Raw genomic sequence first — 144,179 nt, 5'->3', positions numbered from 1 at the left:
AGAGAGAGAATCTTAAGCAGGTTCTAAGCCCAGCGCAGAGCCCAATGCAGGGCTTGATCGCACGACCCTGAGATCATGACCCGAGCCAAAAATCAAGAGTCAGACGCTTAACTGACTGAGCCACCCAGGTGCTCCTCCAGACTACATTTCTAATTACCCACTGGACATGTGTAATTGAAGGCATCTATATTTGTATATTCAAAATTAAACTAATTTCTGACTAGAACAGCGCCCTCTGAATTTCCTATCTCGGGTAATGCTGCTTCCACTCACCTCCAAACAAAACCAGAAAACTCGTTTTCTTGAAGCCTTCTTTTTCTTTACCATTCACTAACCTACCAAGTCATTCAGATTCAACATTTTTAATACCTCCTGTCTGTAACTCCTCTCTTCCCATCCTAATTCCCACAGTCTTGGTTCAGTCCTTCAGCCTGACTGTTGGAATAGTTTAATGGGTGCTTCTCCAATTAGCCTAATTGGTCTCTTTCTTTCTCTTCTGATTCATCCTCAACCCTGCCTTTTTATGATTAACTTCCTATAAAGGCTTGCACAGTCTATCCCTAATCCATCTGGCCAGCCTCACCTCCCAAAACAGCCCATTCTTCTCTCCCCCTCAACCCCCACCTCCTTCCAGTCAGAAATTCCTCCTGTCATTCTATGAAAGGTACCTCATAACCACCCCTGCTAGTCCTCATTCTTTGCCTGCCCTGCTGCCATGATCTGGGACTGCAGCTGAGCCTAATGCCCCCAGTCCACACTCATGGGGGCCTTTCAGGATAGCAATCTACTTGTCTACCTTAGAAACCTTTCCAAAGAAAAGGTTTTGTTTTTCTTCTCTGTCACATTTTGTTGCATTCATAACAACAGAATAAATACAATAAATATACTAAAGAATATACTAGATATTCTAAGTATACTGAAACACGTGTGTATATATTTGGTTTCCTGTATAATATTTAACTTTTTGAGTCGATACCTTGACTCACTCATTTTTGGCGCAGGACTATTTTTAGGAGTGGCTCTTGCATATTAAGGCTCCTGTAGCCTTGTTTATCTAAGAATGTCTTTATTAAATCCTCACATTTAAATGGGATTCTTTAGCTCTAGTTAGAAGTTCTTTTGAATTCCTTGAAAATAATACCACATTGACTGCTTGATTTCAGTGTCACAATTGAGAAAGCTGATGTCAAACTAACTCATGAACTTTCTACATGCTTATAAAATTGGCTTTGTGACTTTGAAGTTCTTACGTTACACTATAAATCCTAGATGATGATTTTTTTTGTGCTCATCCTTTTCACACTGTACTAGCCTTTCAGTCAAAAAAAGTATGTATTTTAATCTAACATCTTTTGCACTCAAAAATTTAGTTATTTCTCCATACCTCATATCAATTATCTATTGCTACAAGCATAATAAATTACCCCTTCTATAATGGCATAAAGGAAGAGCAATGATTTCTTGTTGAGTGTGTGAGTTGGCTGCATAATCTTCTACTGGGCATGCTCATGTGGCTGCTTTCTGCTGTCCAAAGTTCAAAAATAACAGAAGTAAAGCCAATGAGTCACCAAAGCGGTAATTAGCAAAAGTTTACAGTGCACAGACCACAAAAACGGTTTACAAACCAGGAGCACTCAAACCAAAACATGGAACGAGGCTCAGGGTATATGTGATAAAACAGCTTTTACAGTGAGGAAGTAGTGACTATTCTTCACAGTGATTGGTTATAATATTAGAATTTTCTTAAGTGATGGAGAATTGGTCAATGATTACCTCATCTCAACCTTGGGAAGCAGAGTGAGATCTGCTTCTGATTTTCAGAGGCATAAGTCAGAAATGACCCAGGTCAAGTTAGCCTTGCAAAATAGCTAAATTAAGCTTTGCTTGTATGACTAAACTGGTTTCATCTGCTCAGGCAATTTTCAAGGCTGATCTCTGTTTGTTTTTGATGTTAAACCAGCGGAAGAGAATCCAGGGTGCTGGACTCCTGTGGACAGCTGGGATGACTGGGCCTCACACCAGGACGCCTTTCACCCTCAAGGGGGCTACATGAGGCTGCCTCGCATGGTCAGGTCAGTGTGCACAGTGCTTACTAAGTCTCTGCCCCCTTCAGATTTACTGATGTCCCATCAGTCTAAGTAAGTCACGTGGCCACACTTGCCCTCCCCCACCCCCACCCCAAGGCCCACGTACTTACGTCTCCGCTGGCTTCCTATTTATTGAGATCCCACTGGTCAAAGTGAGGCACGCGATCAAGCTCAGTGTGAGAGGGTATAGACTGCTGTGGGAGCTGTGGTCCGAGGGGGCCGTGGTGTTACAACCCGCCATGTCTCCTTCCGTGCAGATTGTTCCTTTCCTTCTGGAACTCCTATTATGTGGATGTTAAAATTTCTACTTCTAGCTTTCATTACTCTTACCTTTTATAATATATTTTTCTTCACTTTTTTTTTTCTTCCCAATGCCTTGGGAGATAGTTTCTTTTCTTTTTTTTTTTTTTTTAGATTTTTTTTATTTATTTATTCGACAGAGATAGAGACAGCCAGCGAGAGAGGGAACACAAGCACGGGGAGTGGGAGAGGAAGAAGCAGGCTCATAGCGGAGGAGCCTGATGTGGGGCTCAATCCCATAACGCCAGGATCACGCCCTGAGCCGAAGGCAGACGCTTAACCGCTGTGCTACCCAGGCGCCCCATGGGAGATAGTTTCTTAACCTCATCTTTTGCTCCCTAATTCAAATTTGTCTCTACCCACTCTGTTATTTATCTCTTGGATCGAGTTAAACGGTTATGTTTTTCCTACCTGGTATTTTCACTTGCACATTAAACAAAAATTATCATATTCACTTCATGTTAGCAATATCATCTTTGATAGTAGATATCGTACTTATTTCAATTTCTTTTCTCTGTCTACCCCATCTGGCATGAGTAACTCAGTGTATCCTTTTCTTTTAATAGTGTTCATGCTTCTCTGCTGTCTGGCATTTTTCTCCATGATTTTTTTAAATTTTTTATTTATTTATTTTTTTCATTCCACATAGGTGTCAGCTACTTGGCTGTTTTATGCCTTTATGTGTGGGGAGAAGCCTACAGTCAGCCTCTCGTTTGTGTCATTCCTGCTGACTTAACGGAGGATGGAAAGAGTTCCCCAGGGAGGAGAATCAATGGCTCGGAGTCTGGGTTTGGCCAGCCCTGACTGCTGCCTCCTCCCAAGGTGACCTTGACCCGCTTGTCCCCACGGTTTTCTCTTAGGAGTTCTACTCCCTTGGCAGGAAGGCAGGAGAAGATCCTCCCCAGTCTAACCTTTGCCTCTGTGGCCATCTGTTCACACCCCCTCACACCAGGCTTCCAAACTCACATAATGCTAATAGACCAACCCTCTGCTGGCCCGGGGGATTCTATTTTCCTGCCTCGCAATAATGTCCGGGCAGGCAATGATCCATCCCGGGCACTTCTCTTTTTATTTTTTTTTTTTTTTTTTTTTTTTTTTTTTAATTAATAATGATTTTTTATTATATTATGTTAGTCACCATACAGTACATCCCCGGTTTTCGATGTAAGGCTCGATGATTCATTAGTTGTGTATAACACCCAGTGCACCATGCAATATGTGCCCTCCTTACTACCCATCACCGGTCTATCCCATTCCCCCACCCCCCTCCCCTCTGTAGCCCTCAGTTTGTTTCTCATAGTCCATAGTCTTTCATGTTTCATTCCCCCTTCTGATTACCCCCCCTTCCTTTATCCCTTTCTTCCCCTACTGATCATTCTAGTTCTTATGTTCCATAGATGAGAGAAATCATATGATAGTTGTCTTTCTCTGCTTGACTTATTTCACTAAGCATTATCTCCTCCAGCGGGCACTTCTCTTTTTAAATCTTTTAGAAGTCTTTTTCAGTTTTGGCTCTCTCTGTGAACGGGAGCTGGCCACATGCCAACTATAAAGCACTGTTTGGGACCTGTATAGACCCTTCACAGTCTCAGCTGGGCCCATTGAGCTTCAATACCTTTGTGAAATCCCCTCCTTTCAGGGTGAGTCCTTATTAGTAATCTCTAGGTTCTCTGGCTCTTAGAACAGTCTTCCTTCTGCTGTGTTCTGGTCTGGAAGCCTCCTTCTTGTTTGTCCGATATCTTAGTTATTGTCTTTATTTCTGTTGGGGCAATCAAAGAGATTAAAACTCGCGCATCATAGCCGCCATCTTGCCTCTACTCCTCCATCTAGCTTCACCTTTTAATCTCATCGACAGGGCAATTTTCCAACACACTAAACTATTTAGACTCTTTGTCAGCTCAAATACATTCAAGAGCTTTCTTTCCGTGATTGGACAACAACCAAAATCCCTGAGGCCCTCCACTGTCCCAGGTCCCTTTCTTACGCAACTTTGTCACTTCACACATAGCCCTCTCTTACTTGGAGAACAGATGAGGCTCCTTCCTGCCTCTGCCCCTGCCCAGAATGTTCCCCTAACCCAGAATCTCTCCGCCTTCCCCTCCAGCTATCCGAAACTTCACCATTCTCCAGGAACCAGTTTGAGTCTTATCTTCCCTAAGATTTCCCCTCCCGGGCCTTTCCTCCTCCAACATCTCATCACTGTAAACAGTTACATCTACTGAGCACTTACATTTAAGTGCCAGGAACCAGGCCTGCAAAATGCTCTCCATACATCCATTACCCTAGTTAATCCTATGACAACCCTGTGAGATGATATAATGACAACCCCATTGTAAGCAAACTGGAACTTGAGAGAGGCTGGATATAACATGCACAAGGTCGCATGGTCAGTGGCAGAACTGGGATTTGAATGTACTTCGTGTCCTCAGAGACTATACTCTTAATCATTTTCCTACACAGGTGTCAGAGATGGCTACGACTAACTTTATGGTGAACATCCTTCTAGACATTTCTTTTTCTGTCTTTCTCTTTCTAGATATACAGACATATGTGCCCTTCTCTCTCTCCCTCCCTCTCTCTCTCATACACACACACACTTGTAGTTAGAAAAAGATTTTGCATAAATTTTATATAAAATTTGCATAAATCACTCCCTGGATTCTTAAAGCTATTAGCGATAGAACCAGGAGCAGTCCTGCCTAGTTTTGCCTTCCAACTAGATTTTAAATTCCTTGGTAGCCTCTTGCTTCTCGGTGTCTCCCTTCACTGCAATTAACTCAGTACTGAGCACTGAGCAGATGCTTTATAAATGCTTGTTGATGGACTAAACTAAGAAAGGATATAACAGAAAAAGGCTCGTTTGCAGATAGAGTTACCAATATATTGTCATGAGGGCCTAAGAGGCCAAGAGAAATGCCTGCTATCTCCTTCTGGTCGTGCACTTCTGGGTGACTTCAGGCAAGACACTTAGGGAGGTAAAGCAGTGAAGCACTGGTCTCCGCAGGCATGAAGGAAGGCCAGACGTATCTATCATGGCCATCAGACCCCCTTCCATGGAGCGAGGTTCAGAGGAAAAGCGAGGTAACATCTATCAACCGCTCAGAGCTTCCCGCAGAAGCTGGACCACACATGTCCCGAGGATAATTGCTGGGGGGAGGAAGGGGGGCAGGAACAGGAGAGCTGGTCCTTGTGCTCACCCAGCAGGATGTGAAAAATTCAGCTGGGTTCTTTTTATAGTTTCAATCATCCCTGGTAATGAAGATTCTGCAATTAGAACTCAGCTGCCAGTTGTGTTGGGGATGTGTGAGGCAGAATAGAATCCTGGGTCTGCGGGAGGGCAGGCCTGTTTGTCAGGAAGGCTTGAAGACACCGCTGGGAACAAGAGATGTGATGTAAGGACAGGAGCTATTTTTACAGACCATTTTCTCGCCATAATCACTCCTTAAATAAGTTGCACTTGGGCATTACATTTTATTTAGACTACATTCAGCTCTCAATTATCGGTACCAGTGGAGGGGAGTATTAACGCAGATAATAGAAAACGGCGACACTGCATTTATTTAAGCCACCGCTAATTTGGAATTTATGATAATTTCACCTGGGCTTGATTAGCGTTTCCTTGTGTGTATTCTATGAAGAGAGAATTTGTTGAAAAATATTCAAGGTGGATTAGCCTATTGAAGAGGACATACTGTTTTCAAATACTTAAGAATAATCAGTCAATTTGGATGAAGCACTTACTGTGTGCTAGGCACTGGGCTAAACCCTTCACAGAGATTATCATCCATAATCCTCTCAGACACCTTCTTAGATAGGCACTATTATCAGCCCCATTTTGGAGGTGAGGAGACGGGACTCTTGTCAGCCATACAGCCAATAAGGGGCAGATCCTCGCTCCAAACCCAGCCAAACGCTACTCGGCTACTCCTGCTCTCAAGTGTGATACGGTAAGCTGGTTCTAAGGCAGGCTTCTCTAATCGCCGAGCAACTCGCGTCACCCCTACGCGGCATTGCCATTCACGGCTGGAACCATCATTGCTGCTTTTTCAAAGTCTCTGCAGTCCAGGGTGAGGGGGAAGCTTCGGGTTCCTGCTCAATTATGACATGCCTTGCTCATTCCTTGCTTGTGTACAAAACTCCTGCTTAGTTCCGTCTTGAATTTGAAACTCTCACTCAAACTCCTACACTATGACAACCATTCCATCTCCCTAAATTGTATTATAAAAACAGAAAACACATCTGCTCCAAATGACATTTCTATGCCGACGAATCTGGTGAGCCCCAAGCTGCCATTTGCTGTTACAGCCCCGAGTCTGGGCCTGGGCCGGGCTGGTACTGACTCCACCTTCCCCGGCATGAACTCCAGGGTCACTTGTAGTATAGACACTGCCAGGTGTGGGGCAGTGGAGGCCCCTGGAAATAAGGAAAAGAAAAGGAAGGAAAACTTAATGCTTCTCAATGCTACAACGGGCACAGAAAACACGGTTCTATTTTATACTTTTTAGAGGAGGGATCGTATGCAGAGGCCCTTCCGTGAAAATGGGAACTTAATTCTACGGATATATGCTACTCTGATAAAATGTGCCATTATTCTAGATCAGGCATAACCATCACAAAAGTAGTGATGGTAACCATACACACCTAGTGCATATAATGAATGTTTTGGAAAACCTCATTCTCCTGGTACCCTAGGCCTGAAAGTCAACAGTCACAATATGAAGTTCTAATTATGTTTGTAGCTATGACAATGCAATGAGCCTTACTAAATGGTAACATGGTCCATCATCCTAAAAGTTCATAAGCTAGTGATGCCTACCTCTGAAGATTAGACCAGCGAAAGCAGATGAAGCTGACTTAGAGATTCAAGTGGTTACTACTAAAATAAGACAAGAGATGCTTTGTAAAATCCAATTCACTAATGACTCCTCCCACCCACCCACAAACATGCACATTTTATTAAAAATAAGAAAATATTTTCAAGAAAAGCTACTTTGGCCTTAGAGTGAATATTCAGTTTTGCATAAAGGCTGCTATGTAACAATAGGAAAAGACGTAAGTGGGGTTGTTGATACAGTGAACTCAACGCTCCATACAGATTATCCAACTAAATCTTTAATCTCTGATTGATTTAATCTCTGGTAGATTTGCTGCATGTATCTTCAGTTCTGCTACATCCCACAGATATGAAACAGAAAATACAAATTGATTTTAATTCAAACAGACTTATGGTGGGAAAAAAATCTGTATTAAAAAACCACTGATCACATCCTAAGGACAGCTATCCAAAGCCCTAATTTTGACATCATCTGCTGTTTTTTGATGCTATGTGCCAATGCTCACTGACATTTGTGTGGATAATTGAGAGCTGACTGCCCATAAATGATGCGTGATCATTGGCACACACATATGCTGGAGTCGGGGCATCATGAATATGTTTGCCTGGCCTCACTCCAGGTAAGTCAAGTGGGTTGGGTGAGTTCAGGCCTAACTGGACATGGCAGCGGATGGATCTGGGGTTTGACTGAGACCTACATTAGGGGGTGGAGGGCCAGGATGTGAAGAATGGTGTGAAGAGGTAAGTTAAGGGGGACACGTTAGGAGCAAGAACCTGATCAAGCTGTTCTAGAAAAAAAGGTTGCCAGCAGTGAAAGGTAACATCCCATGGTGGCATTTGGAGAATTAGAAAAAGATGTGCCTCTGGGTGTGTGCAACCTGGCGCCAGGGTTCACAGCTAGGCAAGCACACCTCGGGTTGGATTTCAGCCCCCACGTGTCCCCTGGGCGGGGTGCTTGTGTTCAGGATAGAGCCTGTACAACCATGGAAGGTTGCCCTGGAGTCAAGAGGAAGAGCCTGGAAAGAGCCTCCGAGGGATGTACAGGGAAACTTTCGAATAATGTTATAAAGATAAAAATTAAGAGCGATATATACTTAGCATTGAAAAATAGATGGAAAGAAAGAAAAGGAAAAATCTCCATCCCCCCAAAAGAAACCACTGTTGGGGCTTTCTTGAAAATTCTAAGAAAAAAAATGTATGAATGTGCTAGCGTGCACACACACACACACACACACACGCATATGTATTCACATATTATTTTGTATTTATATAAAGTATTCCCATTACACATACTTTCTGCACCTTGCTTTTTTCACCTAATGTATTTTGAAGTAACTTCGTATCAGCATAAGTCAACCAACTTCTTTCTTCTCACGGGCTGCATGGTATCCCATGACAGAGATGTGATCTAGTTTATTTGACCAGTCTTTTGTTATTGGATATTTAGATTCTTTCTGAGCTCTTACGATTCTGATACTTCAGTAAGTGTCCTTTATGTTTTTCTTGGTACATTGCTCCAGGCAGAAGAATGAAACAGAATCAGTGCTATGTCCCATTCAAGGTCCTAGGACCTAAAAGCCCCAGCAGGGCTTCTGGCTGACACATCTCTCACCTTCTGCGAACTTGACTTACTAATGGTTGCTGATGCTAAATGGGCTCTGGGGGTGAGAAGGAGGTGGGCAGGGCATTGAAAAGGCATATTTTGCTTCTCGTGGGTCTGACACACACGGCAGCCCCCCTCTGAAGAGATCCATAGGGTGACATATGAACTCACCCCGGGAGTGCCCACCAGGAGAAAGGCCTCCTTTACGTTTTACTGCCGGGTGGATGACAAAGCAGGTAAAATTGCCAGAACAGCCGTCTGAAGAATACAGACCTTGAGGAGGAGCCGTGGACCCAGCTCTACTTGGCGGACTTATTTCCAAGAAATGGGTCTTTTGAGAATTTCTCTCTGTGGTTACAATCCATTTCAGAACTTCTGTGCTCTATTTATATTTTCTGCAGAGAGTGGCTCAGTGGGCTGAATTATACTGAATTATGCCTGGCTCTGCTTTCAGATTCCCGAAAATGAGAAATGGAGGAAGGAGGTACATTAATGACCTTCCTTCTTCCTGAAGGTCCAATCAAATGATAGGAAAGCAATCTGCATAGTAATTGCAGTTCTTCTCCAAGTGAATCCCTCTGCCCCAGTGGAGGAGAAGAGCATGGAAGTCATATCTAAAATGAAATTCAGACCCATCAGCTTCTAAATCACGAGAAGGTTAATTCAGCCCACACAACCACAATCAAAGGTGGCATAATATATACCGGTCACGGGACAGCTCCCATTGTTCTCAACCGCAGACGGCAACAGGAAGTAAGCTGTCACGTGGACAAGGCTTGTGCTGACAGAGACCTTAATCTAGGACTGCTGGGTCAGCACTTTATGAAGGTACCACTGGCCATTCTGAGTTATAAATGGAAGCATTGCCTTTTCCATTGTCTGAGCAGAAAATATAATGGCCAGAATCCTTGCCCTGAACCCTCAAACCAAAGGATCACAAGACTGATGGATACTAATGGCATTAATGGATCATCCTTTAAGGGAGTTAGAAGTGTTTCAGGGGAGATGTGCATATCCCTAAATTTTTTTTTTAAGATTTTATTCATTCGTTTGCCAGAGAGAGAGAGAGAGCACAAGCAGGGGGAGCGGAAAGCAGAGGGAGAAGCAGGCTCCCCACTGAGCAAGGAGCCTGGTTTGGGACTCGACCCCAGGACCCTGTGATCATGAGCTGAGCTGAAGGTAGATGCTTAACCAACTAAGCCATCCAGGTATCCCATATCCCTGACCTTTTGAGGGTATCCACTCACAAACCTCCAGTCTGGGATGCCGAGTGGGCTTATTCATTCTCTCAACTTAGCGTAGCATTTCTCATGCTCTTATTGATAGTGCTCATGAACTTAGATGAAGTCTTTCCTTTCTGCGGTTAAGTAATATTTACCTTTTAAAGATGAAATAAATCTTCCTTTTCCTCAGGGCTCTGATGGTAACCAAAGTTGAGACCTGGAGTCTATGGCCTACCAGCATGTGGTCACCCCCCCTGGAGCCCACTTCCTTCCCCATTGCCGGGCTACCTCCAGCTCTGCCCAAGGCCAGCAAATCAATGAGGTCCCGGCTGGTGCTTCTGGACATTGTCCAGTGGGGCTCTTCAAACAAGAAGTCAGTCTTTTTTCCTTTTCTCTTCACCTCTGACAAGTGCTCCAGCCCCAACAATATTGCCAAGAATGGCTTCCTTCCCAGAGCCTCAGCACAACTCCTGCCTTTGTTGGGCTCAAGGTTCTGTGTGGTCCTTGTGCCGAGCCTTGTCACCACAAGCGGTGCCGTGTGTGAGGTGAGCCCGCAAGCAAGTGCTGAGTGGGAGGTGGCCAGTGATCACCAACGGTTCCACCTGCACGTGAGATTCTGCTGCTGGATGGCATGTACTTCAACGCTGGATTTCACCTGTCGCCCCGTATTGTTTTATCTTGGTGTGTGTGTGTGCGTGTGTGTGTGTGTGTGTGTGTGTGTGTGTGTGTTTCAGAGAGAGGGACTGTTTCCAAGCTGTTACATGCTCTATCAGTTTCCCGTGGCTGCTATACAAATAACTACAGATTTGGTGCCTCAAAACCACAGCAATTTACTCTAACACTGTTGTGGAGCTGGCTATCAAGGCTCTAACAGGGCCGCCCTCCCTCCGAAGGCTCTATGGAAGAGCCTGTTCCTTGCTTCTTCCAGTTCCCGGGGGCTGCCGCCATGCCTTGGTTTGTAACCCCATCACTCCCATTTTCAAGGCCAACGTCTTCAAATCTCTTTCTGTTATGTTGTCATCGCCTTCTCCTCTGTGTGTCTAATCTTCCCCATCCTCCCTGCAGGAGGGTATGTGTGTAAGGATACGTGTGATTACAGTCAGGGCCCACCCAAATAATCCAGCAGAGTCTCCTCTCAAGATCCTTCATTTAACCACATCTTGCAAAGACCCTTTTTCCAAATAAGGTAATAATCCAGGTTCTAGGGATCAGGACCTGATAGCTTTGGGGGCATTATTCAGCCTACTACACAGGTTTCTTCTCCATATTTCCTCTGTTGCTGTGTGTACACAACAGGTGCTTTCTAAATACTTCTTTAATTGAATGAAACTTCTATTGGAACGAGCCCCAGAAGCCTGAAACAGAAGTCCATGCGAACTCACTGGACGGGACCTCACACCAGATTTCCCACTTCGGGAGGAAGGAAACCTGCACGCGTTGCATGTGAGACACTGCCCCAGGCTTTTCCCATACTCCGAGTCCCTGAATTCTCCCTCTAGCCTCTGTCCCCCGCTGGAGTGAACCTCAAGAGAAGGAATGGCAAGAGAATGAGGTAATTAAATAAAAGAGGAAGTTGGAAGGTGGCTTGGGGTCGTTTTTCTCTTGCTGAGAAGGTGGAGGATAAAATCAAGGTCTTTGAGAAAAGGAGTAGAGCCCTGATTCACATTCGTGCTGCACAGCCATCTGTCAAGGCACATGAATAGTCACATGGAAGAATAAGTCCCATGGACATGGGAAGCTCTGAGCAAGATGGTCATGGGCACAGAGTGCACGTCTGCAATCAGGCCTCTCGAAGGTTTCTTCTCAATGATCAATGCAGAACTCCAATTTTCCTGTGAGTCTGGGACAGCTTCTAGATCTTCAGCCTTCTGCTGCGTAGTGATATGCTCATAAGTCAACAGAACGCACCTGAACCTCCCCCGGGAGAGAGAAACTGGCTTTGGCTTTAGAAGGCACTGAAAAGTCCAAGGAGAATCTGAAGTTTGGGGCTGGGGGAAGAAAAGGTTTAGGCTCAGAGAGAGACTGGGAATAAGAAGCATGCAGAGCTACTGGACAGCAAGGGTCAGGGAAAGTGATCAGACTGAGGGGAGAGGCGAGTGTTATGTTGCCTGAGGACACAAGGGTAATTGGGCACACAAAGACAACCACTCAGACCACAAGAGGTCAAGTTTAGGCAGCCAAGTGGAGAGAACTGTTGTCTGTTCTTCGGTTTCAAGCAGAATTACCTTCATGATAAGAAGACTCTCTGGACCACTTCATACAATGTTTCCTTCACCTCCTGATCTGGCGTGAAACCGCACTCTCTCCTGGCATGTACTTGGACTTCTATGGCCTCCTGAACGGAGGCTGAGAATTTTTCTGAGCCCCATGTATCCCAGAGTGGTGGATGGGTGGTCAGTCCTCTCCCAGTGCCCCGTGCTCCTTCCAGACAAGAACTACTCTGTATTTATGCCATTTGGCTATATTGTTCTTCACCATTCCTTACCACTACCCCCCTCTAAAATCTTGAAGACTACCTCAAATTCACTGAAAACTTCAGCAGCTGGCTTAATTTAAGTTCTTTCTCTCTTCTCCAAACTCTGCCATCTTCCTAGATGATACCTTTGTGGACAACCCATCTCAGACCTAGGAGGCCACTGATTCTGCTCTCACCAAAGTCACTTGTGACCCAGCTGTCACACCCAGTGGAGTCTTCTGATGCCTTAACTAGCTTTTTCTGTCTCTGCTATCGGACCCTGTGGACCATTCCCACCTCTGGAAGTCTCTTCCCGTGGTTTCCCTACCACTGCTCTTTGGATGCCTTCACCTCCGTCATGAGCTTTATTTCTATAAATCTTGGTAATCCTCCAGTTCTCTCCTCACACTGCTTTGTACCTGTCTGTGGATGATTTCATCCACTCACATGGTTCCAATTACTATCAATACACTTATGAATCTCAAATATCTCTCCCCAGCGCAGCTCCCCGCCTTGAACTCAGGACCCATGTATATGACTATTTACTGAACATTTGTCTCTGTGCATCCTTCCAATTTCAATATATTCATACTGAACTCACTGTCTACCACCTCAACATAGCTCTAATCCTGTATTATTATTTTTTAAAACTATGTATGTATACTCATTAACATCACTATGAATTCTTGAATTCATGAGTCTTATCACTATTTTTAAAAATAAACTTTAAGGGCACCTGGGTGGGTCAGTTGGTTAAGCAGCTGACTCTTAATTTCAACTCAGGTCGTGTCCTCAGGGTGGTGAGATCGAGCCCGGTGTCAGGCTCTGCACTCAGTGGGGAGTCTGCTGGAGGATTCTCTCTCTCCTTTCTCTCTCTACCCCCACCCCAGCTCTCTCTCTCTCAAATAAATAAATATTTTTTAAAAAATAAACTTTTTATTGACGTGTAAGATGTATACAGAAAAATTTACAAACCCTGAGTGTGTGTCTTGATGAATTATCACCAAGTGAACACACTCATGTAATCATCCAGGTCTAGAAGTGAAACACTCATGAGTATCTCAAGGGCCTACTTGTACACTTTCCCAACCACTAACTCCTGCCTAAAGATAATCAGTATATTGTTACCTAATATAAATTAGTGTCATCTGTTTTTTTTAACTTTATAAAAATCCAGTATATATTCTTCTGCGTTTGACTTCTTTACTTAACATCAGTTTGTGAGATTCATCGAGGTAATTGCTCTAGTATAGTTCACTTATTTTCATTCCTGTATAGTCCTCCGTTCTGTAAATATGCCATAATTAATTTGTCCATTCTACAATTGATGATATATTTGGGCTGTTACTAGATTGAAAATATCATGGCTAATGCTACTTTGAACGTTCTAGTGCATAACTTTTGGCACATATATCTCTTAAAACTTCCATCCTAGAGCCTGTCATTTCAATGCTCTAATTAATAACATCAAATCCATGAATCACGTTAGTACATTAGAAAAGTCAAAATTCAAAAAGCTGTTAATGTGTTGCAATAACGGGCCAAAACTAATGAAGTTAAATGTAACAGGGATAAATGTAAAGTTTTACATTTAGCTTTAATGAATGTATCACACACATTACCAGTTAAAATTGAAAAAGATCTAAATACCCAATAATATGGAAATGGTTAAGTAAGTTATTATTTATTTTCTCAATGGAATACTAAATATTATCCTCAAATGAAAATTTTGAAGGTTTTTTAGGCACCAGAAAATTATTTCTGATACATAAAAACACTAATGTGCATACACATTATGATTAGTACTCAGAATAATTATACATATACGTGGCAAAACCTTGGGAAAAAATGTTTAAATGCTAGAATGATAAGATTAGAGATTAAATTTACTTTCAAAATTAATTTTAATATTTTTATGATGTTATTTCAGTGAAGATTAAGAATAGATATTTTAAAAATTACTGGATGTATCTGGGTAGGGGCAGGGAAACAGAGACATGAAAATGAGGTACATCACTTCTCTAACCCACTTGGGGATAAAAATGCACCAAACTTGTAGGTCATTTTGAAGGTTAAAAGTGGTAAGAGCCCAATAAACATAGGAGAATCCCCTGCTTGCTGGCACTGGGGAGGCTGTGACGGGCAGTATGAGTATGATGCCGGACGAGGCCATGGTTTAAGCATCATGGGCAAGATGTGAGGGGCATGCCCATGATAGGAACTTTTCTTTTTCTAGTGAAAGCCAAACCAACCAACCAACAGACCCCCTTCATAGCATGAAAGTTGTGGGGAGGATACGGAGGATGCAGAAGGTGCTAGTTCAAGGCAGAAATGATTGCAGTTCCCACTGGACCAGCTATGGCAACTGGGGAGCAGGTCAGTTGCTCAGGGACAGTAAACAGGGGGCATGCTAGGAAAAGAGTGTATCCACTAGGCAGAGACTCTGATGCCTGGCATTCTCCATGCATCACTTGAGTCTCCCCTCCACCAACTATAAATCTGTGGAGCAAAGACATCCACTCCCAGATGGAGGTTCTAGGAGCCTGCCTATTTGCCTTGATAATTTATAACCTATGGATTTAATGTTTGCTACGTGTTTTCTCTACAATGAAACCCTTTGACACAAGTTACACTAATGAATGTGTAATGCGGTTGGGCAAGACACCACTAGCCCCATCTAGTAGCAAATCTCATAAGTATTTGCTCAAGGATGGTGATTATCCTCAAACTGACAACCTCTCTTAGAGATCTCCATGACTTTGGACTTGAACAATGCTACCCTTGATCCTGCTGTATTAATTTCTCTCTCTGTCCAGTATGTCTGCAATATATTGACTCGTGTGTGTGTGTGTGTGTGTGTGTGTGTATAATATAACAAACATATGGAAAGCTTTAAAAATAGATATGATTTAACAACGTGTAAAACAAATCCTTATGGAACCTACTTGTACAAACACAGAACGTTACTGACATCCTAAAAATCTTTCCTGATTGTTACCCTTCTCACTCCATGGCTAAATACTCCCTTGATTTTTGTAGTCTTTACTTCTTTACTTTTCCTTATAGTTTTACTACTAAAAATTATTTAATTTTTCCTTTAAAAATGTTTATATAAACTCCATTATACAGTATGTGTCTTGTACTGTCTGGCTCTTCTCACTCAATATTGTCTTTAAGATTTGTCTTCTATGTGTCATGTAGCTGTACATTCCCCCCCTCCATCTCTCATGGTATAGTATTTCATAGTATGCCTATAACACAATTTCTTGTTTACTCCACTCTTAATAGACGTTTGGTTCTTGCCAGTTTGGAGCTATTATTCAATACTGCTATGAACATTCATAAATATGTATACTGGCACATATAAGCATATGTTTTATGGGGACACATAACTTGGAGGGGAATTGCTGGGTCATAAATTATGCATATCTTCTATTTTGCTAGATGATGTCAATCTGCTTTCCATAGTAATTGTGCCAATCTACACTTCTACCACCAGTGTATCAGAGTTCATGATGTTCAATATCTTTGCAACATTTGGTGTTGGCTCTCCAGTGAGCTTGTAGTGGTGTACCAGTGTGATTTTAGTGTACATTTCCCTGCTAACTATTGAGGTCGGGCACCCTTTTATGTTTGTCTCTTTGGGTTACTCTTTTGTGAGGTGCCAGTTCACATCGTTCTGGCCATTTTCCTTGTGTGTTGTCTGTTTTTGTTTTTTATTTATACATTTGTAGGACTCCTTTATATATTCTGGATATGAACCCCTTGTTGATTAGACTCATTGCAAAATGTTCCCACTTTGAGGTTGCCTCTCTCTCTTTTGGTAGTACGCTTTAATGAATGGAAGTTCTTAGCATAGTCAACTTTTTCAAACTTCTTTTTTTAAATCACAAATGCTTTGGTACCATGTGTAAGAAGTCTTCCCTGATCCAGAAATCATAAAGATGTTCTCTAATATTATCTGTTAGCCTTATTGTTTTTGTTTTTCCCATTTGATCTATGATGCAGCTGGAAATGATTTCCGTGTATAGTTTATTGATCACTTTCAAAAGGATTCTTCTACCTTTTGGTGAAACCGAGCTTCTGCACCCTTGGTTCTACATATTCCAAATTTGAGGCTAATCAAGATGTCAAATCTACCAAATACCTAGACAATGAAGTGATCTACCAGGTCTTTAAAATGCCAAAAGAATGCATACATATAATACACTTTATACATGCAATACACACATGTATACAAAAATAAGTGATAAATATCTACCAAGAATAGGAAAAGATATCCCTTTGCAAGGGGACGGAGATATGATGGTGAAGGTGACCATGTTTTGAGAGAATACAAAAGACAAGAACTATAAAGGACTGGCTATTGACAGAAGTCCGTGTCTAGGGCCGCCCGGATGGCTCAGTTGGTTAAGCATCCTACTCATGATTTCAGCTTAGATCATCATCTCATGGGTCGTGAGACTGAGCCCCATGGCTGGCTCTGTGCTCAGTGTGGAGTCTGCTTGAGATTCTCTCTATCTCCCTCTGCCCCTCCCTGCAATGCACCCTCTCTTTCTCTCTCTCCCAAATAAATAAATAAATCTTTAAAAAAAAAAAAGTCAGTGTCTAATAGTTGGTCTAATAGTTATTGACGAAAGTCAGGCATAGCGCATGTTTATTGTTTCTTCTGCCCAGAACAATAGCCCTCTTCTAAAAGCCTTAGTAGAATGTATGCTTCCTGAGATCAGAGTCTTGTTGCGCTTGTTCATCACTGTGTATTCTCCACATTTGTACAGTGCCTAGCATAGCAGAAGCACTCAGTCATATCTGTTGAATGAATGAAATACTCTTTCTAATATCATGGATCCAAATGGGAACTATCATCTTTTCACAGATCACCTACATAGCCTTTGTGACAACACTTGTTGCATGCTTACTTTGCGCCAAGCAAGATGCTAAATGATTGACTTTTATCATCTCATTTATTCCTTGAAGTCACCTGACAAGGCAAGAACTATTATTGCCCCCATTCTATGGATGAAGAAACCAAAGACACAGAGCAGTTAAACAAGTGGCATAAGGTAGAACTGTAAGTGCAGGAGCTGGAATTTGAAGCCAAATCATCAGACCACGGAGTTTATGCTTTTAATCTCTCCATTAAATTGCCATAGTGATTGATTCAAGCATGACCTCCTAATGCTCCCAGCTGAACCAGAAATGATTGTTGATTGCTAACCTGGTGGCAGGTACTACATAGAATTCTTTCTGTGTTTTATTTCACTTAATCATCACATAAAGCCTATAAAATAGATGCCACTATTATCCTCACTTTACAGATAAGGAAACTGAGGTAAAAGAGCTGAAATAACTTGCCCAAGATCGTACAGCTAGGAGGCAAGGGAGTCAATATTTGAACCTCTTACCTACCATGCTATCTGCCTCTAAGATCCTATGGCCCTTGCTCAGAAAGGAACACCAATGCCAGTCAGAGTCCTTCCAGGACTTTCAAACATTTCCCAAGCAGAGACTATTCCTTTCTGGAGGGGGAAGATGTGAGGCTTTGAGCTAGGGTTTCCATAAGCCCCCTCTTCTACTCCCATCTGCAGCAGAAGAGAGTAAGCTGACTGACAGAAAACCACACACGAGAGAAAGAGGGAGAATCCTGTTGGCTCGTTCACCTACTCTCCAGCTCTTCCTTTTGTGATGAGAGCTTTCCAATAAATTACTCCCTTCACTCCTGTTTGTTCTGCCTAAGCCAGTTCCATCTGGGTTCTTGTCACTAGCAACCAGAATAGTCTTAGCTAATATAGAAGGCCATGGTGCTCTCCCGAATGTGCTAACGCTTATGAAAAACATCAAAGCACTTTGGAGTTTAACACAAACTCCATTTCCTGGCTTTCCATTCGATGTTTGAATGAGGATGATGACTTTTATGAAAGTGCCCCCTCTGAGTTTATAAATGAACAATAAATCTGATCTTGCTTTTGTCCAATGCTGCAAAATCTTTCCAGTGAAGGGGATGGCCTGATGATATATGTTCTTCTAAACTAAGTATTTTTTTCTACCTACTAATCCAATATGTGAAAATGCAGATTCTTTGCCATGGATAGCTCCTCTGGGCAAAATGGTCATAAGTCCTGGACTCCCAGAAATAGATATCATAATTGTATTTCTTCATGGGTTTTGAGACTATACCTTCTTTCTAGTGCTCTGAGTCTCAGTCTTCTTATCTACGAATTGAAGAGTTTGAACTGCAAAGGATCTTTAGGACCTTTGGGATCCTTTTCCAACTTTGAGCTTGGTGATTGAAACTGAGTCTTATAATAGCCCAAGAGGGATTGGTCATTTGCTTCATTGGTTCTGGTGTTGGCTTGGGTGAGATAACACCTGTCATTTCATACTGTGAAGATCTCTCTTTCTAAGTTCACGTCTTTGATGTCTGGTGTCACATTTCCCCAAGAGTGTTCTGCAGGTTGGAACACCAGCCCTTGGGATGTTCCTTAATAAAGGACTCAATGATCAAAAACTATATGTTCCCTCCCCCTCAAGGATTCCCAATGAACATCAGCAACTTAAAGGCCCTGGGAAATTTTGTAATAAAGCAATCTGTGTAACTTACTTCAGCCTACCTAAGATTTAAAAGCACATTGACGTCACATTTAGGAACTGCTGATTTAACTAACATCCTCCCGCTAGGTCTATACAGTATAGTAGATGTCAGGACTGTCTTGGTGTGAGCATATTCGAAATGTAATAATGTTATCTTTAACAATCCCACTTCCTGGCTGTAGCTTTTTGTGAATTGAAAGTGATTATTTGGAGATTATGATTTGATTTGATTACGAGTTCCCATTATGTTACTCCTTTCCCTGAACTCTAAATGGCTATAAAGATTCCCTTCAATTGACCAGAAGAGGGAAGCAGAGGACCTGGGATGGCATCTCAGGCCCCTGTGGTGACTTGGGAACAAACACCTAGGATAAGGCAGCTACAGTCTGGAAGCTTGCCTTGAGAGCATCATCTCCCAAGCAAAGTGACCCATTCACATTTTGACCATATCACCTGTAGAACTTGAGGTCCTATTGTTGGAGGTCATCATCAAGCCAATATGAATTTCCCAGAGCTCACACAGGAAACAGGTTGGGGAGCTCCTGGAGACCCATCAGGGAAAGACTGATGGAGACAGCAGAAAACAGTGAGGCATGGCCAGCAAAGAGGCAGCCCTGGGATTGGAGTAACAATCTTCAAGAGCAGGGCCTCCTCACAGTTGTGTGTTTGCTCCCTCTGATCCCTATGAGCAGCTACTGCTCAGCTGGGCTGAGAGCCCTGCAGTCACCTGCCACAGCATTAGCCACAAATGGTCACAAAATGGCAAATCTATTATCACTACATTGCTTGTTTCAGGTGACATGGTATTCCTTTGGGGGTAGTATTGGGGTTGGGCCCAAGACCTATATGCCCTCACCCATGGGGCACATTCTTCCCAGAGCTATGTGCCCTCACCCATGGGGTCCACAAGAGAGACATGCTCAGAGGATAGGGCCAAGAAAACATGTGCATTTTATTATGGTATTTTGGCCTCAAACACCATGCTAGGCCATTGAGAGGCTGAGAGTAACCACTGAAGGATTCTTTTTGCCTAACCTAAAGGTGAAACTCTACATTAAAAGTTTACCAAATGACCTCCTCAGCATCTTTTCCCCTAAGTTTATACCTCTCCACATATACCTTTCTTCAATTTCTATACTTTAACTTTCTGATGGCAAGAAAAGATGAATCCAAGGGAAAGCATGTCAAGAAAAAGAGAAAGAAATAAGTTTCTTCTAAAGATCTGGAATACAGATGGCATAAGTTACTGACTACAACCCTTCTTAGCACACCAGAGGTACGAATGAGACTTTCCCAAGACGTACATTCAAGAGAATGATGTGGCCAATAAAATACCTATGAACTTGACTCATCCTCATTACCCTTTTTATCACTCTCTGCCTTGGATGTGTGGGTGGGAATTAATGGAGGGGGAGTGAGGTAAGGAAAATGGAGTGGGAAACACAGAGGAAGCCATTTTCTTCTCCTCCTTTCTCCTCCCACTCACCTCCTCTTCTTCTTTCTACCTTATTCCCACTCACCAGAGTACCTAATTATATATTTTTTTAAGATTTTATTTATTTATTTGACACAGAGAGAGAGACAGTCAGCGAGAGAGGGAACACAAGCAGGGGGAGTGGGAGAAGAAGCAGCAGACTCCCAGTGGAGCAGGGAGCCCAATGCGGGGCTCGATCCTAGGACCCTGGGATCACGCCCTGAGCCAAAGGCAGACGCTTAACGACTAAGCCACCCAGGCACCCCAAGAGTCCCTAATTATAAACTTGAGGATCATTGTGTTGAAATGTCAGCACCCATGCTGTGTTCTCTTGTCCTTTCTGCTTCTCATTTCTTGGTGGTTCTATCAGAATGAGAATTACTTGATGCTTGGTGTTACTTGATGATGTGACCTCTTTTCTCCCCGCAGCCTAGGGAACCCAGGAATACATGAGCCCTGCCCTTTCAGTGTCCCTTCATGCTATTAGTTTCACAAGGGACTTCCATGCAAGGTAAGGAACAGTAGCAGATACGAATAAATAGCTAGACCAGCACCTGATAATTGTCAGTGCAGGGTTTTCCGGTAAAAGATAAGCTTGAGTATATGGCTTCAGCTTTGATGTCTGTGTGGGATCTTTTACTGCTCTTCAGTTTGAAATCTTAGGCATGTTGGTAGATAGAGAAATCCAGGCCCTACAAGGAGAACTAAATTCACTTACCCTCCTAGCACTGTGTTGAGGAAGAGATAAAAGATCTTTTGTCTGCTTGTCCTAGGAAGATAGGAAGCAGAAAGTGTAAGAACAGAGCAAGGGGGCTGACATTTCAAAATAGTGGCCCTTGCTAATAATTGGGGGCCAGTCAAAACCTTGGACTGTGACCAGTCAGTGTACGGATACTCTTCCCTCAAGTTGGGGAGATCAGGGAGCCCTACAGGGGGTGTGAACAGAGGCAGAATCTTCATCATATATGGAAAGGAAATTTCCTATAGAGTTTTAATATCTGAAAAGAAGTCATTATAGATTTTTGAATCCTAAGAAGGAAATCAACATCTATTGAACAACTATTACGCTTTACATTGTGCAAGGAAGCTTCCTCAAAGTACCTGTCAGCTTTCTTTATTTGCAAGTAACAAAAAACAATGCTTACCTATTTAAGCAGAAGAATAAAGGAGAAATTTAAAGGATATTGGATAATTCTTAGAATTGCATCAGAATGGGCAAGCAGGCTCAGATACTCAGCAGTCAAAATCAATTCCAAAATTCAAATGATCTCATCTTTGGCTGAGGGAAGACTATTCAAGTTAGTGCCTGAGTCCTTTGAAATGATAACTTCAATAACTTCTTTGCTACCTGGGATGACAAGATATTTTATGTCCAGCTTGTACATTTCCCTTGTCAGGCCTAGAATCGGACATTCTCTAAGGAGTTCTGGTTCTTTTTAATAGGAAATGGCATTTAGAGAATATAATCTGGACACTAATGGTCTTATTGTTGGTGGATTGGTCTTTGTTTCTAGCCTTTTCAGCAGATAGATATGGAATACATATTTGTGCAACACAAATATTATATCGTACATAATATATCATATATTATATTAAAATAATATTAATTATAAATTATGGATATAAAATGCAACATGAGCTCATACTGATGGTTTCATTTAAGTCCAGGACCACGGAGTTTTTATTTAGCTTCATTCAGCTTGCATCCACATTTCCTTTCTCCCAAATCATAAATTTCAGTTCTCAGTGGTACTTGTTATGGACTGAATTGTGTCCCTCCCAAATTTATATGTTGAAGCTCTAACCTCAGTGTGATGTATTTGGAGATAGGAACTTTAGGGATGTAACTAAGGTTAAATGAGGTCACAAGAGTGGCATCTTAATCTGATAGGACTGGTATCCTCATAAGAATAGGAGACAGAAGATTCTCTCTCTCTTTCTCTCCCCACCTCTCTCTTTCTCTCTCTCTTTGTGTGCACAGAGGAAAGGCCATGTGAAGACACAGAAAGATGGCAGCTCTTATCAAGTCAAGAAGAGACCTCACAGGAAACCAAACTAATGCCACCTTGATTTTGGACGTCTTAGGAAAATAAATTGCTATTGTTAAGCCACCCAACTATAGTATTTTGTTATGGCAGCCCTAGCAGACTAATACAGTATCATCATTACTTATTTGCTTTATCTCACAATGTACACACAATAATACCATTGCTACCACTACTAATATGATTATTGTAAATAGTTTAAAAATTCTTTATGTAATTTTTTGTCCTTAGTGACTAGTCAAGTCACTTTGACTAGTTTCTTTCCATGTGGTTACACCACGATTTATTTATTTATTTATTTATTTATTTATTTATTTATTTATTTTGAAAGATTTTATTTATTTACTTGAGAGAGAGAACAGGAAGGAGGAGCAGAGGGAGAAGCAGGCTCCCGATTGAACAGGGAGCCCCACATGGAGCTCGATCCCAGAACCCTGAGATCATGACCTGAGCTAAAGGCAGATGCTTAACTGACTGAGCCACCCAGGCGCCCCAGTTATGCCACCATTTAAATACAAGTTAGAATTGTTTCCTTTTCCTTTTCACTTTCAGGGATTGCTTTTTAAATTTTTAAATTTGTTTCATAATTATGTAAAATATTACATGATTCTAAAGTCAAATCTGCAAAACATGTTTTATTTATAGAATTCTATCATTAACTTCCATATGCCCAATTACAACTCTGTTTTTTCAGAAGATTTAGAATATGTTTAGGTGGACATATAGCAAACTCTGTCACACCAATAATTCGTGTTTTCTTTCTACTTTTAATTTTTCCTCTCTTTTGTGTTTTATAATTTATAAAAATGTGTTTATAAGGATGTGTTCCTAAAGATGACCTTATCACATGGTAATTTTTTTTTTTTTGGTCACACAGTAATTTTGTGTTGTAAATTGATCTTTAATAGGGATATTTTCCCCCTTTGAGCTTTCTTTGTGCTCTGGATCAGGGGTTGGTATTCTTTTTCTATAAAGAGACAGACAATATATACAGTAGCCCCATTTATCCACAGAGTATATGTTCCAAGACCCCCGTCGATGCCTGAAATCATGGATAGTACTGAACCCTGTTTTTTCCTATACATACCTGCATACCTATGATAACATTTAATTTTAAATTAGGCACAGTAAAGGATTAACAATGATGATAATAATAAAATAGAACAGTTATAGCAAATACGGTAATAAAAGTTATGTGAATGTGGTCTCTCTTTCTCATTTTCAAATACCTTATTATACTGTACTCACCCTTCTTGTGAAGACGTAGGATGATAAAATGCCTACTGATGAGATGAAGTGAAGTGAATGGCATAGGCATTAGGCTGCTATTGACCTTCTGAATACCTCAGAAGGATCATTTGCTTCCAGACTGTGATTAACTGTGGGAAACTGAAGCCGTGGAAAACGAAACCGTGGGTAGGGGGAAGCTGTGTTTTAGTCTTTGCAGTTCACATACGGAAGTAAAGTCTCTATCTCTCCTTCTCCTCCTCCCCTACCTCCTCTTTTTCCTTCTTTTTTTTCTTCCCTTATATAATGCAAGTACCATTCTTAATAAGCAAGTCATACAAAAACAGGATATGGGCAGTATTTCGTCCCTAAGCCTTAGTGTGCCAACTCCCACAATTGATGTTGGAAGAGTGCGTTTCCATCTGCTGAGGGTCCCAGGGATTGCTAGCCCCGACACAGTTTTACATTAATTTCTTGACTTGGAGATGCTTACACCTTCTGGAGAACATACATTTGAGCTCCACACTTATGCAAAGTACACTCATGCAAAGTATCCATATTTTGGGTTCTACAGGAAGAATTTTTCCTCTAATCAGAGTTCTAGGCAGGTTCCAATTTCATCATCACTTTTCTGGTCCAGAGAATGAAGTGTTTTTGTTCCTAGTTCACTGGTGGGGGAGATGGGTGCGTACCCTTCAAGGTCCCAATTTTATGCAATGATCTTAGTTATATCCTCCCATCTTATGCAGGACCCAAACCATTATCTTATCCCTTAATGGACAAAGAAATGCTGATTTTTGACCATTAGAGCCAGTATGGGATTTGATACCTCTCACCCCCCATCTCTTAATTAAGTCATCACTACATTAGCTTATAATTCTGGCTTTAAGTTCCTTCCTTGTTTATGTACCTAGTTTTTTCTTTCTTTGGAGACTTACTATTATTTTAATTATATGTATTATATATTTTTTATTATATTGTGTTAGTCACCATACAGTACATCCCTGGTTTTTTATGTAAAGTTCGATGATTCATTAGTTGCGTATAATAATATTATCCACCATTTCTCCATGTTAAGTGCAGCAAGAGGTCCAAGTTAGCTTATTCTCTCCAATTGCCAGCATAACTCTGAATCAGAAAGAGTGTTGAATTTTATCAAAAGCTTTCCTTCATCCACTGTGATTATAAAATAGGTCTTACCCACTGAAAAAGATACGTCATATTATATTAACTTTTTTCTAAGTTATTCTTTCATTTCTGCAATAAAGGTTTTTGGGCTCTGATCCATGAGGCATTTAACATACAGTGAATTCAACTTAGTAGGTTCATGAATCCAGATGCATAAATAAAATTGTTCTAAAGTTTGATAATGCTTTTCTCTTTTTTTCTTTTTCTTTCTTTCTTTCTTTCTTTCTTTCTTTCTTTCTTTCTTTCTTTTTTAACGGGAGGGGTTCAGATGTTGTATTACAGCTGTCTTAATTCTGTTAAAAAATTGGGTAACTTTCATCTTTTTTTTTTTTTTTGAGGGAGAGAGAGTTCAGGCACATAGAGGGGTAAGGGCAGAGGGAGAGATGGCTAAGCAGGGAGCCTGTCACAGGGCTCAGTCTCACAACTCTGAGATCATGACCTGGGCTGAAATCAAGAGTCTGACGCTTAACCCACTGAGCCACCTGGGAACCCTAGGTGATTTTCTGTATTTATTTTTATATCTATGTTTTAAACCAATTTTTGATTAGATGCTTATCTTTCATACTTTTCCTCCAAAATAGTAAATCTCAGATTTTTAAAAATAAATCTTGCTATTTTTTGTTTTTGTTTTCATATTAGTTATTTTGGTTGTTATTTTTATTTTTCCTTTCTCTTTTTTAAAGAATTTTTTACCCTTATTCTAACTTCCTGAATTGAATTAACAATTCAATTATTTCCATTCTTTCTTCAATTATTAGAATATTTAGTGTTATCAGTTTTTGCATTTGCTGCATCCAATTCTCTAACACATAATGAAGGTTGTTTCTCTGCTGGAATGGTCTTTCCCCACAAGTTCATGTGGTGGATTCTCCCTGATGTTCAGATCTCAACTTAAATGCCATCTCAAGGACGCTATGCCAACCAAAATTACTCGCACCCCCATGCCAGTCCCAGTATTCTATTTTACCTTTATTAAAGCAAGTGTCGCCCCCTGATATTTTCTTGCTTTACTCATGTACTCATTTCTTAGCTGTTTTCTGCTGCTCTAGTGGTAGAATGTAAGACCATGAGAGCAGAGTTAGTTTTTTCAGTGCTATACATCCTGCTGTTAGAACAATGTCTAGCATCCAGTAAGTGGTCAATGTATTTATTGCATGAATGCATTAAAAGTGTTCTCATTTCATCATTTCAAAAATAGCCTCGTATAATGTTAATATCTCAATTATACCTCAATTAAAAATTTTTTTTAATTTTTATAATTATTAAATTTTTAAGTAATGTTTATTTCATTTTGTCATAGTAACTGTTTGGAAGTTTGCCCTCTGCCTCAAGTAGATGGTTTATTTGCTTGTTTATTTTCTAGTTTTATTACATTCTTATATGATAAAATGGTTCAGATGACTTTTATGTTTTGAAACGTATTGAATTCATCTTTGTGTCTTATTTATTATCACTCTTTGTAAATGTTCCTCAGAAGCTTGAAAAGATGGCATATTTTCTCTTTGTAAAAGAAAAATTCTATCCACGATCCAGATTTCTTATGTTTTTGACAGTTTTTGTTTATTTCAGCTGTCAACCTTTGAGATACGTGTGTTTAAAAGTCTCTCACAAATATTGTATTTCAAGCATTTTTTTTTGGACTTTGCTAACATACCTTGTTAGTGTCACAGAAAGTTTCCAGCAGTTAGATCTTTACTGTAGATTGTACCTTTGTTTAAAATGTTTTCTTTGACCCATTTAATGCATTTTGACATGAAGTCTATTAGTCTGAAATAAGCCACCTTCTGCTGTTTGTTTGTTTGTTTGTTTGTTTGTTTGTTTGAAGAGATAATCTGGGAAACTGGCCTAGAACTCTGATGGCCCCCAGAGCTCCTTTCCTAATGTGCAACAAAAGGTTAAAATAATACCCCAAGGGCCAGCTGAATTTGAAGGGGAATTTAACACACTGTATGTTTGAAATGTTTCTCTTGAAGGAGAAAGAGAGCATATATTGGTGAATTCTCCAGAAGTGCTGAAATTACAACTTTACCAGAGCCAGAAATTGCATACCTGCCGACCAGTTTAGCAATGTCTCACCTTTGATGTCTTGAGGTCCCAAGACTACCTGGCCTTCCGGGACAAGATGGCACCCTCCATGCCTCTCCTGACACTCGGAGGATCAGAAGGTCAGTACAGGGTGAACAGACCACCACATTTTATGGAAAGCACATTGTTTCCAAGGAAATCTGGGAAAAATTGCAAAATCTATACCTTTAGTAAGGACGGTACCTTGTGTGCCTGGGGCAATGGAGAAAAAAAAAAATCCCATTAACAAGGAACTACTACCCTCCTTCCACCTCCCAAAGGCAGTTTGCCTTGAGTTCTCACCAAAACATGCTGTCCTGGCAACATGGCAACCTCACACTACTTCTAAAGATGGCACGGCTGGGATACGCAACCTACAACTTTATGACGTGAAAACTGGCACATGTTTGAAGTATTTTGTCCAGAAAATGCAAAATTGGTGTCCAACCTGGTCAGACGATGAAACTATTTGTGCCTAAAATGTTAACAGTGACATTCACTTCTTTGAAAACCACGATTTGGATATGGAAAGATTTACGAAATCAATTTATTATTTACTATTAAAAAGAAAAAAAAAGACTGTCTCCAAAGTGATTGCACTTGGGATTCCCCCTCGACTACGTAGTTGGCTTTTTTGTGAAGATGTCCCTGGAGCTGACCGTGGTTGGGGATAGCCAGGCAGGTTCCTAAGTAGAGCTCAGAGAGCAGGGTATGGAAAGGGTAAGGTGTGTGAAGGCCCCTGCTGTCCGTTTCCCAGAGACTCCCTTGCTTGGTGTGGTTGGCAGGGGTTGGGACACCCTCATCCACTCCCACCTAAACCCAGTTCTGGTACTGAGATGTGGGCGTGCGGGATTCTTGCAAAGGTTCATGATGCTCTGGCCGTGAGGCAGAGTCCTGCAGAGGCACCATTCTCCGTGAAACGAAACCAAAAATAATGTTCAGCTTTGGCTGCATGTCACCTGGATATGGTGGCCAAATAAGAAGTAAGCAGTGATGGGATAGCGGAGCCCAGGCTGAATGACAGAACTGTGTGTGAGTCCCTGTCACTGTCACTGACTTGCCATAGGCCACTTTTCATTACATGAAAAATGGGCCTGAGCAGAGCAGGGAAGCACCTCACTCCTTGAGAGCCTTCTGTAAGTAGATGAAAAAAATGTGCTAGTTTGTGACATGTTAGGAGCTGTCTGGAAGCAAAATACAGTAAAAAAAAAAAAAGACAAAGTAGTACAACTGAGCTATAGTGCACTGTGATCTTCCAATGAGGGCCTGGTTGTCCCCGCTGCTGGGGATGCTGTTGGCAGATGACCCTCGGCTGCCACGCTGTAGAGAGCCTCCCCAGGCAGGAGAGCCCCATCTTGGGGTGGCCCACATCCCAAGACTGATCAGGAAGGGGTGTAAAGTTCATGCCGTTTTGCTCCAATCCAGGAAACCCTGAAGTTCAGTCCAGAGCTTCTGGAGGAATCTTTGGAGGCCTTCACTGAGACAGCACAGCCAGACCACTTTCAGGGTGAGCCCAACTCCAACATGAGCCACGCAGAGTAGGAGGGAGTGGTTTTTTTCATTGCTCTTTCTCCAGAAATTCAAACATATCCTGAGTATAGGTATGCCTGAGTTTAAGAAAAACCCGTTTTTGAAAGCGTGGATTTTTTTTTTTTTTGAGTCAAATTGAAGGGCAATTCTAACAGTAGCTACCATTAATTTAGCATTTAATATGTGTCAGATCTTGCTAAGTGCTTTCTATCCATTAGCTCATTTGATTCTCAGAACAATCTTCTGAGGTAGATATTATATTAGTTTCATTTTAGAGTTGTGGGGAACTCAGCTTAGAAAGGTTAAGTAATTTGCCCAAGTTCACATCTAGGAAGTGGAGGATTTGAAACTCAATTCTGTCTGACTCCAAAACACTGGCTGATAAACAAGCTCGCAGTACCACCTCTTGAAACTATGCTACAGCATGTTTCCCTGTAATTCCTGTAAATAATAAATTCTTTTCTGGCACTGAGAAGAGAACTGGGTTTACAAAAAGAGCTGGGGTGGGGGAGGAGATATACTATGTTTTCTAGAAACAAGGGACACTAGGCACTGCATAAATATTAAACCTTTTCTCTTGGTCTATCTCTTCCTTGTCCATGAAAAGAACTGGAAATAGTGAGCATTTCTCACTGTTTAAATACATCGGGAATTTATAAACTATTCAGTACACTGGTGTCCACAGAACAATGCATCTTGAAAATAGACCTGACCTGCTGCCCAACAGGTAGGGGCTATCTGTAATTCACGCTCTTTCGTTTGTGCAGACAGCATTAAGCAAAAATAATTTTTAGTGCATTTTTTTTACACCTCTTCAGAAGAGAGGTCATTCTCTCAAGGCCATTTTCAATGTTTCAGTCCCTCCTGCCTGAGCCCTGCCCACATTCCTCTGCTGTGCGTGCTGTCCCTGGAAGCCCTGCTTGCTTCCACAGCTGTTGTGTCCACCAAAGAACCCATCTCCGACCCTTCAGGAAGCAGAAGGAAATTTCCACAAAAGCACCGAAAGCCCCTTAAATCAAGCGCCACAGTCAGGTTTGCATCTCTTGTTCTCAACTCCTTCCCAACCTTGCTGGGAATGTAACACCCAACGCACTCGTTGGCAGCATTCCAAAGAGTTGTCAACCCCCTTTGAAGCCTCACGTTCCCCGTCAGGCACTGCAGGCCAGATCTCAATCTCAACCACATCATTCACGTAGGCCTGACTGGCTGAGAAAGAACAGAACAAACTTCTCCCAGGTCACAGGTCACATTCTTGTATCTGATAATCTGAGCTGTTCCTGGAAGGACATTCATCTCCCAGACCAAACACCGCTGGCCTCGTAGCTGAGGCCATGCTTTCCTCTGTGCACGCTCATAGCCCCCGGCCAGAACCTGGCACCTTCCAAGACTCTCCGGAGCTGTTCGAGCCACCTGCTGCCTCCATTCTTTCCGTCCGTCCAGAGCCCCGGGATAGGTCAGCGTGCTGTGGCACCCCGACACAGAGAGCTCAGCAGAGACGGCTCAGCCACAGAGGACGCTGTTCCAGAAACCGGCTGTGAGGGATGATGATGCGGGCTCTGCTTTAGAGCTCTCTGGGTGGAGCTCTGACTAAGGGCCTGCAGGTCTTCATGATTTAGTGTTACAACAGCAGCAGTGCTAACTTTTATTGAGTATTGATTATGTGCCCAGCAGCATTCTAAGGGCTTGGGCTACATTATGTCACTTAATCTCCCCAAGAATGCTGTGAGATAACACCAACCTTATCCTCGCTTTACGGATGAGGCGGCTGAAGGTGGGAGAGGTGCCTTGCCCAAGGGCACAGACGGGCTGAGCCGGGATCCCCGCTGGTCTGTCTGTCTGCCTTCCACCACCTGCTAGGCTGCAGGTGCTATACAGGGCCTGGACTGTGGTCAGTCTGCCAGTGTTTTAAAAGCCATTTAAAAATGTAACCCAGTATTTAACATGCAAGTGATTTCGCTTATAAACACTTACAAAATTCTAGCATCTCTTTAAAAATAGATGATGTCTCACGATATTGGGCCCTCGGTCCCAAAGGCTCCCACTGGAGGGGAGCACGAGGTGGCTCGTTAGGTGAGGCCAGTGTCCTCAGTTTTCAGAGAACCTTGCACAGGAGACTAATTCTATTGACAGGCCTGTATGCCTTCCCTGTGCCCCTGGCTGGGCCGGTCCCACTATCTAGTCCTCTAGCCCGTGATTTGGGTCTGGGAGGTGTATCTCTGACCCTAGAAACAGAATTTGGGTCTAACACGCATGTGTCTGGCTGGTTAGGGACACAGAGCCCAAGCGTAAGCTGGTGATGGTTTGGAGCAACAAGACAGGTAACTGGTTTAGGGTTCATTCCAAAGTCACCTCATCTCTGGGGACAGTGTGGGGGGGAAGCATGGCAGATAAAGGGGCGGCTTGGAAAATGCTGGAGTTCACTCCACGTTCTGTGTTCCACCGCAAGCAACTTGTGAGAGGCAAGCTGAGTCACTTCTCTGCACCTCGGAGAGGGAGAGAGGGAAGTTGGTCAGTTGGAAGGCAGACGTCAGCTCTAAAACTCCTCTGAGCTCCTGCTTCTAAGTCAGATTTTCGCCGGAGAGGGACTGACTCTGGAGGCGGACGAGTGTTTGTCAGCTGCCCTCAGTGGCTACAAAGGAACAGGCATGGAGCAACCAGCTCTGGCTGGCCAAGCTTCGGAGCAGCCGCGGGGAGGGCCGTGGCCAGAGTCACTGTGTCCATTTCAGGGGGCAAATTCCTTTATGTTCATTCAGGGGTCACATCGAGGCTCAGTTCTTTATTTAGCAAACCATAGTCACAACCACTGAATCCAGTCCTTGCCAGGACAAACATCTCAACCCCAAACAACATCACTGGGAACTCTATTAGAGAGAATTTCACAATCTTGCAGCGCAATCAGAGGAACCCGTAGGAAGGGCATTGTTTTCTACTCTCCCTCTCTTTAAGGCACAGACCTTACCACAACAAAGCGAGCCTGTTTCTCAAATTAGAGGAGCCATGAAAATAAATATCCAAAACACTGCCCTGGAGGATATCAAGGTAGAAGTCAAGAGATCAGGCACGGGTCCAAGAAAAACCCTCATAATACATTTTGCCTCTATGCTGTTTCATACCTCTGTGGGTTTCATCATTCGCTCTGGCCTGTCACCCTCTGTGAGTGTGAGATTCTCTGGGGTCTTAGAGTAAGCCTTGTTGTCTCTTTGGCTAAAGTGGGGTGTATAACCTGAAGTTTAGGTGCTTGTGTGAAAATCCGATCTCAGCTATGACTTCCTAGCATCCGTAAAACCTGGGCACGTTTGAGGGTGGGTGTGAGGACCTATAGGAGAGAGCCGGATACCAACAGAGGATCTTTGAGCCCCCTCTGAGGAAGCCAAGTTGACCTGGACTGAGCCTACGGGCTTGAGCTTCTAGAACCTGCCTCCGTATCTGGGGTTAGCTGTGTGTGCCGCTTGTACGGCAGCAGTGGGTCTCCTAGAGCAGGCATCTGGACCTTGAAAATGCATACACATCAGGGTTAAATGCAGATTTGAGTCAGGAGATCTGGGGTGTAGGGGCAGCCATGAGCCCAGGGCAAACTGGCTAGGGTGCTCCTAGTAGCACAAGTTCTCTAGAGAGGGTGCTGGATGCTTTTCCAGTAGCGTTCAGGTGAGACCAGGCTCTACTGAGCACTGGGGCTGCACAGTGGGGATGGGGGCGAGGGTGAGCGTGGGGCATCAGGGAGGCCTGGCAGGCAGCCCACACTTGCAAAGCAAAGGAGCAGCTCACAGTCCCATTCCTTGCCTTGGGACTTGGGGGGTAAGCTAAGAGCTGGTTATTTATTTCTAAGCCTCAGAATCTTTTAGGACCAACTGATGAAATTTCTTCCCCAAATCAGAAAGACTAGGGATGGAAGAAACCTGAAGTCATCGTGTATCAGAAACCTTCCTTCCTGCCCTTAGTGTCCTCTAGAGCTTTCTTGCCCTGCAGCCCACCAACAGCTGGCACGTCAGGGGTGGTTTCTTCCTGCCTCCCGAGCAGGAACTGTCCCCTTGAATTGAATGAAGATTGACCTTTCTGTAGCTTTTTTCCATCTGTTGTTCCTTCCTTAGAGAATGCAGGCTTCCCCCAACCCTTTGCTCCACCCAACCTTGCTGAGTGCTCTTGGGCAACTCATCTTCTCTTTCTATACCTGTACCTTCTCTGCCTATCTAATAGAATTACTGGCAAGATCAAATGCAGTTATTATGTGAAAGCACTTTGAACAAGTAGATTGACCCTAGAACATAACAAATCACGGTGGTTATTGGTTTGTTTGGCTGGCTAGTTCTCCCCCTTGATGCCATGCCCCTTGTTTGCCATGCCAGCTCTAAATCCTACAACAACCCCCATGTCTATCCTTTCTTCCTTCTTTTTCTCCTTTTTCTCCTTCTCCTCCCACTCCTCCTTCTCTATTGTCTCCTTCTCCTCTACCTTCTCCTTCTGTAATAAAATGCCAAGATTTAACTGGGCAAATGGTCACCCAGATAACAACCACATCTCCCCAGTGCCCCTTGCAGCTAGGAGTGACATATGATTCCATTCCTGCTACTGGACACTGAGTGGAAGTGATGTCATCAGTACATTCTGTGCCCCACTCTCTCTCCTCCTCTGTGGGAAATAGCAGCCACCACAGTAGCCATCTTAAACCAAAGGTGGGATGGATGGAAGAGCTGTCCCAGCGCTATACCTCTGATGACCTCAGAGAATGGTGCTGTATGTCTGTTCTGCATCACCAGTCTATCCGTGGACACTTCCAAAAGGAAAATTCAACTTCTGTCTTGTTTGAGCCACTGTATTTTTGGAACTCTTTGCAGGACAGTTAAGCCTATAACCTAACTCACGTATCCAGGGTTTGCCCCTTGGCATGTCTTTAGCTTAGCTTAGGACCCCAGAGGCATTTCCTGTTTGTCATAATCTATAGATAGTTCCAACATGAGGTTCTCTTGAGTGATTTTCCAGTTTAAGGATACCATGATCCCTCTCTGGCCGCCATTTCTCTTCACTCTTCCACCCCTCCTCCTCTGCTCACTTGCTTCTTCTTTCCTGGTTCAGGTGCTCCAAATATCTGGAGAAGAATGGAAGTCATGGAGTCATGGGTTTTCTTGCCAGGTCACAGTACCTCAGGGAGGGTGGGCTAGGAGAAAAAAAGGGATGTGAATGAGATTCTGAGATTAAAAGGAAGACCTTAATTACCTGCAGCTTGACTAATCACAGCTCTCTATTACTGAGAATTTTCTACCACATCTTTAGAAAGAGGAAAACTGCAACCAAATAAGGTGTCATGACGGATTCACTCAAAAAATCAATTTCCAAAGCCCACAACAGAGTATCAGCCCATTGGCTACTCTCTCGAGGGTATCCGCAGACAGGTGTAGTGGGATGGGTATTTCTCATAATGGGTCTGAGGCTGTCCTTTCAACCCTGCTCTACTTCTCCTTTATCAAAGTGGACATTTTCATAGTAAGGGCAAATGAACTAAAATGTCCATTTTAAGGAACTTATGCTAAAGCAATATTCTACAAATGTGCAAAGCTATGGGCATAAGGATGTTCTTTTTGGTGTTGTTTGCATCAGTAATAAAATTGGAAACAACCTAACACACAGAAACAGGAAGAGGATGAAATAAAAAATATATAGCTTATCATATTATAGAAGGCAAAGGCAGCCACTTTGAAGGAAATTAGTCTGTATGGATCAACCTATAAAAATGTACATGATGTATTTTTAGCAAGATGGTTGTTTTTCTTACAAAAATGAACAACTGGTGTTAATATGTATTTTTCATATGCCTAGAAAAATAGTCTGGAAGGATACATATGAAATTATTAACAATGGTTGCCTCTGAGAAGTAGAATTAAGGGAGATGGGGATACGTTTTCATATTTTATTCTATAGAATTCTATATTGTTTGAATTTTTTTATAATCATAGGAATCCACTGCAAAGCAGAGATCATCTTATCCTGCTGATTGCCCTTTGATGAATAAAATATAGGCACAATCAAAAATAATAATATTAACAGGTATGTGCTAGGTGCTGTCCTTTGGGCTTTACATATGTAAGTCTATCGAATTTTTGTAAATATGCTCTGAAATAAGTACCATTACCATTTCCATTTTATAGATGGGGAAACAGAAGCACAGAGAGGGTAAGCAAGCTGCCCAAGGTAACCAAGTGATGGAGCTGGGGTTGCATGTAAGCAGTGCGGCTCCAGAGACTGCTCTTACCCCTGCTGTGTGCATTGACTAATTGGTGGAACGAATGAATGAATGAATGCTAAAAGTAAAAAAAAAAAAGTTTTCTGGCTAAGTCTTTGGTAAGCAGAAGAATCAATGAACCAGTAAAGCTCATTTCCAGAGCATTCTGCTTAATCAAGGTTCTATAATTTATCTTTCATTGCAAAGTAATGGGTGGTTTATACTCAGAGCCTTCCAATGCTGAGAAGACACTGATGTTAACAGTTGTTGATGAGTGGCTGGGAAAGGCTGAACATTTTAATTTAAAGTAAGTGAAAGAATTAATTGCCGGCAAATTAAAAGGCTTCATCTGCCATTTCTCTGCTCCTTGGTCTTCTGCCTTCCACCCAGAACAATAACAAAGCGTTGTTGAGTACGAGTGTGGCGGGCTGGTGTTTCTTTCCCAAGCCACCTGGTTCTGCAGCTTGTGCTTACACCTGGGGACCTGGAAACGTGATAATGAATTCTGCACTCCAGAAGCACCTCGATTCCTTGAGGGGTGGTTGAGACTCCTCCCTCAGAGAAAAAGGCTAAAGTGTAGACAGTGAGTTCCTGGAACAGAGGAGGTTGATTTCATCCCGTTTGTATCCTCAGCAGCTGGAAGAGTGCCTGGCACATAGTAGGAACTTTGCATAGGACTGGTTATCAGCTCTGTCAGATCCATAGGAATTTTGATGGTATAGAGGAAATTCTAAGAAAAATAATAAACACTCCTGAATTGAAATAGTGTTTTCTAAATTTACAAATTACATTCATTCAGCAAATAGATACTAAGCATGCACTATGTGCAAAGCCCTGTGGGAGATACAGGTAAATACAAAATAGTCCCAGTCTTCAGGAAGCTTATAGTAGAGTCTGAGAGATACATATGCTATATCAGCACTGTGACTTTAGAAAAAGGAAAAGAATTTTGTAAATTTGAAGTCAAGGAAAAACAGCATTTCTCTCTCCCTCTTTTTCTCACACTCTCTCCCTCCCTCCCCCGGTCCGTCTGTCCCTAATCTTAGATATTATACAGGAGTAATTGTGTGGATTATGCAATTTGTATACATACCTAACCTGAAGTTTTGTGGCACAAGGAGAACAAATAGAACCATTACCCTAGGACAATTGAATGTGCTTTCCTGGCAGAGTGGAGGTTGATTGGTGCACAGCTGAGTTGAGGGTAGGTTTGCACATAAGCCAGGCACTCTCCCAGCTGCCGAGGATACAAACGGGAGGAAATCTACATTCTCTTTTCCAGGAACCCATAGTGTATGCTTTAGCCTTTTACCCCAGTGGGGGTGCCCCATCAGTCCCTTAAGAAATCGAGGTGCTTCTGGAGTGCAGAATTCATTATCACGTTTCCAGGTCCCCAGGTGTAAGCACAAGCTGCAGAACCAGGTGGCTTGGGAAAGAAACACCAGCCCGCCACACTCGTACTCAACAACGCTTTGCTATTGTTCTGGGTGGAAGGCAGAAGACCAAGGAGCAGGGAAATGGCAGATGAAGCCTTTTAATTTGCCGGCAAACAATTTTCACTTATTTAAATCTCTTCCATGGGAATTCAGAAGAAAATCCCACAAGAAAAAGACATGTCAACCTGTTTGATGGGACAGATGACCTATTCGGGGGAGAGGAAAGGAGAGGAGTGCTTCAATGAACAACCGTGCTGGCTCCTTGACCCTTAACAGTCTTATAAAAAGGGTATAGAGCACTGTGTAAGACTCAAAACTGTGGTGGAATTAGAAAGGTACTTGGCCAAGATTTGGACTACACACACCTCTGTCTTTCTCAAAGTGGATCCGCTCAAGAGCCAAAGTTCTGAACTACAACAAGCCAGGGATACTGCCATTCTCTGTTTCCAATCAGAAATAATAACACCTTGTTGAATATTTTTCATAAATCTTTGAGTTTAGGGGAAGACAGCACAGCTCAGTGGTGAGAAGAGCAGGTGTCAGTGTCAGGCTACCGGTGTTCGAAGTGCATCGTCTGTGTTACCCTGAATAGGAAGACCCTATGTGGACAGTAAGGTATTCAAAAGGCTGTTGTTAAGATTAAATGAGATAATATATGTGAAATATGTGGCACATCGCAAGCACCCAGTGATTGCCAGCTATTATCATGTTCCATAGGAACAAGAAGAAGTAAAGTGTGCAGAACCCGAGTTTGCAGGGTGTTTTCACATGCGTGTTCTGGGGTGAAGCATGGTTCTTAAGAGTCAAATTTCTGGGATCATACAAATGTGAGTTCAAACACTGGTTTCCTTCTCACCCACTTTCCAGACACAGGCAACTCGGTTAACCTCTGAGCTTCCATTTCTTCATCCATAAAATGGGATAATAGCGGTATGTGGGGAGTGTAAGAGAGCAGTGAAGGTGAAATTAAATAATGTAGGGAAGTTGTTTAGCACATACGAAGTGCTTAGTAAGTGTTAGCAATTATTTATGATCCTATTTCTCCTCCTAACAGCTCTAGTATGAGGAACCTAAAACTCTGTATAGCAGAGTTTCTCACGTGTAGCTGGAAGCATTCCAGAACAGGACTGAGATCACACTCCAGTGCAAGCAGAGCACCTGGCTGAGAACATTTTCCAGTGGTGACGTAAGGGAGGTGTTTCAGAAAATGAGTTGGAGGCTTCAGAGAGACACACCCTGTACCTGAGCCGGGAATGAAGATTCGAGCCCCGGAGGCCTTAAAGCCAACAAAGGAAATCTGAAGGGAGGAGTCCATTTGAATCTGGCGCAGAGCCACAGTGATCCCTTCACCTCCCTAAATGGGGTCATCACAGTGGACATTCTCTTCCGGTCTTAGCTCTGGCTATCAGGGGTAAAGGGTGGAGAGGTCGTAATAGGTCTTGATGTGCCCAGAAGGTTTTTGGCTATCCTCGGAACTTTGCAATGTGCTTCAAATTAAAGAGCATGTAGAATAGAACGTGGACTCACCAGGGTGGGGCCAGCTGGGCAGTCTTGGATGAGCCCCCACGATGCTGCCGAACCAGGTGACTCAGCTCTGAGATCTGCAGAGTCAGAGAAGATTGTCTCCTTGCAGGCACCTGTAGCAATCGTGGCAACAGACATGAAGGGACAGAATTCTATTTCTATTGAGCCCATCCGCCCTCAGCCTATTCACCTTCTCTTCCCCTCCAGTTACCTCCCAAATCACACTTCCTCGGACCCTGCATTCTTCCTCTATGGAGATGGCCACTCACTCAACTCTATTTTTGAGTTCTGTGTGTGTGACCTAGATGAGTGTCTACACGTGTTGATGTATAGTGTCTACCCCCATGTGCTTGTTAATACGTGTCTCTATGTGGTCTGGATATGTGGCTCTCAGGGACTTAAACCAAAGGCATGAAGCCAGACCTAAAGGAAACATGCTGCTTTGCTGAACTAAGGCAAACCTAAAAGTTAAATTTTTCTTAGAAGAAAAGCTTAGAAGAAAATAGTTTGGTTCAGTTTAAGCCAAGCAATAGAATTTTTCAAAAATCACTTAATCTTTTAGGTAGATAATACATTTACAGGATTTATATATATAAATAAATATATATACATCAATGTCTCTTTTCTATCCCTGTCCTCAATGTATCCAGTTTCATCTCACCTCTGCAAACTGGTAACCATGTCGATATTTCCTATGCATTCTCCCAGAGATTTTAAATGCATGCACAAGCAAATAGAAATATACAACACAATCTCTTCCTTTCTATACAAATGCGAGCATGCTCTGCATATTATTTTGCAGTTTAATTTTTTTTCACTTCAGAATCCATTTTGGAAATCTTTCAATTCAATTCATAAGAAGTACCCTCATTCTCTTTTTACAACTACATAGTATTCCACTGTACAGATGTACCATGGTGGATAGAACCAATCCCCTATTGGTGGACATTTAGGTTGTTGCCAATTTCTTGCCATAGCAAAGGGTACTGCAATGAATAAGCAGTTCTGATGGTTATTACTTAATTTCCCACCTATGGGTGGCCCCAGCTGCCATTTGCAAGAGCAGTATAGGAGAATGCCCATTGCCCCTTTCCTTGCTAACACCATACATTAATACACTTAGATTTTTACTAAGTTGATAGTGAAAATGGTATTTTGCTGTAGTTTGAACTTGTGCTTCTCTTAAAATATGAAAGACATTAAACTTTGTCTGTGAAATGAGTTACAAATAATTTGCTCCCAATTTGTTACCTGTATTTTTACTCTGTTCAAGGATTTTTTTGCTAAGCAAAGATTTTTATTTTTATGAAATTAAATTTTTAAGTATTTTACTTTATGCCTTCTAGATTTTGTATCATAGTTAGAAAGGTCTTCTCTACTCTAAATTTATACAGGAACTTTCCTTTAAGGATTTACTTTTTTACATTCAATATTTGATTCATTTGGAATGGATCCTAGTATAATGCATTTCACAAATTCAGTGCGAACCTGAAGGACAAGGAAGGAAGTCAGAAGGATATTCCCATGTGGGCTGAAGGCTGGAATCAAAAACATCCAGAAGATTCTCATAGCTTTGCCACGTTTTTCATGTGTCTCTGCCCTTCCAACCACAGTTCTTTGGCCCAGAGGTGAGTATCTGACCCAATACAGGTCAATCCAAGCCCTCCTCAGGCATACCTGAACTTGGGACCAGAACAAGAATCAGGCAGTTCTTGGTGGAGATGCCATTAAAGGTAAACCCTGGAACTTCCATGGGCTAGGCTTCCTTCCACATGAGATAGCAAGGTAGTAGTGAATGAGCAAAATTAACACAGAGAAAAAGGCAGAGCTGATGGAATACTACTCAGCAATAAAAAGGAATGAACGATAGGTATACACAACAGCATGAACCAACCTGAGTGAAAGGAGCTAGACAAAAATAAGAACCTACTATAGCATTCCATTTATACAAAACTCATAAAAATGTAAACCAATCTAGTGTGACAGAACTTAGATCAGTCAATGCCAGAAGGAGGAGGGTGAGGAGAGGCAGAGTAGAGTGGGAGAGAGGAAATAGAGGCATACGGAAAACTGGAGAGTGATTGATATGTTACTATATTTAATTGTGGTGATGGTTCCAGGGGTGGGTACATATTTCAAAACTTATCAAATAGTACACTGTACATTTTTAGAGTTAATTCTGCAGTGATGCCTCAACAAAGGTGTTTTTTAAAAAGCAGAGATAAGAGGAAAAGTTAACACAGAAAGAAGCAAAGAGTACGTGTGGGAGGGAGGGAAAACAAGAGAAACAATGAATTTACAGAGTATCTAGTTCTCCTGTTCGAAATGCCCAGCTGCTTTCCAGTTTGTTATTTAACCCAAACTTGTATTCTTGGGGTAATATGTTTATCACTTTGCCCAAGCTGAATTTCTGTGCTTTGCAGACAGAATAATAGAACGATACCCTCCTTCTTCCCAAGAAATAACTCAAAGATTCCACTTTGGCTCCTTTTCTTCCTTACCTTTCACACTCAGTTTAGCACCAAATACAACCAGTTCCACCTGCGAGCGTTTCTTGCCCTTGTTCTCTCCCATCCAGACCTGCTGGGAGTCCAGGCTCTCATTCTCCAGTTAGGCTTTTCAGGTCTCTCAACTAGGCTCTGCCCTCCATATTGTTTCCAAAGTTACATATTCAAAGCATAGATCTGATCCCTCCATCTCCTCTTCTTAAAACAATAGTATCAACAACCGGTGATGACTGAGCATGTCGCCCACTGCACCTCCCAGCCTGGCCCCAGTGTCCCCCTCCAGAGCACCTCTGGTGTCCCCCACTTCCTGGCAGGCAACTAACTCCAATGACACCAAGCATGTTTGCCCTTGAGAGCTCATACCCTATTTGTCCACCTGACAAACTCCTAACAGAGTTAAAGTCTGACTCAAACGTTACCTTTTTACAGCTTTATGTGGCTCTCTTTGGCTGAATTAATTGCTCCTTCATCTGTGTTCCCATAGCTCTTTTCACTTCTGCTGTGGTGATTGATGAGTCTGTCTTTCCCAGAAGATGATAAACTTCTAAAGAGCAGGAAGTATTTCTTATCCATCTTTATAAACCCAGAAACTAGCACAATTCACAAAATTGTAGCAGGTGCTTAATTAATGTTTTTTAATTGATTTAAATTGAGGGAATCAAAATAGATCAACTGCTTTCAAGTCTTTCTGAACACTCCTCGATACAACTCTTATTAAAAACAAAACATTACAAGGAATCCCAGTTTATAATTTGGATAGAGGTGGAACTGATCTGGCTGAAGAGTAAATTAATGAGTTTGATTCTGAGGCTGTTTGCCATTCAAGTTTTCTTTCTATCTGCATCCACACATAAGAGATTTGCTTTTCTGCCACCTTCCCCTATCTCCACATCTTTTCCACCACCTGGTGAAAACTCCACTGCCCTCTCTAGAAGTATCCCTGACCCTCCTATGTCACAAAAAGACCCCCCCAAAGACAACTCCCCTGTTTTACCAGGTGGCCTTGCTCACACTCTTCCTGTGCCATAATAAATTCCCAGTTATGGGGCTTTGGGGGAAGGAGATGTTTTTGGACAAAGAGACTCCTAACCACAAAGAAAATTCTTATAGGAAGCCTCTAGCTATTCGCTCAAATTACTAAGCTGGTTTCCAAAAAGTTACATGAAAGAATAAGTGCATCTCCAAAGTGCCAAGGAGTCTGGGAATTAAGCCATTACTGTTGGGTCATCTCCATTTATTCTTCCGGCATGCAGAGTCTTAATTTAAAATTTTGAGTCTTTGGTCTTTTATTTTCAGAATTCCAATTTATAGAGTTGATTCTCATATCATTTTCTGTCTAGTGTTATCCAAAGAGTTGCCATGTTTTAATCCCCCCCCCACAGTTTTATAAACAAAGCTGGTTCAATATAAAAACCTATAGTCTACATTTGGAACCCAGAGGAAGCATTCAGAACATTTGTGGCATATAGAATTTATGATAAAGATAAAACTGAAGCAATTCCATTGTTTGTAGGCAAAGTGAGGGCTTTGGACCAGATGATCTCTGAGGTTCCTCCAACCTGTGAGTTGATGACTTCTGGGCAGATGAGAACAACAGCATAGGTCTCAAGTGAGCTGTGTAAGAAATAAATTGTTCATTGCACAAATAGCACACAGTGGCAATAAATCTCAAAAAGAACATTTCAAAAATTATCTTCAGTGCCTCATTAATGTACAGTTTCATTTTTGTCTTACTTTTCTTACTTTCTAAGAAATGCCACTTGTATGAGGTTTCAACCGTGATTCCGCACATGCTGTGTGTATTTGTGATATCCTCCACACCCCCAGGATAGAGGCCACAGGATCTAGAGCCATTTTGCAAGGTCAATAGGACTAAATTAAGAGAGGAGATGACTTTTTTCAGCTGCTTAAAAACGTGAAGAAAGAGGGTATTTCAAAAGTGGATTTGTTGGTAGGAATTCAAAATTCATTTGCCCAAACCATTATACGGCTAGTTTACCAGGCTGGTTCCCAAAAGCTATTTAATCCAAAATATAATATAAAAGGACCATTAACAGCTTTATTTTGATATACTTAGCCTCATTTATAGAATCATTTTCTTAGGGGAAAAAACCCATCCTGTATTCCCTGCTGCGACACCATGGACATATCTCCCTCAGTCCAGCAGTAGAAACGGACCTGCTGCAATGGGGAAGATTGTGGACAGCTGGTGCCAGCCACCCGCATTTCATTCAAGCTTTGCATCTGCCAAAGAGAAGGCAAAGTCGTTCCAAACTAGGGAACAAGGAAAAGTTATCTAGAAGGGTGGAGTTGTGAATGCCAACTCTCCCCATTCTTATTTTTTAAATTATTCTATAAATCGAATATTCACAACAGACTGCTTGTCTTTGCTTTAATTCAAATCCTGTTTTGTGACCATGATTGAGAATTTAAAGGTTTTTTTGCTCTTTGTTATAATTAGTAAATGGTTTTATGTACCTTGATTATAATAAATTTGTTTCTGAATTTCATTTTAGTACCTAAATTGATCATTATCCCAAATGGATGTCAGTATTTGGCTGTCAGCGTTTTTCTTCTAGCAGAAATGAATGATACACACTTTTTGAATTAGTATGTCGTGGGTTCTTTCTTAACTACTTGAAGAGAAAAAAAACAACACAGTGATAAAGTGTATTTTGAACCAAACATGAGCTCAATCGTTCATTCAACAAACGTTTATTGAGTACCGACTATTGGGCTGAATCCTCTGGAGTACACTAAGATGAATAAATCACATTTCCTGCATTCATGGAACTTATGACTTATAGCAAATAAAACAAATAAATAGCCCTACTAAAGGTAAAATGAGTAAGTACTGTAAGAGATGACAGTTCTTCGGGCAACAAAGAAGGGGGAGAGCATATTCAGCTGAGACAAGAGAAGTTTCTTGAAGAAACTAGTGCATAAATTGATTGTTGTTGGAGAATCAAGACCCAAAAAGTGATGGGGGGGCCCCAAGGAGGAGGGAATGGAAAACCACAGATGGTTTTAGAAAGGGGAAGTAACATGGGTTAGGTGAGTGGTTTAAGAAGCAGACAGACACCAGCTCAACAACAATTGCAGTGATTCAGATGAACTTTACATGCCTGAACCATATGAGACTGGTGTGAACAGAGCACACAGATTCAAGAGATGCTAAGTAAGCCAAGTCAACAAGCCTCGGGGATCCTTTAGAGACAAGAGTGAGAACTCAGATTTGGAAATCAGTACAGGTAATTACTGAAATTATAGAATAGTGGTTCTCAAGCTTATTAAGCAGAAGAATTACCCGGAAAGCTTATTTAATGCAGGCTTCTGGCTTTGCCCTGTGGATGTAGAAATTGAGTAAGATTTAAGTTTGGGCTTAGGAATCTGTGTTTTTAAGTAGCATCCCAAATGATTTGGATGCAGGTGGTGCACTGATCACACTTGAAGAAACAGTGCTGTGGACTTAGGGGCTTCCAAAAGAGGGTACAAAGAACAAAAGGTGGCTGAGGATGGCTATTTAAGGAAATGAGGAAGAGAATCTGCCCGCTGGAGCTCCTACCATGTGCCACATGTTTCTGCATGTCCTGGGATCAAAGATCTTGCCTTCTAAAGTAAAAGAACATACACACAGAAATTAAATTGTCTTAAATAGAGCCATGGAGAAAATAAAGCAGAATAAGGGCTAGAGAGTGATGAGGTTTTGGGGAGTAAAGGGAGGTGGGAAGGATAGTGTGGGAAGCACTTTTTGATTGAATAAGAAAAAGCTCTCAGAAAGTGACATTTGAGTAGAAAGCTGAGAAGAGGAGGTGGCTGTAAGATGCTCTGGGAGGAGATCATTGCAGGCACATGTGTAAAGCTTATGACGTGTCAAGATTAGGAGTTGGAAGCAGCTTGCTGTGTTCAGAGAATGGCTATAGGGCCAAAGTGCAGTGGGGCTGGCACAGAGAGAGTTAGTAGGGGAGTAGCACGAGAAGAGGACAGAGAAGCAAGCAGGAGCCAGGTCATGCCCTTGTAGACCAGGGCAAGGATTTTGGAGTTTAGGGTGTGTGGGAAATTCCCTGGAAGCTTTGAATAGGAGAATGATAGCATCTGACTTGCTTTTTGGAAGGATCACTTTGCCTGCTGTGAAGTGTAGAGAGCAGGTGTGGAAGCAAGAACCTAGTGAGGAGGCTACTGAAAGGGTCCAAGTGGCGGTTATGGTGGTTGGGAAATGGATAGTGGCAGTGGAGACAGGAAGAAGAAGGCAAACCTGACAAATGTTATAAAGGTAGAAGTGAGATAACTTGCTGTGAGATCTCAGGGAAATTTCCAGGTATGGGGGTTTTTGCTTGGTTTTTGGAAGAAGGAACAATTAAACATTTTAAAAGATGAAGATGACATAGTATGAAAAAACTAGAGAAAAGGGGAAGTGGTCTGCTGGGTCCCATTGCTTTTGGTATCCCTAATGCCTTGAACCATGATGACACACAGTAAGAGCTTAACGAATGTTTTTTGACTGAGGGGCACCTGGCAGCTCAGTCAGTTAAGTGTCTGACTCTTGGATTTGGCTCAGGTCATGATCTCAGGGTCATGAGATAGAGCCCAGCATCAGGCTCCATCCTTAGTGCAGAGTCTGCTGGAGATTCTTTCTCCCTTTCTCTCTCCCCCTCTCCCCTCACTACATAAATTAATTGATTAATTAATTTAAAAATCTTTTAAAAATATTTCTTGAATTACTGAAAGACTCAACACTGCAGAATATTTAAGAAGGTGAGGACTAGAAAGAGCCGTTAGATGGTATAATTAAGAGGTTGCTGGGAGGAAGGGGGGACGATGAGGTTATTAACCAGGTGAGGGACATAGAGGAAGTTGCAGTTTGGGGGCCAGGAAATAATAGTGGATGGGGGCAATCGGGAAGGTCAATGGTGAAGAATGGACATTGGTCGGGCTGAGCCAATACAGATGACAGAAAGGAGTATCTTGTGCCTTCGGTGGTACCAAGACAATTGAATAATGACTGACATCTGAAAGAAGTGCCATAATTACACGCTAAATGATTCTTTTTCAATCTCTTATAGGGATGTGTGTATGTGTAGAAGAGTGTTCGCGCTTACACAGTTGTGGGGGTTTGGATTCACAAGAGTAGCATCTGTTCATATCTACAGGGATATATATTTGTGCCAGCAAATTGCAGTTGCTTAAACAACTTTCTCCCTTATTCCCTTCCTCCCCTCCTCCCCTCCCTCTCTTCTTCCTTCCCTCTTTCCTTCCTTTCTCCCATTCTTTGATGCAGATTTTTGAAGACCTTGAATTGATGAGCTGAGATACTCCTATGAAAAGAATTCTAATTTAAATATCCTGGTAATCAAGAACGGAATAAAGGAATTCTGACCAGTGTCATACCTTAATAAGTGAGAGTGGACATTATCTTTCCAAGCTGAATTTGTGATGTAAAGTGTGTTTCAAAAGAGCCTGAGGCTACTTTCTAACAGATATGTTGGTGGACTGCCCTTCTCACAAGTGTATTTCTAGGTGAAGGTGAGCCCTACGTTCTCTTCCATCTGTGCCCTCTTTGAAATATTTTGGTCAGAAAATGCGGTTGTGAAAGACTTGCCACATTCCAACCAACAGCATCCATTATCACTTGATGGATAGAATCCTAAAGAAGTAGTTCAATATATGTAATATTTAATCTTTTTCAGAGTGGCCCATGAAATTAGTTTTAAGCATCTCATAAAACAGGGACACATTCCAAGTTGGTGTTGTTATAAGATTATCTTTAAATAAAATATCATAAAGACGCTTTATCTTGACATAAGAAACTACCTTCCGCCCATATTTTAATACAATTTCCTGAATTTCAGTACATGTCATACCTAATAGAGTAATAATTTCTAAGCAGTCAATCTGCCTGTTCTTTGCAGACTTACGATAGCACAGCTAATACCACACTAGAGTAATGCCCTGCCTATTTTTAATGACCTTGAGCCAACTAGCTACGATCCTCCTTTGGAAGGCAGTTCTAATTTAAATACCTGTTAGGTGTGCCTGGGTGGCTCAGTCCTTAAGCATCTGCCTTTGGCTCAGGGCGTGGTTCCATGGTCCTGGGATGGAGTCCCACATCAGGCTCCCTGCTCTGCTGGGGGCCTGCTTCTTCCTCTCCCACTCCCCCTACTTGTGTTCCCTCTCTCACTGGCTGTCTCTTTCTTTGTCAAATAAATTAATTAATTAAAATAATAAATAAATAAATAAATAAATAAATAAATAAATAAATAAATGTTCATCAAGAAGGGCGTATTTACATTTAATTTAGAAAGTTCTTACCAACCTTAAATCTGCAGTTCTTCACTATAGACCTATAGACATAGCCCCTTGGGGAGTAGGGGGTTGGAAATGCATAGAGGCACTTTTGGTTGTCATGATGACTGGGAGATGCTATTGGCACTAGTCACCTCAAATCTCCTACCAGGCAGTTTCAGGCCCGCATGTATTTGTGTGTTATTCCCTCTTCCTGCAATGTTCTGCCCCATCCCTGTGTCAGCTGTGTATGTGTGTTTATTATTGACTAATTGAGGAACCATTATCACTACCTAGTTCCAGAACATTTTCATCACCCCAAGAGGAAATCCTGTGCCCATTAAGCAGTTACTCCCCATTTCCATCACCAGCTCCATCTCCTGGAAACCACTAAGCTTTCTGTCTTTACAGATTTGTCTGTTATACATATTTCATATAGATGAAATCACGCAATCTGTTACGTTTGTGTCTGGCTTCATTCACTTGGCATAATGTTTTCAAGGTTCATCCACGTTGTAGAATGTATCAGCACATCATTTCATTTATGGGTAAATAATATTCCACATAAGGATATATGATATTTTGTTTATCCATTCATCTGTTGATGGACGTTTGTGTTGTTTCTACCTTTTGGCCCGTGTGAAGAGTGCCAGTATGAATATTTGTGTGCAGGTTTTTGTTTGTACCTGTTATCAGTTTGGGGGGTTATATATCCAGGAGCGGAACTGCTGAACCATATGGTAATTTTATGTTTAACAACGGATTGAGCATCTTTTAAGAAATCTCCTCTGAAGTCTTTCTGGACTTGTCTTTCCCCTTCCACCCACGTTATCCTTCCTTCTGTGTATTACCACTGTTTCCAACATATACATCTCTCCTGGCACCTGAACTTGAGTTTAACGATCTTATATTTCCTGCCTCCTGTTAGTAGATTATAAACTCCTGAGGGCAGAACCCAGGTCTTATTTTTCTCTTTATTGCTTACCACAAGTCCATTTACCTCTGGTGAATTATAAGCTCTTGATCTTTGCTGGGAAAATGACTGTTTTCTGGGTAGAGAAAAAACTTAGCTTCCAACAGGGTGACTTTTCATTTGGAAAACCAAGAACTTTAGATGCTATAAAGTGGTAATTGCTGTTTTTAACTATAATTGCTTGGGCTGTGCTGGCACACCCAGGTTGCTATTATATTTATTTAGGCAAAGAAAGAGAGGGCGTATGTGTGTATATGTGTAAGGAAGAAGAGGCTGTATTTTTGATGTTGCAGCTTTTTGACAGTAAGCTATATTTGCAAAATCTGTCTACCAGCCAATGACCTCAACCAATGTAGGAAGAACTTCTCAGAACTTCATCTTTGAACAAGTCTGAGTTCCTGGGCTCCTCCACTGCTATGCTGATATCTGAAAATGCTGCATTTTATAAGTCATAGGTCTGCCTAGAGCTACTAGCATTTTTGGCAATCTTGCAAAATCACAAGGGTTTTAATTAAATTGCTTTCAAAGTAGCTTTACTTAATGGGTCATAGGACAAAATGTTGAATTAACACAAAGAATTTCCTAATGGAGTGAAAACAAATGGGGGGTGGCTTCTCATGTGAGCTTCCTGTAATTGGAACCACCAATCAGAGGTGTCGCATGAGGGCTCCCTAATGGAATGTTTTTTGCCTCTGAATCAGCATTCAACATTAAATGCTGAAAAAGAGTTGACTTTCCAAGTGCAAAAGCACTGAGGGTCAGACGGAGAAGTATAAAGCACGGCTTCTTCTTATTAAGAACTTATAATCTAGCTGAAGAGGTGAGTAATAGACACATAAGAGATAATTAGCAAGTTAGATAACATGTAGGAGCTACAAGAGTAATATAAACACTTGGCAATACGAGGTGAGGCAGGAGGGTAAGGAGAGATGCTACTTGAGCAGTCCATGAAGTGTAGAGAAGTGCTTAAGATAGTCAGCAAGGTTGTGTGTTCCAACTGGAGAACACGACGCATGTCCAGAGCATGCAATAGTTAAGGACCACTGAGCAAATTAGTCTAAATGGAGCAGGATACGCAGGTAAGGGAATAAGGGGACACAGGAGTGGCATAGGTAAATCGGGAATCAGAGTGAAAAGAGCCTTGAAAATAAAAATACATTTAGACTTTATCCTCAAGGGATTGAGAAGCGGTTTGGGCTTCTGAGCAGGAGAGCAACACATTGACAGTTGTATTTACAGAAAAGTAATCTAACAAGGTTTTATAGACTGGCTTAAAGGGAGAAAATAATGGAAAACAGAAGTAAGTCAAGAGACTCTTGAAATAGTCCAGCCAAGAACTGAGAATTTGAACTAGAGCAGTGGCAACGGGGATATAAAGAAGGTGGGAGTAGGAGGTATATTCATAAATAAAACTGGGGTTTCTTTTGTTGAGACAGACATTAAAAAGTGTTCGTTTTATGTAATTTATCTATTCCACTTTATAGTTTCCACACACCACTCTGTTGGAAATCAGAACCTCCTTAGCCGATGGAGGAGATCAGAATATGACACCCCAAAATATGCCACTTTGGCTTAAGGATTATTTTGAGCTAAAGGCAATTAAAAAATTGCAGACACAGGAGGAACTCTCTGCCCTCCCCTTACTGCCTAAAAGGAGGGGATAAATTTCCCTTTGTAAAAGAAGCACAAATCTCTATTTGTAAAAATGTCTCCCTTTCTAGCACCAGAAAGAGGAGGATACTTTTAATCACTGGAGATGACTCTTATCACTGGAGACAGCACTAACTTCAGTCTTCATAGCAAACCTTATTGAGTAAACAGCCTTTATCTACCATGCATTTCCTAGTTAACTTCCCACCATTTATTGCTCCTAGAAGCCCAAACTGCCCCTGTCTTTCCTTTGTCTAGTCACTTCTCCACCATTTATCACCTTTTGTTAAAGTGGTATATAAAACCCCTGGGTCTAACCCCTTCTTTGGGTTTTCACTTCTTTTCTGGAAAACCTCATGTGCAGACTAAATAAACCTTTCTCCTGTGAATCTGTCTTTTGTCAATTTAATTTGCAGGCTCTGGGAATAGAACCTAAGAGGGTAGAGGAAGTTTTTTTGTCTCCTACACTGACCATTCAACAATGCACTTGAACAACTGACCAATCATCAATCATGTGACCTCTTTTATTTATAGTCTGATGCCAAATCTCAGGTGGATTCTAAGTGCTGTCTGACAATCTGAATACATTTCGCTAGTAAATTTACTGGAGTGTGAGCTCTAAGTAGGCAAGAATTTCTGTTCTCTTCACTGGTCTATCACAAAAGCCTGGTACAATAACATGTACAGTGAATGCTATGGACAAGTATTTCATACTTTCTCCTCTTTCCAAAGACCTCAGACCCTTTCACTGCAATTCACAGTCAGCTTTTTAGTTCACTGAGAAAAGAGAATTGGGGCGCCTTGGTGGCTCAGTCGATTAAGCATCTGCCTTCAGCTCAGGTCATGATCTCAGGGTCCTGAGATTGAACCCCACGTCAGGCTCCCTGCTCAGCAGGGGTGTCTGCTTCTCCCTCTCCCTCTGCCCCTGCTCGTGCTCTCTCTCTCATTCACTGTCTCTCTCTCTCTCTCTCAAATAAATAAATAAAATCTAAAAAGAAAGAAAGAAAGAAAGAAAATAGAATTAATCTGAGGAGAATATCCACATACTCCCACAGCAAAGGCAGCAACCCCCTTGTAAACTTTCCCATATTTGCTCCTTTCCACTTATCACAAAGGGCAATTTCTCCCAGCTTCTATCCAAGGCTAGCTCTTCTGACTGGACATGGTATACCAGCCCCTGGGATAGACTTTGCTCCTGAAGTTGGCTCTTCTCCCTCCTGCATCACCAGTTTTTCCTCTCAACTGGATAATTCCTAGCAGCATTCAGATTGGGTTAGAATAAAGCTCTGAGGCAGATAACGAAAGAGATGTTTTGGCGTGTGCTTGGGTGCTGGCAACCTGCACAGCACAGTCCAACAAAACTGCCTTTAGGTGGCCTGCAGGCACCTAAAGCATCTGCAGAAGCAGCTGAGTACAGTTTTTCTAATGCATAATTTTGTACCTGACAATTAGCAGGGGTTAAATAAATATTCACTGAGGAATGGATAATATCTCCTGTCTTAGCTTGTCCCTCTTTGGGCTATAATCCCTCCAACTACCACCCCATTCCTTTTCACCCTTTTATATCCAAATCCACAAGAGCATTGTTTATATACTTGCTGTCTCCACTGCCCATCCTCTTTGTCTCTCTTGATCTCACTCCAAGCACACTTTCATCTCTACCACTCTACTGCAATTTTGAGATCACTAATGACCTCCATTTGGCCAAATTCAATTCTTAGACCTCATCTTACTTGACCTGTCAAGCAATCATTTGACCCAGGGAATCATGCCTCCTTCTCTTTTCCTCATTGTCCCCTCTTTCTCAATCACAGTTACTGGTTGCTGCTCAGTAATTAATTTTGGAATATTCCCTCTTCTGCCTTCAGACATCTCTTTTCTATCAGACCGACTACCACACTTTACATCCTATCTATATGCTGATGACTAAAATTTATATCCAGGCCCTAAATTTGAGACCCATGTATTCAACATCTCTTGGATTTCAACTAGACATTTCTCTTTCTCTCTCTTCTTTTCTTTGAAATTTCAAGTGCATAGAAATGAATTAATAATAACCTTTTGTTGATGACACATTTATTTTCTGTCAATGCTTGGCCTTCTTCAAAAAATTTTTATTAATTGTTTTAAATAATAAAATAAATACCTATGGACACACAGCCCAATACAGAAAATAGAATGTTGACAATAATGTAAATCATACTCTGTGGTCTTCCTCCATCCCATCCCTGTACCATCCCACACCTTGAGCCCGCTCGCACCATCTCCATCACTATAATTGTCCCATACACCAACAGTTGTCTCCTGGACTTACATAGTAGTAGTCTTCTAACCGATCTCCCACCTCCAGCCCCAGCCAATCAATCTTTTCATTGCATCTGGGGTAATTCTTCATGGTCAGCTCACACAAATTCTCTCTTCATAATTTCCAACAGATTCCCATCTCAGCAGGATAAAATCCAAAATCCTTACAATGAATTACCAGGACCTATTTGACCTGACTCTCAGTTCTCATCTGCTATCAAACTCCTCACTGTTCCTTTGGCCTAAAGTCTTGGAAGTTGTTGTTCCAACTGTCTAGAGTACTCTTTTCCAAAATACCTTGTCCCTCTCTCTTATTTTTTTCAGGTTGTTGCTCACCAGTGACTCCTCAGTTTTCATTGAGAGTGGTATTCCTCATCCACTTCCCAAGTAATTTTCCAATTCCCTTATTCTATTCATGACATCCTTTGAATTCTTATATGCATATTTGATTATTGTCTGTCTTGTCCCTGTAGAGTGGATGCTCCATGGGGGCAGGGGCCTGGTCTTGTTCACCACTCTAACACCACTACCTAGAACAATATCTGGCACTTGTTATAGGCTGGGGTCCCTGGGAAGAAGACTCTGAGATAGGGTTTGGTGTGCATGACTTCTATTAGGGAGTATTCTTGGGATGAACAGCTATAAAAGGGAAGAGAAAGAAACAAGGTAGGTCAGAGGGAGAAGTTGGGTGATGATATAGTCTTAATTGAAGGCCTTAGCCAACCCTACAGGAAACTCTCAAGCTGGGATAGCCTGTCAGAGTTGTACCAAATTGGGGTGACAAGCCTGGGCCTTTGTAAGCCCATGTAGATCAGTCATTGAGGGGGTTGCCCTAGGAAGGGGGGCATGACCTTGGAGGTAGGGCTCTCTTTAGTTAAGCAATTGACTCATTGGCTGATAGCTTAGTGTTTACTGCCAGCAACACTCCCAGGAACTGGGAAAATAATTCCTTAATTTCTGAAGGAAGATCTGGGTAGGATATCACAATACCCACTATAGCACTCAGAAGTTGAACAAATAAACTTACTGAGATCCAAGAAGAGAACAGATGGGGCAAAGGTTCATGACATGCAAAAAAGGAAAGAAAGGAAAACCAGGTTAGTGAATCTTCATGCCTAAAGTCCTCTATTTGACAACAATGGGGAAGGCCCTGTGCTGCCACTCTATGGGATATAATGTCAAAAACAACGAGACCCCTGCCCTTGAGAAAGAGAATGAAACAAAAGCACAAACATTCATAGCACTGAGCAGTGTGTTTTAACTTCCATGTTTGGCACAAACTAGTGCTCACAGTGGGAAAAGAGGAGGAGGGTAATAGATACAACTGAGCACAGAAGGATGAACGGACTTCCTCGAGGTCACACAACAGATCAGTCAAAGGTAAAACCTAATGATAAACACACAGCCTCATGCCCCTTAAACGACTGCCTCAATATTTGGCCAGAGCTCCTTATGTGATGCCTGCTTTCCCCCTTTTTTAATTTGTAGGAATGGGAGTCACTGGCCAACCCAGTTTCTGGGTCAAGTGGAAGCTCTCACCTAACTGTTACCACTGCAAAGAGGAATGACATCACTTGAGTCAGCTTGGGGTCTGTTTTCCTGTAGCTCATGAATGGCAAGCTGAAAAATAAACTACGGGCATTATTGTTGGAGTAAGAGAACAATTTACAAGGCTCCAGCAGAGGTCATTAGCCTTGGCTGTGATGGAAAAAAGAAAATAATCTAAGGCTGTGATTTCAGAGAGTGACAAATTGTCACTTGAAACCATGGTTTCAGCTTAACACAATAGGCATTTATTTACTCCTAATGCTATGGTCTGGCATCAGTGGAGACCACTGATGTCTATTCCACGAGGTGTCAGCTGGGCTCACCTATGCTTTAAAGTGACCCAGTAGTTGATGGCCTCGATCACAGGTCTGGTGGTTGACTGACCGTCAGTAGAGATAATGGAGATGGCTAGCCATTCAGCAGGCTAACCTAGTATTCATGGTGGTCACGGGTTCCAAAACATAGCAAGAGAGCAAACACCAATGCCCAGGTATTTTTAAGCTTCTGCTTGTGTCACATTTGTTATTGTCCCAGTGGCCAAAGCAAGTAACATGGCTAAGGCTAAAGTCAGGGTAGGAAAGGAATACCCAGGGGTGTGAATAAAGGGAAGAAATTTGGGGCACCTGGGTGGCACAGTCAGTCAAGCATCCGACTCTTGGTTTTGGCTCAGGTCCTGATCTCAGGGTTGTGGGATCAAGCCCCATGTCAGGGTCCATGCTCAGCGTGGAGTCTGCTTGAGATTCTCTCTCCCTCTCCTTCTTTCCCTTCCACTTGTGCTCTTTCTCTCTCTCTTCTAAAATAAATAAAATAAATCTCTAAATATAGGGGCGCCTGGGTGGCTCAGTCAGTTAAGCGTCTGCCTTCGGCTCAGGTCATGATCTCAGGGTCCTGGCATCCAGCCCTTCGACGGGCTTCCTGCTCAGTGGGGAGCCTGTTTCTCCCTCTCCCTTTGCCCCTCTCCCCACTCATGCTCTCTCTCTCTCTCAAATAAATAAATAAAATCTTTAAAAATACTTATATATCTTTAAAAATAAATAAAAGGAAGAAATTTGTGGCCATTTTTCAAATAATCTACCACACTTATGGGATTTGTTTGTTTTGGATTTTGGTTCTTTATCTTGTTATTACCATTTGTCAGTTTGTTTTTCTTTTTTTTTTTTTCTTTTTTTTAGGATTTTATTTATTTATTTGACAGAGAGAGAGAGACAGCCAGCGAGAGAGGGAACACAAGCAGGGGGAGTGGAAGGGGAAGAAGCAGGCTCCCAGTGGAGGAGCCTGATGTGGGGCTCGATCCCAGGACCCTAGGATCAGGCCCTGAGCCAAGGCAGACGCTTAACGACTGAGCCACCCAGGCACCCCATGTCAGTTTGTTTTTCTATACAGTTTTAATTTTTATATAATACAATTTCACGGATTCTGAATTTTGAGTCATAGGTAGAAACCCCTTCCCCACTCTAAGGTTATAAAGGTAATTCCTATTTTCTTCTTTTATGACTTCATAGCTTACATTTAAAGTTTGATTCATTTGAAATTTATCCTTGTGTTCACATTTTTACATAAATATATGTGTATATATGTACGTATATATATATGTATGTATATGTATATATATATATTTTTTTCCAGTGAGAATGTGTGAGAATGGGGCTTCAGAGAGCGTGCCCAGTGGGGCTCGATCTCACAACCCTGAGATGGTGACCTTAGCTGAAATCAAGAGTTGGACGCTTAACTAACTGAGCCATCCAGTGCCCCCACATTTATATTCTTAACTAACAAATAGTCCTCCTCTATATGGGAAGGTTGTTGTATCAGTCAGGACAGACAAAGTTATACCCAATCACAAACAAATTCTAATCTTAGTGGCTTGTAACAAGAAAAACTTATTTCATGCTACATGTCCATCTGGGTTTGGCATAAGCTCTGCTCCACGTCAGCTTTACTCTGGGGCCCAGTCTGGCGAACCATCCTCCATCTAGAACATTCCCAGTCTTGCACGGGAGAGAGACGGTGAGCAAACACAGACTGCCTCTTCCAGCTTCCTCTTGGAAGTAACACATGTCCCTTCCACTCTCATTTCATTGCCTAAAACAAGCTGTCCAAGCAATCTTGATGCAAATGGGACCCTCCCCTGAGGAGGGACAGCAAATATTTGGGAACAACATTTCAGTCTTTCCTGATTGTCCTTTCTGCTAATGGGCAGCTTTCAAGAAACACACACGGAGCCCGAAGCAGGCTGGGGACCCCATCTCTCCAGCCAGTGTAGGAACATCACTGCTAGCCTGGGGTCATAACTATCAGAGGCAAATGAGCCCCACCCCAACATTTGGTACCGGATCTTGTATCCTGCTCAGATCAGAGGGCACGAGTGTAGTCTAGAGCTGCAAAGGACAGAAAGGGAGGACCTGTGGGCCTCACCTAGGGGGCTGTTGTGAGTTCAGTTATGCTTCCCTAAAAACCTATATTGGAGTACTAAACCCCACCCCCAGTACCTCAGAATGTTACCTTATTCAGAGATGGGGTCTTTAAAGAGATACTCAAGTTAAAATGAGCTCATTAGGATGAGTCCTGATCCAATATAACTGGTGTCCTTACAAAAAGGGAAAGCTGGACGCACACATGTACAGAGGGAAGATGATGTGAATACACAGGGAAAAGACAGCCATCCACAAGCCAAGGAGGGAGGCCTGGAACAGACCCCTCCTTCAGAGCCCACAAAACGAACCGACCCTGCCAACACCTCAGTGTCAGACTTCCAGCCTCCAGGACCCTGGGATGGTAAGTGTCTGCTGCGCAAGCCTCCCAGGTCTCGGTGACAGCAGCCCGAGCAAACAAACACAGGGGACGTCTCCAGTTGTTTGGGAGGGGCCTCCTGGACACTCTTTTGAAAGGGTTTCTGGTGCCACACCAGACTAGCAGGAAAGAAATCCGTGAGCAGCTAGCAATGTCGTCCGTGAACGTGGGGAGGGGAGCAGTACTGAATTTGGAGTCAGCCGGCCAGGAAATGTACCCAGGCTCAGACACATTGCGCCTTCGCCATGAAAACAGGGGCTTTGCTGAAAGATGAGGGAGGGAGCATGGGGAGCTAGCATGGCATCGCGGGGATACTGGTCTCTAGCCTGCCCAGCGAGAAAGAAATCAGTCCTTTCCTAATAAGACAGCACTAGCAACTAACAAAACAAAGTCCAAGTCTCAAACAAAATGATAGCTCCTTAATATTTTACCAGATGTCAGCATCCCCTTCAATTATCCTTTTTGAAGTTTGTTGTGTTAACACTACAATGTCTGCTCTCCCCAGCTCTGCGGAGCTTTACGAGATCTCTTCAACTCCAGCAGAGTACCGTAAGATTCCAAAGCCCTGCTAACCGCAAGGAATCTCTCAGAGCAGGTGTTCGCGTGTACTAGTGTCTTAGAGAAGGACTGAAATTGGCATGACTAGGCCCAGAGGTGTGGGAGTAGTAGTCCCTTTGGGCAGCTGAGGGCTCCTCTTTATTCCCTTCCTGATGGCACATTCAACAACAAACTCCCGTATGTTAAACCTGAGGTCTTGTGTGTGTGTGTGTGTGTGTGTGTGTGTGTGTGTGTGTGACGTGGCTCAGCATACCGGGTACTCCATGGAACACCACTCCAATTTGGAAGCAAGATGCCACTTTTGCTGTTGATATCAGGATTGACTACACAGGTCCCGACAGTAGTAACAACACTGAGATGACATTGGAAGGGACTCCAGAGGCAGTGATCGCAAGAAAGAAACACGGAGCAGAATAAGACGAAAGAAGAGCCTGTCTGTTGCTGTTGTAACGAACCACCCCCAACACGGTGGCTTGAAACAATAACCATTGTATTTGTTCTTGATTAGGGGGTCAGTAATTTGGGCTGGGCCCAGCTGGGCGATTCCTCTAGTCCCCCAAGGTCATTCACGTAGCCAGATGTAGGGGTGTCAGCTGGTTTGGCTCTGCTCTGTTCCGCAGGCTTTATCACAAGGTGGCAGAAGAGTCCTCAGCGGCCAGAGAGGGCAAGCCCAGAGCGTTGGCACTGCTCAGGCCGCTGCTTCCATCACACCTGCTGAGGTCCCAGCGGCCAAGCCCAGGGCCAGTGTGGGAGTGGATGGCACAAGGCCTGACATCCACGAAGCCATGATTTCCTGAAGGGCCTTTCAGTGTAAGAATCTTCCACAGTTTGCTTTCCTGAGAACCTTTGTAAAAGGTGCAGAGATTCTCCAGGGTAAAACTTGCGGACAGCCAGAGCTTCCGCCTTCAAAGGCAGTGATATCTTTATTACTTTCATTACTATGATCCCATCTATACACACAGGCAAGTAGGCCTAGGGAAACTCAAATCTCTTAATCTCTGAGACTCAGTTTCTCATTCGTAAAACTCACCCTATAGGGTTATGGTAAGGATCACATGAGCTCATGGCCTTTGTGGAAAGTACAAAGCAGTCAGTGGGTGTTCTTCTATCAGCCAGGAGAAACTTTAAGCTGGTGCCCAGGGAATGTGCAGATACTCAATGAGAAAAGAGAGTTCCGGGAGACTGGGTTGTTTAACGAATTTTTTTTTTAATTCATGAAAAAGACCTTTTGGTTCGAGAGACATTAAGTTAATCTTGGTCTCTATGTCCCCCTCGCCAAGACCGACAAGGAGAAAACAGATTTTGTCTTCATTTCACATATCTGCTTTCCTTTTGTGCTCATTCTAAATTGTTCCTCTGTCTCAAATGCAACGTGTTCTCTCCTGCTCCGAATAGTGTAGGTCCAGCTCACAAGACATCTCCTCCAGAAAGTGTTTGATGTATCACACCCCAGGTTGATCCCTGCTCACCCATCCATCAAACATGACCATGTCCTTTTTATGTATCCAGCACGGTGCCAGGACCCAGTGGCACAAAGACGAATGAGGCATAGTTTTTATCCCCTAGCTGCTCACAGACCAGTGATGAGACAGATGCAGAAACAGGAAATAGCACTATCATGGCGTGCTGCGAAAGAAAAATGTGTATTTTTTTTCAAGAAACATGTAATGATCCCTTACGCGGTGCCTGCCTAATACCGGGGTGAAATACAAAAAATGAATAAGATGCCTTTTCTATTTTTAAGAGGTGTCTAGCGCAGGAGGCAGACGAGTCAACAGTCACATTTCAGGAACACAGAAGCAAGCATGAGGTTCACATGGGAGCCCAGAGCCTGGCACCTGCCAGATTGAAGCAGTCGGGGAAAGTTTCCCGTAGAATTTATATCAAATAAGAAAAAACAGGGGGCGGATTCCAGGCAGACAGAGCAGCACACACAAAGGCAGAGTGGCTTGGGGGATGTGGCATTTTGGAGAAACCCAAAGCAACTCAGCATGCCTGGTACACAGAGTGAGTAAGGGGATGGGGAGAGCAAAGTCTGGAGAGGTAGGCAGAGGCAGACCCCAGGTACCGGGGAACCATTGATCATTTTAACCTGGCAAGTGCTCTGGTTGGATTTGCATTTTAGAAAGACCATTCCAGGGGCACCTGGGTGGCTCAGTCAGTTAAGCATCTGCCTTCAGTTCAGGTCATGATCTCAGGGTCCTGGGATCAAGTCCTACATTGGGCTCCCTGTTCAGCGGGGAGCCTTCTTCTCCCTCTCCCTCTGCTGGCTCATGTCTTTCTCGCTCACTCTCTCTCAAATAAATAAAAAAAAATCTTAAAAAAAAGAAAGAAAAAAAGAAAGAATGAAAGATCATTCCAGCAGAGGTGGGTAGGTAGGCACTTACAGGGGCAGTCTGGGGGCAAGACAGTAACGTAAGAGACTACTTAAAATTCACTTCAAAAGGGAAATCATGAGGGATTGAATTTAGGTAATACTACTGAGGACAGAGAGAAGGAGATGGATTGGAAGCCATAAACAGTGTTATGGGCTGAATTCTGTTCTTCCCTGAAAAAATTCATGTGTTGATGTCCTAACCTCTGGTACCTCAGAATGTGACCATGTTTGAGGAAAAGTTCTTTATTTTTCTATTATTTTTTTAAATAATTTATTTTGTTTTTAAATATTTTATTTATTTATTTGTCAGAGAGAGAGAGCTTGCACAAGCAGGGGGGCAGCAGGCAGAGGGAGAAGCAGGCTCCTGGTTGAGCAGGGAGCCCTGGGATCATGACCTGAGCCGAAGGCAGATGTTTAACCTACTGAGCCACCCACGCATCCCCAGAGAAGGTCTTGAAAGACATGATAAAGTTAAAGGTCATTAGGGTGAGCGTGAATCCTATGTCATTGTTGTGCTTATAAGATTAGGGCACAGAGACATACGAAAGGAAGACCATGTGAAGACACAAGAAGACAGTTCTCTACAAACCAAGGAGAGAGGCCTCAGAAGAAACCAATCCTGCTGATACAGTGTCTCGAACTTTCATCCTCCAGAGCTGTGAGAAAATAAATTTGTACTGTTTGAGCCACCCCATCTGTCGTACTTCACTCTGACAACCCGAGCCAACAAATACAGAGAGGAAGACTCGGGAGACCTGGGTGGACATGGATGTAGGGTGGCTTTCAGGTTTCTGACTTGGCCACCTGGCAGGTGACATGCCTCTTTCCAAGAGTATAACTCAGGAGGAGCAGTGGGGGAGGCGATGGAAGATGCTATTCCAGCTGCGACACATTTGGCGCCCCCGGGGATGTGTTCGTGGTCCCTGTAGAGCAATGAGAGGAGATGCCCACTAAGCCCCTGGACGGGACATGTGGGGCTGGAGCTCACGCAGGAGTGGGGGGTACAGAGGATGGGGTCTTCAGACACAGGGGCAGTTGAAGCAGAGGACAGCCGAGGTCCCCGGGGAACATGTGTGCTCTGAGAAGAGAGGGCAGAATCACAGAGAACCCCACCACTTACAGGAGAAGTGAAGAAAGATGGCCTGGGCCCAGGACAGAGCGAAAGGCTTAGGTGTTTCTCAGAGAAGAAAATGTCAACAGAGGCTCTTGAATCCTGGAGACATCAACGTCTCAAAGTCTCTGTCTCTGTCTCTGTCTCACACACACACACACACACACACACACACACACACACACACACACACAAGTCTATGTTGTTCTACTGTCTTGGATATTGCTGTTGCTTTGCCATGGTGTTTCCGTTTTTTCACATGCTTCGCTCCTCAGGTTTTACAGTCAGAAGCGGAACGATGTCTGTCTGCTTCTCCAGAGGCAGCAGAACGCCTTTAGCTCTAGCTCCCTGCCTGCTAGTGCTTGCCCTCGTGGCTGGGGGTTCCGCCAGCCAGCCCCCAAACAGAAGCTGCCCCTTGGTGGCTTTCTCTCTCCCGCAGGGGCATCTCAGTGGGCCCTCTTCGTTTTTCGAGCAGGGCCTTCCCAGCCCATCCTGTAGTGATGATGGACGGCTGGAGGGCACCAAGGTGGGGTCAGATGTCTAGGAATTGTGGAAATCACCGCTCCTACTTACCCCAGCCTCCCAGACCGGGGAAAATCCAGTTAGCACAGGCTCGTCCTAGCTTCCAGGTATTCCCTTTATTTACTCTGGGAAAGGGGGAGGCACATGGACCCCCTCTCATGGACGCCTCACTCCAATCAAGATGCCTTGGAGAAAGGTAATTTGCCCAGAGTTGCATGATTAATGAAGAACTCAGGAGGCGGGGTGCCTGGCTGGTTTAGTCGGAAGAACGCACAACACTTGATCTCGGGGTCAGGAGTTCAAGCCCCACATTGGGTGCAGAGATTACTAAAACTAAATAAGAATCCAGGATGTGGACCTGGCTCTGGGTGACTCTAAAGACCCTGGGTGACTCTAAAGACCTCTCCACTGTTACATGACCCTCTCCCCTGGTGTCTTGCCCCCACCCCCACCTGGTTCTGCCTTCCTTTTCCGGCATCCGGCTGCTTGTTCCAGCAGCCCACGCACCAACGTTGGAATCATGCTGCTGAAATCCTGGGGCGCTTTACCCCAAAGTCAGCAGTCAGGTGGGCAGTCAGATGCTTACTCACCAGGACCTTCTCCAGGTTCATTCTCCAGAGCAAGAGAAAGAGCTTTATGTCTTAAGAACTTCCTGCCTCCTTGGAAATCTGAGTGCTGGATAAAATGTCAGAGATCAGTCTTTCTCACCCACTCACCCCCCACCCCCAGCACTAGCTTCTGGGAAGAGCCAGTCAGTGTCTCTCCGGAGCGTGAAAGTAATGGCTAGGGCGGCAGGGCCGGACTTCTCCCCCTTTCGCTAAGAAGCCTGAAGAGGTCTGCCCACCCGGCTGGACTGCCTCGGGGGCCCAGGGCCAGCTCGGTCCTCGGTGACAAACTCAGCACCCTGGTCATCCCCGCTCACCCCCTCCTAAGGTTCCCCACCATGAATCCCCTCCTTGAGATACCACGCCGGGGGTGACCAGCCTCTGTCTGAGCCTCAACTGCCCCCAGGGAGAGGGGCTCCGGCCTCCCGGCACAGCCCTGACACTCTGAGCTGTTCCAGGCCCTTCTTATTTGGAGATTACATCGCCATCCCCGGTGCTCCCTTCCAGAGTCGGGAGGAGGAGACGTGCGCTGCACACAAACCCCGAAGCGGGGGGGGGGGGGGGGGGGCAGCTGTCGCCTCTGCCCCCCTGGCCAGGTGGAGGCCTGGAAAGGCAGCTCTGCGTGCCTGGCTCCCCGGCGGGCTGGGAGCGGGTGCCTCTGTGCCTGCAGGGCCTTCTGCCTGGCAGCCCCGTTTCCTCATACCTGAGCCGGCCGCGGCCGCACGCACCACTACCGGCCTGAGCGCACTATTTAAGGCCAGCGCCCAAGAGCTGGCTGTGAGTCACAGCCCGCGCGGGCAGCGGCAGCTCCAGGTCCCCCAGCACCCAGCGCGCCGTGGGAAGGGACCCTGCCCTCGCCATGGCTTCCCCAGGGCAGATCATCTTCTGGAGGTAGTGTACTCCTCTCTCTCCTGGCCGGCCAAGGGGACAGGGCTGAGGGCTTTGGGGGGTGCGGGGGACTCCGGGGCTACCTGTACCCTTATCTGATCCAGCATGGGGCTGGCCGGAAGCCTGGCCAGACCAGGGCCGAACTGGACCTGACCGAGCGCCACACCCCAGCTGCTCAGGGCCACCTCTTCAGCGTCAGACTGGTTTTCTGCCACGGAGGCCTGGCACCTGCCCGGGCAGCTCTGGAGCAGGGCATGTGGGTGCCAGGCCGAGAGCTCCCCGAGACATCGAGGCTCTTGTGGGGCCCCGAGCAGGGTGGCATGGAGCTGCCTGCTGGGATGGAAGGGCGCCAGTGACTGGTGATGGGTGGGATGCCGGGGAGCCCACTCTACGGTCCCGCGATGAAGCAGGGGACTGGGGTGTGACTTCCCAGGATGGCTGCATAGCCCACACCAACGTCCTCCCTCCACCCCCAGCTCCAGGATGGGGCCCTAGTTCTCCTGGGGGCTCCCTGGAGAGGAGACCCCTGGGGCTGCTGCTGAGAAAGCAGGCCTTTCCGAAGGCCCCCTGGGGGCCGGGGCAGAGCAGGGAAGGACACAAACGCAGGAGCTTTGGAGCTTCGGAGCTTCGGAGGCACAAATGCAGAAGGCAAGGAGAGCTGACAGGATGGAGAGCTGAGAAGAGGGCGAGCCTAACCCCCCATCCGTGAGGGAAGAAGCCAGCCTACCCCTTACATTTTGCTCCGCTCACATAGCTACCTCTAGTTGCCCCTTTTTCCCCGCAGGACATCACTTCCCTTTCTGCAAAGAATGAGATGGAAAGTGAAGGAAGGGTTTTCCCGAGAGGGTTGGTGATTCAATGTCCGTCACAACTCATGATGGTGTTTAGGAAGACAGGAAGGCTGGTACCTGTCGGTTCTAGGGGTTGTTTGAGAGACCGACCCTCTCATTTCTAGGTGTCTTTTCCAGGGAGAGGAAAAGAAGGGTGGGAAGGAGGAAAGGAAAGCTCAGATTAGCAGTGAAGTTTGTCAGGAGGCTGAGGGAACATTACTTCCCAGCAGCAGCCTGGAAAATTCTCTCCCTTCAAACAAAATGACAGCTCCCTCCCTTGTGTCCGTCTAGAATAACTAGCCCTGCAGCAGGGGTGGGGGTGGGGGGCTCTGTGTGGCCAGCAGGGTGTTGGGCAGCACTCCCCTTCAAGTGGCCCACAAAGACGCTCTGCTCCAGGGAGGAGCAGCAAGTAGGAGGGCATCCGTTGGGGCTTTTCTGTCCTGCAAGAACACCCCAGGAAGCACCGACGTCGGAGGAACTGATGTTTTGCCGGCACCTTCCATGTCCATGCCCTGGGCTAAATGCCTTACAGAAGTCTCCTTTGACCCTCACCAGAGCCTGTGAGAGTTCATTATCGCCTCAGAGAAGTTAAATCATGTGCTCAAGGTCACACAGCGTGCAGGGGACAGGGCAGCATTTAAATCCACTCTACCTAACTCTGAAACCCAAGCTCTCTCCTCTGAGCCAGGCTTGCCCCCACCCCCCTCCCTGACCTGCCTGTCCCAGCTCCCCCTGCCCCCCTCCATTCCTGCATTCTGGCTCCATAGATGTGAAACACTCCTCATGCAACAAGTGACTCTGTTGTTCCAAAGATGGATGTGTGGGCTTTCTAATAATACATTAAGACCAGCCTGACTGGTTTGGTGGGAGGATTAGCAGGAAGTGGGTGTTCAAAATGCATATTCCCCCACCCTTAAGAGACCAAATGGAATCAACAGAGACTCCTCTTGTCGGCCCCAGCATGCCTCATTAGCTATTCATGCTCTGCAATTGCAAAAGCGATGACAAGCCACAGAGCTGCAGAGCTTTTGTGCAAAGAGGCCACCCGGAAGAGGGTCAGTGGGCGGGCTCGGTGGGAACCAGGGTCTGGAGAATTAGGGAACCATGCGAGCCCACCTGGGAGAACCCCGTGTCCACTCTTGGCCCTAACAAACCCTCTTTCTTTGCCATAATTTTCTTAATGCATAGTGATTGCTTTTATTGAGGTGATCATGACCGTTGGTGGTGTGGGAGAGCTTATGAGAGCGCCTGGTGGTGGATTGCTCTCTTAAATAATTATCAGAGAGCTTAATACCTTCAAATCTCATGCTCAAAGATGCATGCCACTCAGGGATGGAATACCGATGTGCAGTGTCTACTGTGCCTGACCTCCTTGGTATATTTAAATACTGTGTGATCAGAATTTTCCTCCCCTCTTCCCATTATAGCTGTCAATAGGAACAGCATTTGCCCATGGAACGTTTGTTGAGTACCTGCTAGGGGTCCAAGGGTGGAAAAGTCATGACTGATGAGGTTGTGGGATATCAGTGAGGCTCGATGGGGTAGAGTCCAGCGCCGACAACCAAGAAAGAATTCTTGAGACGTCTTTGGTGCAAAACTGGTGGTTTATTAAAGCACAGGGACAGGACCCATGGGCAGAAAGAGCTGCTGCCCCGGGTTGTGAGGGGTGGCCGATTTTATATTTGGGAGTTGGGGGAGGTAAGAAACAGGGAAGTTTCAAAAGGATTTTCATATGTCAAAGAAGACTCACAGGATCCCAGAGGCCTTGCCATTGTCAAGTTAAGGTTATTTTTCCCTCTAGCAAGGCATTACCGTGAAGATATTTGGGAGCTTCCTGGAGAAATTACACTCTGCACGCTTCAAGTATCTGTCTATGGGCTGCAGGTTACAGAGACATTCAATTGTATACATTTCCTTCCAGAAGCTAGGTTATTGATAGAAATGCTTTGTTCTTGTAAACTGCTAAGACATTTTAAACTGAGGGAGATGCAAGTCTTGCAGGATTGTGGTCTCTATAGGTTAACTATTTCTTTTTCCTTTAGGGCAGCCAGGAGTGCCTGAGGAATGTCACCTACATCCCATGGGGCGGGGGTTGCGGGGCGTCAGTTTCTGCTTTGTCCTCAGCTTGCCTTCTGTTCCCTCATCAATGACCCCTACTCAACATTATGTTCTGGTCAACAGCATTAACTGAGTACCTGCTCTGTGCTGGGTATTAGACTAAGCAGTGGGGTAAAAGCAGCTAAGACATTGGGCGATTATAGCCTAATGAAGGAGAAGGATTCCCAAACAGATCATTCGGACCTGCTCTTCATAGGTCAAGAGATAATAAGAGCAGGATGCAACAGCAGCACTTCCCTAACCTGGGGCTTTAGGGAAGGTTTCCTGAGCCAGGTGATGGCTGGGTTAAGTCTTGAAGGATGAGTTAGTGTGATCCAGGTGAAGAAGGGTGGGAAGGACACTCTGTGCAGAGGAAAGAATAGAATAGAATAGAACTCATGGACCAACATGGGGTTTTGGAAAACTACAAGCTACTCTCCTATCATCATCAGAGTATGAAGCATGAGGCAGGGAGTGCCGGGATGAAACAGGAGAGGAAGACCCAGGTCATGCTAGGCCCTGTCTGCCAGGCTCAAAGTTAGGAGTTTGTTGCTGTGATGAGGAGCCAATGAAGGCTCTCAAGCAGGGGAATCTTGGAGGTTTTCATCTTAGGTGGGTTACTCCAGAGGTAGCATGGAGGATGGATATGAGGGCATTGAGCCTGGGGGACAGGAGAAACAGTAGGAAAACAGTTGCAGTCAGAAGTATAAGGAATAATGAGGACCTAAAGTAGGGAATGATAGCAGGGATCTAGAGGGGAAAATCAATTCCAGAAACGTTTAGAACTTAAAATCAGTAATATATGGTAAATGAATGGAGGGGCATGTAGGGTGGTGCAGAGTAGGAGTAGATGAGGCAAAGGAAGGAGGCTGGAAAGCCCCCATGTTTCTGGACTGGACAGAGTGAATAGGGAAGAGTGAGGAGAGATGAGAGTTAGTTAACTCTGGTACATGATGAATTTGAGGTTCCCCTGGGACCTCCAGTTGGAGATGCTCAATAGGCAGTGGAAGGCATGAGGTTGAAACCGGGAAAAGTCAGGCCTGGAGATAGCAATTGAGAGTCAATGACTCACAGGCAGGGAATGATCACCTGGGATGTCTTCTAAGGAAAGCACATAGAGAGGGGCAAGGAGGCAGGGATGGAAAACCAACTTTTAAGGGTGGACAGAGGACGATGAATCAAAGAAAGAGCTGAGAGTACATGGTGGGAGAGGTAGGAAGAGACCAGGATAGACAAGTCTCAGGAATGTCAACAGAGCAAAGTTTCATAGAGGTGCCAGGGCTGGAAGGGTGTCATTCCGGCTCAGTAAGGTCTGGTGCTGATAGAGAGATCCAATCCACACAAAAATATGGCCTATGCAGCATTTCATCAAAACACACATGGCTTTGCCCAGAAAATGAAGAGAACATCCTGCCAAGTAGACTCTGCACCCAAATGAGGCCAAGAAGGGGCAGGGATGGCTCTGAGGCTAGCCTGAAGACAGGCTCAAGGGTGCATTGAGTGCACACAGTCAGCAGAGAACACCAGATAGCTGTAACATCTGCTAGTTCTCCTTCCTGAAAGCAGAGACACAACTGTAGCAGAAATGAGGCCCAGCTGGCACAGATTTCAAATCTTTATTCTGCTTTCCCTTACTCCATCCTCCTCTCCCTCCCTCCCTCCCTCCCTCCCTCCCTCCCTCCCTCCCTCCCTCCCTCCCTTCTTTCCTTTCTTCCTTTTCCCTGGATTCTTCATCTATTCTTATTCTGACTCTTCTATCTGAAGTGAGTTCTTTGGAGCATTTAAGACTGGGGGAAATCACTAGCAACAATGGGATTAATGAAGACATGTCAAAGGAAGGAAGTTACTAATGGAGAAGCAGGAATCTTTTTGCCAGAAGAAGGTGCATGAAACATAAAATGAGGGAGGCTAGAACAAGAGCAGCTCAAGGAGCTTTGCTCTGAAGTCTTGGCTTCCCATTGTCCCTGAGTTTTCAAGCTGGTAACTGGCTCAAACGTACCAGACATTAATGGCTAGAGAAAACAGTGCTTGGCAACACAAAGTTTGCCTCACGGGAAAATCATGAAAGGCCTGGCTTGGGGAGGATCTCAGCACAGGCCATGATGATACTTGAAACCCCCTGAGATATGAGATGGGCCCAACTTTCAGACTCTCTGAGCTTACAAAATCTAAGCCTTCAGGGCCCATCGCCCATGAACAGGACAGAAAGTTAGAAAATGAGACAAAACTGTGCATCGGAAGAAAGACTTAAACAGGTGGCACCTGTGTTCCTGCCCCCATCAGAAGTCCAGCATCTTCTGAGCCTGGCACTCTTTCCCCATTTCCAACTCTTACAATGCTACTCTCTTTCAACATTCAGCTCAAATGGTGTCTTCACTTTGAAGTCTTCCTGAATCTTTCTGGTTGCAATCAATTGCTCCTTTTATGTTTGTCGTTGGCCATGTTGATGGATTTCCGTTCCTGGTGCCCATCTGTTTCCCTCCATAGGATTAGCCCCTTGAGGGTCTGCCCTTTGTCCTGTTCACTGTTGTATGAAGGCAGTGTAGCACCATGGCTACCTATCTGGGCTCTGGAATCAGACTGTCTGGATTCAAATCCTCCTGTCACCTTGAACACTTACCCCACTGGAATTAGTCTGACTAATTAGCCTCTGTGAGCCTCAATTTCCCTATCTGTAAGATGGGGGTGACAATATACCTAACTCCCAGGGTTATGTGAATGACATGCGATGATTATATGTCTGGCACATCCTAAGAACTCCATAAAGGTTAGCTATTGGTAGAGTCATTATTTGCAATTCTACTATGCCCAATACATGACTAGCTCTCTGTGAAAACATATTAACCTCAACTCCATGACCCCACTGGCCCTCTTGTCCCTTGAACAGGTGTTCTCATGAGACTATACTTTGGATAAATTGCCAGCGGGGTCTCCTAAAGACAGTTGATTCTAACAACACTCTGGAGAACAGAGTTTTCTAGATTCTTGTTTTGAAAAAAAAAATCAAGTCCACCTCACCTTCTATTGTTTATGAGCTTGACACATAATCTGTCTCTCAACCTGAGAATGACCATGGTTTAGAATAAATGTCTGGCTCTACCAGTATTGAGGATGAAAGCAAATGAGGTGAGTAGGGGAGATCCTTGTGTATACAAACTCAGCATCTAGATCTTCCTCATGAGGCACTGTTGACATCAAGAGCCACAACATCCAGGGGGAAGTTGGAGCTATGGAGAGCTGACCAAGCACTAGGTAATGGTTAACTAGCTAAACCACCCCACGCTCCTAATTATCTCCATTTCATAGATGCAATTGTTGAGGCAAGACGACTTGCTCGATGTCTCCCAGCCAGCCAGTGGCAGGAACCAACTAGGTCCCACCTAGATCTCCATACTAACTGTTATTAGAAAAGTATCTTTCTAATTAGCTCTGCCTCATCTCCTGCCACTTGAAGCAAAACCCATCTCATCACTGGCAAAACTCACTTCCTCTGGGACAAGTGACTGCCAGTGTTCTTAACCATGGAGGAGGGAGCTGTCCCCAGAACAGGCTAGAGTCTGTGGATTATCAGCCCCCAATTTGTGTTGTTTCAAGTAGCACACAGCTACTTGAGCTCTAGATGAGTGAGTTCAGGAGAAAAAAGTGACTGAAACTCAGAGAGAATTGCATACTTTCAGAACTTGAAAATTCAGACAGTACACCCCCTCATTTTATTGCTGAGACAATGAAAATAAATTGTGTGACTTGCCCAAGGGTCATGCAGTTTTAAAAAGTGTATACAAGAGAGTTCTTTCAATAATCCTATATTGCTCAGTGTGCCTAGCTAAAAACTGTGTTGGACCACAGCCAACCACGATTTACCCAAACAGCAACGCTCCCTAAATCGGAGAGACCAAAGCTTCCTACACATTAACCTTTGACATATGAAGAAGTAGAAATAATGTTTGTACTAGAATTAAGCTGACCTGTGTTCATATTCTAGCTGTCCACTCCTAGCTGGGTGACCTCAAGTATGTTACTTAACCCCTCTGTGTCTTCATTTCCTTCCCAGACAATTGGGGTTAATAACAGTACCTACCTCATAGAGTTGTTGTCAAGACTAAATGAGTTAACATACATGAGAGGTTGAGAGCTGCACCCAGCTCAGTTAGCACTTTATGTAGGAGTTACTCTTATTCAATTATTCTCTCCCACTGTTTTTACAGAATAACAAAGTGATTTGGAGGGAGGGAAAGGAAGGACAAGTCCAACAGTGGCAGCTGGGTTTAAGGGACCTCAGCGTCTGAATTGTCCTGGGGTTTCAGTCAACTGGAGAGATCTTCTTTTCTAGTCCCTGTTTGGTGAGATATGGGAGCATTCCAGGCCACCTGAGTGGCAACACACTGTACAACACTCCGAGTTCAGTCTCTGGACAGCAGCAGCAGCACCACCTGCGCCTGTTAGAAATGCAAATTATTTCTGGTACCGCCCCCCCAAGACCCACTGAACCACAACCTGGGGGTGGGGCCCCATAATGTGTTATTAACAAGCCATCCAGGTGATGCTGACGTGCTCTCAAGTTCCAGAAGCCCTGTAATAGAGTTCTCTCTGTGCTCCTTGATTCCTCAGGGAAAGCACAAGGATTTAATCCAGACAGAGATAAATTTCACTGGGATCATTTATCACCTCACATTCCTCCTTAAGAAATGTTCTAAAGAGGGACAGATGGGTCTTGACGAAAGCAAAGGGAAAAACATGAAGTTTCTGCAGGTAAAAAACCCAGGTCATATTTCTCTTTATATTAGCTTTCCGCAATCCCAAGCCATCTGCGGGGAACATTTCAGATTTACTAGCTCATCACTTCCAAATGTATTCCTACTACTCCCAGCATAGCAGTAATGGGAGAAAGGGCAGACGGTTTCCCCACTTTCTTTTTCCGCAGATTTAGAATGAAAAATTTCATAGAATAAAAACCATGAAAGATTTGAGAAAGGGAGAGAGCATCCATAAAATTTAGGGGTATTGAATTGTCTCTTTTAGCTTCCTAAGGGCTCCTCATTGTGCTCTCTCCTACCCCCCACCCAAAATGGCCATTTCATACCTTTCTTCTCTTCAGTCCTCTCGCAAGATCCCCCCCCCCCCGCCACCCCCGCAACCTCCCGCCCCAGTCTAAGATGATTATCTTGCTGTGTCCTTCACTGAGAAAATAGGAGTCAGCCAACAGATACTCCTTCATCTTTCCACTTCCAAAACCACCTGCTATACCCACCTGTGCCCTTTTTTTCTGGCTCCCTTCCTGGTAGGATGAGTCCAGCTCCTACCAGAGGGCAACCCCTCTGTGCCCTGGATCCATGGGATCCATGTGATCTTGCCAGCTGCTTGAGAACACCTCCACCAGCCAGCATCTGCCGTCCTCCCTCTGCTCCTCTTGTATACCTGTCAGCATGCAGCCCACAGTCAGTGTTTGCTATCTTCAAGGGGAAACCCTCTCTCAGCTTTACAGCCTCTCCAGCTCCCACCCCATGTCCCTTTTCCCTTCTCAGCAAACTTGCTGAAAGAGCTATCTGGAGTTACTGATCTGAGATTCGTGGCATCATGTAGGGAGTACGATGTGGTTCTTAGCACAGACTGGAGCCAGGCTGCCACTTTTTAGCCATGTGGCCTTGGGCAGGTTATTTATTCTCTCTGTGCTTGGATTCCTCATCTGTAAAATGAAGATGATATTAGAATCTGCATAATAATATTGACTGTGAGAATTATGTGAATACATATAAAGCATTTAGCAGTACCTTGTTGTAAACCGTGATTTTGTTCCCACTATACCAAGGTATTGCTCCTGTCAATGCCAAACCTAATGTTGATTTCTCTGTTCCTATTTTCACAACAGCATTCAATGCAGGTGTCCCACTACCTACTTCTTGATTTCTTTTCTTGGTTTCCATGATACTACACTCTCCTGATTCCAACCCCCCTTCCCCTGTGATACTGGTATGGTTCACCTCTGCTTGAGGTTCAACTCTTGGGGTTCACCTCTGCTTCTCTATGCCTGGTCTTCATCTGGGGATCCTCTGCTGCCCCATACAACTGGAAACCAATCCAGATCTTCCTCCGGGGAACCTGCTCGGGTATGAGGTCTTTCATTCATTTCTTATATTTGATGATTGGTTCTACTCTGCTAAAAAGCCTCAGGGTCCAGAAACAAATTATAATGGTATAGGGACAATTATCCTTTAAAGGAGCTGGCATGAGCTTCAGGGTTGGGATAAAGTCCCATAAGCATGCTAGGGTAAGTCATATACTAGCAAGTGCTGTGTAGGAGGATGACCATATTGGGCCACCCTTCCTGGAAACAGCCTCAATGCCTAGCAGGATTCCCCCATCTGCCTGTTTCTCATTCTGCTCAACCCATTATCCTGTCGCATCAGAGCATCATGGAGTCCAAGCAACATGTACGATTCAAACACCTAATAATCTCTGTGTTTAAGTACCTAAGACAGTCACTCCGAAAGTGAGGCTGAAGGACACCGATACTGCAACAGAATATTCCCCAGAAGAGCTCTGTAGTCAAGCAAGTTTGGAAGCGTTGAATATGACTAGGTTGGACCATATGAAATTGGCAATGTTCAATTGTTTCCAACCTATAGAAATGGTAATTTCAAAAGGTTCAACCTAAAATGTGCTCTTCTGGGACATTCACTTAGGTGTATTAGCATATTAAAGTCCTAAAGGTAAAGAAATCTGTTTGATTGTGATTGATGCAATGTTATGAAAATGTAATCCTTTTAAAAATAATACTTATTAATAAACATCAGGACACACTTTGGGAATCTAGGGGCCAGAGTAATTAGGAAAGAACAGAAGTCATGAATAGAAAAAAGCACATTAATGTGAGCCTGGGAGCAGCATCAAGGGCTACACAGGTGCACGGAGGAAAAGAGCAGGCTGGTATTTTCCATTCTGGGAATGCCCGCCCATCTTTGATATCCAAAGTCATATTTTTCAGACCTTCCCCTTATACAGTAATTCTTCCCTGATTAACCTTCTTCTAAATAGACTATTTTGTAACTGACCTCTGCCCTTTTCTCCCTCCTAAAGTATAGGGAGGATTCATGAGGTGACATCAGTGTCTCATCTCATATTCCTCAAATGACAGATACTAAATAAACATGGGTATTATTTTGACTACCCTCTCATTATTATAATTATTAATTAGTTCATCTTTTCCGGGTATTATCATCGTCCCAGTTCATAGGTGTTCACGTAATTTGCTTACAACTGCGAGGTGAGTTCGGCCAATCTGGATGTGGGGAGGAGTCTCAGTCCCGGCTGCTGGTGCCTCAAGGAACATCTCACATATGCTCTGTAAAGAACGTGGGCACGTAGCCAGATTTGAATTTGTTTCTCTCCAGGCACCAGAACCAAATGTCCATGACAGAGAATGAAATTGTTGGACAGCGTAGATTCAGAGAGAGGAGAGTGAGACACAGGCTTGGCCATGACTAAATTCTCAGTGTTTCCACCCTCCCCACCCCCCATCCCACTGTCTGGAGTTCTTCCCCTGAGAGAGCCTTTAACAGGCTTCTCTATCATTCATATGCTACCTAATGGCCATCACTGTGGCAGACCCTCTGTGGAGTGACTAGGCATTTCGACATCAGTCAGCCCCTGTGGTCATCTAGCAGGTGTTAGGTGCAGGTAGTTATTATCCAAAACTTCTGGGGAAGTGGAAGATGAGAGTTGATAGGGTGTTGTTTCTCTATGAGAGCAGAGAGTTCATTAAAGTTGTTAATTGTAGCCTGGCAGGACTTAAGTGACATTAAACGGGGCCCTGACAGTTTTGGGTCCTGCAATGGAAGACAGTGTCCAGAGTGAGCATACTTACAAAAGAAATGCTTAGCCTGTTAGGGGCATGGCTACAAACATTCAATTGCCAGGAAGGGTAAAAACAAGCCTTTTTGATTTCTCATCATATAAGTGAAATCAAAGCCTTTGACTTAGGGATGCTGAAAGAGCAAACCCCGATAAGCCTTGAGCAGGCCGCGTCATCTTTCAGAACCTCACATCTCATTTGTCTTCTACCCATAAAAGTCAAATGATCTTCATAATACTGGAGATCTCTGAGAGCCGCCAGAAGGGAAGGGGCATGGACATTGCTACTTCTCTTCAGCTGCATGATAGATGGGAAGAGGGTGGGATTTAGAACCAGAGGGGCCTGACTCGACTTCCCTTTCCAGATCTATATTGTGTAATATGCCAGTCACTTAACTTCCCCTGTTAAGCAAGGACGATAAATGGACCTCCCCAAACCACCCTGAGGATCAAAGGTGATAAGGCACAATAGCTGATCATGACAGTGACATTGACGGCAACACATAGCTCTCTTGCGTTACTTGACATGTCTAAATCTTTAATTAGAAGCTGTATCACCCTTTTGAAGAAGATAACTTTTAAAAAACACGAAGACCCATACACTGTGGACTTTAAAAAATAGGCAGAAGTATTAAAAGCAATGGTTATACACGTTCTATCTTCCATTTCCTTTTGGGTCCAGCTTTCAAAGAGTCTGTCCTTGTTAGGGATGTAACCCCACATTTTGGATCTCTCGGAGACAACTTACGTCAATTCTGGCATTGGCCTTCTTGTGAGATCACATTACAGTCCCACAGCCTTACAATCATGGCCTCCAGTATTGTCAATACGTTGCTACAAGTTCTGCATACATTACTGATTAATTTAACAAGTATTTATTGATCATCTATTTTGTACCTGGCACCAGAGATCCTAGGGTTACAGTCATGTACCAGGTGTAGGGCCTAACATCATTCAGAGTACAGATGAGAAGAAGAGACAGAGAAATAAGCACACAATTATAATACAGTACTCTATATGCCACTGCAGGCCAGTTTCAGAATACTTTGAAATCAACTTCTAATCCAGTGTTGGTGGTAGTGATTGTGGCAGATGGTTAGAGAGACTTTTTGAGGGAAGTGGCTTCTGAATGGGAATTAGTGAAGCAGGGAAAAGTGGGAAGAACATCCAGGCAAAATACAAGGCCTATGACGTGGGGCAGGATGGGAAGACATGTAGGAAGGCACAGCAGGGACCAGAGTGGCATCTGGAGAGACCAGCATGGGCTAGGTTTAACCCTCTCAACAGTTGAAGAAGTTGGCTTTTATCCTCCCGTTTTGCAGCTGAGTATATTAAGGCTTAGGGTGCTGTGAGAAAGCGAAGGGAGATGTCTGGGGAAAAGACTAGAAGATGTGCAAAACCAGCAGAGGAGATCAAATCGCTTTTGAGAACAATTTTCAGATGAGAGGAGAGATGATGAGGTCAGGAAGCCTTTGGTCAATGGTAGACTCTGTGAGGCCCGTTACTTATATTTTCTGCAAGGGATCATAAATTTCATACTTAACCATTATCACAACTGTTGAATATAATATATGCAAAGGGAATCGAAAATAGAGTCTAGATCTATCTGCCTCCAAAGTCTATACCCTTTCCTAGTTTAGAAAGAAATCTAGCTTATTTTTAATGCTAAGAATAAGTGGTTGGAGCAGCTGGGGAGGTCAGGGTGTTGGCAAGGTGACTTTTACAAGGCCAATCCCTTTAGGTCCAAGGGCTTGATGGCTGAATAACTATGTCAAGAGCCCAGCTCCCCAGGAGCCTCAGGGCCAAAATCCCAAATGCCATGTTCCAGGGCCTTTCTTTAAAAGCCCTTTGAAGTAAAACTGTAAGTGTCAGTAAAGAGGGATATTGATATGAGAAGGAGGTGTTTTGATACTGCAAAGCTATCAGGTTCTTGGCCCTTTTTAGGCACTAGAAGAACATTTTTCCTCACAGACCCCCCAACTTCTGTGCTTAAACTATAGGAGAAGACTAAAATTTTGAAAGTTTTGGGGAGCCTGGCTGGCTCCGTTGGTTGAGCATGCGACTCTTGATCTTGGGGTTGTGGGTTCATGTCCCACACTGGGTGTAGAGCTACTTAAAAATAAAATCTTGAAAACAAACAAACTTTGAAAGCTTTTGACCATGACCAAAACCGGGGTGGGGGGGGAGATAAATCTGGCTGTTTTCTCATATTTCCAGGTTAACGTTTTCTCATAGACAAATTCCTAGATCAACAAAATCCTCAACTTTCATAGAATTAGCAAATAGGTAATTAGTTGCCCTAACACTGACCTCAACCATATTCCATTTATTCTAATAAAGGTGTTATATGAATGTAAGTGCTAATTTTCCAAGGCAGAAAATATGGGGCCTAGAGGAGAATCTGTTTAATATGTGTGTCAAGGATCCTGCTAGCTTCCCCATTTCCTACCCTTAAGGCAAGTGCAATCGTAAAGAAGTGAGTTGCAAGATGGTGGGCTTTCACTGGCATTCCCCAAAGGTGCCAAACTGCCGAGGAAGTGTTTTTTTGTTTATCTGAATATTCTGGGGGACTCCTGGTGCTGCTGCCCACATGGGCTTCCTGGAAATGAGGCTGTTCTCAAACCATCTCGAACCACGTTATGAACACAACTCCTCCCTTAAAATGAAGGCAAACCAGTTCTGTGTAACTTCGAGCCCGTATGCACTGGGTTCTGGCTCTGACTCTAAAAGTGCAAACCACTGACCCACGAAACTGTTTCCACTGTTTCTGTTTCAAAGGCATCATGTTGAAAGAAAGCCTGTTTGCCCACCGTCTAAAAAACAGATCAAACCTAAGGAAAATAGTGTTTTCTTTGCTAAATGTATTTTCCTTATTTGTTTTACAAATGCAATGTGGGATTAGTGTGGAATAACCACCGCTATTATGTCCTTTCAGTCTTTTCCCTCAGTATTTGTATTTAATAAATGATATCATACAGTGCATATTATTTTAGATACTTCCAGGACGCCCAGCTGGCCCAGTGGGTGGAGCATCCAACTCTTGATCTCGGGGTCGTGAGTTTGAGCCCCAGGTTGGATGTGGAGATTACATTAAAAAATAAAATCTTTTTTTTTTAAAGATTTTATTTATTTATTCGACAGAGATAGAGACAGCCAGCGAGAGAGGGAACACAAGCAGGGGGAGTGGGAGAGGAAGAAGCAGGCTCCTAGTGGAAGAGCCTGATGTGGGACTCGATCCCAGAACGCCGGGATCACGCCCTGAGCCGAAGGCAGACGCTTAACCGCTATGCCACCCAGGCGCCCCTAAAAAATAAAATCTTAAAAAAGAAACTACCTTCTATTTACTGGTTTTGGGAACATGTCTCATACAAATAAATATTCTTGGGTGATATGATTCTTTACAGCTACACAGTACTGCCTCTAATAATGAACCTTAATCATTCACCCAGCTCTCTGTTCTTGGACGTGTAGGTGCTTTCAATGATTTGCCCACAATTACTATGTTAATTTTAACTAACCCTTTAGTTGCCATCCTTGGGAGTGCATCCCTTTGGTTCTTTAGAATGAGTTCTTAGAAGTAGAATTACTGAATGGAAACTCACTAGGTACATTGTAAGCCTTCTGATGCACGTGGACAAATTGTCCCCCTCTCCTTACCCTAAAGTTTGCACCAACTCACACCCCTACCAGCCATCTAGACTCCCCAAAATAATAGTGTCTATATAGGCCTTTCCCAGGACCAGCACTAAACCCTTGCCAGTGTTTTGAAAAAGAAAATGGCAAATTTTGTATCTAATGTTCCCACTTTCTCCATTTCAGAGGATTTCTTTTTCATGCCTTAGCCTCCTTCTTAATTTACCAGCCAACCCTACTCTCAGTAAAGTAACTAATACACTCATTTACACCCAAGTCTCAGTGATTAATGAGATTAAATATTACAGTATACATTTTAATCAGTAACAAAACCGAAGGGCTAAATTTCTAATAGCGTTTCACTTTATTATCAAGCTAAACTTCAGAGAGATTGTGGAGTAGAGGAAGCCCCAGAGGTAGTAAAACAGAGGGTCAGCTGTTCCCCTTACTCCCAGGGCTGCCCTTTGCAGAGCCTCTGTTATGGAGTGACAGAGGAAACAATGAAATATTCACAGTCTCTTCCTTCTCTACCCAAACCCTCAGGAAAATCTTGGGTGTTTTCTGCTAAATCTCCCCAACTCCAGCTCATAATGATGAATTCAGTGGAGTAAACCCTGCACAGAACACTGAGCAAGGTCTAAGACAGAAGACAGAGGATTTGCTGGTGAGAATGGACTTAAAACTATGAGGGAGAAGAGACCAGGGAGCGGACTTCAGAGAGAGTTTTGGGGAAATTTCAAAAAAGAAAAGCTTGGGTGAGCTAATAAGAAGGATAGCAGTTGCAAAAGAGGATTTTTTTTTTTAAAGAAGTTTGCTGTGCATTGTTCCTGTAATGCTTTTGATGTTTTCCTAGAGGTCCAATGGTTTCCATGAAAGTTTTCCATTGGGTTGGTATTTCTTTGATGGTGACACTGTCAAAAACTAGACCACAGGATATTTGGGCTTTCCATAGGTTATAATGAGATCATGTCTTCAGGGGCACCTGGGTGGCTCAGTCAGTTAAATGTCCGACTCTTGATCTTGGCTCAGGTCTTGATCTTGGGGTCATGAGATCAAGCTCCGTGTGAGGCTCCATATGGTGCCTACTTTAAAAAAAAGATTTAAAAAATCATGTCTCTGGAGCTAGACAATATTTATGCATAATAATAAAGAGCTGATTTGTAAATGTGTATTTATATTTAGCTACTAATTTTAATTATTCATATAAAATCTTTCCAAAAAGGTTATTTGAGGAGAGATAATCCTGAAATAAAATATGGACTGCCATCCAGTTGGGCTGCCTCGTGGACATATTTTGGCTCAGCTGAAAAAGAATACATTCCAAAAGCAGATCAGCTCAGTTTGGTATTTATCAAATGCCTAAGATGAGTCAGGCACTATGTCTGACACTTAGGGGAATAAATGTGACTGATATATTGATTCAGCATGACCAGTAGGTTCGAATCAAAGCGAAATTTTATTTTTATCTCTCTCTGACCTTCTGAAGTGCATTCAGTAGGGAAATACATGACAAAACTTCCAAAGGCTCTGATGAAAACTTGGCCTCTCCTCCAGTGGGTTCATGTCCCCTTAGCCCCTGGTCCCGGGCAGGTGTACTTCTCACATGACTCAGTGCTCAGGTCCCCTCCCCCCGGTATTCCTACTGGTGAAGACTCATCATGACTCGAGGATATCTGGCCTGTTGGACAAGCGCATGTATCCCTTGCCTCATACAAGAGCAAATGACCTCCAAATGCAGCCCTGTGTTCCTTCTGTCCTCCATCCCCCCCACCTGAACCCGTCTCTGTCTCTTTCTCTCTCACTGACCTGTTGTAGACCACATCAAATTTCTCAAGTATGATTTAGGGTCTAGTTCATGGTGTCACCAGCACAAGACAAGTTTGTGCTTTGTGCATCGGGGAAGGGGAGGAGTTATGTCCTCAGAAGGAACCTCACAAATCTTCTCTCCCTACTCTGAGCCCCTGTTATATCCTTCATCTGATTGAGGTGTCTTGGAATTATGGAACTGGCTGTCAAAGATCCCCTTTTAAAACTCTGCGCAGTGGCATGGGCTCTTGCTTCAGCATGCGGCATCTATTGTATCTTGGAATCCCAGCTGAAACTTTAAACTTAACAACCTCTTTACGCAAAAAGAAAAAGAGACAGTGCCTGTTATTGAGAAGTTTGGAGGAGAACAAAGGAGACACACATGTGTAAACAGATCATTTCAATTTGATGTGACAAGCATCAGGATAGAAACAGATACCAGGGACAGCAAGGACACGGTGACAGCTCCTGATGCGTATTGTCACCACTTTCCCTCAAACATTATCTGGAGGAACGCCATACGAAAAAGAATGAGGAGTCCCTGTGACTTACAAGGGAGCTCAAATAATGTGGTGTCTTCCTGGGAACTTGGTGCCTCCGAACAAAAGCTACTGAGGTGTCCCCTCGTTGCCCAAGTGCCTGGGGAAATGAAAAGATTACAGGTTTGGGTAATAGTGTATAATTGGTTACAGTGGATAGGAAAAGGATCCTTTTTCTAAGCGTTTGAAAGGAGGCCCGGAAATCTTGGCAGCCAAATGTAAAAATAGTAATCCTCTCTGAATCTGCCTTGAGGTAGCGTGGGCACAGGACAGGTTCTGGGCCAAGGCCGCTCTGATGCGTGTCACTGCCGTGCTCCTGACTCCGTGGCATCTGTGAGCGTGTAGAAGACAGCTGCACAACACAGCCCCGGCTATTAGGAGTGGAGAGGAAAAATAAGGGGCGCTGTCCACTAAAGCTACCTTCTCATTCTCTGCACTTTATCTCCCCTCCAGTTCTTTCTTTTCCTTTGCAATAAATAGCTCATTGCACTTTCTCAGCCCCCAAGTCCAACCCAAAACCTGGCATTACAAAATTGTCAGGAAAATACTGAATAGCTAAGAATGAGCTTACTCCTCTAAGGTTGCTGAGGCAGGGGGAAAGGGTTCTGTGACCAGTTAGGGCCTCAACTGAAGTTTATGCTGCTGAGCCCAGAACCCTAGAGATGTCCCATCCAGCTGCCTAAACAGGTCCAATCCACTTCCCACATGGAGAAGACCCTACCATGGCCGCCATGGCCACAGGCCTGTTATACTTTATATTATGTTACCTATTGTCCCTCCGAGTCATTGACAGAGCCCAGAAATTCAAGTAGTTATGAATCTAAACTACCCCTTTCAGACCTCTCACACATGTCAAACCACCGTTCCCATTTTTGGAAGGATCGCACCCCCAACCAGAGACCATTTTGGAGCAATGAAGCAGCATTTCATGCCCAGGGTATCCCTGACCCCATTAGACTCTGACTCCTCTGGCAGGCTCTGGAAACCTCCTCCAGGAGAATACGGCTGGTTTTCACTGGGAAACCTGGCCGGATGGAGAAGTTCCAACATCCCCACCAGTCATCCCTGCTTCTTGTCCTCTGGGCCCCCTGTCTGCGTTGTCCCATCCCCACGGCCATCCTAGGTTTCTCAGCTCTGGTGGCCACTGGAATGGTCCTATTTGACTGAAATGTGAGAGACTGTTTCTGTCCTTGGTTTGGATAAGATATGCCTAGAAAGGGAGAAGAAACTAAAAAGCCATTGTAAATCTGAAACTAACAAGGCTAGGTTCATATCCTGACTTCTGAAATCTAAGTCAAGCTAGATATGGCTGGTGCAGCTTTAAGGACTCTGGCATTACTTCCTTCTCTCATCTCTATCTAGCCTCGTGAGAAACTAAGCTAATCAATTTCTAGACCAAGGGAAAATCGGGGAGGCATTTCTCCCAAGCCTAGTAGGATTCGTGGTCCTCAACAGAACCTGCTTCTAACTGTCTGCAGGAGACCTTCCTCTCCTGACTCCACCCTCCACCCCTTTGGCCTGGAAAACAACGCAGTTCGTATTCACCATCACTCTGCTTCTTCACATGGGCCTGGGTCTCTTGGGAGAGGAAAGGAATATAATATTTTTAGAGCCTATCCTACAGGTGTTACATACACAGTGAAGAAAGGCGCCAAGCAAAGAAGGTAGTTCCCTCCCTAGCCTTCAACTATTTCTCCCTCGAGTTCAGAGCATTAAAAAGATGGTAGTGGGACCCACTAATGTCCCACCAACCAACGGGTCATTCAAAGTACAAAAAATACGAAACCTTAACAGAAACATATACACGACTTAAGATTAAAAACGCTTCCTTCCAGTTTTCCTGGTTGGAGGACAAACTGAAACTGAACTTTGATCTCTGTTCCCATTGTGAGTGTTGGTTGGGGGGTGGGAGGGACAGGTTGCCGTTCTGGCTGTGCTAATACCACAAGGTCATGCTCATGAAGAGCCCAGGGCTGCCTGGGCTTTAGGTGCTGCCCAGTAAAGTTTGCTTTGACCCATCTCTTGAAGTTCTGATAGCTTGGGCCCCTGGACAGCAAACCTTTGTCTGTCACTTGTTTCTCTAACTTGTTCACTATTGCCTGAAACGAATTCTCTGGATGACCATCAAGACTGATTTTCTCCACAGCGGAGGCATAAACCTTGCTTTTCAGTGTTTGTACCATCATCTACAAGTCTGTTGATTGGGCTTGAAGCCTTCTTGTTGGCTGCCATGTTCTCTCCATATCCTACCTGCTGGGCACTAGGGCCATACTCACATTTCCTGTTCTTCTAGCACTCTGAAGATACCAGGCCATCATTTTTCTGGCATCCCTTGTGACTTTGGAATGCAAGCTATTAGTTTGTCATTCCTTTCTGGGTAATCTGTCTTTTCTCTCTTACTGCTTTTAAGATCATTTTGGTCTTTGCTCATCAGTTGCATTATGAAGTGTCTTGTAGCGTTTATTTACCCTACTTGAGATTCACTGAGCTTCCTGAATCTGAAAATTGAGATCTTCATAAATTCTAAAAAATATGCAGTCTTTTTCTCTTCAGATATTGCCTCTCTCTCTCTCTCATTCTTTACCTCTGATCAGATATATATTAAAATTTCTCATTTTGGTCTTGGTGTGTCTTACCCTCTTTTCCATATTATTCATCTCTTTGTTTCTCTATATTGTATCATGTGTAATTCTTCTGCTTAACTGAGTCTCCCCTCCATTGTATGCATTGGAACTCAATTTGTTTCAGAGCTTGAAGTTTCAACGATTTATTTTCCATTTCTAGACGTTCTGTTTGGTTGTATTTCAAACCTTTGTCTGGTCAGATTTTGTCGCTTCCTCAAGCTTCCTATCCCCTCCTTCCTGCATTTGAACACATTGAAAAGCCTTATTTTATATTCTGTACTCCATGGTTTCAATATCTGAAGTCTTTTCGTTCCAAATCTCGGCTGTTTGTTTCTACCAGTTCTTGTTCATGGTAACTTTTTCCTTGTGATTTTTTATTATGAGCTTATATATTTGGGGGAATTTCACCTGCTGAAATCCTTTGAGGCTTGGATGGAGAGCACCTGTCTTCAGAGAAGGTTTGCTTTTGCTTCTATGAGGTATTGGCCTGTTAACAACGAGGAACCCTTTCCATTTGATTCTTAGTTTAGGTTCCTTTGGTACCAGAGGCCTCGTGAGATCAGGCCTCAGACCTGCATGACAACTGGCTGGTATACTCACCATCTCAGGGTAGCACTGTTTTCTCTTCCCCCAAAACCAAGACCAAATGAGGTGGTCGCCCTTTGGAGGACTGGGGCGTCCTGGCTTATGTGATTCTCCAATTCAGAGTCCCCAGCTTGTGTGGCCCCTTAGCCTTGTCTCTGCCTTCAGCACAGCTCTTAAGATGGAAGCTTTTGGCCACTAGAAGGCACGGACAGCCACTGTGTGCAGCGCCCCCCTACCTGCTGGATTCATGAGTGTCCTTCGTTTTAGCCTCTGCGGACTTCTCCTACTCTCCTGCCAGCAAGACCAGTGTTCAAAAAACATGTGCGTGGTTTGGGGGTTGATTCAGCATGTAGAGCATTTTTAAAGTAAGATTGTTATTTTTTAAAGGATCTTTATATCCACTGTTGCTAGAGATTGAAATTTTTGTTCCTTTTTCCTGTAGAGGGACACCTCTATTTTGTAAATCATTGGTAGAGAGAAATGACTGAAAGGACCCAAGTTTAACAAGTGATCAAGCACAGCTGCTATCAATTAATTCCATCTCCACATTGGCTTCCTGTACCCCCCACCCCTGACTCCCGCCAACCAAGTCTTCTCCTGTTTCCAGCCCTCCCAGGCACTGTGTTAGAATTCACGGCACCAGCAAGATTTCATAGACCCTAATTTTTAAAAAGATTATCTTCCTTTAGAGAGGAATATAAATGATAATTTCTCCCATAAAAGGCTGCTCGAAAGTTAAGACTGCATTAGTTTCCCTTAGTAACACAGCATGGATGTTTGATTTATTCATTAATTCAACAACTTTTAAATACTATGCGCTAGGTACTCTGAGGGAAGCCTTCTCTAAGGCAAAGCATTTATTCAACAAACATTTATTAAGTCCCTACCATGTTCTAAGAACTGGAAGAACAGCAGGAATAAAACACAGCGGCAAGAAACAGCCTGGCATCTTTAGGGCCCCAAAGTAGTTTAGAAGAGTTGAAATGTGGAGCTAGGGGGCCAGAAATGGGGCAAGAAATGGAATGAAGTATCCACACATTTATGTAAATTCTTGAGCTTGTATTTATGTTTGAACTTTTTAAAATCTCAGAATTCATATACAGTCTTTACTTTTTATGCTCAAATCAATATTTTATATTTAGATTTAAATTTTAAGCTTTTACTAAAATACAGTGTTTGAATATGTAAAAGTTTAGACCAGAAGATAAAACAGAAATGTTGTGTTTCATACTAGCCCTGTAACCAATTAATCCCTGGGTTAGTGCCAAGCCCTGGGCCAGGCATTGTTTAGGGGGGGTCCACAGGGTCTGAGATGGGAGTTGGGGGTGGATACAGAAGAACACAACAGAACCTTCTTGCATAGAGTATCAGGCTGGGAGTCCCGACCTGGGGGAATGCAGGAACCATGAATCTACAGGAGAAAGCTGAGACCAAGGCCTTGGAAGTCAGGCTGGAGCAGGGGAAAAAGACCAAGCAGCAGAGTCTGAAATCACAATGAGGCCTTAGGTTCAAGCCCAGCTCCAGGACACAAGCAGGGTGCAGATTCTAGGCTGGAAGACCAAGGAAACTTTCTTTGTGTCTGTTACAGATGAACAGGCTCACAGAGGAGTTTATTTTTTTTAATTCAATTAATTAACGTATAATGTATTATTGGACTCAGAGGGAGAGGTCAGTGATTCATCAGTCTTATATAATACCCAGTGCTCATTACATCACATGCCCTCCTTAATGTCCATCACCCAGTTACCCCATCCCCCCATCCTCCTCCCCTCTAACAGCCCTCAGTTTGTTTCCTGAGAATTAAGAGTGTCTTATGGTTTGTCTCCCTCTCTGGTTTCGTCTTGTTTTATCTTTTCTTCTCTTCCCCTGTGATCCTCTGTTTTGTTTCTTAAATTCCACATATGAGTGAGATCATATGAGAATTGTCTTTCTCTCACAGAGGAGTTTAACTCAAGGGTGACCAGGCTCCTAGGACAGGGTGTATCTCCCCTCCCTTCCTTGGTGTGAGCAGCCAAGGCCTGTCGTGTATTAGAGAGAGCAGCCCAGGGTCTGTGGCTGAGGTACGTGGCTCCAGCAGGCTGGGCCCTCAAGGAATGGGCCAGGCTGTCTAACTGCCACACGTCCATCCTCTCGAGCTTCCTGCAGCCGCACCTGCAGAACCATGCCATCTACACAATGTGGGTCCTAGCTGGTGAGGACTTGGGTGGAACTCAGGGTCGGACTTGGGGAAGACGGAATAACATATCCCTTTTGATTTCCGGGATACAGTGGTCTGCTTTTCACTGGGGAGCTTTCCTGCTATGACTGAAATTGAGCAAATGACAGATGCCTTGGGGGATACAAATATGCCCTTGTATCCCATTTCAGACCACAGAGGTGTCAGACCGCCTGACAGGTGTATGTGCTCCAGTAAAATTCTGAGGATGACAGATAGACTTGTTTCCAGCTTTATTAATGAATAAACAATGAGCTGATCCCAGGATAGGTTTCCTGAGAGAAGACAGCCCAAGTACTTCTCTGAAACTCTTCTGTGACAGCATGGGTTTCCTGAAGGCGAGAAAGGAATGAAAAGTCACCACAGTCACTGTGGCTTTCAGGTGTTGCAAAGGTAATCTAGACTCCAGATCATTTGCTCCATGGCCCATCCATCTGCCTGAACCCAGGTCACCATGACTGATGGGGAGAAAGACTCATGGGAAATGTACTCGCCCCGGAGGGAGCCTGTCCTGTTTCTCAGTTCCAAATCCTGTGTCCTAGCCCCCATCTTAAACCCCAGTGCCTGGCCTTCCTCCTCTCTCTCAGGCCCTGCCCTTTGAGCTTCCCCTTCCTGCCTCACCCCCTGAAATACACTAAGGAAGGAGAAAGGAGAGCATGCTCTGGGCTGGGCCTTCAGGAAAGGTGCCAGAGACAAGGCAGAGCTGACCCGGGCTTTGAATGGGGCCTGCCTTTCATAGCCAGAGAAGTGGTAGAAGACTGTTATAGGCAGAGGGCAACGGGGGGCAATGCACAGATCATTTTGCTAAGAATTCACAGCTCCAGAAGGGGAGAAGGGACACATAGATGATATGGGGCCTTTTAGGTTGGTCTCAAATTCTAAGCAAAATTTGAACTTTGATCTACGGGCAATGAGAGATCACTTAAATTGGAGGATCCTGAGAAGGGCTAAAAAATAAGAATTAACTCAATAATTTAAAAACAATAGCTAATATCTGTACAAAGCACAGTTTGTTTCTTTGACCCTAACAGCGATCCTGTGGACAGAGTAGGGCTTCATGTGGCCACAGGTGGAAGATGAATCGCAGCATTTCGCAATTATACAAGCCCCCTGCTCCCATCAAGGCTTCATTAGGAGAAGAACGCCAGGCTCTCCACGGAGTTGATAAGGAGAGACGTACAGCAGCACCTTCTCTTTGTTCTATCCATTTCAGAATGACCAGGCTGTCACCGAGCAGGGCTCCTGCCCTCCTCTGGACCAGGCTAGGGCAGGAGGGGTGAGGAGGGCAAGGTGGGAAGGAGGCCGTGCATGTGAGAAGAGCAACCCAAAAGACAAGCGCCCATCACGGCTAGGATGTGCTTATTAGCGGTCCAGTCTCACTGCAGGTGCTGTGGGTGCCCCTAGAAATCTCTCACAAGCTTTGGTTTGGAAGACTTACAATTAGGCTGTTTCAGTTGAGACCACACAGACTGCTCCAGGCTGCGTGGCTTTTCTGACAGTACAGACGCTTCATGGGAGGTTCATGAACGGTCTGAAGTGTGTTTGTTATTAAACACAATGGAATCGGTTATACTGCTGGAGACATCTTCTGGAAACATTTTTTTTTTCCCTCTGCAGTGAGAATAGGGAGGAATGGGAAACACAGGTATGATTAGGAAAAGACTGGCAATCAACCTTATATTGACTTTTGTCTCGCTCTGCTTGCGCCACTGGAAAACAGTGTGCGCGAGGCTGATGAAATGCTAATGCATGCTTCATGGGCAATCAGGGGGCAGCTATAAATAGAGCGGGCCAAAGAAAAAAATAGAATGGTTTGCTGCAAACTCAAATATTGTTTAGGGAAAGGTGTCTCTCTGTTCACGTTCTGTATTTTTCCACCTGTTACTACTTTGCCTTTTGGCTTTCCTTCCAGAGTCTCAAACCAAAGATACCCCCTAGAGAGGTGAACTTCTTCAATCTATGGAAGATCGAGTATGTTGTCCATCCATAAGTTACAACTGCACAACACATGAGCCTGGAAACTGATTTGAACCCCAGGATTTAGAAAACTTTGGATTTATATACCATACAGTATAATAATTAAGGCCGTGGGTGATGGAGTATTAGACCCAAGTCTAATCCTGCTCTAATTTAATAATGTAGGGGTGAGCCCTTAGATGAGTTCCTTAACACTAGGCCTCAGTTTCCCTGTCTGAAAAGAAAGATAACAGTACCCATCTCATAGGGTTGTTGGGGACTAAATGAGATAAATGAGGCCACGGATTGGGGAAATATCAGCTATCATTGTTATGTTATGAATAAAGGTTTTAAGAGGCATAGACAGAATACACACCTGTGGAAAGAACAAGGCCAGAGCAAACCCCAAGGAACATCGAATTACGGAATCCTTTCACTATTTGAAAGGGACTTTCAGAACTCTTCCAGTCCCTATCTGGTGCCCCCAAACTTCCTTTCCCACATCCATCCTGAATAGTTACTCGGCCCCTGCTTGTAGGCACATGTCCCATGACGGGAAACTCAGCAGTCTCAGGCCAGTACCAGGGAGCTCTGCTGGAAAGTTTCTCTGTATACCGAATCTAAATCTAACCTCCTAGAACTTTCACCTATTGCCTTCGTTTCTTCCAGAGCGATAGAGAACCGGCCCACGTGGCACCCTTCAATTTCTGAAATGATCGTCACTACATTTTGACTCCTCTAAATTAAACTACCCCAGTTCCTTCAACTCCTCTTCAAAAGCCATGTCTTCTAATCACATCACCATTGCTGGTCCCACTTCTCTTAGATCAATGGTTCTCAACCAGAGCGACCTATCTAGAGACATTAGATTGTCACAAGAGGGGCAGGACGACTGCCAGCATTGAAAAGAGAGAGGCCTGGGATGCTGCCAAAGATCCTAGAATGTACAGGACAGTCCCCAGAAGCAAAGAATTATCTGGCCCAGATGGTCAGTAGGGCTGAGCCGGAGAAACCCTATCCTAAACAAACACATGCATCAGTGTTCTTCTTAAAGTGCTGGCTAAAATGTGCACGGACGAGTTCCACTAACGTCGCCATTTTACTGGCATGACTCTTCAATGAACTTAGCCTGAGACTCTGGTAGTTGGTGGCTGGTGGTTAGTTCAAGCCCCCTTTCATGTGTTGCTACTAGCGCAGGGATGGCACTCATGGGGCCCACACGCTCACTCAGAAGTCACTCATCATGGGAGGCATGTCTCCTGCTGAGCCCAGAGACAGCCTTGTAATCTCCAACCCAATATCCGAGGCCATTACTATCAATCATTCAGAAGAAGTTGGCATGCAAGATGCAATCCATTTGCTGGTCATGTCTCCCTGGTTTTGTGGCACTGAGACCCAGGTAGGATATGATCCTGGGGCCTGTGCTTTGGAGGACCCCATAATACTGTGTCATGATTCTTAGTGGCAGCTTGAAGCAAGACAGGGTGCCCCAACCTCACACTCAAAAACACCCAAGTCTCTCCCGTGCAATTTTCTAAAATGTCCTCCCCAGACAGAAAGCCATGCTGTCCACTGCCATGAGAGCAATGTGGACAGGGCAAGGCTGCCCAGAAGGACACCCCCCACCACACACACACACACACACACACACACACACACACTACTAAAGCTCCATGGAACAGTCTCCTCTTTGCCAATTGCTTCCTGACCCTCCATTTACCACTCACAAATGTGCACGCTCCCAGTTCCCGGGATCAATACTGGCCTTGATTTTACCAATATAAAGAGATAAAGCCGGGGACTGTAGAGATGGGGGGGAGTGTTTGAGGAGAGAATAATCTCAAGCCTCTCAGAAACCTAAAACCTGTGCTAATCGATATCTAGAAAATAGCTAATTTTACCTTAGAGCCCAATGCTCTGTTCCACATAGTATTTAATAAGAATTCCATTTCACCTTTTACAGGGGGAAAAAAAGAGAGAAATGTTTTGGATAAGCTGAAATAAATGTCTTCAATTTCAGCATTCTTTATAAACTCAGTCGCTTGGTTAGTTTATGAAAAAGGTAATATGTTTGATTTATTCAAATATTTACTTGATTTACTCAAATATTCTGCTTGGTATATTTGATTTAGAAGTGTAATTTATTCAGATTAATCATACATGTGCTAACTTAATCTACTTTCAGAGTCTGAATCATTTATCATTTATTCAAGTGGAGGTAAGCTGATGATCTTAAGGAATGTGGTATCTCTCGGTTCTGTCAGTATTCGGGAAGGAGGCAGGAATTAGAGAACATAGAAACCATTAATGTTTGGATAAAACAAAGAGCGCTTTATGTCTTCCAGAATGAGCGCCCTACACACTGCATAGCAGATCCCGAAAGCCCTTGTTTTCGGAAACGGAGCTAGAGGAGATATGCAGGGGTGGGGATGAGGGGAGCCTTCTGCACTTGTGGCCTCCTGCCACACGGGAATTTTGTGGCTTGGTGTGGCTTTCAGGTTTGTCTGGCCTTTTTTTATTATTATTATTTTAAATAAACACCTGCCGTTGGAGCTCCCTCCCCAGAGACGCACATCCTAGGCTCACCTCCCCATGTGCCCACCTTTCCAGAAAACTCACTGGCTCACAGCATCCTCAGTCGGTGTTTGCTCAATTGTTTCTGCGCATTTTTAATAGCCCCTGAAACAGCTTCTGGCCGTACTGAGCCGCCCACTTTGGCTGTTGGAGTTATCTGCCGACTTACCAAGTGTGTCTGTGAGGAGTCCGATTACAAAGTCAGCCAGGCTGTGAGTGGTCTGCCCTTAACCCTGTTTCTCCCCATAAACCCTGTGCCTTTATTGTGTGATCTGGTACAGTGTGAAGCTTTTCTGGAACACACATATCAAGTCTTCACGGAAACGCCTAATTTCTTTCAAGGCAGCAGCAGCAGAAGCAAAGACATGTGAGGGAAGTGAACAAGGCCATCCTAGGGTAGTATGGACGTGTTTGGCAGAATTCGAGTCTGAGTCCTACAGCCCCTGAATGTCCCTTCTCCCAGCCCAGAGCCCTGAGCGTGATAACTCGGGTCCTGACCCTGTCCGTGCAGCAGAAATACCACTTTTCTTTGGGTTTCTGCCTTAGACAGTATGTAGCAGCATGAATTAGCCAAATTTATTGCTCAATGAAGCCTTTTTCTTTACTTTATTTGAAATCTATTCATGGAAATACACTTTGATTCTCCCCATTTCTCCCAGATTTAAAATACTTCCTACTCCCTAGAACTCCCGTGAAAATTTGTTCCTCTCTTTACTGAAGCCCAGACCACACACGTCTTGTTATTACAGTGCGTGTGCGTGCGTGTGTGTGCGCTCCTGTGCGTGTCTGTGTATGTTGTACGTGCATGTGTGTGTGAGTTTTACCTCAGTTGCACTATAAACTCCTGGAGGGGGGCGCCTGGGTGGCTCACTTGGTTAAGCGTCTGCCTTCGGCCCAGATTGTGATCTCAGGGTCCTGGGATCGAGTCCCATGTCAGGCTCCCTGCTCAGCGGAGAGTCTGCTTCTCCCTCTCCCTTTGCCCCCACCCCCAACTTGTGCTCACTCTCTTTCTCTCTCAAATAAATAAAATCTTTAAAAAAGAAATCTCCTTGAGAGCAGACACTTCATCTCTACGATGTCCTCCCAGCAATATCCTTCACACAATAAGAACTTAATAAATGTTTCCTAAATGAACAAATCCTCCAAAAGCATTGATTTTCACCTGGGCCCCTTTGTAAGGCATGTCTAATACACGTGCACTGTGAATTCCAATGCACTGGTTAAAAGACAGTTTCGCATTAAAAATTTCCTGCAGCATCGTTATCGGAAATTATTCTGGAAAAGTAAAAACCAAAAAGCAATGTAAGAACACCTTATGTGAATATTTTATTCACCTTTTTAAAAAATTAATAAGCAGCAGACAGGAACTATTTAATTTGGCTGCTCTGAGAGTTCCTACTTCTCTTTCCAAGGCCCTAGAGGGCGATCTCTTTCCCAAGGGAACAGCAGCTCCGCCCAAACCTCAAGGTGACTCCTGCTTAGAGAAACTGCCGATGGGAGGCTTCTGCTCCAGTTAGGGAAACATGTGGCTCTGCGGGTGACAGAGCTGGGCTCGGCCGCTCTGACCGGCGCACACAGCCTCCACAGTCCCCTTCCTGTAGGTGACCAGCCACGTATCTGTTCCATGTCTTTGCTTTTCCTGAGAGAGGGCAGAGGATGGCAGACGCAAAGGCCCGTGGCCGGGGGTGGTCTGCAATGCTTCGAGGGGAAATGTGGGGAAAGGCAAAGGCTGGGGAGAAGGCAAGTTACCCCCTCTGAAAGGCCACGTGAGCCACATCAAACAGTGAATTGTCATCCTGGGGGAGATGGGAGGGTGCTCAGAGTTTTAAGCAGAGGACCGTGAGGACTCCAGTACAGTTCTGTAATCATTCTTACAAAGAGCTCAGTAGCTGAGCCGGGGGGCTCACCCCCACGCCAGCTCCCAGGGGCATCACCGAGGAAACATACATTCTAACTCAGAATGTCTGTTACATCAGCACAGAGAAAAATAAGAATGGGAATAGCTAATACTCACTGAAGCTTCCCATGTGCCAGGCGCTATTCTAAGTGATTTCACCAATCACGTAACTCGTGGTAACGCTGTGGTAACTGCTCTAATCTGAACAAGAAGGAAGGGGAACTTGAAGTCACATGTCCAGAGGCGGTGGCGCCGTGGCTCGAAACCACGCAGGCTTGGTCCGGGAACCAGGCTTGGGACCTCAGCATGTCTACTCTCCCCCTGATCACCCCAGCTCCCACTTGCCACCAGATTGTCTCCCCTCAGCCGCTCTCATACAGCAGTTCTGAAGTCATTGCCAGGGCTGGCCATGTGAGCACTGGGTAGGAGAGGTCCGGGCTGCCAACAGGGGAAACTGTGAGGAGGGCACCGGAAAAATGCTGGGGAGACGCGGTGTGACCGGGGACAGTGAAGACAGAAATGAAGAGGTGTGAGAGCAATGAGGGAGCTGCTCGGCAGGACTTGATAACTCCAAGGAGAACATGCTCATTGCACACCAGCCCCGAGCCTGGTGCGTGGTATTTCTGATGTATCAAAATACTATAATGTTGCTATTATCACCAGTCACACTAGTCCCCAGGCTTAAGTCATAGCTTTTATTTATTTATTTTTGAAGACTTTATTTGTCAGAGAGAGCTAGAGAGAGCACAAGCAGGGGGAGTGCAGGCAGAGGGAGAAGCAGGCTGCCCGCTGAGCAGGGAGCCCGATGCAGGACTCCTGGGATCATGACCTGAGCCGAAGGCAGACGCTTAACGGACTGAGCCACCCAGCGCCCCAAGTCATAGCTCTTAATAACAAACGTAAAGCAAACAGCTGCAGGTAAACTGTTTTATGGTAAAAAGCAATATATGAATAGCCCTTTATGGATTATGCCAAAGCTGCTATCTATCTTGATCTGAAAACAATGCTTTTATATTCGTTTGCTCGGTCGCTGTCACAAAGAGCCACTGAGTGGGTGGCCTAACCAGCAGAAATGTGCTCTCTCACAGCTCCAGAGACGAGCCGAGCAGGCCTCGTGCTGGCGGGGTCGCTCCCTTCCGGGGCGGGGCGGGGGGGGAGTCTGCCCCAGGCCTCCCTGCCAGCTCCTGGTGGTTTGTGGGCCATCTTTGATGTTCCTCGGCTTATAGACTTATAGATCTCTGCTTTCATCTTCTTGTAGTGTTTTCCCTGTGTGTGTGCGCATCTGAGGCTGAATTTCCCCTTTTTATAAGGGCACTAGTCCTATTGGACTAGGGGCCCACCCTGCTCCAGTATGACCTCATCTAACGAATTACACCTATTACCCTATTTCCAAATCGAGTGACATTCTGAAGTACTCAGTGTTTGGACTGCAAAATGTAAATTTTGGGGGAGACACGCTTCAACCCCTAACACCCTTAGAGCAGGTAAAGCAGGAGTTACTCATTCCCATTTTAAAGATAAAGAAACTGAGTCTCAGAGATGTGAAGTAATTGAAGGTAAGCGAGAGCCCGGGTCCCAACGGCAAGTCGGCTCAGATTGTGTAGCTGTTCTCACACACGTGGACCAGTGAGCACCGAGGCTGCCCCGAGGTGCAGAGAGAGGGAAAGTGGTCCAATGTGGTCTCCTCTTAGCATCAATGGCACATACCCGATTATTAGAAGCATCATTTGGCTTATTCACTTGCTGCCCCTACAGCTGCCCCTCCGAGGGCTTGACCTCCAGGGAAACTGTTTACTCAAACGGTTTCTTGTACGTCTGTTGTTTCTCTGCGGTGGGCCCATCCCTGAGCCAAGGGGAGCTGGGTACAATGAGCCTATTCAGGGCAGAAAGGCAAATGTCCTGTGCTTCCCTTTTCTCTCTGTGGCATCATTCTTCGCCTCTCTGTGCCTCTCTTTTGTCCTGCTATTGAGTAACGTCAGTGTGGGTGTGGGGACTGTGTGAATTGCCAGCAGTGAGAGAGTGTGGCCCAGGACACCTGCCTGATGACTTGTGCACACGGGCGGGCAGCAATGGGCGAGCTTCCCAGGAACTGCTCTGCCAACACACCAGCGCCGACCTGGGCCTTCGGTTCTGCCTGAGTCACTCCCCGCAGCTAAAGCTGGTGCCCCTCGAGGAGCATGGGTCCACCCGGAGAGAGGAGGGCCGTGCCCCATGTGTGAGCCCCCACTCCTGGGAGGCAGTGTGGGGAACAGATCAGTGCAGATTCCAGAGACAAATTCTATTCCCAGCTCGGCCACTGACCAACAATGTGAATTTAGGGAGCATGCTCAATCTCCCTGTGTCGTTTCCTCATCTGCACGATGGAGATGATAAATGTGTTTACCTCGTAAGGTTATTGAATAGATAAATGATATAATCCATAAATGGTGCCTAGAACAACATGTCTGCCAAGTAATTCTAGCACTCAGCAATTGTAAACAGTACTTCCTTACCTTTTCCCCCAAATGTCGTTTGTTAATCTGCTCATTGGAAAACGGCAGGATACATCTCAAGAAGCGAACCATGGTTGTGTCTGGATGATGGGATTGCAGGCTATTTTATTGTCCTTTTTTAAACTTATTTGTATTTTCTAAACGTTCTGTAAGAAATATGTATTACTTCCTTTTTTTAAGATTATATTTACATACTTGACACAGAGAGAGAGAGAAACCACAAGTAGGGGGAGCGGCAGAGGGAGAAGCAGGCTCCCCGTTGAGCAGGGAGCCCGATGTGGGGCTTAATCCCAGGACCCTGGGATCATGACCTGAGCAGAAGGCAGATGCTTAACCAACTAAGCCAACCAGGTGCCCTGTATTACTTTCTTAATAAGTGAAAACAAACTCCCATTGAGGACCTACAGGGTCTAGGGAACTAGGGATGAGTGGGTACAGGCAAAGACATGACCGTTGCCCTTAGTGTAAAGTCTATGGAAGGTGACAAGACAGGTAGACCCATGATGGGCATTGATGCTCCGTGTGGGCTGAGTATGGGACCCGTCCCCCTCAAGTCGCACCTGGCACTACAGGGATGCCATCAGTTTTGCCCCAACAATCTTTGTACCTCGTGGTCTTTCCCGATCTGGAAATAGGACAGTCAGATGATACATGACGTCAGATAAAGGGATCACTCCTTTCTTCTCTCCCAGCACCCTGGGGAGATGGGGACTGTTGAGACCCCTGCCTAAGGCACCTCTAGGAAGGGGCTTATGGTGAAGAGAGAGGTCACGATGCTTTCCGTAGCACCTTTGACAAATGACACACAACAACCCCGGTCGCAAAGCAGCATGTCGAGTGAAATGAAGAGTAATTTCCTGTTTCTCTATCTCTCCATAGCATTATTAGCATCATCATTATTTTGGCTGGAGCCATTGCCCTTATCATCGGTTTTGGTATTTCAGGTATGTGATTTCTCGCGTTACCGTGACCCATTCACCCCTCGCTGATACATCCTGACCACTCCATGGGGCCAAATGCAAAGAGTGCAGAAAATCTCAGAGTAGAGCCCTGGTCCTTCTACTTACTGTCTCTGCTCTGTTTGCATTAGTCATTTCACCCCCTGGGCCTCGGTTTCCTCAGTTACAGGGCGGGGAAATCATGTCCACACCAGCAGGTAGTTGAGAGAACCAAATGGGCTGTTCATCAGAGTGTTCTAGGTACCGGTCAGTGCTGCGGAGGCCACTCTGGGGTCCCAGGGCAAGGGCTGCGGCTGAGCCACTCTGCCAGCGGTTGATCCCCGTGCGGTGAAGCTTCCGGAGACGTGTTAGAGTATCAGGTCCTTGCGCACGGGGGTCGTAGGGAAGGAGCATACTGGTTGTGACCCGTGGAGGGAACAGGTGCCGCTGTGCGTGGGTGGTGATTTGCTGAGCGCAGCTGATGGTCAGTTGCAGTCTTATCTCTCCTCTTCTGCGTGGACCACGTCTTGGGAGCATCTATGACAGAGGCCACCTTAAGTAAGACATTGAGTGAGTTAGGCCAGTAGCTGTCTTCTCTGAGTCAAACGCATTTGCTCCATTTCCCTTCAACTGCCCGACTCAGGCCAGCATTTCTATGTTAACTCAGTCTGCAGCCAAAGCTGTCACTTTATAACTTTAGTTTTTATAGTTCCAGCTGCCTCTCTCTGTCCCTCTCCTCTGGCGTGAGTGTGGCCGCCACCAAATCGTGGTCACAAAGCCGACGTGAAGAAAACACATGGTAGAAGTGTTTGCCTAGAAAAGGCATCAGCCCCCTTCCTCACTTTCTTTATCAAAAATAGGTTTTTTGGGGCACCTGACTGGCTCAGTCAGTATAGCACATGACTCTTGATCTCAGGGTGGTAAGTTTGAGCCCCATGTTGATGTAGAGATTACTTAAAAAATAAAACCTTTTAAAAAAAGGTATTTTGTCTTTCATCCATTTTTCTTTTTTTTTTTTGATTGAAATATTCCTTTAATATTGAACTTTCTATTTAGCATCCACTAAAAAAATTATTTTCTCTTTTATTTCCCAAATTGACTTAATTTGAAATAGACTTATCTTCTTCTTTTTGATTTGTAGGAATTCTTTATGTATTTTGGATGCAGCTTGGTTATATGCATTGTAAAATCTCTCTTAGTGACATCTTTCAATGAGCAGAAGCTCTTAATTTTAATCTAGTCCATTTTATCCATCTTTTCCATTATACTGGAGCTTTTTATAACCTGTTTGGTTAAGTAGTGTTTGCCTATCCTATGAAGATTTTTATTCTAGGTTATCTTAGAGAAGCTTTCTTGTTTTACCTTTCACATTTATATCTATTAAGCATCCAGAATTAATTTTGGGTATGGTGCAAGATAGTGGTCAAGATTCACATGTCCCATGTGGTTCTCCAGTTGACCCAGTACCATTTGCTAAAGCCAATGCCCTTCCCCCACTTCTCACCAAGTGCCATTTTTGTCAGAAATCAAGTATCTAAACGTGTATGGCTCTGTTTCTGAATGTACTAGCCTGTTTCATTTTAATATTCCTTTATAATTCATTTTATTTTTTATGTCATCTCTTTACCTATTCCTAATCTTGGGCAGTGTGTGTGTATGTGTGTGTGTGTGTGTGTCTCATCTTAAAGCAGGTTAATGAGGTCAACAGTAGTTTTAAAAGAACCAGGTTTATGTTTGATTTTTATTTTCTCCAATTGCTTTCCAACTAATTTTGGCTTTTATCTTCATTAGCGCCCCTCTTTCTGCTTTGTTTTGCTGTCTTTTCTTTTTTCTAAAATCTTAAAACAAGCGTTTTGTAAAAGAGTTTGTCAAAGAAGGCAATAAATACTTTTAGTAGATAGCATCATTCAGTTTTCCAAAATGATTTACCAATTGACTCTTCACCAGAAGTGTATGAGAGAGCCCGTGCTCCATGTCCTCACCACGCTCGATATTATGGAATCTTGTGGCTTTAATTTCTATTTCCTGGTGACTGAGGAGAGTGAGTACACGTTCATATGAGAAACATAACGTTGAGAGACAGAGCCAGAACAAAATAGTACATTCTGTGTTATTCCATGTATATATAGTACAGAAACAGGCAAATGAATCTCTATTAGAAAGGCAGGGGAAGAGTGAGGGGGTTGCCATTAGGAGAGAGCACGGGGGGACTTCTGGGGGATAGTAAAGGTCTAGTTCTTGGTGTGGGTGGTAGTTATGTGGGATGAAATTGTGATGATTCTTCAAATTGCACACTTATGTACATTTTTATGTACGTATGTTATACTTTAATACACTCATATATATGCACACATATTACAAATATATATTATAAAATATGTGTCTATGTATTTTTGGAAATAAAATATTGATAAAGCAAATATTTTGGGCTAACTTTTAAAGATATCAATGCCTACGTTTTGGTGCCTTCCTCACTAATGCTTAATTAACTCTTCCTTAGTTATAATTTACCCTGTTCTGGATCTTAAATACTGCCTTGAATTAAAACCCTAGCCTTTGTCCTTCACTCTAAATCTTAGTGACTAACCTTTCTGGGGCCTAGGGCTAAATGGCTTGGCATCAGAGCCCCTGTGGAGTTATCTCTGGCTTGTCAGGGGCTTTGACTACCCTAGCAAGAATGTTCACATTGTCCCAGCCTCCCTGTGAAAGTCAACACTTTGCCACTCACGCTTTTTCCTGTTGAATAACTATAGTGACCTCAGGTACTTAGCTCAGTTCCCTGAAGACGATGCTCAGTGCTTTTTGAATGGACAAGTGGAGGGATGCGGGAGAGGCAAATACATAGATAAAAGCTAGTCTATTCAGTTCGGCAATATTCCACCAATAATGTTAAAACCCTACTACAAATGAAGAGGTTTTCTGTATCCTTCCTATTTCATGGGGTAAAAGCTGGTCATTTTGGATAAAATGGGCTATTTATTAATTTAACATTTTTAGTTGCATTTTTCTCAATTGCTTTTATTAAAAAGACCATAACCCTTACCTGAGAGCATTGTAGTATCACACTTTAGATAAATTCAACAAAATGGTAGCTGGCTTAATACACCAGAAAGTGAAATTAAGGAAATGCCATTACGTAGGCGATGATGATGATATCTTTTGAATCCTTCCTATGTGTACCTCACTGTACTAAGTAACTCTGCATACATTATCTGATTTACTCTTCACAACAAATAGGAGATCAGCATTATTACTACATCCTGATAAGCACTCACCCAAAGTTGCACACAGCTAGCAGGTGGGACAGTAGTTCCAAGCTCTGGGTAATTTGCTTCCAGAACCCACACTCCTCCCCACCACCCTGTGCTGATAACAACATTCATACAGAGCTGTGGCCCAAAAGGGTGTTTTCTGATTTGCCTTCTAAGCATTATTCCTAAAACCACAGCTTTCAAAGACGAAGAGATATTCCTAAATACAGAAAAAAATTCAATTTCTTCAAAACTCTCCTCAGGCCATATATGCCACCTCCTCATAGCCATCCTACTCTTTATAAGTACAAAATATGGACCCCATAAAACATAAAATGCATTTGAGGTGGACTGTTTGGAAGAAAAGTTGAAAGGCTCGCATTAACCCCTGCTTATAGGACAACATTTGTAGATGACCCTTCGAGAAGGGGGGAGATATGTGGAAAGGCCCCTGACCCTACTTAGCCCAGTCTTTGTGCTATCACTCACTCACCGCATGACCTCAAACGGCTCTGTGTAAGGGAAGAGTTCAGGAATCAGAGACGTTCTAATCTCAGGACTGACACTAACTGTATGTTCTTTGGGACATAACTTGACTTTCCAGAAATAGTTTCCTCGCTGGTAAAATAGCCACTGTGGGAATTAAATGAGAAAAGTGTTTGTGAAGTACCTGGCACATGAGTGTAGAAAATGGCTGCCATCGTTATTTATATTGCTAGCATCCGTGCCATTAATAATAATTTGCGATTATTAACACATTTATATAGCACTTCCTACAACTTGCGCAATTTCCTGGCCACACCAGGGCTGACTTCCTTTGAGGTCAGAGAGGCCTGGGCAGGAGGCCACAGGACACCACCTCATAACAGGTACTGTATCTCTAGACGCTGGAGACGCCAACGATGAATGTGCTCACGGCACCAAAACAGGAGACTGAACAAATTGTTTGGAAAGTATTTGAGAGAGAGATTTTTTTTTTAATTGTACTCATCTGAGAAACAGCTGTTGGCCTTCCTTACTTTTGTTTTATGGTTTTCAGTTGTTTTTATTTTTACATAAGGTGGGGATACCAATCTCTATGTATCTCAGTCTGGCCCTGGTCAACAGCAAAACGTTCTAGAAAGAAGACAGGCTGAGTTCCAGACAAGATTGTGTTTGATACTGGCTCCGCTGCTTGCTAGATACAGGGCTGTAGGCAGCCATTTACTCCCATGGAGCCTCTTTATCCTCATTTATAAAATGGGTATAATGATAATTCTTACCTCGCATGGTTCTTACCAGGCTTAAAACGAGTCACTCCAACTGAAGCAGTTACTAAAGTGTTCCCTTCCTCCTGGTGCTCTGATCTGCAATCCTTCCAAGGGATTCTGGTTCATAATGGTTATCAATACCATTAAGATTTAACATGTGGCAAGTCAGGTACTGCGTTAAGCTCTTTACCTGCATTGTATCATTTAGTCCTTTCAGGAACCGACTGAGGGAGCCTCTACTATCATTAACATCTTCATTTTACAGACGACAAAAAAATGACGAAATAAAGCAGTTAAAAAACATGCCCAAGGTCCCATATGCAGGAAGTGGCACAGCTGAAACTTGAACCCAGATAGCCTGGTACCTGTTCTCAAACACCAGCTCCTTCCCACATTGTTCCTTCCTCGAGTCTGGCCCAGCATCCTTCCTAATTTCTTCTCACGGAAGCAACTGTTACCCCCAGGCCTGCTCTCTTCCCGGGCAAGAGTGGCACTCACAGTGGTGCCAGATTAAGCTTCTGTGTTACCATCGTTAAGCCTTGTGCTACGGTGTCCATCTAGACGGCTGGGTTCCAGCAGATGCTGACTGGCCCCTCCAGTATGCTCTGTAGGCTGCTAGAATGTACAGAACTTGGCTTACGGAACTTCTGTCTCATAGAAGAAAGTTCATTTACCAGGTTTTATCCAGTGCTACTGGGACATCCCAGATTCATAATCTCTTGAAGAATTCTCGCCTTGTGTTACTTGTAACCTCCCTTTCCAAGAGATTTCCGCTCCTACAGCACAAGGCAATTGAATAGCTCTCAGCCTGTGTGAAAACAGAACACTCTGGATTTTGGCTTGCTCCTCTTTCCCCATGCAAACCAGAGCAGTCATAGTAATTAGCCCTCAAGGGCTAGAGAATACATTTTCAGTAAGTAGCTGGGTCTTCTGACTTTAAAGTTCACATCCGTGCCTGTTTCAATTAACAGAATCTTCTGTCAAGAGATAACTGCCTTGAACCCACCTCCTAGAGCCCCCCCCCTTTTTTAAAGATTTTATGTATTTATTTGACAGAAAGAGGGAGCAGGAGAGCACAAGCAGGGGGAGCAGCAGAGGGAGAGTGAGAAGCAGGCTCTCTACCGATCAGGGAGCCCAATGCAGGGCTCCATCCCAGGACTCTGGGATCATGACCTGAGCCAAAGACAAGACGCTTAACCAACTGAGCCACCCGGGCACCCCTCCTACAGCCCTTTTACCCTTTGGTTCACTGAATCACACAAAAGCCACTGGTGGTTAAGAGGCCTGGAGAATCCTACCAGGCTAGATTGTGTTTCCTAGAACGTAGCTCTTTGAGCCAATGTTTGTTTGTGAGTTTGAATACAGATTTCTTTTTTTTTTTTGAGAAGCAATTTTATATGCTGTTGCTTGCTAATTACATTTCATTTAATCACTTTTGATCATCATTTATTCACCTAACAAGCATTTACTGATTGCTTTCTGGGTGCACAGCAATGGCGAGGTCCTCCTGGTTTTTTCAGTTCTCACTGGCTTTTATTCCTCCTTTTGATTTGATAAGGGAGGGGAGGATTTAATCGACATTATACTCCTTCCATCTGCCACATCTTTAATGCAACCTTAAATGCGCTAGAGCCTGCAGCAGATCCCTGGGGCACTCCACACTTGCCTACTTTCAATCATTCAGTTCTCTAAGAGATCTTTCAACAAATTCTCTACCTTTGGCTCAGGGCCAACACATTAAAATTAATTCAGTAGCAAAATTACCAAACTAAGATATGTCATTACTATTTCATTCTCCCCATAAACTGTGTTAATCATGTATTTTTTCTGAAAAGTAATTTTTCAATTCAACTTTAATGGCACTTTATAAACTACAATCAAATTTATTCTTGCTCTAACACCGTTACATTTGCTCCATGATTTTATTGAGAATTTCTGTATTTTCATTGCCTTCTTTTTCACTGGCTCACATTTCCCCCAAATTTAGGTGTGATAATCCTGCCAAATGTTCCTTACTCCTACAATCATTTTGGATAGAACCATTATTTCAAACAGTGCCCTGATTTCTACTGATTTCCATTCATTCATTCATTCACTCAACAAATACTATTTTTCTTTGTAGAAATGTAGCACTCGGCACTCGTCTTTCTTTGCTCAGGCCGCCATAACATATCATAGACTGAGTGCCTTAAAACACAGAGATTTATTTTCTCACAGTTCTGGAGGCCGGAAAGTCTTCCCCAGGCTTCAGGTGGCCCCATCGCTAAGCCTACCTTCAGTGGCCCTTTGTCTGGCCTGTTGAACAGAGGCAGTGGCCCCCATCCTTTAAAACCAAGGAGGTTTCAAGGAGCTCTGATGATCTCTGAATCACCTTTAGGGTTATTTTTCCCTTTCTGGAAGAAAGCTCTGAAAGCTCTATTGTCCTGTCTTGCAAGATCTAAGAAATCTGACAGCCTTCCTTCATTTTGTCTCATTGTTTCTATCCCCTTTAGTTTTTCTTTCCCCTGCTGGTGGTGTTGCTGCTGGAATAACCCCCATCTCTATTCCTGGCTCCTGCTGAGGTGGCTGCTTAAGGCCAGGAGTAGCACCTATGATCTCCTTATCAAATGGCTGTACAACCGCGCCCTGAGTGTTCTCTTCAGAACAGATTTCTCATTTTTGGCAATATGGATAGGCTGAGAATTTCCCAAATCTTCAAGTTATGGTTCTTTTGTTTTTCTTTTGAGATTTATTTATTTGGTTACTTATTTAGAGAGAGAGAGAGCACGCACGTGCTCGTGCAAGGGGTGGGGGGTGGGGAGAAGAAAAGGGAGAGGGAGAGAAATCCTCAAGCAGACTCCCCTCTGAGCCCAGAGCCTGACACAGGGCTCGATCCCAGGACCTGAGGCAAAACCAAGAGTTAGCTGCTTAACTGACTGATACACCCAGCCATCTGTGGTTCTTTTTTACTTAACAATTCCTTCTTCAATTCATCTCTCTCCTTTCCCACACTTTACTCTAAGCAGTCAGGGTAACCAAGATACTCCTTGCAACCTTTGCTAGACATCTCCTCAACTAACTATCCAATTCCATCCCTTGTAAATTCAACCTTCCACAAAATACTAGAACATAGTTCAGTCAAATTCTTTGCCACTTTATAACAGAGTGGCCTTTGCTCCAGTCCAATAACATGGACTCATTTCCACCTGAGACCTCACCAGAATCACCCTTAACATCCCTATCTCTAGAATGCACCTTAAAAGTTTTCCAGCCCCTACCCGTTACCCAGTTCCAAAAATTCTTCCATATGCTTAGGTATCTATTACACCAGCACCCCACTTCTCAGTACCAAAATTTGTGTTATTTGGGGTTATCCAGAGAAACAGAACCAATAGGATTTTGAGCGTGGGCACGCACACGTGTGTGTGTTTGTGTGTGTGATGAGAGAGAGACAGAGAGAGATTTAGAAAGAATTGGCTCACATGATTATGAAGGCTGAGAATCCCAAGAGCTGCTATCAGCAAGCTGGAGACCCAGATGGTTTAGTTTCAATCTGAGCCCAAAGGCTTGAGAACCAGGAAAGCCAAGGGTGTAGTTCCAGTCCCAAAACTGGCAGGCTCAAGATCCAAGAAGACAGTGTTTCAGTTCGAGTCCAAAGGCAGGAAAAGACTAACGCCCCAGCTGAAAGCAGTCAGGCAGTAGGAGCTCCCTCTTACTCAGGCTTTTTGTTCTATTCAAGTCTTCCACTGATTGGATGAGCCCCCCCCCCATATTAGGGAGGGGGATCTGCCTTACTCAGTCTACTGATTCAAATGTTAATCTTAACCAGAAACATCCTCACAGATACCTTGGAATGTTTGACCAAATGTCTGGGCATCCCATGGCATATACAATTAACCATCGTAGCATTATAGGATTTAAAAAAATCATTAAGGCAGTTTCTGTCCTTGAAAAGCTTACAGATTTGTGCCAGGGCCAAAAGGTAGAGGGAGACAGCTGCTATAATAAAGGCAAGGGAGAGTGTTATGGGAGAGTAGAGAATCTATTAATTTTGTCTTGGCAGATCAAAAGAGGGTTTCGTGGAAGGGCTGCCATCTGAAGAGCCTTGAATATAAGTAGAATTTGGATAACTGGTGATAAAGGAGAGGAGGGAACTATAAATTGTAGGTGCAAGATGAGCAGGGGTGTGAAGATGCATAGTATAATTGTATAGCCAGTACTAGCCTGGAATGTCTTGGATATTAGTCTGTCAAGTAAAAATAATTGAAAAGGAAATTAAATCTTTAAAGCATGTTCAAGAAAATGCCAAGGCAGGGGATGGGGTGTATTGCATTCACATTACACAGCAAAACATCATACTATCCTCTTTCATAATTTCTCTCCCAAATCTCCCACATGAATGGCCACCACGCATGGCAGCGGCTCCAAAGTTTCTCCTCTCCCACACTCTAAAGCCTCCAAAACATCCTCTGCCTCTCTTTTTAACCTGTATTTCTTCTCCCATCAGTATCTCTCTGTTCTTTCTAATGTAAATCCATCTGGCTTAGCTTCTCCAGCTCTGTCCCTTATCCATTACCTTCACCTATTTTTCCAAAGCCCTAGGAGCCAATTAGTTCAAATCCCTAAGGGGCTAGAAGAGGTGAAACACCAAGGATATCCTTATGTTCATAATGTTTATCTCTGAAATCTGAAAAATAGCTTGTACACTTTGCTTATGTATCTTTCCAGTGAAAGCAGGAAATCAATAAATCACTTGATATATATAAAAAGTAGAGACTATGAAAACGTGGTAGGAAATGAGGCTGGAAAGGTAGCAATAAGAGCTAATGTCTATGGGGCATTCACCATGTGCCATGCAGTATTTGCCCCATGTAGCATTTAGTTTTGAAGGCCATGCTAGTTCATCTGAACTTTACTCCACAGCCCTTGGGAACCATGGAGGATTATGGAAGATTAGTGGTTATAAAACTGACATGTCCAGATTGTATTTTAAGGTCTACCTGTAAGATGAATGCAATTTTACAAAATAGATTTGATGGAGGCAAAGATCAGAGGCGGGGATAGCAATAAGGAAGCTAAGAAGTATAGCTGAGAAATGCTCAGGACCCATCAATTTGGACTTTTTAGGTTGTAACAAAGAGAGGTTTGTGCAGACTGTTTTAATATAAAATGTTTAAAGGATACTCAGAGATTGGGACAAGAACTAGACTTGAAAACCCTCAGGATCTAAGAAAGCTCTAGGGATTGAGGACTCTCTTCATCTTTCTCCCTCATGTTCTCTCCGCCACACTTCTAACTGCTCTACTCTCCTCTTGGGCTCAAATACCCCTCCTCTCCTTCACTTCACATCCAATCACAGAAGGAGCCTCTCAAGAAGATTCCGTTAATTAAATCACCCCTACAGGCATCCTCAACCAGCAGCCTCCAGTGAGGGAAGAACAGTTGGCCAATCCTTTACAGACTGCCCAGGCCATCCACTGGGCAAGTGAGGGAGAGGCCGTGGACACAGCTGGCATCATAATTAATATTTCTTCTGGTGGTATGGTTGGAGAGGAGGGGGTGATTTCTATCTTAAGCCAAAAATCAATTTAATTAAGTACCATTCTTCATTATACTGTCGCTGGTACTATAACCTTGACTGAGGCACTTACCTCCTCTTTGCCTTGGCTTCTTCATCATTCAAATGGAGATACAAGTAACAGCACTTTAGAATTTAGCATTCTTCAGAATTGCTAGCCACACTTAGTTAACATGAGGTTTCACTTCTGTCCCACTTCTGGTTAACTAAGAATAACAATACCTTATATGTGTAATTACAGTTTGCAAATCAAGTTCACAACCATTTGATTTGATCCTCACAAGAACCCTTTAAGGTAGGTAAGAGAGATAATATTACCTTCATTTTTCTGAGACCCAGAGAGGTTACATGACTTATTCAAGGTCACACAGCTATCAAGTGACAAAGCCAGGACTTGAATTCTCATCTTCAAACTCTGAGTTCAATATGTTCCCCTCTTGGTGCCTGTCAAGGGTTGGGTTGCTTGTTCTCAAGGAGCAGATCTGCTATAGACTCAAGACCACTGTCTTCCTGTTCTTTCTATTCTTATGTCTCCTTTTTTTTTTATGCCTCTCCTGTTCTTCTATATTTCTAATTTATTACAGAAGTCTCTGTTTGGCCTTTAGTAATGAAGGGTTTGGTTGGAGACATTCCAAAACTTCCCTGGGCAATGACCCTTGCTTCCTGAATTGCAGGGAGACACTCCATTACAGTCACTACTCTGACCTCAGCTGGAAACATCGGGGAGGATGGAATCCTGAGCTGCACTTTTGAACCTGACATCAAACTTTCTGATATCGTGATACAGTGGCTGAAGGAAGGTGTTATGGGCCTGGTACATGAGTTCAAAGAAGGCAAAGACGACCTGTCAGACCAAAATGAAATGTTCAGAGGCCGGACAGCAGTATTTGCTGATCAGGTGATAGGTGGTAATGCGTCTCTGAGGCTGAAAAACGTGCAACTCACAGATGCTGGCACCTACAAATGTTACATCATCACCTCCAAAGGCAAGGGGAATGCTAACCTTGAGTATAAAACTGGAGGTGAGTTACTTTTAGAAAGGGGAAAAGAGAGCACCCAAAGGTATTTTGGGGCTAAAGACCATGGGTTGCTGCTGAAATATGTTATGCTCATGAGTGACCAATAAGACAAAGGCCGTCCTTGCCGCACCAACTCCAAAAATACCCCCCCCCATAAGATTTGGTCTTAAAATCTTCTGTTCTAGACTCTAGTCTTCTCTGGATTTTCAAGTGTATTCCCTGAAATATTTTGCCAAAATAAATGTGGTCCCTTTTATGATAGCCTTTGCTGTTGCTAGTAAGAGAAACCTATGATCCGGCCTGAGACTTTTCTGTGCTAAGTAGGCCCTAGCCCAAGTCTGAAATCAGCACCTCCAGGGACTCATGGGAGTGGAACCCATTTTAAGAGAAGTTCAAAGGGAACTAACCAAGAACAATCTTGTTCTATAAACTCACTAATCCTCCCCCAGTGAAATCCACCCTTCCTTATCAACTCAGCTTGGTGAATTTATGTATAAGAAACTCAGACGGGTACTGTGAGGAGTAAAAAGATAATTAAGAAAACTAGATGACTGTCGCTGCTCTTGCAGAGCTCACAGTACATAGTTTATAGATTTGAGGGCTGGGGCAGAGATAAGAAAAATAGGTAAATACCTATAATAATTGGTAAAGTCTATCAAATGCATTAAGAGAAATATAGAGTGATTTGGGGATGCAGAGGGAGAGAGAGAGATCACATCCAAATGCATAGGGAGGGAAGGGATAGGAAAGCCCCTATGGAAAAGTGAGCATTTGAAAAAGGCCTTTCAAAATGGGCAGAAAGTATCCTGAGGCCTCCTGGCCTACACTAGTCTGCGCAGACCTTCCTTGGACTTTAAAACATGTGTTTCTACAGGTGTAAAGCACAGATCTAGAGCCAGACCTGGGCAAGTACGGGGCCTGGGCAAGGCAAACTCACTGAGCCTTAGTTTCTTCATCTTAAAATGGGGATTAATAGGGTCATGTCAAAGGGACACTGGAGCCAATTGGAAGGGCTCCCAATGGCAAAGCTGGAACAATCTGAGCAACAAAGTAACAGCATAGAAGCAAATGAAAACTCCAAGTATAAAATAAATACACATGAATCCATACTTCCATAAATATGAGGGAGGTGACACAAATCTTCCTTACAGATGAATTCCAAATAATGTATTTAGATCTCCCCACTCCAGGAGGTGGAGCTTAGTACTTCTTCCCTCCCCCTTGACCACACTCAGGGTGTGTTTTTCTTAGTGAAGTCCAGCTTCCAGAGAAACCTGGCAAACACTGCCTCAGCCAGGTGATCAAAGTTAACATTATCAATGATAAGTCATGTCGATAGTATGCATTCTGATGTAATATGATGAGAAGGGCACTTTTCCTTCTATGGTTTTCCTCTCCAAAACCCATAGCATCAATCTAGTCATGAGAAAAACCCAGACAAATTCCAAAAGAGGGGCACCCTACAAAATACCTGACCTAGACCAGTCCAACTGTCAAGACGATGAAAAACATGGAAAGACTGAGAAACCGACACAGACCAGAGGAACCTAAGAGGACATACCACCCAAATGCAATATGGGATCCTGGGAAGAAAAGGGACATTAGTGGAAAAACTGGTAAAATACAGATAAAGTCTGGAGATGAGTTAGTAGTTACATACCAATGACGGTTTCTTGGTTTTGACAAAGGTACCATGATTGTTTAAGATGTTAACATTAGGGAAAATGGTGAAGTATATACAAGAACTATCTGTGCTATCTTGGAGACATTTCTGTAAATCTAAAATTATTCCAAAATTAAAAGTTCGTTTTTTTAAATGATGATATTAAGAGAGATCCCAAGAACTATTGTGAGGATCAAATGAAATAGTGTCTGGAATTTGGTACCTAGCATGGAGTGCACCCTCAGTAAATGGTGGTTCATTGTCGTGTATGCTCAGCTCCTTACATCATCTCCCAGGAGCTCATTCCCTGCCTGCTGCGAGCAGATGAGTCTCATCTCCCCCGCCAGATAGAAGATTCTTTAAGGGCAAGGCAAGGGCTTTCCTTTCACCGCTCACTCAGTCCCAGCATAGTCCCAGGCAAAGGAAAGTGCTAAATAAATTAATAACTTGGATCTTGCCACTTGGCATAATAAGCATTTTATAGTCAAAAGTCCAGGCCTTAACATATTTCAGCAAATGTCTCACTGCCTGGATATTAGAGGAAGCTAGTCTTAATTCCAAAGTTCATTTACGTCCCCAGTAAGGAAGATTATCTTTGAAGAAAACAAATGACTGTCTCTACCCTTGGATACCAGGGCTGAAGAGTTTCCACCTAAGCAAAATCCAAACCCCCGTGATGACAAGGCCTATGTATGGAATTTCTGTGGGTGACGGGTGAATGCTTTTGTTTTTTCCTTGTCCCTCCCTCCCCCCTCCCTAACTTTATCCTCCAGGCAGAAAAATACACAAAATCCAAGAGGCTTCACAGGTGCCTGAGAAAATGCCCAATTTCCTTAAGGAACAAACATTTTGTGATCAACTTTATCCCTTATCTTTAAGGGATGAACTGGAACTCCTCTTAGTTGGAGAAATTTATCTGTTATAACAATTATACCTAGAACTTAGGTCCTTGGAGTTTGTGAGTTTGACCAAAGGGTTGTACAAATCATTATTTGCATCTGCAGTACAATGGGCCAGACACAGACGGCCCGCTGGGGAAGTACTGAGTCACTTCAGTGGTGGAAATGACTGTGTTTTTAAGACTAGTACTTCAAAGGCTATATTGTTTTACCTGTATGACCTTGACATCTGCCCCTTTTGACTTTCAACCCTGCAGCCTTCAGCATTCCAGAGGTGAATGTGGACTATAATGCCAGCTCAGAGAGCTTACGTTGTGAGGCTCCCCGATGGTTCCCACAGCCTACAGTGGTCTGGGCATCCCAAGTTGACCAGGGAGCCAACTTCTCAGAAGTCTCCAATACCAGCTTTGAGCTGAACTCTGAGAACGTGACCATGAAGGTTGTGTCCGTACTCTACAATGTCACGATCAACAACACATACTCCTGTATGATTGAGAATAACATTGCCAAAGCCACAGGGGATATCAAAGTGACAGGTGGGTTTCTCCAAGCTTTTTGCATGGGTTTATTGGGCAAGAATCAAACACAAATTAAAATCTAATTGGTTTAACAGATACATTATGTATCAGGGCTTAGGAAACTAGAGAGTCCTCTTCATGGAGAACTTGACCACAATTATAGTTGGGATTGCTTTACATAAGAAGACTAACACAAAACAATATTTATGGAATATAGGTCAAAAATCACAATGAGGCTTCCTCTTGTATGCCTTCTCGTTAACTAGAGGTGGTTGCCTGGAGAGCAGCATTTAGGATTCTGTGGCCCTGTCTAACTCAATAGGACTGCTTTGGTGAAGCAATGGGGAAAATGGCAATCATTTGACGTCCTTGATCTACATCCCAAGCCCCCCAAACAAAACTGATCTGGTTCTAGCCCGCCTTTGAGAAGACTTTCAATCTGAAGACTGAAAGTATTAGGGTCCAGCTCCAACTTAGTCTTATTCAGCCCATTTAGGACTGGTTCATGATCCCACTAATATTGGCCCAGGATTAATCAGAAAGCTCTAGACTGAACTGGCCTCCCAGGCTAAAAAGACTAGGACTCAGAGAGGCCCAGCACCCTAGTTCCCCTACTTTAGTGCAAAAAAAATCTAGGGTTGAGCTAGTGTCAAGAAAACGTACAGACCAGATTATGACTTTTAAGATCATCCCTACTGCAGCTGAATTAAAGTCAATCTATAGTGGAAAGAGCATGTCAGGAGAACTGCTGTCTTATACCAAGCCCAGAACCAGGTGGAATACCTTGTACATTTAAGTGCTCTATAAATGTTTGCTGAATTTAACTGAATAAATCATATTTTTGTCAGCTTACTTTTTAATTTAAAAGTATATATATGAAAAGGCAACCTATGAAATGGGAGAAAGTATTTGCAAATCATATATCTGATATTCAGAATACATAAAGAATTCCCACAACTCAACAACAACAAAAATCAAATAACCCAGTTAAAAAATGGACAAAGGCCTTGAACAGACATTTCTCCAAGAAGATAAACAATTGGCCAACAAATATATGAAAAGATGCTCGATATCACTAATCATCAGAGAAATGCAAATCAAAATCACAGTATCACCTCACAAGCATTAGGATAGCTAGTATTTAAAAAAAAAAAAAAACCCGGAAAATAACAAGTATTGGTGAGGATGTGAAGAAATTGGAACACTTGCACATTTTGATGAGATTATAAAATGGTGCAACTGCTATGGAAAGCAGTATGGAGATTCCTCAAAGAATTAAAAATAGAACTACCATATGATCTAACAATACCATTTCTGTGTATATATCCCAAAGAATTGAAAGCAGGTTCTCAAAGAGATATTTGTACACCCATGTTCATAGCAGCATGATTCACAATAGACAAGAGATGGAAGCAACCCAAAATGTCCATAGCAGATGAATGAATAAACTAAATGTGGTATATTGGGCTGCGTGGGTGGCTCAATCGGTTGTGTCCGGCTCTCCATTTCGGCTCAGGTCATGATCTCAGGTTTGTGAGATGGAGCCCCATGTTGGGCTCCATACTGGGTGTGGAGCCTGCTTAAGATTCTCTCTCTCCCTCCCCCTCTGTCTCTCCCCACCTCCCCCTCAGGCACACTCTCTCTTTCTCTAAAAAAAAAAAAAAAGTGGCATATACATACAATGGAATATTATTCACCCTTAAAAGGGAAGGAAATTCTTTCACATGCTACAACATGAATAAATTTTCAGTATTATCGTGCTAAGTGAAATAAGCCAGTCATAGACAAATATTCTATGATTCTACTTATATGAGATATCTAAAGTAATAGTCAAATTCATAGGAAACAGAAAGTAGAATGGAGGTTACCAGCACCTTGTGGGGGAGGGAAAAGCAAAGGGGGGGGGTGTTTAATGGGTATAGAGTTTCAGATTTGCAAATGAAAAAGATTTGTTTTCAACAGAAAACAGAAAAAATCTGTTTCATAATAATGTGAATACACTTAAAACTACTGAACTGTACACTTAAAAATGGTAAAGATGGTAAATTTTATGTTTTTTACCACAATAAAAAAAAGTATCTAACAAAAAAAATCATACATATGAGAAAAAGAGAGCTCTTCCACCATCCTGAGGAACAAATTGGTGACTAGTGAATAGAATGCTCTTAGTTGACTGTAACAGAAAACCAACTCAAATAAGCCTGAGCTAAATGGAGAATTTAATAAAAGAGCCTCAGGATATCTCATGGAACCAAGAAGAGGAGTACAACTTGGCTTCAGGAACTGTTGGAACCAGGAATTTAAACGCCACTGGGATTTTCAATTCTCTACTTTATTCTTTTGTTATTCTCTAATTTAGTTTCTTTTGTTTTAGTCTATAGGGCAGAATGTGATTCCCAAGAGCTCCTAGCTTTAAAAGTCTCTCTCACTCAATACGGTAACCAGAGTGAGCCTTAATCCCACAATCCTATTCTACATTCTCAGAAAGGCTCAACTTGCATCAGTTGCCCACACATAGACCAATGAGGCAGTACCTGATGGAAGGCCTTCCCTGAAGAAAAGGGGGGAAAGGAAGCATTGGGCATTTAGAACAATGGGTGTTGACAGTAGTATCTCAGTTCAGATCTCAATAAATATCTCCAAACTGTATAACTAATGCCTTCCAATAGAAAGGGCAATAACTGAACAAACCACAGAAATTGAGCACACCTTTTATTCAGTGAGCAGATTCTTTTTCCATACATGCTTATTGAATACATTAGGACAAGTGTCCCATGTATCAGTACTAGGACTAAATACAATATGGTACCTGGGCATAGCTCAAAATTCAGAAAACAACACAATTCCTTCTTGCCATGTACAAAGTAAGTACTCCATACATGTTTTTAAACAATTGGATGAGACCACAGAGTTTTCATCCTGTGTTCTCTGACTCTACTGCTAATTTAGGTCATTCATTCAACAAGTATCTATTGTGTGTCAAATATGTACAAAGCAATTTTTAAGTTCCATGAAATACTGAGGTGAATAGCATAAATGTCATAAGAGGAGCGAATCACAGTGTAGATAGATATGGTGTCTAGGAGGAAGAATTGTTAATTATGACTGTGCCTCAGTAGATGAGGCAGAGTTCAAGCTGGGCTTTGAAGGAGAAGAATGGTTTTGATAGAACAGGAAGGTCTGAAGTCAGGAGCCTATGTCAATGGTCAGGGGAGAAATTATGAGGGCTTTAACTGGGGCAGTGGCAATGGAAAGGAGAGGAGAAGAATCAAAACCTAATGAAAAAAATCATCATGGTGACACAAATAGGAAGGACAAGAGAAAGAGCAAGTCGAAATGGGTCTGATATTTCTACCCAGGTTGCTTAGGAGTTTAGTAATGCTATCAACCCAAAATTAAAACAGAAGAAGCAACATGAAGATGAGGGTTTTGGAGATGTTGAGTTGAAAGTGCCCATTGTGTCCAATGGGTAGCACATAACCCAGCATGTGACGGCATTTTCCCTATAACCTTCAACCCTACTTTACATATTTCCTTCTGTGAGAAGGGATTCCCACCAATGTAACCCTTCTAGCCTCTCTTGTCTCCCTTCTTCCCCTCCTCCCCAGAGGAGGAGGAATTAATGTATCTGATTAGTGACTTTAGTAGGAGAAGCTAGACACAAAGAGTTTGGCTCCTCCTTCTCCTTTTCTCTCTAGCTAACCCTGAGAAAGTCTGCTCCTCTAAGCCATCAGTTGCTCAGCAGCAGAATCTCCCCTTGCAGCAGGAAGCCTGCCCCAGTCTGGTGTTGCCTGTCATTGGGAAAGCCTGGGCTGCAGCCCATCTGCCTGTAGACCAAGCTTCATCTTTTATTATCAGACTTAACCAATGATAAAGGTAATATTTTGGTCTTCCAGTTGCCTTACTCTTTTTGTCTTATCCTTGTTCAGAACTCAGTTGGGGAAGAGGGTGTTACTTACTTTGAACCCCAACAGCAGGTGCTCAAAAATATTTACTGAATAATTTTTAACTGACATATACAGTAGCAACCATAAATCCCAATGTGGAACTCAGGACAGAGCTCAGACTAAGGAGGTGGGTTTGGAGATGTTCAGCTTAATGGAAGTAATGCTTACTGGGCTTGTTGTTACAGGTAGTACTTGTTGAGTGCTTATTACATGCCAGGTCCTGTTCTAAGTGCTTTACAGCCTCATAAGAACTCAATGAAGTCCATTATTATCTTTTTTTTTTTTAATTTCACCTGTTCCTTTTTACTTCTTCTTTTTTTTTTAATGATTTTTTTATTATATTATATTAGTCACCATACAGTACATCCCCAGTTTCCGATGTAAGGCTCGATGATTCATCAGTTGTGTGTAACACCCAGTGCACCATGCAATACGTGCCCTCCTTACTACCCATCACCGGTCTATCCCATTCCCCCACCCCCCTCCCCTCTGAAGTCCTCAGTTTGTTTCTCATAGTCCATAGTCTCTCATGTTTCATTCCCCCTTCTGATTACCCCCCCTTTCTTTATCCCTCTCTTCCCCCACCGATCATCCTAGTTCTTATGTTCCATAGATGAGAGAAATCATATGATAGTTGTCTTTCTCTGCTTGACTTATTTCACTTAGCATTATCTCCTCCAGTGCTGTCCATGTTGTAGCAAATGTTGAGAACTCGTTCTTTCTGATAGCTGAGTAATATTCCATCGTATATATGGACCACAACTTCTTAATCCAGTCATCTGTTGAAGGGCATCTCGGCTCCTTCCACAATTTAGCTATTGTGGACATTGCTGCTATGAACATTGGGGTGCATATGACCCTTCTCTTCACTACGTCTGTATCTTTGGGGTAAATAGCCAGTAGTGCAATGGCTGGGTCATAGGGTAGCTCAATTTTTAACTTTTTAAGGGACCTCCACACTGTTTTCCAGAGTGGCTGTACCAACTTGCATTCCCACCAACAATGTAGGAGGGATCCCCTTTCTCCACATCCTCTCCAACAATTGTTGTTTCTTGCCTTGTCTATTTTTGCCATTCTAACTGGAGTAAGGTGGTATCTCAGTGTGGTTTTGATTTGAATTTCCTTGATGGCTAATGATTTTGAACATTTTTTCATGTGTCTGTTAGCCATTTGTATGTCTTCATTGGAAAAGTGTCTGTTCATATCTTCTGCCCATTTTTTGATTTGTTTATTTGTTTCTCGTGTATTGAGTTTGAGAAGTTCTTTGTAGATCTTGGATACCAGTCCTTTATCTGTAGTGTCATTTGCAAATATATTCTCCCATTCCGTGGGCTGCCTCTTAGTTTTTCTGACTGTTTCCTTGGATGTGCAGAAACTTTTAATCTTGATGAAGTCCCATAAGTTCATTTTATCTTTTGTTTCTCTTGCCTTTGGGGATGTGTCATGAAAAAGGTTGCTTTGGCTGATGTCGTAGAGGTTGTTGCCTATGTTCTCCTCTAGAATTTTGATGGATTCCTGTCTCACATCGAGGTCTTTCATCCATTTGGAGTTTATTTTTGTGTATGGTGTGAGATAGTGGTCAAGTTTCATTCTCTTGCATGTAGCTGTCCATTTTCCCAGCACCATTTATTGAAGAGACTGTCTTTTTCCCACCGGATGTTTTTTCCTGCTTTATCAAATATTAGTTGCCCAAAGAGCCGAGGGTCCATTTCTGGGCTCTCTATTCTGTTCCATTGGTCTATGTGTCTGTTTTTGTGCCAGTACCATGCTGTCTTTGTGATCACAGCTTTGTAGTACAGCTCAAAATCCGGCATTGTGATGCCCCCAGCTTTGTTTTTCCTTTTCAACAGTTCCTTGGAGATTCGGGGCCTTTTCTGGTTCCATACAAATTTAAGGACTGTTTGTTCCAGTTCTTTGAAAAATGTCCTTGGTATTTTGATCGGGATAGCATTGAAAGTGTAGATTGCTCTGGGTAGCATGGACATTTTAACTATGTTAATTCTTCCGATCCATGAGCATGGAATATCTTTCCATCTTTTTATGTCTTCCTCAATGTCTTTCAAGAGTGATTTATAGTTTCTAGAATATAGGTCCTTTACGTCTCTGGTTAAGTTAATTCCAAGGTAACGTATGGATTTTGGTGCTATTGTAAATGGGATGGATTCCCTAATTTCTCTTTCTTCGGTCTCGTTATTCGTGTATAGAAATGCAACTGATTTCTGAGCATTTATTTTGTATACTGCCACGTTACTGAATTGCTCTATAACTTCTAATAGTTTGGGAGTGGCTTCTTTTGGGCTTTCCATATAGAGTATCATGTCATCTGCAAAGAGAGACATTTTGACTTCTTCTTTGCCAATTTGAATACCTTTGATCCCTTTTTGTCGTCTGATTGCTGTTGCAAGGACTTCTAGTACTATGTTGAATAATAGTGGTGAGAGTGGGCATCCTTGTCGAGTTCCTGATCTTAAGGGAAAGGCTTCCAGCTTTTCCCCATTGAGAATAATATTTGCAGTAGGCTTTTCATAGATGGCTTTTATGAGATTGAGAAATGTACCTTCTATTCCTACACTCTGAAGGGTTTTAATCAGGAAAGGATGCTGTATTTTGTCAAATGCTTTTTCGGCATCGATTGAGAGGATCATATGGTTCCTGAGTCTTTTCTTGTTGATATGATGTATCACGCTGATTGATTTGCGAATATTGAACCACGCTTGCATCCCAGGTATGAATCCCACTTGATCGTGATGGATAATCCTTTTAATGTACTGTTGGATTCTATTAGCAAGTATCTTGTTGAGGATTTTGGCGTCCATATTCATTAGGGAAATCGGTCTGTAATTCTCCTTTTTGAGGGGGTCTTTGCCTGGTTTGGGGATCAAGGTAATATTGGCCTCATAGAATGAGTTTGGTAGCTTTCCTTCTGTTTCTATTTTTTGAAATAGCTTTAGGAGAATAGGTATTATTTCTTCTTTGAATGTTTGGTAGAATTCCCCAGGAAAACCGTCCGGGCCTGGAGTTTTGTTATTTGGAAGGTTGTTTATCACTGACTCAATCTCTTCATAATTAATTGGCCTGTTTAAGGAATCAATTTCTTCCGGTTTCAATCTTGGTAGTTTATAGGTTTCCAGGAAGGATTCCATCTCTTCCAGATTGCTTAGTTTATTGGCATATAGCTGTTGATAAAAATTTCTAATAATCCTTCCAATTTCAATGGTGCTCGTCGTGACCTCTCCTTTTTCATTCATAATTTTAATAATCTGGGTCCTTTCTCTTTTCTTTTGGATAAGTGTTGCCAGTGGTCTGTCAATTTTATTGATTCTCTCAAAGAACCAGCTTCTAGTCCTGTTGATCTGCTCTACTGTACTTCTGGTTTCTGCTTGATTGATTTCAGCTCTAATTTTGGTCAACTGCTTCCTCGTGCGTGGATTAGGCCTGTCCCTCTGTTGCTGTTCCAGCTTCTTGAGGTGAGAATATAAAAACTGCATTTTAGATTTTTCTATTCTTTTGAGTGAGGCTTGGATGGCTATGTATTTCCCCCTTAGGACTGCCTTTGCAGTATCCCATAGGTTTTGGACTGTTGTATTTTCATTCTCATTGGTCTCCATAAATTGTTTAATTTGATTTTTGATTTCCTGGTTTATCGAGTCATTCCTGAGCAGGATGGTTCTTAGTCTCCAAGTGTTTGAGTTTCTTCCAAATTTTTCCTTGTGGTTGAGTTCCAATTTCAGAGCGTTGTGGTCTGAGAATATGCAGGGGATAATTTCAATCTTTTGGTATCGGTTGAGACCTGTTTTGTGTCCCAGAACATGGTCTATTCTTGAGAATGTTCCATGGGCATTAGAATAGAATGAGTATTCTTTGGTTCTGGGGTGTAGTGTTCTATATATATCTATGAGGTCCAACTCGTTGAGTATGGCATTCAAAGCCTTTGATTCTTTGCTTAGTTTTCGCCAGGGTGTTCTGTCTATTTCTGATAGTGGAGTGTTGAGGTCCCCTACTATTAATGTATTTTTATTTATATGTCTCTTTATTCTGGTTAAGAGTTGGCTTGTGTATCTTGCTGCTCCCCTGTTGGGGGCATATATATTTATAATTGTCATATCCACTTGTTGAATACTTCCCTTAAGAATAATATAGTGCCCTTCTGCGTCTCTAACTATAGTCTGTAGTTTAAAATCCAATTTATCTGATATGAGAATTGCTACCCCAGCTTTCTTTTGAGGTCCATTTGCGTGAAAGATGGTACTCCATCCCCTTACTCTCAGTCTGAATGCATCTTTGGGTTTGAAATGAGTCTCTTGTAGACAGCAAATGGATGGGTCATTTCTTTTTATCCAATCTGCAACCCTGTGGCGTTTTATGGGATGGTTCAAACCATTTACATTAAGACTGATTACTGAGAGATATGATTTTAATGTTGCCATGTTGCCAGTAAAGTCTTTGTTTGTATTGGCTGTGACTTTCTGTTCTGTATCACTCTTGGGGCCTTTTTACTTTTATAGAACCCCCCGTAATATCTCCTGTAGGGCTGGTTTCGTGGTTACAAAATTGGTTAGTGACTGGGGATTCTGAAATGTCTTTATTTCTCCATCAATTCTGAATGACAGCCTTGCTGGATAAAGGATCCTTGGCTGCATGTTTTTCTCTGAAAGAGCTTTAAATATGCTCCCCCAACCCTTTCTCTCATTCCAGGTCTGTGTAGACAGGTCTGACGTAATTCTGATGCTTTTGCCTTGGTACGTGAGAAATTTCTTTGCCCTGGCCGCTTTCAATACTGTATCCTTGCATCTAATATTTGCGAATTGCACTATGACGTGACGTGGCGTAGGTTTGTCATGGTTGAGCTTGGGAGGGGTCCTCTCTGCCTCTTGGACACGAATGTTTGTTTCCCTTGCTAGATTAGGGAAGTTTTCAGCTACAATTTGTTCAAATATCTCTTCTAGACCTCTGTTTTTCTCCACCCCCTCAGGGATGCCGATGATTCTAACATTGGATCGTTTCATTGAGTCAGTAATCTCCTGTAACCTACATTCGTGGGCGTGGATTTTTTTAAGACCATCTTCTATTTTCATTTTTTCCTCTATTAACCCATCCTCCAATTCACTAACCTGTTCCTCTGCTTCTGCGACCCTGGCCGTCAGAGCCTCTAGTTTTGCCTGCATTTGGCTCATAGAATTTTTAATTTCTGTCAGATTCGCTCTCATTTCTGTCCTTAGGGATTCTATATTCTCAGTAACCTTTTCGTTAATAGTTTTTTCAATTCTACTCATCATTTTGACCATCGTTACTCTGAATTCCATTTCTGATAATTTGGTTACATCCATATCCATTATTTCTGTGGCAGAGGCCACAGACTCACTGTCTTTTCTTTGCTGGGGGGGGCTTCTCCTTCTTGTCATTCTGATGAGGAGAAGTTGCGGGGTTGTCCAGAGCCCAAATTATTGACTGGGTCCCAGGCCGTGCCCCTTGTTTTATAGGGATCTTAGGGATGTGGGCTTTTTCTTTAAAGATTTTATTTATTTATTTATGTGGCAGCCAACCAGCGAGAGAGGGAACAGAAGCAGGGGAGTGGGAGAGGAAGAAGCAGGCTCCCAGCGGAGGAGCCCGATGAGGGACTCCTTTCCGGAACGCCGGGATCACGCCCTAAGCCGAAGGCGGGCACTCAATGACTGCACCACCCAGGTGCCTCGGGTTGTGGGCTTCTTGATTTCTCAGCCTGCCTTCTGGGGGAGGGGCCTGCCGCGCCGATACTCAGGCAACCCTGTTTGGGTAGAGTCTCCGCGTCCCCTGCGAGGGGGGATGGGGATGGGCACGCTGTGAGCCGGTGTTTCCAGGCTTTTGTTCTCTGGCGGCTTTCCCTGGCGGTTTGCTGTGCCTCTTCTGAGAGTCAGAGCAGCAGCGGCTAAATTTCAGCCTCTGTCACAGAACAGAGGCATTGCGGCCCGTTCTCTACTAATGTTCTGGCCACTTTAACTCTGTTTCTGTTGGTGCTGCTCAACCCTGCAGCGTCCCAGGATGTGCGCCCCACACCCGGCGTCCCAGCCCTCACTTCCAGGGCCGGCGCGTCTCTGTCCTTTGTGTTTCTAATGCCGCCAGCCGCCAGCCGCCCCGCACGCTCCCGGATCTCCCGGTCTCAGTCTGGATCCAGTGAGCGCACCGGGATTCCGGGGTTCCGCGAGATGCCTGGTGGCATGCGCACCCGGCTCACGGTCTCAGTCTGCTGTTTTGCGGGTGCCGTCCGCGAGCCCCGCCCGCTCTCCCGTGCAAGTGGCTACCGCTTCCCAGCGCCCGAACACGGCGGCTCCCTCCCCCTTCCGTTTATCTTCCGATATCTGTGCACAGTTTCATGGCTCCCCGCTTCGTACCTCAATACTCAGCGCTGGAGATGTTCATTTGTAGAGATCCAGATGCGTCTTCCTGCGTCTCAGGCTGGTTCCATGGTTGTTTAGGCTGGTCTGGTACCTATCCAGCTCGACTCGGGGGACCGGCTAAAAACGGTGTCTCCTACTCCTCCGCCATCTTAACTCCTTTTTCTGAAGTCCATTATTATCTTAGCTTTATTTTCTAGGTGAAGAAACTGAGGCATGAATAGGCTGAGTTCCCTGCCTAAAGTCACACAGCTAGTAAGTGTCAAAGCTGAAATGAACTAAATGAGAGTGGATTGTCTAGGAAGCAAATAGAGTAAAAGAAGAGTAATCTCGTTTCTTCCCTTCTACCTTTCCCGACTTCAAAATGAGAACAATATTTTCGCATCGCTTTGTAGTGGTGTGATGAAGCAAGTGACACAGAACCTGTAAAGGTCACTGCCTACGGGAAAAAATGTGTCTGAAACCAAGGACCAGCCATGACCGCTGATCCTATTCTTTATTTGGTAAGCAAGAACAATCTCTTTATTGGTCTCATTTTTCATGTGGCTGAGTGTTCACTGGCGTGGACAGCAGACTGGAACTTCCTTTGAAGAAAGCTAAAGCTCTGATTTTAAGCCAATTACAGAGAGGTGGAGAATAGGGTACAAAATTGCCCCCAGATTGGGGTAGAAGTTGTATTAGAAACAACTTATTCTGTTTTTCAGGTACTTTTCTTTGCCAAGCAGCCACGTGAAGAAGACATCCAGCTTTTCCTCTGTGACCCTGAACTTGTTTCTCTCCCTTTGCAGACTCTGAGATTAAAAGGCGGAGTCACCTACAGCTGCTGAACTCAAAGGCGTCCCTGGGTGTCTCTTCTTTCTTTGCCATCAGCTGGGTACTCCTGCCTCTCTCCCCTTACCTGATGCTGAAGTAATGAGCCCTGGCCACACAGAAACATGCAAAGTCATTGGTACAACAGGTGAGATGGATCAAGAATGGTGTGGGAATTGGATCTGTGTGTGCTTGTGTCCCTAACCAGAGTCAAGCAACCTCCCGCATCAGCCTCAGAAAGAAACATTTGATAATGCCAGGGCAGCGGGCACTGTTCCCACTGGTCTTGTGAAAGGTAAATATGTGTGAACAAAGAGTGTAGATCTCATCGATGTGCTTACAGCAAAAACAACTCTGCAATTCGAATATTTGTGTAAATTCCAACATCTTTTCATGTACCGAGTATCCATCCACAAGGCAAGAAGAGAAAGAGAAAGAGATGTTTAGCCCTGATAGCTCCTCTGGATTTCACTGTTATTTTACAAAACATCATGACATGCACATAATCACTCACACAAGTGACCTCCACCTGGCCCTTCCACAAAGCTCCTATTGACCAGAAGCTTGAAAAATGACTCCCCAACTACCCCCGCCCCTGCTGAGACTTCTGTCACTTCAGTCCTCTGGCTCCAATTTGGAGTAGGACCTTGCTTTCCGAATATTCTTCTTGAATGGAATCTGTGTCCAGATGAGCTCATGAAGCTCCAGTCAGCACTATCACGTGACTCAGTGGCATTGCCACCGTGCATCCAGGCTCGCAACCTGAGAGCGATTTCTGTCCCCACTCTGTCCTTGGCATCCATTTGTTACCAAGCCCCAGAGCATTTTCCTGGGTTGTCCCTCAGACTGACCCTAATCCAGCCTCCACTATTTCACACACCTGACTACTTCTAAAACCTTGTACTTGCTCCTTCCTCTCCCTGTGTCCATTGATAGGAACTAAGATGCCAAAATAAAATGATTCAAATGCTATTTTCATCACAGCATTCCTTCGCGCTGGAAGCTAACGTGACTCTCTGGACACTAATGTGTCAGAGTCAAGGTCCTCAGTCATGTGGTCACAGCGCTTCCCGCTTTACCTGTGCTTCCTGCTTCTCTCAGCTGCCTGCCCTTCTCTCTGGTCTTGCTCCCTCCCTCACTGGCCCTTCCGGGGAAGTCTCCTGGATTCTGTGGCAATTCAAAGCCACACTTCCTTCACCCATTTCAATCAAGTGCTTCCCAGCTTATAGCCCACTTTCCTGATGGTCCCTTTATTCCACAGCCCCTTGGCATGCATGAATAATTTATGATATCTTACAGTCTCAAAGGCACGTATATTCCTTGCCTAGATTGTTAAGTAGGGCAGGCAAAGATCTGTTGATCCGCTTTTCATTCTTTCTCTGTTCTCCAAACACAACAGTGCAGTGCACAAGAGGGAGTCTTTGCAAGGAAACACGCCCATTCCCACTTCCACGGTTGTCAGTGGAGGGAGATTTCCCTGAGGAAACTCTCTCTTGAGGATCTCACTAGTAGAAAAGGAACACTTTCTTCTTTCCTTGATTCCCCACAACACGGTAAATGAATTTTTTATATCTGCAACTAGATAATCTGACCTATAAAGTATGGCTTATTCATCTTTATCTTGTATTCCCTTCGAGCAGCCATTTGCAGCCTTTTTAAAAAGCCATGACATACGTGGAAGGGACGATATCCACATGCAGTATACGTGGGTCATATACAGTTACCTGATTAGCTACAACTCCACCTCTTTCTCCCTACGACTTTAAATCCATTTTTAAAAATAAATAAGTAGATCATTGCTTGTGAAACCCATTATGGGACTGTGGGGGAAGGTCATTGATGGGGCGCCTGGGTAGCGCAGTCGTTAAAGCGTCTGCCTTCCACTCAGGGCATGATCCTGGCGTTCCGGGATCAAGTCCCACATCAGGCTCCTCCGCTATGAGCCTGCTACTTCCTCTCCCACTCCCCCTGCTGTGTTCCCTCTCTCGCTGGCTGTTTCTCTGTCACATAAATAAATAAAATCTTTAAAAAAAAAGAAAAGACATGACTGTCAGGTGACCCATGAACTGGACCTGGGTGATCAGAGGCTCCTCACCTCCACCCCTGTCCTTGGGACGAGGGTCCCACTTGCCTGTCTCACTCCCAGAGGCTGCTCCAAGGACACAGCCTTGAGATAATGATGTGGTGTTGAGAACACCTTGCATGGTATATGTGACTGAACCTAGTGATGGCCCCTATATTAACTTTTAAGACTTACAAGGATCTACTCGTCTTCTTGCTGCCCAGGACAGGCCTCATGTGTAAGGGCCCTTTGGTCACCGAGACTGCCACCCACCAAACCGGAGTGGCCTGCCTCTTTCTTCTGTCTCTCCCTGCCCTATAAGTAAGGGGGCACGGTTTCAGACTACTCCCAGGGAGTTCCTGGGAGGGTTGCAAACCAACACTGAGCACAACATTTTAGGTCACACACACTCGTTGGTTGGACACTCAGGCTGAAGTCATCTTTCTCTCAGCTCATAGTTGTTCTCTCAGTTCCAATTAGCTCTAAGCATGGTCCCCTTCCTGAAGAAGAGACTCAAGCCATCTCCCTTCCCCCAGCAACCCATGGTAGCATGTGGTACTGACAGAACATCATCAAAATACAGAAAAACGAGCTCATCTCTGAACAAGAGATACCCTCATACAGGGGCAGAGACTATCGGTTCTCTATAAATGTTTGCTGAATGGTTGTAAGAACGTCCTATTTCTGTTATTTTCAGAATCCCAGGAATCTGCAGAACTATTTCACCATAAGATATGACCTAGTTTTGTATTTCTGGGGGGAAATGAATTCATGTCTAGAAGTTTGGAGTGAACAAATAAGATCAAGAAGCAAAAAAAGGCCAAAAGCAACCCACAGAAGACTGTAATATGAACCAGATAAATCTATCTTCAAAGACATATATTAAGAGCTGGGAACATAATTCATCTGAACTGGATATGTGTTAGGACTAAGTCAATTGCAAGTGGAGACAAGTGGATCTCCATACCTCAGGGACCCCCTCCTCACCACCACCACCCCATCCAGGGAATGAGAGGATGGGATATTGCCTCTCCCTAGTCTCTGAATCTTTATATTGCTGTAATGTTGCTCTAAGTTCCCAAAGTTTTGATTTGCAATACCTCCACATCTTATAATCCATAAATTAAACTGCAGTGGATATAGTAAGAAGCTGCTAGTTAGCTGCTACTTGACAATTCAGAGGTGGCTGAATTTTAGTGATGGGTCAAATAATTCACTTTTCATTAGGATGCTTCCAAAAGTGCCTTGGAATCTCCTCCCACCTGACAAATGCTAAAGAAACATGGTCATAATTTAAACTTAAAACATGTAGCTGGGAGACACTGGTTTTCCAAATTATCTGAGCATCTTCTTTTTAAAACAAACAAATGCCATTTTATTTCTCAGATGACGTGCATCCTTGAATGGTCCAGGAAAGGACCTCTCATCATCTCTGTATACGGCATTATGTCAACACAAGGTTTCAGGCTTCTACGTTCTGTCTTACATGGACAGCGACAACCTCAGCTTTCAACAGCACCTAGAGCACTGGGACTCAACGGGGTGATTTTTCACACCCCTCCCCGCACACAGCAGACATCTGAAAATGTTTGGAGACAGTCTGAGTTGTCACAACTCGGGGGAGAAGGGAGGGTGCTAGCGTTATGGATAGAACCCAGGGATGCCACTCAACATCTTCCAATGTACGGAATTATCCACCCACAACAAAGAATTACCCAGCCCCAAATATCAGATGTAGAAAGGGATCTAGAAAAGAGGGAAAACAAACCTTTTTGCTTCCTACAAATAGGCACTATCCTCTATCTCTCTGGCTGCTGTCTCAGCAGAGAGAGCCAGAGCTCAGTTTCAGGCAAGCAGGAATTCCTGATGGGGTTATTTCCAGCGGGTTTCTTTCCCTTCATTCTACAGCACAAATTAGGTTCTATGACAGCTGCCTGAGGTCTATCTCAAGCTCTCTCGCTCTGAGTTCAGATCTCAGGACCCTGCCTAGTCACAATTCCAATGAAAGCAACAAAAACATGTCCCCTCCTTGAAACACACAGAGATTTCTGAAAGCAGGGGCAATGGACCTTTGAAATGAGACCCTGAGGAATAAAGCTTTGATCAAAAAGAATGTTTTGTTCACACCCGCCTTTCCATACTTTTCACGTGTTGATGTCCGCCTCCCTGGCACTTTGGACCCACCATGACTGTATTACATTTTGTTATAGAAAGCTTGATTTTTGAGTTCTGACCATTCAAGAGAATGATTAAATGCCCATTTCCTATACTGTTGTCTGCCTGGTTTGTCAAAGAAAGTGAGCATGAGGGAAGATGGATAAAAGCCATGGATCAAGGTCTAAAGATTAGCACCTACCACGTAATGGGTCTTCAATAAATGTTCGTTGAATGAAGAAATAAATGAATAGGAGTGGCTGGGCCTAGTTCCTTAAGGAAACTCCATAGACTTTGCCGGCCTGCCACGTGTCCATCTGGGAAAGGTCTCAGTGGCTTGAGGCAGGTAACATTTGGGAGAATATATATAGGTGGACAAACCCATTGCTCTGGTGTCAAAAAATCTGTTTACTATTCAGAAATTATCAAATTCTCAAATCTTAGAGGTAAAGGACCTCAAAATCCTTTCCTAGTCCTTTCACTTTTCAGATGAAGACCCAGAGGCCCAGGGTGAAGTGTGTGTAATGTCCTCAGGTTATGTGACTTGCCAAAAATTGCACTGATAGTTGGTAGAGGGATAAAATCTACAGAAAATTGAATTGCCAAAGGGCAAATTCTCAGGGGACTTTCAGAGCAACTCTTCCCTGCTGTGTTTCTAGCTCGGTCCCCAACAGCCTTTTGCAAGAAGAGACCAATGCTGAACCAAATTGAAAAAGCAAACTGTGAAAGCATAAATACTCCCAACCCGGGTAAATTCTTTGGCCTTGTCCATGAGCACACGGCAGATGCATTAGACAACAGATGTATCGTATCAGCTAAAGTGCAAGAACGAGAATAAACATTTGGGGAAGCTCGAATCCGGATGCCAAAGGCACATTTGACCAAACAAGTCAAACTTCAAGGTGAAGTATCAGCTCCCAGCTATCCCCAGGTTGTTTGAAGATTTGTTTTAAGTGCACAGTGACCTCAATCTGTGCTTTATTAATTGGGGGAAAGGGTGTGCACGGTTCATTGTTGCATAATAAAGCTTCTGCTTGATGGCATATGTGGTATGCTTCGGTTCTATGATGAAATGGAATTCCCAATCTCCCTCCGGCTGGTGAAGTCTCCACACATCCAGCTGGCTGCTCTAATTCAGACTGTCTTACCATGTGCCTGAGCTCCTGCTCCTTCTGACTTTTGTCTTATTTCCTCTTCCACGTCAGTCATCTCCAGGAATTCCCGTATGAAAGCCATGAGTGAGAATTAACTGTCACAAAAACAGAGCCTTAGCTATGCTCTCTCCTGTCTTTCTTTAAATTCTACCTACCCTCCAGCAAAAATTCTTTCCCCATGAAGCTGTTTCTGAGCAGTTCTACGCAACATGATTTTACACTTGTCTTTGGTCTATGCATGCAATTTACCACAAAATTGTGCTCTGTTTTGTCTGTTGGTTTTCACTGTTGTGTACTTGGACTCCCTTGAAGATCATGAGAAAATAAGGATGGGGGTCCAGGCAGGCAGCCCTTGGAACACTGCTCTTAGAAGAGGATCAAGCAGATACACCCAGGAGGTCTTGTTTCTTTATGGGTGTTTGCTGGGACAAAGCAGTTAAATCGCAGCCTAGAAGGGGGCTATGCACTTATCACTACAGGAGCCCCTGTGTCTACTGAAAGGTATGGCTCCCCCAGAAAATGATATGTCTGTGTCTTCTCAAAGTCATAACTTGACCTTCAGCATTATCTTATCTCTTCAGTTCAAATCTAACCATCCTGCCTAAGGAGTATCCTTAGCATTTTCAATTGAAGGTCCCTTACGCAAAACTCTAACACCTCAAATAAGAACTTTATGAATACCTTGGTCCTATCTCCCTTCTTTAGAACAAGCTAAAAGTGACACTCAGTTAATCTAGCCTGTGAGCAGTTCATAGCCAAGTGAGAGCATTTCCCTTCTCTTTGCCCTCTGTATTTGCAGTTACCAAACGTCATTTGTAACTACTCATCTGTCATTCTAGGGAGAACAGTTTAGGCTTTGACAGATACAATTCCAGGACCTTATGGTACTTAATATGACTTTGATGAGTTGGTTCAGGTAGCCATATAGGACTCCAGTGGTGGGTCCAGGCCTCACACCTAGGGTAGGTGAGACTAGAAGTATGACAAGGTTACCGCATACAGATAGCAGCTTCTATTGACAGGCAGTGGTGCCCCAGAAGAAGCCAAGTCGCAGCCTGCTAAGTGAGGATCTAGAAAAAAATGACAATTATCTTCAGTTTCCTCTCCCTTCCCTTTTATCCATTTTCTCCCACATGGCCCAATCAACCCGCCTCTAGGCCCTGAGTAACTCTCTGTTTTTCCACCATTCTTTCCATTAAGTGCCCCACCTCCCACTGCCCAAGAAAGAAAATGCTTCCTGGCACCAAGCTACACACGAGCAGGTAATTTATGGACTACCACTTTCATTAGCTCAATGTCTTGCCCTCCCATGAAGGCAAGTCTTTATTGAAATAAAGCCATGAGTGAAAATATCAAACAAAAATATTAAATCACTGAGAGATACTTAGGATATCAAAGTGTAGACCAGTGATTCTCAGCAGGAAAGTCTGGAGGCAGGGAGTGTGGGGGCTTTTTAACAATACAGACATCACTACCTCCACCCCCATTGCTGCAGTGAAGAACCACTGTGTGACATGAGACAGACTTGAAGAGAAAAATTTACCTTTATACACAGGTGACTATTGTGGAAGTTTGAGGTCAACTAATGCAAATAGCTACCTTTAGAGAAGGAAAGGAAATCAAGTGTCTCCTATGTGTCAAATGTCATACTAGGACTTTTTCTCATTCAAGCCTTATCCTATATGGTGGGTATCACCTTGCCCCATCACCATCACCATCACCATTTTACAGAGGAGAAAACAGGTCCTGAGAGGTTAAATAATCTAAGACCACACAGTCAACAGGTTGAACCAGAATTCAAGCTCAAATCTATCATCACAACCCATACTATTTCTGAAAGAGTCTGGTCATGTGTGAAAGTACCATCAGAGGCTGAAAATATTATATGAATATTGGCCATCATGTTATTATATGTATTAAAACACGAGGAGTCATTGGGAGCTTTCAGCTTCGCTACTCCTGCAGATTTGCAGTTATCTGTGAGGACAGCTCTTCTCCCTGGAGGAGACTGCGGTGCTGCCTCAGTTACACACTTGGGGCCATTTCCCACCGCAGCCCTTCCCTGGGTCACTGAGGGGCTGGCCATGGACTCGCAAGCCTCTCCTAACAGGCTCTGGCGACACCACCTTGTTGTGTTGCCAACAGTCCTTCCGGGACCACCTCTGAGACTTCAGAAGATGGCTGTGATCTGCTGAGGTGAAGTCTTTTCCAGTTGATCCAAAATGTCTTCTGAGACCAGTTTATATGTTCATTCTTGTCAGCCTCAAACATACCTGGAAAGAACACATTTAATTACTGTAAATTCTCCCCTGAATCCACTAATGTTGAGCACTAGGTCACACATGATCCCTTCTCCTCTGCCAAGACCAACCGTACTGGTTTTATGTAATCAAATCGATCGATTTTTCCACTTTCGTTTCTTCTTTTAGTACTTCTGCTTATATATGTTTAAGTATAAACTTCTGCACCCCTGGATTATGTTAAACTATTCATCTTTACATTATAATACTTCCATGTTTCTTAGCATGTAAAACTTTATTCCATCTTAATTTTTGGTATTATCTGTGAGGTAAGGGAGTTAACCACTGTTTTTTTCAAATTACTCTCCAATACTATTTATGAATTAATCCTTACCTCCACTAACTTTTTCAAATATTACATTGCATGTTTCTATGTATACTTGTGTCTGTTCCTGAACTTTTGATAACCTTTGAGACCTACCATTTTAACAAGTCTATATAGGAAAGGAAAAAGAATAGTTATATGCAAACAGTGTTTTCCCAGCTAGTCCCTGGAGATAGGTAAGAAAGAGACCAAAACGGGGGGAAATCAGAAATGAATAGTGAATGATCAGAAGGGACTTATCAGTTCAATAAATAAACCCTTGTAAGAATTTTCCTGGTGTAAATGAAGGTGTTACCACTCTCCCTTAATGTAGTGAGCAAGGAGGAAGCATAATCAGTATAGAGACACACCTGTCAGAAAAATGTTTGGCTCCATTTAATTGCTCTTCCACCTCACCCATTTATAAGCCAAAGTATTCTACTTACTTACACACCTTCAGGGTCAGGCCTGAGCATATTCTGAACAGAGTTCCTGCTGTGGGCAAAAATTATATTGGGAGTTCCTGTCTCGATAGGACCTACCTCATTCAGTAACTGCAACTATTAAAGAGATAATTCATGAAAAGCACTTACTACATTGCCTGGCTGTATGAGTTTGCTAGAAAACTGCCATAACAAAATACCATAGATGGGGGGGGGGGGCTTAAACAACAGAAACTAATTTCCTCTCAGTTCTGAGGGCTGGCAATCCAAGATCATACTGTCAGCAGGTTTCAGTTCTCCTGAGGCCTATCTTCGTGGGTTGCAGATGGCACCTTCTCACTGTGTCCTTACTAGTCTTTTCTCAGTACACGTGCATCCCTCGTGTCTCTCCCTCTTCTTATAAGGACCAGTCATACAGGGTTAGGGCCCATCCATATGACTTCATTTAACCTTAAGTATCTCTTTAAAGGCCCTACCTCCAAAGAGTCACATTCCGAGGTATACCGAGGGTTAAGACTTCAACGTACAAATTTGGGGGGGGGGGAACACAAGTCACATAATAACACTAGCATATATGAAGGAACTAATGAAAACGAACTATTCTTAAGTACATGTGTTGGGGCAAGGCAAATAAACATCGATGCCACGGTAACCGGAAACATATGAACAACTTTGCTTTTTCCTTTCTGACCAAGAATAGATGTCTAATGCTTGAACAGCTAGGACGGAACAGAAAGCCTTGTCCAAATAGCTACCAATTCCAACCAGGTCAGAGGATACTTGAAGGCTGGAGCACAATGGCTCAGCAGGTGGATGCTGCTAAGGGAACTGAATTGGCTAATGGCCTCCCCAAAACCATAGGTTACTATTTTAAATGTTACAAAAGACCGTAGAGCATGAAAAGATGAAAAATAAAACCAGTGTGGGTCCAGTCTTCAAAGGAGGAGAACTGAGTGATAGGGGCAGTTTGGCTGCATGAGACTAAGCTAAATTGCTGAGTACTAAGCTGTCTGGGGGCTAGAGGGAGATCACAATCTTTTCTGTCCTGGGGCTCTCAGGACAGAAAATATCCTTTTCCTTTTTTCTTTCTTTTTCACTAAAATCCTTTTTGCAGTCCTTGAAGATGGAAAAGGGCTGTGTGCTGGCCAAAAGCATGCAAAAGGGACACAAACACACTTACCCCTAGTGCTACATAATGTAAAGGTAAAAGAGGGCTTATTTGGGGAAAAACCTTCCAAGCAGATTTGAAGGAGCAGGGCGAGCCTCTGCACTCTTGTAAGAGTGGCACGCTTAGGCAGAGCATAGCTGCACTAGACCCAGCAGGGCCAAGCATTCAAGTAGAGTAGTCACCCACAGCCATTACAGTGCAAAGTGACCCTCTCCCCCAACAATGCTCTATGTATTTGCGGAAAAAGAACAGTAGGTAACTATAATGCCATGGAAGCCCCCAGTTGAAGAAATGGCCTTGTTAAAAAGGGGATCACCCAAAGCTCAGGAGCTAGTATTTCTTTTTTTAAGATTTATTTTTTTATTTTGAAAGAGAGAGACCGAGCACGGGGGGAGAGGCAAAGGGAGAGAGAGTGTTAAGCCAACTCCGCACCGAGCCCAACATGGGGCACGATCTCAGGACCCTGAGATCACAATCTGAGCTGAAACCAAGGGTCAGCCGCTTAACCGACTGCGCCACCCAGGTGCCCCTGCAGGGGCTAGTCTTAGGTCATTCTCCGTCCAAGGGCTTTCAGGGCCCTCCAGATGCTCATCTGCCCAGTCAAGGAAAAGGAATATGTGCCAGCAATTGTAGGGAGGGCAATCCTCACTACATATGTCATTGGACTACTTGTCAGTTGAAATGGCAGCACAAGGCGGGACTGATTTTCTTTAAGAGCTCTAATATAGACGGGCCATAGGTGTGGTCTTTAAGAGCCAGGACTCTGCAGGACTCTTGTTTTTTTTTTTTTTTTTTTTTTGCATTAGGGCCCAAATTGTGATTTAAAAACAAATAGACCACAAACAAAAAACCCAAGAAAACCTTCTGGAGTTACACTGCCAGAAAGGGCCGTGACCATGGGATCTCTAAATTCCTTTGTGTCATTTGAAGACCCCAACAGTCTCCTATCCCCACAGCACAGATAGCCCTCTGAGTTCACTAAGGGATGAAGTCTTTTCCTTTGACTTTTCTCTCTGCTTCATGTGCTTGGTTGCTCCCTTGACGAATGGTGGTCCAATGTTATTAACACTATGAAAATAGTAAAAATATCTCAAACATATATTGTAGAGCAGAGATAATTTACACCAAAAGAAGAGGGTCACTTTGGCCAAAAGATTGTATACATTTTTTGGTAGGTGCCAAACAAAAATCCAATGACTCTCAAATTTTTATCTCCAGCTTTCATCACTCTCTCCCAATCCAGACATGTTCCCAACGACTGACCAGGCACCTCCATCCAAAGCTACTTCATTCTAAACATACCCAAAGCAAGCGCATTTTTGTGAGTTATACTATCTATTTAAGTCATCCAAGTTAGAGCTTTCAATCTTTGAAAGCTTTGACCCCTAAGTCCTAATTAATTGGTCATCAATTTTTATCAATTATACTGCCAAAATGCCTCTATATCATTATTGTTCTAGTGTTCTTTATCCTTATTGTTCCTTAGTTCAGTATCTTCTCTCAAGTGAATAATTGCCCAGCCTCTAAACTAATCTTTCTGCCTCCAGTTTCATTTTGATTTTTGAACCATCCCTTTGAGACATGGTGGATGGGAATACAAGCTTGACCTCTCCTGAACAGAAGGGAAAAAGCAAAAATTCCTTAGGTCCAACTCACAAAAGAAGAGTGACAGACCTGAGAAGCAGAGGAACAAGACTTTCCCAGTCAATGTGGCATGATGCTTTGGTTTGATCCAATGATTTTGGCAGAGTTCTACGCATTTTCTTGAGAGGAGATGGGAAGGAGATGTTCTTGATAGAAGATGGGAAGACAGGGAGAATGGCTACTCAACTGGGGGGTTAAATTAGCTGAGAATCTATTAAGACTCAAGATAGGTGACCCTTACTTTCCTTAAGTAATATGCAAAAGAACTTGGGTATGTACACACTCTAAAAATTACAGGCAAATTTTAATTTTTTAGAGAAAAAAATTACTCCTAAATCTACCACCCTGATAATGACTACCATGTCTGTACATACCCTTCTTGTCTCTTCCCACTGCATACATATTTTATATAGCTGCAATCACTGCCTTTGTCTTGGGTAAACATATAGAATTATATATCTAAAGATGTACTAAGTTAGAAAAACAATTGATTGGGGCGCCTGGCTGGCTCAGTCAGAAGAGCATGCCACTCTTGATCTCAGGGTCTTGAGTTCGAGCCCAAATTGGGATTAGAGATTACTAAAATAAATAAAGCTAAAAAAAAAAAAAGGAAAACAATTGACCTTACCTAATCTCATACATTTCACTTGAGGACTTTTCAATCTGGTGTATATCATTCATTAGAGAGTAGCTCCTAGTGGTAAAGGGTGACGTTGGAGCCTGGTTGTACCTACACAATTTTACACAAAAGGAAGGGTGCCAAATTTGGTAGAGCTCTAGCCATTTAATATCAGTGGACCCCACATATGGGGAAAATGCCTGAAGTCTAGGAAATAAAGAAGAGAATCTCTTACTTTCATAACACATTCTGGCTCTTACTGGCAGCATCCTTAAAATGGGGTTAATAATACCTACTTTTCAGGGCTTTTGTGAGGAATAAATTAACGTGAAATTATATTAAACTATTAAAAAATCATACAAATGTAAGGAAAAACTATTAGTATCACTCCTAAGTCTGTATCTCTCACTAAACTCCAAATTCCTTAAGAAACAACACCCTTACTTCCTACCTTTGTATCTCCCCATTCTACCCCCCCCCCACAATACTATAATATAGAGGCAGAAACCGAGCTCTACTAGAGCTGAAAGAAACAATTTTTCCCAGAATTGTCAGGGACATCTCACCAAGAGTTTTACAGGGGTAATAATAGGGATCCGGGAGCTATTTTTAATATTTATAAGAGTCTAACCTGATATTATACTGTTATCAGCAGTAAAGCTTTACAAGCTAAATAAAACATCAGTGTCTTCCTTAATTTTTCTTGTTTTCCCTTGTAAATGGAATTACATAAAACAAATATGCATCTCATAGAAAAATTAATTGTTGCTTTATTTAATAAATATTGTGTGAGGCTCTGTGGTAACTGCCAAGGAAAAAAAGATGAATAAAAGAAGCCATAATCCTTGCCTTTATAGAACTCACAGTCCAGTGAAGACAGACAAGTTCAATGTGCAAGTATAATATTATATGACAACAGCAATAATAAGGACAATCACAATCAAGGGAATATATGCAGGACTGTTAACCTAGACTTAAGTGGGCTGGGTGGTCATGAAAGGCTTCCTGGCGGAAGTAAAACCTTAAAAGACTTCTGAGAGTTACTCAGGCAAAGGCTGGATATAAAGGAAGAAAAGGAGGCCACACAATATGTCTAGGCAGAGGGAGCAATATATGCACAAGATCAAAGGTGACAGATAACATGTCACCAAGAAATTGTAGTTCAACAGGGTCTCAATGTAGAATCGTGGTATAGGAGTAGGTAAAGAGAAGGATGGCATTTTACCCCAACTTTTATTTTGAAAATGTTCACACCTAGAAAAGACTTGAAAAAATGGTGCAATGAATATCTACATACTTACACCTAAATAATCCAGGGAGTAGTGGGGAGGGTTGATGAGGAGAGGGAGAGAGAGAGAGAATGAATGAATGAGGCAAAATGTTAATAATTGGTGATCAACTGATGGTAGAGATTTCTAACACTCTTCAGATGTTCCCTCTCCCCCAATCTCTAAATGTAAATCTTTCTACAGCTTTCCTCTATTTTTTCCTCCTTTCCCTACTTGGGAAACTTTGAAGATTAACTGGTCATAAAAACATTCTGCTGTAATGTGAAAGCTACAGGAATTTTCTTATCCAGATAAATCAGTATTTGTCAATGTGTTTCATAACCAAGTCCCTAAGGAACATTTCCAGTCTTTTTTTCTAATTGCCTCTTCTGGAAACTTTAATATACAGATATATTGCATATTTGGCTTTATAATGTGTGTGTATTATATATACATATGTATTTTATATATATATTTATATATATATATAATGTATAAATAATATATATGCTTTCTACTTAAAAGAGTGAAATTTGGGGGGCACCTGGGTGGCTCAGTTGGATAAGTGTCTGGCAAGTGTCTTGGTTTCAGCTTAGGTCATGATCTCAGGGTCCTGAGATTGAGTCCTGCGTTGGGCTCCATGCTCAATGGTAAGTCTGCTTGAGATTCTTTTTCTCCCTCTGCCCCTGCCCCACCCCCATTCTCTCTCTCTAAAATAAATAAATCTTTAAAAAAACAAAAAGGAGTAAGGTATTTTCACACTCCAAGAACCAATTTTTGCCCACTTATGGACAATATCACTCCCACTGAGAATGCATGAGATAAACAGATCTAACATAAAGAGGAATAAATCAGATTATAATTGAATGAATTCCCATTCCAATTAGCTTTTATAAACAATATTAACATATTAGTCACTTATATAAATGTAAAGTAAGATAAATTCAAAAATTTCTAACAAAAAATAAGTTAATCTAAGGCTTTGTGTCAGATCTTCTATAAAAAACTTTTCATTATAAGCCACTTGGCCACAGACACCATAATTAATATGCTTCAAAGAACCTAGTGCAGTGATAAAGGACCTAATTCGTCAATTGTCACCTTCCTGACAAAATGAATTAAATAACATAAGTCTCTATTGGGAAAGGTAGGGGGAGGACCGTGGCAATCCCAAGTAGCTTGGGGCCAACAGAGAGGAACCAACCCAAAGCGGACAAGTCTTAGAGAAGGAGAATGCTCTTTGTAGGAGGCAGCAAAACTTGGAATGAGAAGACTGTTTTGAAGATAAACTACCAACAACATCGTTTTACCAAGGTCTACAGCAGCACTGTTCAGTAGAAATTTAATGTAAGCAGTGTATACAATTTTATTTTAGAAGCCACATTACAAAAGTAAAAAGGAACAAGCAAATTTTAATAATAGATTTTATTTAATATATTTTTATTAAAATATTATCACTTTTAGAGAAATAAACTGTGGTAGATTCACATATTGGAATAGTATCAAGGGCAAAAAAGAAATAAGCTATCAAGCCATGAAAAGATGTGAAGGAAACTTAAATGTCTATTACCAAGTGAAAGAAGCCAATCTGAAAAGGCTACATACTGTATGATTCCAATGATATGACATTCTGGAAAGGACAAGATGACAGACAGTAAAAAGATCAGGGGTTTGAGGAGAGGAAGAGGTGAGTAAGTAAAGCACAGGGGGGGTTTAGGATAGTGAAACCACTCTGTGTGATACTATAATGGTGAATACGTGTCATTATACATTTGTCAAAACCTATAGACTGTACAACACCAACAGTGAATGAAAACTATGGACTTGGGTGATAATGATGTATCAATATTGGTTCATTATGCCAAATGTAACTCCCTGGAGCAAGATGTAGGTGGTAGGGAGGCTGTGCATGCGTGAGGAGAGGGGATATATGAGAACTCCTTGCACTTTTTGCTCAGGTTTTTTTTTTTAATAATGAAAAATTTTTTTAAGGTTTAGATTATTGTTTTTCTAGAGGTTTATTCTTTTTTTTTAAAGTCTTTGTCAGAGAGAGAGACAGCGCACAAAAGCAGGGGGAGCTTCAGGCAGAGGGAGAAGCAGGCTCCCCGCTGAGCAAGGAGCTCAATGTGGGATTTGATCCCAAGACCCTGGGATCATGACCTGAGCTGAAGGCAGATGCTTAACTGACGGAGCCACCCAGGCGCCCCAATGTTCAGTTTTGATGTGAATCTAAAACTACTCTAAAAAATAGTCTGTATTTTAAAATATATATTTATATATATCATTTCAACATGCAATCAATATAAAACATTCTGAGATATTTTACCTTCCTTTTGCATTACCAATCTTTTAAAACCCGCATGTATTTTACACTTACACCATTTCTAATTTGGATTAATTAAGCACATTTCGAGTGCTCAAAAGCCACATGTTGGGTGGCGCAAGTCTAGAGCAGTGGCAGCACCAAGCCACACTGGATACTTACATGATACTGACATTTGCTATGCAAATGCAGCTTCCAATCAAGCCTCTGAATCCTCTTTCCACTCAGATTGCCTTGCTGATTGGTGCCTCTCAGCTCCTCTCACATAGACATTCAGAAGCATCCTCCCTACAAGCCCCTTCCCCCAGTCCAGCCCTCCAGACAGCATCACTCCAGAGATTTTCCTGATGGGACTCTGCCTAAAAGAGAGGCACTGAACACTGAAGAATATAAGGGATTTATCACACCAGAGTTTCCTGAAAACACCATGTACTCCTCATTACTAAAAAGAGAAAGAGCTTTCAGATCCTGCACACTGTGCAAAAAAGAAAAAAAGAAAATGAAGAGTTTATTAAAATGCAGTGCAGATTTAAATGCTATCTAGAAAACAGGTACTTAAGAAAAAAAGAGTTGCTGTCAATATAGAAATAAATAACTCGGCTTTGCCTCAGTTGGTGGGGATTATACATATTTCTATGCAACTAGGAACATTATTTATTTATATTTCTTAGACATATTCCTGGAACTAATGTATAGACTTCTCTATAAGCCATGATATATTATAATCTACTCATGCTCTAAATGCTATTACCGAGATGTGGGTACACTTCAGCTCAGAAAAGTCAGCTGTCATTTGAATTAGAAAAGGCACTATATTAAATCACAGTCTGCTCTTTTATATTCATCATTTTCAGGTTCTGTCACTCAGAGAAGTGAGGCAAAAAAGGCATTTATTTGCTTACCATTTTGAACAGCTCTTCCAAAAGAAGGGAAAAGAAAAAAAAAAAGAAAGTGGCCCTGCACAGCCCCACAGAATCCTGAGAGGAAAACTATGTGATATAACACAGGCTGCACACATATACGTTATATTTATAGTCACAGAAATCACTATGAAATGCCCAGCTCCCATCTGAGTCCTCTTTGAAATACAGGAGGGAGTTTTAGAATAAAACAAATAAAATTGGTATTTAACTGTAAATACTATTTTAAAATCAAGACTTCTACATGAAAAGTCAAAATATTTTCCAACATTATAGCTAAATGTTTTCAAATAGTTATCTTAATATAATTTAATAAAATTACATGATATCTGGGATTTGATTGAAAATATTCCAACAAATAAAAATTATAACAAAAGTAAAAGTTCTGGAAATACCTGAAATAAAAATGATACTGAATGAGAGATATTTGGAGGTTCATTACACTCTCTCCACTGTGTTTAGCTTATATCTAATGTTTTCCAAATACAAAAGTTCAAAATCGTTGGGGGTAAGTTTTAAAATATGTGGGTATCTTTATAACAAAAGAAACAGTTAACTGGTAATTTCTGACTTAGGGCGTGGCACGGGAGATTTACTATTTATATACATTCTTTTAAATTAGTCACATGTTTTTATCAAACATTATTTCCTCAATAAAAAAAATCTATATATACACATATGTATACACACACGTAACACACACACATTAGTGTTTTGTTAAATGTAGAGCATTCTACACTTTCCGAAGAAACTGGTTATGCATTTGGTCTGCACCTGATTAGTTGTGGGTCCTCAAGCAAGTTACTTCTGAGCCTTATTAAGTAAGAATAACATTTAAATGAGAAAATACATTTGAAAATACCCAGCACAGTGTCTGACACAATATAGGTGTTGATTCTTGGTTGAAACAATACTTAATATATAGGGAGAACTAGGCCCACCCCTAACATTTGAGGGGCCATGAGCAAAAGGAGAAAAAGAGTCATTTGCCCATATTGTTTTTCTCTTTCCACCCAATAGAGGACATCCCAACAAACGCCATCAAGCTCCACCACCCCCAGAAGCTGTGCTTGACCACTTCTGAGGCCAAAGTGGAGGGGGTGGAGCAGAATAATGTACTTAGTATTCCTTGTCCCCTGGGTAGGGATGTGACTGGAGAGGGGCCTGAGTAGGTCCTTCCAAGCAAAGAGCCCAGGGCAGGGGACACAGGTGCCTGGACTAAAAGCTGTACTGATTAGACACCAGGTGTTGTACTGAACCACTCAACAGAGTAGCAGTCAGAAGACATGGATCCATGCCCTAGTTCTTCCAGAAACTTCATGTGACCTCAGGCCATGTCTTTACCTAGCTGTGCCTCAATTTTCTCATATATCCATCTAATAAATATTTATTGGGCTCCAACTATGGGCCAGGCATGCATCTAGATGTCATGAATACACAGAGAATACAATAGACAATAATCCTTGGCTTCAAAGACTTACCATTCTGACAGGGAACAAGCTAAGAAGAGATCTGGGGCAACTGTATTCCAGACAAAGGGTCTCTTCTAAATCAAAGTTTTCAAGATTAATCTTGCAAGTTGTCGTGTTCATTAAATACAAATAACAAAAGAAGCCTAAGGAAAAAAAACCAGCATAAGTTAAATTATAATGCAATATTATAAAGAGTACAAAACATGTCTTTTTTCTTTTTATTAGCTTTTAAAAAATTTTTTTAAGATTTATTTAAGAGAGAGAGAGAGGACAAGAGCAAGTGAGGGAGCAAGCACAAGTGGGGGGAGGGGCAGAGAGAGTGGGAGCAGCAGACTCCCCACTGAGCAGGGATCCTGCTGCTGTGGGGCTCCATCCCAGGACCCTAGGATCATGACCTGAGCTAAAGGCAGACACTCAACCAACTGAGCCACCCAGATGCCACCCCCCCTTTTTTAATTTTTTTGAGTGTAGTTGACACATAACATTATGTTAGTTTCGGGTATACAACATAGTCATTTGACAAGTTTAACCATTAAGCTGTGCTCAGCCACAAGTGTAGCTACCATCTGTCACCACACAACACGATTACAATATCATTGACTACATTCCTTATGCTGTGCTTTTTATTTCTGCGACTTATTCCCTCCATGACTGGAAGCTTGTATCTCCCATTCCCCCCTTCACCCATTTTGTCTATCCCCCCACCCCCCACCCTTCTGGCAATCACCAGTTTGTTCTGTGTGTACAGGTGTGATTCTGCTTTTTGTTTGTTTATTCACTTAAAACATGCCTTTTAGTATCTGTTCTCTAATGCACCAGTAGGAGTACTCCACAACTGCTGCTCTAATTTTAATCACAAGAATTATCACCATATGCAGTACAAATTCCAATCTCTAAATGTGCCATTTTCTTTATATTATTATCCAGTTTATGTATATTTTATGTGGAAGATAAATTTATATAAAAGATAATGTAATCACAGAGCATTTATCCACATTAATTTTTTAGTAAATACGTTAATATATCAGGCGCTTCATGAAACATTTCAAAAAAGGTTAATAATGAGCTTTATTATTTGATAAACATAAAAAAGGAATTCACAGAAAAAGATGAATAAAGTGTGTAATAAAGTACAGTCTAAGAATAGCTTATATTTATGCCAAACCAATTAAGATTGGGTGCAGCTTCCTGACTATATCAGCTGGAATGTTCAGCGTCAGGGTAGAGCATCTGGTCAGGTAACTAACTAGGAGTCAAGTGAGAAGAGCTAGTAGATCTTAAAGAAAGAATTCTTTCTGAAAGGGTGGGTAGTTAAGTAATAATGGAACTTATGTCTCATTTAGTTCCAGTCTGATCTGAAAGAAGTTACACAAGGACAGCTCCAAAGCTCAGACCATTCTAGCCATTTCATTTTCTTTAATCTTGCAAGTTGTCAGAGAAGTCACGCAACCTTCTCAAGGTTGAAGAGTTGCCCATTTAACACAAAATATCAGTTCTAAGGAAATACTTATACTTGTTAGATCTCACAATTAGAAACATCTCAAGGTACAGTGAATTTCTAGATAAAATGCAAAGCTGCCATAATGCAATGCAACCAATTTTCTCTTGTCCATCCCAGTTCGAAATAAGCAAAAGAGAAGTGTGCACAGTCCAAGTTAAGTAGTCTAGCATTTTATTGAAGCTACTTCCACTAGATGGCACTAAAGACTCTTAGGAATCACGCTCAAAAAAAGTCTGGGTGGGGCAGTAGAAGAAATGAGATTGACAAGGCTGACAGAGGTCGAGCTAAGGAAAGCCCCTACTAGAAGGAGAGCTTCCATGAAAGGAGGGATTTTTGCTTGTTCTATACAATGATATATCCTGGCACAACAGTCAAAAGCCCCTGCCCTCATGACTATTCTAGGGGGGAGCAAGACACAAAGACATTCTGGGAAAACACATTCCATGTGCTTAAAGAATATTTGACGAATAAATGAAGGTCCTGAAGAGCCACTGAAGATCACGATCGAAGTGGAGTTTCAGAAAGATCTCTGACAGGATTATAGAGAATGGATCGGAAAAAGGAACATCAATTAGTAATCCAAACAAAGTATGATAATGACTTGAACTAAAGCAGGAATACTGGGGATGGAAGGGAGGGAGTAAATTCAGAAATACGATGCGGTTATTAAGGATAACAGTAAAAAGAGCACCCATATCAAACTTGGGCTAATGCTCTAGAAACACCACCTCCAAATCTCACAACAATCAAGGGAGGATGAAGATTTTTTTAAGATAGGGCTGAGTTCCCTGGGAACTACCAATTTCCAGCTGGTTTAAGAGCCAGCTGGAAGAAGTCCTGCTCTCCAGGGAGAAAGAAAAGGCGTGGTTAGAGGGGCAGGAAGTGGAAGGAAAATCAAGAATAGTGTATGGCAACCAAGGGAGGAGAAAGTTTTGTTGGTTTTGTTTTGTTTTGTTTTGATTTATATGAGAGAGAGACTGGGGAGAGGGCCAGAGGGAGAAGCAGACACCCCACTGAGCAGGGAGGGAGCCCAATGAGGGACCTGATCCCAGGACTCCAGGATCTTGACCTGAGCTGAAGGCAGTCACTTAACCAACTGAGCCACCTAGGCACCCAAGGAGGAGAAAGTTTTGAGAAGAAACTTATCAATGTCACAAGCAGGAGTGATGGGCCGGTTCAGTTGGTAGAGCCAGTTGGCATGAGTCTTGATTTCCAGGTCATGCGTTCCAGCCCCACAATGGGCATAGAACTTATTTAAAACAAAATAAAACTACAGCAAATTCTGTTTGCTAACAACTGGATTTAACACGTAGGACATTACTGGGGACTTTGCAAAAAGCAATTTTCAGAGGAGTGGTGACGGCAAGTCCAGTTCCCAGTGTTTAGGAGTAAAATGCGAGAAGAATTAGAGAAGCAAGTATAGACTATTCTTTTTAAGAGGCCAGGGGAAATCAGGAGCTAGAGAGGGGTGTAGGCTAGGAGACTTAAGCATGAGTAGGAGTTGAAAGAAAAATCCACCAGAAAGCAAAGGATGAAGACAGAGGAGAGGGAAGAGGCAGAAGAGGCTGGGCTTCAGAGCACAGATCCTAGGAGTAAGGCTTCTCCTTCCTTTGAAGTAAGGAAGCAGACGGATGGTGAGTAAGAGGTGCAGTGGTGAAAGGTAAGTGACATAGCTCTCTGGCTCACTTTCTATGTACTCACTCAGTCTCTGGTGGGGCTAATCGATCGCTAGGTCTAATCAAGACCTGCCTGATTTCTTCACGGGTCATCCTGCCTTTCCATCCTTCCTGCCCTTGGTACTTTCTCTATCTTGGGCACAAAGTGGGCCGAAACTCTTTAGACACCTTGATGGACCTGATCGCTTTCATCAGTCCCATTCCTCTTATCCTGTGACTTCTGTACTTCCCTGTACTATTTGCTGCCTGGGGTCCCCAGAAAGATGAAGCAATATGTGAGCATGGAACAAAACACTGAACTGATTCTAGGAAAGGAGAATCCTTAACTAATGCTCTCCCGTGACCTCACCCCGTATCACCTACGGTCTGCACAGCCCACAAAACTCTTGGCTGCACGTAGTCCTGGTTATTCTCCTTTGTTTGCAAACATCATTCCCTGCCTCATCAATAACAAGCCTTTATTACAGGTCTACTGATTAGGCACTGGGTTGGTTGCTGGGTTTCTCATCTTCATACAGAGACAGTGTGTTTGCGCATGTGTGTATAGTGTATACACAGACACATGCACCCGTATACACATATGCATACATACAAACTAAATAAAAATGCTCAACGCTACAATATAACACAAACTGTAAAGAGAAAAAGAGCTACTGGAGCTCAAGTCTGGAGCCCTGAAGTAAAAGAGAGTTTCAAGGAGGTGGTGTAAAGCAGGCCTGACATCAAAGAAGGGTAGGTTTAAATAATAAAGGAGGAAGGATTCTGCAGACAAACTGGCAAAAAAGTGTGTTTGGCAATGTTTGGGGGATAGCTAAAAGGCCAGTTTTTTATTGTATTAGGGAATCCAGATTTTATCCTATGGAGACAGGGAGCTCCTGAAACTTTCAGAATGAAGCCTGCCTTGTACCATGTTTTTCCAATTAATTTGGGAAAAACTGTAGGATTGACGGGAAAAAAAAATGGGAGGCCAGGGATAATTCAGAGACTATTACAATATCTGAGGTGAGGGTGTAATACTACAGGTAAGCATCCTGTATCATCCTAAAATTCTATGCGTAAGATGTTGGCAGTAGGGATGGAAAGAAACTGGTACCTGCCTGGATATGGAAAAAGAGAAAGGAAGCCAAGAGCGCTATAAGGTTTCAAGCTGGAGAGAAGGGGGAATAATGATATCCTTGAGAGAATGAAACAGGAAAATTCAGAGAGCACAGTTTAGTGTGCAAAAGAGTTCAATGAAGTTTAACGTATGTGGGTCTGAAGATGATGGGGACACATTTGGGTGCAGATTTAGAATAGATATTGTGACCAAAACTCAGGGGACAAAGTGTGGATCTGGGAATCATCGCTGTAAGAGGGCACGTAGAGAGAAAAGGTAGGGTATAAGAAGGATAAAGGGGAACCAGTGAGGAAGGAGAGTGTGAGAAGCAGCCCAAGAGATCAGAAGGCCAGGAGAGTAGAGCATTTCAGAAATCAAGAAGGAAGTAAGTCTGAAGGATGAGGAGGTATGTAACAATGGTGAATACTAAAGAGACTGTATATTGAGAAAAGGCCAGTGACTTGGTCACTTGTAATCTACAAGAGAAAAGTTTCAATAGGAAAGAGGAGTTGGAAGTTAGTTTATGTGAGAGAGGAAAAAAATGGGTGATGATGGTGATAAACACAGAAAGTGGGACTACTCTTTTGAGAAATATAGGGGTGAGAGTCACGAAAGTCAGTAAGTGGAAAGCCAGCTCAATCAAGGGAGGATTTGCTTCCCCCTTTAGGACTTGATCCTAACTCTTGGCAGAAATAACATGCTAATAAAGGAGTGATTGAAAATGTAGGAGCAGCAAGGTTTTGAAGAGCCAGGAGAGGCCGGAATAAAGAGCAAAGGTGTTGAGGAACAGAAGAAAAGCAGTCAGGATGGGTATGGGAGGTGTGACAAACCATAGATTGGGGGGGCGTAAGGGAGAGGGCAGAGGGAGAGCCCCAACAACCAGACTCGATCTCACAACCTTGAGATCATGACCTGAGCCAAAATCAAGAGTCAGACGCTTAACCCACTGAGCCACTTAGGCACCCTGATAAACCATAGATTTTTAGGGTAGAAAGTGAGGGAGTTCTCCAGATAGTCTTGCTTTTCTCACTCAATTAAAGGCAGTTACCTGCTGAGTATATAAGGGATTAGATGCTTAAGAGGCTAAGAAAGGAAAGGGAGGTTAGGGTCAAATCTTAAACATGGCATCATAGGACAGGAGTTCAAGTCTCAGATGTGTTACCCTGGGCTGGCCACCAGACCTCTCTGAGACTGTTTCCTCACAGAGTAGTTAGAAGATTCAGTGAAATAATGCACATGTAAATTATAAAGCACTTCTTAAACAAGAGAAGCTTGGAACACCTACCATGGGAAATGTGATAGAGCATGAATAAGAGATGGAGCAAGCATCACCGAGCATCAGGTGAAGTTCAGAGCAAGAATATATAGCAAACGCAAGTCCGCACGGTTTTTGTGACTTACTCCAGCACACCAGAGTGTAACACACAGATTCTGAGTCGGAGTAGGTGAGAAGGAGAAGCTGAAGAAATCTAGGTAAGGACTATTTTAAGACCTTTGTAGGCATATTTATTTTCAGAAATCACATGTAATTTTCATATAAAAGTGGCATTTGAGGGCGCCTGGGTGGCTCGGTCAGCTGGGCGGCCAGCTCTTGACTTCACCTGGGGTCCTGATCTCCCAGCCATGATCTCTGGGTCCTGGGATTGAGCCCCACGTTGGGCTCTGCACTTGGTGGGGAGTCAGTTTCAGGATTCTCTCTCCCTTTTCCTCTGCCCCTCCCCCCGGCCTGCTCATGCACGTTCTCTCTCATAAAAAAAATAAATCTTAAAAATAAATTATAAAAAGTGGCATTTGACTCATTCACATGTTATATTTTGGAAATGGCCAAATATTTCAATTTCTAAACGTTTTTATATTTTAGAGTCAAGTTTTATTTTGTGTTTCAGATTTCCCTATTTTTGTAAGCTTAGGCTCCAGGCACTGTGCCTATGGCATGAGCTGAGTAATGGAGACATCAATGAAACAGCTGCCTGTTGGGTCCCAATCAAGTAGGGAAGGTGATAAAAATCAGGCGTAGTAGATAGGCTTAAGCAACCGTAAATCAGAGGAACCGTGGAGGGTAAGGAGCTAAATTGTTACCATTTCTGGAAACTGCGGAGTTGCAGGTCCCAGATCCCAGGTGTGGCAAAGCCCCCACAGGGCCGAAACAGGAGACTCCTGGTAAGGATACTTAGAGAAGGAGACAAAGAAACTGTCAAGGCTGCCTGACGCGTCCATCTTCCCCATCAGTTTGTGAGCCCACAAAGGGTTCATCCCTCTTTGACATCCTCCACTCTCCCACTGTGACCAGTCACGGGCCCTCCCCCATGATCAAAACGGCGGGACAAACGTGCTCCGTTTCTGGTATACAGAAGTGTAGAATTCTCGGTGACAAATCCTTAAGCCCTCAGGTCTTCCGCGGCCCTGGCCCCGAAGGGAACCAACGGCTTCTCCAGCCCCAGCGAACCGCGAGCCGAGCTCCCCAACGGCCAGCCCTCGGTTCAACGGTCATCCAGACGGATCCCCAGAACCAGGGCCTCAGGGCCGTTAGCCCCGGGAAACGAAGTTCTTGTAGCCGGCAGGCTAGGCCTGACGGATTCCTGAACTAAAATAAGCTGGGGAGGTCCAAAGGGGAACTCGAGGGCTCACACCGGCTGAGCAGAAACTGCCGTTGTCACGCCCGAAGCCTCCGGGACGAGGAAGACGCCTCGTCCTACAACTCCCAGCAAGCTGTGCGCTGAGCTCGGGGCCCACTGACAGCGCCACCCACCAATGGGAAGGCCCAGTCTGGGTTCGTGGGCCCAATCCGAGGGCGCAAAGGAGGTCGTCCCCGGGGCGTGTCAGCGGGGCTTTTTAAGGGGTCCTCT

At 43.3% G+C, this 144,179-nt stretch overlaps 1 protein-coding gene across 2 annotated transcripts; it reads left to right on the top strand.

Annotated features, from left to right (window-relative positions):
- The first annotated feature begins 61,696 nt into the window (after positions 1-61,696).
- On the top strand, positions 61,697-124,482 carry VTCN1 (V-set domain containing T cell activation inhibitor 1). Of its 2 annotated transcripts, none has more exons than XM_045801409.2 (6): positions 61,697-61,913; positions 93,886-93,950; positions 104,677-105,024; positions 107,841-108,119; positions 119,208-119,377; positions 121,989-124,482. In XM_045801409.2, the coding sequence occupies exons 1-5, from the start codon at positions 61,882-61,884 to the stop codon at positions 119,330-119,332; spliced, it is 849 nt and encodes a 282-aa protein (XP_045657365.1). In that variant the 5' UTR covers positions 61,697-61,881; the 3' UTR covers positions 119,333-119,377; positions 121,989-124,482. The 2 variants fall into 2 exon arrangements, with proteins under 2 accessions (XP_045657365.1, XP_045657366.1); XM_045801410.2 differs by having other exon boundaries at positions 122,678-124,477.
- Positions 124,483-144,179: the final 19,697 nt, after the last annotated feature.

This window comes from Ursus americanus, chromosome 12 (genome assembly GCF_024610735.1).
Source record: "Ursus americanus isolate L20-20 chromosome 12, mUrsAme1.1.p, whole genome shotgun sequence".
In the NCBI taxonomy this organism is placed as follows: domain Eukaryota; kingdom Metazoa; phylum Chordata; class Mammalia; order Carnivora; family Ursidae; genus Ursus; species Ursus americanus.
Note: the sequence above shows the minus strand (reverse complement) of the source record. Positions and strands in the feature narration are given on the sequence as shown.

Excerpts from the sequence above, each read along its gene's own strand:
- VTCN1 (XM_045801409.2), top strand. The coding sequence starts at position 61,882 with ATGGCTTCCCCAGGGCAGATCATCTTCTGGAG. Across the intron at positions 93,951-104,676 it reads CATCGGTTTTGGTATTTCAG|GGAGACACTCCATTACAGTC; the intron begins GTATGTGATTTC and ends CCTGAATTGCAG. Across the intron at positions 108,120-119,207 it reads AGGGGATATCAAAGTGACAG|ACTCTGAGATTAAAAGGCGG; the intron begins GTGGGTTTCTCC and ends CTCCCTTTGCAG.